The sequence below is a fragment of the Centroberyx affinis genome, unplaced genomic scaffold (assembly GCF_046629955.1).
Source record: "Centroberyx affinis isolate AG114_WGS23_722 - 3 ecotype Tasmania unplaced genomic scaffold, CSIRO-AGI_Caff_v1 ptg002258l_1, whole genome shotgun sequence".
In the NCBI taxonomy this organism is placed as follows: Eukaryota; Metazoa; Chordata; class Actinopteri; order Beryciformes; family Berycidae; genus Centroberyx; species Centroberyx affinis.
Genome location: NW_027280547.1, coordinates 176 through 141,863, shown reverse-complemented (window position 1 = coordinate 141,863; position 141,688 = coordinate 176). Strand labels below are relative to the sequence as shown.

The 141,688-nt window shown below is 45.0% G+C and overlaps 8 protein-coding genes across 17 annotated transcripts; 2 read left to right on the top strand and 6 right to left on the bottom strand.

The window, feature by feature from the left end:
* Window positions 1–1,300: 1,300 nt before the first annotated feature.
* On the top strand, window positions 1,301–6,385 carry tmem98 (transmembrane protein 98). The gene is made up of 7 exons (XM_071532852.1): window positions 1,301–1,323; window positions 3,804–4,042; window positions 4,554–4,685; window positions 4,933–4,966; window positions 5,057–5,172; window positions 5,279–5,338; window positions 6,184–6,385. Exons 2-7 carry the CDS (start codon window positions 3,912–3,914, stop codon window positions 6,383–6,385), a joined length of 675 nt encoding a protein of 224 aa, XP_071388953.1. The 5' UTR covers window positions 1,301–1,323; window positions 3,804–3,911.
* A 2,001-nt stretch (window positions 6,386–8,386) lies between these two features.
* Window positions 8,387–32,175, bottom strand: svilc (supervillin c). The gene is made up of 34 exons (XM_071532834.1): window positions 31,892–32,175; window positions 30,191–30,355; window positions 29,887–30,066; window positions 28,944–28,978; window positions 27,126–27,187; window positions 25,601–25,746; window positions 24,885–25,110; window positions 23,864–24,450; window positions 23,103–23,232; window positions 22,514–22,591; window positions 21,789–21,836; window positions 21,559–21,621; window positions 21,121–21,195; window positions 20,852–20,987; window positions 20,629–20,712; window positions 20,114–20,146; window positions 19,714–19,918; window positions 19,070–19,242; window positions 18,816–18,947; window positions 18,539–18,675; window positions 17,865–18,012; window positions 17,401–17,546; window positions 17,137–17,312; window positions 15,432–15,576; window positions 14,292–14,619; window positions 13,784–13,935; window positions 13,197–13,299; window positions 12,790–12,994; window positions 11,996–12,129; window positions 11,655–11,810; window positions 10,739–10,882; window positions 10,528–10,640; window positions 9,404–9,559; window positions 8,387–9,199 (listed from the first exon to the last, which is right to left on the bottom strand). The coding sequence occupies exons 1-34, from the start codon at window positions 32,173–32,175 to the stop codon at window positions 9,110–9,112; spliced, it is 5,175 nt and encodes a 1,724-aa protein (XP_071388935.1). The 3' UTR covers window positions 8,387–9,109.
* A 5,813-nt stretch (window positions 32,176–37,988) lies between these two features.
* Window positions 37,989–41,934, bottom strand: cdk21 (cyclin-dependent kinase 21). The gene is made up of 7 exons (XM_071532851.1): window positions 41,708–41,934; window positions 40,958–41,090; window positions 40,270–40,437; window positions 39,312–39,421; window positions 39,059–39,109; window positions 38,416–38,548; window positions 37,989–38,066 (listed from the first exon to the last, which is right to left on the bottom strand). The coding sequence occupies exons 1-7, from the start codon at window positions 41,932–41,934 to the stop codon at window positions 37,989–37,991; spliced, it is 900 nt and encodes a 299-aa protein (XP_071388952.1).
* A 1,472-nt stretch (window positions 41,935–43,406) lies between these two features.
* Window positions 43,407–50,654, bottom strand: retsat.2 (retinol saturase, tandem duplicate 2). The gene is made up of 11 exons (XM_071532848.1): window positions 50,483–50,654; window positions 49,630–49,812; window positions 48,727–48,968; window positions 46,751–46,952; window positions 46,455–46,652; window positions 46,220–46,339; window positions 45,957–46,095; window positions 45,216–45,325; window positions 44,919–45,088; window positions 44,307–44,466; window positions 43,407–44,164 (listed from the first exon to the last, which is right to left on the bottom strand). The coding sequence occupies exons 1-11, from the start codon at window positions 50,640–50,642 to the stop codon at window positions 44,016–44,018; spliced, it is 1,833 nt and encodes a 610-aa protein (XP_071388949.1). The 5' UTR covers window positions 50,643–50,654; the 3' UTR covers window positions 43,407–44,015.
* Window positions 50,655–51,505: 851 nt separating this feature from the next.
* LOC139655433 (glycylpeptide N-tetradecanoyltransferase 1-like) lies at window positions 51,506–59,488 on the bottom strand. Of its 2 annotated transcripts, none has more exons than XM_071532840.1 (12): window positions 59,384–59,488; window positions 57,623–57,734; window positions 57,298–57,442; window positions 57,005–57,123; window positions 55,885–55,976; window positions 55,339–55,455; window positions 54,617–54,787; window positions 54,360–54,468; window positions 53,756–53,926; window positions 53,440–53,604; window positions 53,205–53,342; window positions 51,506–52,737 (listed from the first exon to the last, which is right to left on the bottom strand). In XM_071532840.1, the coding sequence occupies exons 1-12, from the start codon at window positions 59,485–59,487 to the stop codon at window positions 52,717–52,719; spliced, it is 1,464 nt and encodes a 487-aa protein (XP_071388941.1). In that variant the 5' UTR covers window position 59,488; the 3' UTR covers window positions 51,506–52,716. The 2 variants fall into 2 exon arrangements, with proteins under 2 accessions (XP_071388941.1, XP_071388940.1); XM_071532839.1 differs by having other exon boundaries at window positions 57,629–57,734.
* An 814-nt stretch (window positions 59,489–60,302) lies between these two features.
* Window positions 60,303–79,250, bottom strand: plcd3a (phospholipase C, delta 3a). Of its 4 annotated transcripts, none has more exons than XM_071532835.1 (15): window positions 79,123–79,250; window positions 72,027–72,194; window positions 68,361–68,589; window positions 67,023–67,152; window positions 66,186–66,411; window positions 65,329–65,530; window positions 64,548–64,692; window positions 64,088–64,240; window positions 63,786–63,962; window positions 63,531–63,684; window positions 63,276–63,392; window positions 62,817–62,995; window positions 62,506–62,641; window positions 61,938–62,087; window positions 60,303–61,843 (listed from the first exon to the last, which is right to left on the bottom strand). In XM_071532835.1, the coding sequence occupies exons 1-15, from the start codon at window positions 79,211–79,213 to the stop codon at window positions 61,701–61,703; spliced, it is 2,400 nt and encodes a 799-aa protein (XP_071388936.1). In that variant the 5' UTR covers window positions 79,214–79,250; the 3' UTR covers window positions 60,303–61,700. The 4 variants fall into 4 exon arrangements, with proteins under 4 accessions (XP_071388936.1, XP_071388938.1, XP_071388939.1 ...); XM_071532837.1 differs by having other exon boundaries at window positions 63,792–63,962; XM_071532838.1 differs by having other exon boundaries at window positions 63,531–63,673; window positions 63,796–63,962.
* A 5,215-nt stretch (window positions 79,251–84,465) lies between these two features.
* On the top strand, window positions 84,466–86,420 carry hexim1 (HEXIM P-TEFb complex subunit 1). The gene has a single exon (XM_071532850.1). The coding sequence runs from the start codon at window positions 84,795–84,797 to the stop codon at window positions 85,911–85,913; it is 1,119 nt and encodes a 372-aa protein (XP_071388951.1). The 5' UTR covers window positions 84,466–84,794; the 3' UTR covers window positions 85,914–86,420.
* Window positions 86,421–87,233: 813 nt separating this feature from the next.
* On the bottom strand, window positions 87,234–141,304 carry arhgap23a (Rho GTPase activating protein 23a). Of its 6 annotated transcripts, none has more exons than XM_071532841.1 (24): window positions 141,113–141,304; window positions 114,597–114,800; window positions 110,885–110,909; window positions 110,147–110,239; window positions 108,416–108,494; window positions 107,543–107,597; window positions 104,191–105,853; window positions 99,441–99,596; window positions 98,525–98,636; window positions 98,363–98,402; window positions 97,200–97,337; window positions 96,783–97,091; window positions 96,610–96,671; window positions 96,372–96,490; window positions 95,628–95,746; window positions 95,368–95,520; window positions 94,784–94,862; window positions 94,613–94,686; window positions 94,387–94,476; window positions 94,124–94,249; window positions 93,927–93,968; window positions 93,720–93,813; window positions 91,805–91,836; window positions 87,234–91,567 (listed from the first exon to the last, which is right to left on the bottom strand). In XM_071532841.1, the coding sequence occupies exons 1-24, from the start codon at window positions 141,164–141,166 to the stop codon at window positions 90,041–90,043; spliced, it is 5,445 nt and encodes a 1,814-aa protein (XP_071388942.1). In that variant the 5' UTR covers window positions 141,167–141,304; the 3' UTR covers window positions 87,234–90,040. The 6 variants fall into 6 exon arrangements, with proteins under 6 accessions (XP_071388942.1, XP_071388943.1, XP_071388945.1 ...); XM_071532842.1 differs by having other exon boundaries at window positions 98,525–98,597; XM_071532844.1 differs by lacking the exon at window positions 141,113–141,304 and adding an exon at window positions 116,993–117,089.
* Window positions 141,305–141,688: the final 384 nt, after the last annotated feature.

The window sequence follows — 141,688 nt, the reverse complement described above, 5'->3', positions numbered from 1 at the left end:
TCAGGCAAAGTGGATGTAGGGCATTAAGAGGAATGCAAAAGTGTAGTACTGTCTCCTATGCATACATACTGGTGTTAACACAGTAGCCAACAGTGGTGTAGTGGTTGTTGAGGTGGGTATATAAGAAGTGTGTATTGCAGCTTTACCCTACTGTATGAGTTAATGCTTTCTAAGTGGGCATACTGGTGTATATGCCGAGTAAAGAGGTGGGTGTGTATCTATACTTGTACTCTGTACCCTCAACTCCACTGCTAACTGCTTATCTGTGGTGGGGAGAAGCAGCCTGAGAAGCATCTCATCCATTTGTGGAATGGTGCAGCCTCAAGCACAGGAAAGGTGAAGGAATGCCGTATTATCATCGGGCTGATAACCTTTGGTGCAAAGCCGCTGTGATGGCACAGCCTACCTCTCACTTTTTTCAGTCCTTGCAGGCCCACCAGTTCATACGCACCACTTCTTTTGCTGGTGATACTTAGATGTTGTTATGGGAACTAAGAAATATTATAGTCATGCTTTGTTAGGGATGGCATTTTGTAACACCAGGCTTTGCAGATGGCAATAAACACTGGACCTAAATACACCAAGTTATTAGAGGAACATTCAAAATAGTTAGGCTTGAAATTATTATAAGTCCCTATATGGATATTATAGTGTATATTAAAGTGGGGTTTTTTGTAAGGCATGGCGTTTTTGACAGCAGACTTTGCAGATGACTATAACTTCTGCGCCGAAATACATAAAGTTATTAGAGGAACATTCAAAACATACTATAGTGAGTTAAGGATGGCATTTTCAACATCAGACATTGCAGATGATTGGCCTAAATACACAAATTTATTAGAGAAATATTCAAAAGTGTTAGATTTGATACCTTCTCTCCTCAAACGATGTGACCTCCGGAATATAATGGGCAGCGTGCGCCACCTAGCGGTAACTCTTGGCTTGTCTGTTATAATTGCCATACTACAGGTAAGATATCTTCCACAAAATCTATGTAGAGCATGGTACCGAGAGCGCGCTTTACGCACACAGCTCCAAACCTAGTTGGCGAGGCGCGTTGCCGAATTTTTCCATGCGCGTACTCGTCGTAAGTAAAGCTCAGGGCGCGCGCACAACCGGGCTGGAAAGTTTAACAGGAAAGAAAGAAAAGTTGATCATCAGTCATTCACCGACAGCTCAGCCGTTCACGTAATGGGCTGTTTTTTTGTGCGCGTTCCCGTCCAAGGTTTGGAGAGGTCGGTGCCGTCTCCGCGCTCCTGGTGCTGGAGGGAAAAGGTATTTTGTCACCTAATAGGAACCAACGAAAATGGACAAAATGTTTAGGTAAGTGACTGGAAATTGATCCATATATAATTGTTCATTTGCTTCATTCAGGTAAAACGTAGGGTTGGTTGAAAAACAGCATAGCCTCAAGTGAAATGTTACCAGGCTCAGGCTGCCAGAGGAGGATGAATAGCTTTTGAAATTGTATTATTTAAAATCGTTCATGCTGTAATTGCAAAACAACAACCAAATGGGAAACTTTACCATTACTTGTGTGTGGGTGTGCGTGTGTGCGCGTGTGTTTCCCTCTCTCTCTATCGACTGAGGTAAAAGAAAATATTGAACGTAGTAATTATTTTATTTTATTTTATTTGTTTGGTTTTCCCTTTTCTGCTTCCTTGCACTGCTATTCAAATAGCTCAGTCCTTAAACACAGGGGGTCCCAAATATTTTCATGTGGACCCAAAATAGAGACCCGGACCCCCATTCGATAAGATTTTGTGTGAGGGATCTACCAATCTAAGAAGATTTTTATTGTTGGGTATGATTTGGTACTGAACAACGTGAAATGAAAGTACTCCCTTGGAACCTCCTCAAGGACCCATTGAGGTCCCTGGACCACACTTTGGGAATCATCGCTTCACCAATGCAATAGCACACAGAAAAATCACACCCTTGTGCCTATAACTGTTAGTGCTGGGCCCTCCCGGTTGGGATTTAGAGTATTTTATATGTTTGCTTTCAGTGATGCAGGTTTGGTTCCAAGCAATATTTGTTTCTGATGATAGAGTACAGGTGAACTACAGAGTTATATGTGCAGAACACACACCCTGCACACACAACACATGGGGTCATTTTAGGTAACGTTGTCACTTTGATCTCAAAAACCATAGTATATCTCCCTGTGTATCTCGGAGATTTGTTATGATTTCCCAGTAAAATTGAATGTGGAATGAATTAGGGTTTGAGACACAAGTTGGTCCCCTGTACTAGCAGCCTATATGTTCATTTTTGTCTGGGTATAACTTTATCTGTTAGATTTGTCTTAAAAACAAAATGCCCAAGAATCCCAGCAAAATAAAATACACATGAAATTGAGCGCAAGGATGACTGTTTTGGAAAGCCTTGGCCTTGCTCTTGACTCTTATTGGCTCTAACCATTTGCCTGAATTCACTAAAGGGCATTGGAAAAAGGTTTTAGGCTGTGAAACAGTCCGAAAAATGCAGTTAAATTACTCAGTTTACCTTGACAGATGTTTCATGTGCCTTTCAGTTCGGCAGTGGCCTTTCAAGAGCCCACTGGCCTGTGAACAGAAAAGAAGTCAGAAAAGCTCTTTGGTGGGAGAGAGACAGGAGAAAGCCCTGTATGATACGGCCAGGGTAACACTAATTAATCTGATTAAAGAATTACTGCATTCCAAGGCAGAGTCTCACATAATCATCCCGACAAAAATGCTGGTTTACAATGTTGTAATACTGTAATTCGGTTGCCTGTGGTGCTTGTGCTCAAAGAACAGCACAGAAATTGTGTCTCTACTGTATAAATGCCGTGCCTAATTATAAATCAATTATACTCTACCCAGGGAGCTCTCTCTGCTATCTACTCCTGGCTTCCCTCAAGAGAGTTTGTAATGGCACACACACACACACACACACACACACACACATACACACACAAGGGCGCTCAAGTGGGGCAGGGCTAGTTAATGAGTGACCAGACTGGGCAGAGGGCAGGTAGTCGTGGTTTATACATCCGGAGAGAAGCTCGTTGTGGGAAAATCTCACCTAAAATACTCTGCAGTTCATTCAAAAATACTTTCAGCCTGGACCGAAAACATCCAGATGGTAAGAGGTCAAAGTTCATAAGAGTTCACTTGTTCTGTTTGCGGGGGGGTTTACATAGCTTACTCAGCTTTTTCCCTTGTTGAGATGTGTGTTTCATTCTGGAACAGCTAATCAGAGTATGTCAAAACAAGACGCTGTATCTTCACACAGTTATGGAAATGCCGGTAAATGCTGGTAATTAAAGTAGCAGCCGCAGCAGCATTCGTCTAACAGTGTTGTTGCTTTGCTGGATTTGAGGCTGGTTGTCAAAGGTATATATGGAATTCATTTAATATTTGGTGTTGGATGTGGTTGGCCTGGTTTAGAAATGGGACTGTACTGTAGGCCTGTATTCTAAGGAGTGATTTGGTTTTCCTAGCAGGCCAAGCCTCTTTGAAGCAAACACATTATCCTCATAATACCGAACAGTGTAAGAAACACAAACAAAGGGCATGTTCACTTCAGCTTTTTATGTACTTAGATAAAGATCTGGCTTTTGTGTGCATTGTAGGTGCGCCACATTTAGAAACTGAGAAAATGCTCTTCCATCATATTCTCCACTCCATGGGTTCAGGAGTTCAATGTGATTCAATAGGAATTTAAATGGTGATTCTCTCGCCAATCAGAAAAATGCTGAGCTGAGCTGTTAGTGTCCCTCTTCTCTGCTGTGATCTGAAATCCAATCGATCTGAAACTACCAATTATTCTCTCTTCAGCAGATGAGCGCCCATACATAATCGAGCTCGGACAATCAGCCAACCCTGATTGGATTCTTTCCTCTCAACCTGTTGCCACCTGCAGCCGCTGTGGGAGCCGGAGTCGCCATGGAGACGGTGGTGATCGTGGCCATTGGGGTGTTGGCCACCATTTTCCTGGCCTCCTTCATTGCCCTGGTGATGGTGTGCAGACATCGCTACTGCCACCCTCACGACCTGCTGCACCACTTCGACTCCAAGTCAGTGTCTCGGTCGATACGAGTCTGTACAAGATAGGAGCCTTTATTTTTATAACATGGTGTTATGCACCGCCGGTCCTTAAAAAGTCTGACAAAGTCTTAAATTATTGAAATTCAAGGTCTTAAGAAGTATAAAATATCTTAAATACTGTTATTGGTACCTGTAATGAATGCACTGCATGTCCACTCATGATTAATACAGAACAGCTTTAGTAGTACAATATGGATCCCATCTGCTTTTCTAAACACAATTTGACTTAATTTACCTTAACAATTAATTTCCTGTTGCCCTTTTTCTTATACTGCCTAATAGTTTGGTTTTGCCAGCTTTGTTTCTTCATTTAGGTTTTGTAATTAGTCTTAGTTTTAAATTAGTGTTAAATTAAATTCCAGGTAGCACTAAAAAGGTCTTTCAGTCTTAAATTTGGATTTCTGAAACCTGCAGATACCCTGTAAAAGTGTCTTCACACACCTTTCCTCCTCCTCCGTCTGTCCCTCTTCTCTGCCACAGACCCACAGTGGACCTGATTGGGGCCATGGAGACCCAGAGCGAGCCGTCGGAGCTGGAGCTGGATGATGTGGTCATCACCAACCCTCACATCGAGGCCATCCTGGAGAATGAGGACTGGATAGAGGACGCCTCGTACGTCTCTGCTATGGCCAATAGATCTGAGCTAGAACACACTGGCTGGTGTTGTTCTTCTACCCTGAACCTTAAGCTGCCTCTCTATCATTGTTGCCTCAACATTAAGTACAGTTAGCAGTTTTAGAGTTTAGAGAGTTTTAGATTCATGATAGTGAGAACTTTTAGTTGTTACTACTATCAAAGCTAATAGTCAAAATGCCGGTGTCGTAGATCCAAACTAAATTTGTGTGTCTTTCTCCAACAGTGGTCTTGTGTCTCACTGTATCTCCATCCTAAAGGTAATGCTGCTACTTAGTCGCTCTTTTAATAATTTTTTTTCTTTTTATCAATGACTGACTGATATTTACACACCCTGTGTCCACATACAGATCTGCCACACTTTGACTGAAAAGTTGGTTGCCATGACAATGGGTTCAGGGGCAAAGGTCAAAGCACCAGCCAGCCTCAGCGACATTATCACCGTGGCCAAACGCATCAGCCCGAGGTAACACACACACACACACACACACTCATCTCATGTAAAAACCATTACCACGACTTAATATTACTGCGGTACTGACTCCAGCTGCCTCCTGCCTCTTGTCTTGCAGGGTGGATGATGTGGTGAGATCGATGTACCCTCCTCTGGATCCAATCCTCCTGGATGCCAGGTAATCGCATCTGCTTTTCCATCATTTAAAGAGGCCTTTTACATGTCTGTGATGGCTTAATGCAAAGACTTATTGCCCCGCTGATCAATGAGCCGTCTGAGGGAGCTGGCAAGGAGCGACTGGCATGACTTGAGTTATGCATATTATATATTAATAACTCATGAGATATAGAGAGATGTGATAGAGACAGTGATGGAAATGGTCAAGTCTCACAGCGAAATGCTGCTATTGGGAAAATCCCACAACTCCAATATCATATTATTTTCATTTTTTTTGCTTGAATTGAATCAAAAGTTTACACCTGAGCCTCTAAGCCCACAAAACCCTAACCATCTATTGTATGTTTTCAACAATGCATTTACACTGCCAGTCAAAAGTTTGGACACACCTGATTGAATGTTCTATGTTTTTCATTCTCTTAAAGCCATTTTGATCTAAAGGCTTCTGCTTAAACGCTTGAAACGTGTTTCTTAGTCAAATATAAATAGTGAAGTTGATGCCTATGTTTGAATTTCTTTCCAAAGCCTTTGCCTTTCCATCAAGGCAAAGGGCAGCTACATTAAATAATCTAAAATATAAGATAGTTCTGATTTGTTTAACACATTAGTCACCGCGTAATTCCATTTGTGTTATTTCATAGTTTTGATGTCTTTACTATTATTCTAAAATGTGGAAAATAGTAAAAATAAAGAAAAATGTGGTGTGTCCAAACTTTTGACTGGTAGTGTATATCCCTTTTTTCTTAACTTGAGAAAAGCTTTCCTTTTGGAGATAAGTAGTTTTCATCCAACAGCAGCAAAGACGATGTTTTAATGTTAATCATCTGTCCCGCTCTCCCTCCTCAGAGCCACCGCCCTCCTCCTCTCAGTCAGCCACCTAGTGCTGGTCACCCGCAACGCCTGTCACATGTCCGGCAGCATGGACTGGATCGACCAGTCGCTCCACGCGGCCGAAGATCACATGGTGGTTCTGCGGGAGGCGGCGCTGGCTTCTGAACCAGAACGAAGCATACCTGGAATAGACATACAGAGAGAACAGGCCATCTAGAGCACACACACACACAAACAGAGTCAGATACAGACACACACACAAACACACCAGCATGGCATACATATTTGCCCATTTCACTATATATCCTCAAGCAGCCACTTTTTAAATTCTGTACTCAGTCGACATTCATCAGGCACATTCTCTGCCAGACAGTGTTGAATAGGCATATTTCCCAAACTCATCATCCGGTCCAAATTAACGAGGACACTTCCAATCAGTCTTCCAAAAGGCTGTGTAGATGGGAGTTAGGAACTTGGCTCTGGCCTTCAGTTTGTGCATAAGAAAAGACCTTGTAAAATAGTTTTCTTTTCATACTCGTGCTCGTTTGCGCCAGGGAGCGCTGCAGCTTGGTTTGTACAAATCTTTGTATTCGGTTCTTTATAATTAGAAAAACTGCACTTCACACTCGCTATAGCTACATAGTCCTCAGCCCTTTTGTAACGACTGCAAAGTAGATGTTACACATTCAGGTGCAGGCAGCTGCATAGCCAGAGGTTTTTTAGACTTTGTCTGTTTGAGGTGTAGCTGTGGGTGACAGGCCTTTTGCTGTTCTTTCTCGGCTGCCCCGTCACCCAGAGGTGGGCCTAAATCCAATCTCATCAGGACTGCACAGTCACATGGAGGCTTAGTCAGCTAATCCATGCTGGGGAAAATAACACCCAGTTACCCAGCCCAAAAGGGCTCCAACTCAGTGGAGCGAATGAAGGAAAACCTAACTTAGTTACAACTTGTGGGGTCAGCCTGTCTTGTTCGCATTAAAGGAAAAATCCACCTTCAGATTCTCTTACATGCAGTTCTCTTACGCATTTCAGGAGTTATTTTGTGATAAAGTGTTGTAATTTACTTTTTTAGTGTATCCACTTTCCCTCAATCTGCCTTCTACTTCAGTTAGTGATTTCCTAAGTTTCCCCAGAATGCCTTTCGACGACCCCCAGAGAACGAGTGTGAACTTGTTGCATTCAGCTGTGGGTTATGGGTAAAGGTGAGAGCGAGCGGTGAGGTAAAGAGTGAGAGCAATAGCGATAGTGTTTAGTGGCAGAGCAGAGGAGTTTTTCCAGTAGAGAAACTACTTACTCAAAACACAACGTGTCTTGTGGCTGTCATGCATTCTGGTCTCTCTGCCTCTTCTATGATGGATTTTTCACTGTATGATTTTTGAACCTCAGTACAAAACAGTGAGTCTAGAAAGAAGCTCTTGCTCTTTGATTGGACTGACTCCAAAACCTGACATTTACCATTGAGGTTTTAGATAGCTGAAAAGTTTTTGTTTGGCTATCAAACTCCATTGTAGCTGCTGGAAATATCTCAATGTGACGTCACACTGTTTACCTTTGGCCAGTTATCCACAGGAATAAGAAAAATGCACCACCAAAGAACAAAACAGACCCAGAAATGCAAGATAAATCACCTTTAGCTTTTGTGTTAGTGTTGTAAGGTGGATTATTCCTTTAAGAGATGTTGAGCTTTCCCGTTGTTTTGAGAGATAATATGCTGCGTCTTTGTGCATTTGTGCGGTACGAGGATATGTTGCTCGTGTGTTGGATGAGGTGAAGCAGAATTAGCGTGTTGTTCTGACCGGAGGGATGTTATTGGAGCATGTCTACCTGCTCCTCCATGCATAGCTAATACTGAACCCCCAAGGAGCCCTAATAAGGCATTACCCACAGCCAGACTGAACACATGGTCTCCACACAGCTATAAAACACATGGCGCAACACTCTGTACACACAAGCTGGCAGACAAATGAACACATTAGTACATCGCATGACATCAGAGACAAGAGGCAACGCGCTACTGTAAAACACACATGATTATGTTAGATTATGCTCTCGAACACACTTGTAACCTTTTGGTGACAAATCAGGAGATCCTCTCGAAACGCAGCAGCTTTTGAGACTTTTTCATTCTGTTAATTGAAATTGAAATCGAGCGTTAAGTGAAAACTGTTTGTAGCTCTGGGCATGCGGAGATGTTTTGATGGAATGATATCGATTGAGGAGGAAACATTTAGAAAGTGGTTACCCTTTTATTTTTTTCTTGTTTACATTGTTTATTAGAATTGATCTTTTTGTAAGCACTCCTTTGTTTTCTCATCCCTATCCCACCATTTGTTACTGACGTCCCTCCCGTCCTCCTGCAGACCTTTTCCTTTTTTTTTTTTTTCCTCTCATTGATTTGTACAGATAAAATTAAGTTTCATAGGAAAACGTGTTATGCTGTCTGTGTTTTGTTTTTGCTTTGAATAATAGCTCTGAAGAAATCCATGTCCGATAAGAAGTCCACACACTCATACAGTTTTCAAAATTAAGAAAAAAGGGGTGCAGGTTAGGGATAGGGATGGTAGCCCTTCTGTTAAAAGTTATAAGCAGTCCCGGCTCTCTGAAACAATGAGAGCATTTGGCTGAGAACACAATAAGGCCTTAATACACCATACTTAAATAAGACACACAGATACAACTTGAAAACAGCTACTATGAAAACACTGTACACGGCTGTCATCAACTGACGAGAAAGTACCATCTTCTTAAAAATAGAAAATACAAAAAAAACAGTTTCTCCTCAGCCTAAGTCGACATAAATAAAAGTGAATTCTCTCTTCTTTTTGATACTTTTTGAGCAGTTCCTGTTGTGCAACGTCACGGTGCTAATATCCCCCTGCCGTCGGCTCCTCTGGGCGGAGGAGGCAGCCAGTCAGCCTCCGCTCGCTCTCGCTCTCGCTGTCTAGCAAAGCAGTCCTTTGCTTTTCTTCAGATCAATTTGCTTCCAGCTTGGGAGGGAGTCGTATTCATCTCTCTTCATTTCCAAAATAGTCTGAAACGTAATTGCAGTGATTTATTAATTATTAATGTAAAAGTCAATCCATAAATAAATTCTAAATGTGGAAGTTTTGGCAAAACTTCCTCTATTCGATTTATTTATGTTATGTAAACAATATGGGACTGTCTGTTTTCATTAGCAAAATCAGGTTAACACTGCAGCCTGGTGGTGGAGAGGCGCCATTACATGTGGTCTAACCTGGAAGTCCTGGTCTGACAGGTAGACCTCCAGGCACTGGGGATCCACTCCTTCAGGCAGCGGGCTCCGCAGCAGCTCCTCCAGAGGGTACTGGGTCTTAGTGAGCTGGGCCAGGGCGTCCTGCACCAAGGTCAGCTTGGCCCGCCCCACATCCCCCTGACACACACACACACACACACACACACACAGAAAGAGCTGTAGGTAACTATGACTGCCAGCAACGGATTAGGTATTGACGATTGAAAAACTAAGTAGCAGATATTGGATGACTGTATAGTGTTTTTCCCATAGAACTGGCACCGTGGGCATGAAGAGGTAACTCCAGGTCAGTCAATGAGGAGTGAGACACTTCACTCCTCAAACTTAAGTACAGTTTGCAGCACTTGTGAAAATTATTTCCTACAAATCATGTGTGATCTTTATTGATCAGTGTCTCGGTAATTTAAAGTATTATTGAGAAATTTCTACGTTAACTAGTTACGTTCGACTGATGGGTTTTTGAAGGTCGATGCTGATACCGATATTTTTAGGGTTAGGGTTAGTCACCGATAGTCAATATTTATAATTCAATATCTTTAAATCCAACCTTTTTCATGCTAAAAAATTTATTCTTTGATTCCCCCCAGAATTCTATTCTTGTCAGGATGGAAAAGCGTCTGAAACAGCATTTAGACCATGTGACACTAAAATTCTTCACTGAAACCCAGACTAATGCTCTTTAAGGCCTGTTGCACCTATTCAACAGTAATGGAAACTGGGGGATACATTACAGCCTTTAAATAAAGAATTCATTCATTCATTCAATTGCAAAATTGCATTACAACTGTTTTTATGCAGCTGTGGCCAAGGAGCCACCTCCATCATAACAGCAGTGGACAACATTGAGTGACCGATATCCGATATTTAATAAAAGTCCAATATTGGCAAAACAATATATCGGTCTAACCCTAACTGTAACCTTTCACTGTGAAGCTGCGAATCTTAACACAACTCTCACGATTCTTTCTTTCGTATTCAGAAAGAACTATGCGTCACCCCAACAAATGTGCCATTGGCCTATACAGAATCTGGCCTTGTTCCTAGATGATAAACTGCTCATATTGCTGCATGGTAGGAACTTGCACCTGTGTGTCGGGTCTGGGGCTCCTCTCCCAGCGGGGGAAGACATTAGTGAAGGTGAGGGGTTCTGATCCCTCGAAGATGAGGTAGGCCTGCGGCGGGCGTCTTGGGTTCATCTCTGGGAAACCGATAAACACCACACTTGTAAACGCACAGCACATCGACAACTAACGACACCTTGTGGATCATTTCCCCCGTCCAGCAGCTTCCCCCTACCTTTGCAGTAGTGGAGCACAGTCTGCATGGCACACCGCCTCTCATTGTGCCAGCGGCTCCAGGCGGGAGCGGTGCTGTCCGTCTCCTCAGGCTGACCCCTCTGCCACAGATAGACCTCCAGACGGTTATCCAGCAGGAACAAGGCTGGGGCACAGACAGACAGAGAGAAGTTAAATTGGACCACAAGGTAGAATTAGATTAGATTTAGATTGAATTAGATGGGATTTATGGATGGGTGATTAACCAAAAACTAAACCTAACCCAGGAAATAATAGGATGCAGCAAAGAAAAAATAGGATATAGATAAGGAGAAAGTGAATGGGGGGAGTGAATACGAGAAGTCAAAATATATGAAAAGTATGCAGTATGCAAAAGTATGCAGCAGAACATACTGACACAAAAAATGTAAATATGTATGATATGAAAATATAGGAAAGGAATACAAAACTATATGCAGTGTGAAATATAAAAAAATATCAGGACATGCAATAAATAACATTTAATAATTTTCATTTATTCCCATACTGCATATATTTAATAAGAGGTTGAGCCCCTATGCTGTGGAACAACCTGCCAAAGGAGCTTAGGCTAGTAAAATCCTCTTTTAAAATCACTTCTTAAAACCCATTTTTATAAACTTGCCTTCATGAACAATTCTTATATTCTTAATTCTTTCTCCCTATTGATTATTGACTCATTTATTTTTGACTAATGCTTATGTAATCTCTTATTTTTTAAGTAATGTCTTTTTTTTGACATTTTGAAAAGCACCTATACAAATAAAGCTTATAATCATTATCACTATAAGCCAGCAAGATGATTAGGACTTGAATGGTGAGAGAGAAGTGGAGACAGAGAAACAGAAGGAGGTTTTTTGTTTAAATGTGTGGCTGCTTGGAGCTGAGCCTCCACTCACCTGGCTGCGGTACAGAGTGCAGGCTCTCCTGGACGAAGGGCATGGCCATCACAAGCCCCGGCAGCCGGGCCGGACTCTGCAGCTCCTCGCCCTGGAAGCTGCCGGAGGAAGCGCTCAGATGGAAGAGACGCGGCGTGAAGTTATACTTCCCTGGATCTGGACAGAGGACACACAGCAGCTGCCAACTAGTATTTACAATTTCAAACGACTGTGGAAAAAGTCAGTTGAGATGAGTTTATGTTGGGTAAGCTCTGTGATATAGATGGTGCTGTCCTGGGGTTATTGATGGACAGAGCCAGTGTATGTGTGTTGTTGTTGTTGTTGTTGTTGTTGTTGTGTACCTTGCAGCATGCAGTCGTAGGCCTTCCTGTCCATCTGTCCCAGGGCGGTCCAGAAGTCTGCAGGCTCTGAACCCTCCTCTACGACCTGCACCGTAACAAGACTGCTGCTGCTGAGGCCCAGCTCAGGTGGGCACCTAGCACACACACACACACACACACACACACACACACACACACACGCAAATTTTACAACCTGAAACAGGATCCAAAACTTTGCTGTTTTAGTCTAGCAACACAGCACTTGTGTTCGGGTTAGACAGATACATCAGTTGGGATGCAATATGTTGGGCCGATATTGGCTTTACAATAAAAATCATATTATCGGTCTGTCAATGTTGTTCTCTGCTGATATGATGGAGCTGAGGATGTGATTTTACTCATCAGCATCAGGGGAGGCAGTCTAAAGACCTGCAATCAAGCCTGCCTCACCCTGCTTTAAAGTCACATAAAAGAATTTCAGGAGTATGGATTTTAGTGGAGAGTTTTAATGTCCCATGATGATCTAAATGCTGTTTCAGAGGCTTTTCCAGGGGGAAATCTGGGGGTAACACTGAATAATATAATAATAATAATAATATTTTGGCACAAAAACGGTCCATACTGAATATTGGCACAAAATATTGGCTATTAGCGACTTCAGTCTAAAAATACTAGCATCAGCGTTCAAATATCCATATTAGTTGAACCCTAAGAGGCATCAACATTACACCACTCATATAACTCTGCACTTGAATGCTGAAAACATCACTGGACACCACAATCATTCAAAAGCACACTCAGAGTATGAGACTCACGTGTCAGTGAGGCGCTCCACTGCCCTCTTGCTGACCTCTCTGGAGCTGGCGTGGGCCTTGCAGCCGTGCCACAGGTAGAGCGCCGCCTGCTGGCTGTTGAGCAGGACGACGGAGCCTCTGGAGCGCAGGCCGGCGCAGCAGCAGTCCACTTCCAGCAGAGAGCCCTCCTCTGGGAGCTCCCCCCGCACGCAGAACAGACGCCACGCTGCTGCAGGGAAAACAATAAAACAGTAAAAAAAAAAAATAAATAAATAAATAAAAATCACAGATGCACTGGACTGGAGACCTTCTGACTCTCTTGGTGGTGATGGTTTGCATGTAAACAAAATTATGTAAGGGACAGTGTGTACATGTGTGTAAAAAGGAGGGAGAAACACACTGGAACAGCCAAACAGAAGTGAGTGTACCTGTGTTAGTGGAGGCATCGTCTCGCCTGCCCTTGTGAACGACCAGGCCTCCCTGGAAGAGCTGCAGGAAGCAGGGAGGCTCCTTTCCCTGAGGCACCACCACCTTCAGATACAACACAACACTATCAACACACCACTCCTGTTAGCAGAACACTACTGAACATGTCAGTATATGTGGGCTTCTATGAATACTAGTATTGATTTGGATTGTAGGAGTCAGTTATTCATCCGTGCTGACGGCACTGTGCTTAGATCACAGTCCTGCATTCTTCTTAAAGTTCCCAGAATCAGAACTGTTTCTGGTGAAAAGGCATTTGATTATTTTGCAACCTGGTGCTGGAACAATCTCCAGTCAAAGCTCCAGCATGACCATGTTATTCCCCTAAATCAGTTGAAACAAAGTATCCACAGTCTTATGCAAGATGTGTGCTCCTGTTTGTGATCTAAAATGTGGTCTTGTACATATTTTGCTATTTTGTATTGTATGTTTCATTGTGTAACCCCTGCCACCGTTTCTTGGCCAGCTGATTTTGAATCTCAGTGGGACTTCCTGGTAAAATAAAGTCTAATAAAGAATTAAAAAATACCTGTGTTTCTTCATGGCTGTTGAGTCCGATGGACAGGAAAGCAGCAGTGCCCCGCCCGCTGACACTGGAGTGACGGCCCCGCCACAGGAAGAAGGCGGTGCTTTCTTGTCCGGGACCAGCTGTGCTCTGGTCATCTGGGCTGTTCGTCTTACCTACCACAGAGATTAGATGAATCATTAGATTGCATGAATAACAAATTATTTACATTTACATTTTAGGCATTCAGCTGACAGTCTCATCTGGAGCGCCTTACCATGACAAAGACTGCAACAGTAGAATAAGCTTCAGTTCTTATAGCACCAAAAATTAAAAGCAACCAAAAACAAGGAGTGTAAAGGTCATATTCTTGGGACCACAGAATGATTATGTAAGAGGGAGGTGCTAGGAAAACAAAGAGAGCTAAGGAAAGAAATGGAAGGGATTTTTCCCCAGCTCTTGCCTGCATGCGTGTGTCTCTGTGTGTGTGTGTGTGTGTGTGTGTGTGTGTGTGTGTGTGTGTGTGACTCACCAGCAGAGCTGATCCCGTACGTCCAGCGGATGACGTAGGAGTCTCCCTCATGCAGCTGCCCGGTGCTCTCCACTGGGACCTCACTGTCGTCGAACTCCTGGACATGCCAGGTATCCACGGCAACCGTGTTCAACTCCATCTGACGTCCGTCGTCCAGCGTGACGACGCCATGACCCCTCTGGACGTCGACCCCGCCCAGCACCTTACGGACCGCGGCGTCGCCTACCAGCCCCTGGCCCGACACCAGAGCTTTGGCATCACAGGGGCACAGATGCTTCGACTGAGGGGAAACAGACTGGGAAGACTGGGAAGACTGGGAGGGGACAGACTGTGGGAGGATGAACAGCAGAGAGAGAGAGAGAGAGAGGAAGACGAGAATTTCAGTTAGTTACAATGGTTAAAGAGTTAAAGGGTTAAAAGGTTCAATTGATTATCTCTTCCTTTATAATTGCTTTGACTCCATTTTCACAGCAGCGTTTCTGCAATGAGTTTCAAATGCAAATTCTATTCTCCTAATTTTGGGCTCAGAATCACACAGCATGCAAAATCAAACCAACTGTGTCAAATGAGATAGTACATCATGCAAAAGATTTATTAGTTTTTTCATCAGAACGTTGGATTTGTTCCTGGTTGAATTTTAGTATTTTTTGCATTTCAAAATAAAATGGTCATTATCAAATAATTTTGCAATGGTCATTTTCTATTATTTTTTCTTTTATAGTCACCACTATAGCAGCATGATGCTGTAAGGTGTACACAAAACAGAAACTCAATACATTGCACTATTTTTGCAGTAACAGTAACCCAAAGAAACCAAAAATAAAAATAGCACTAGTTAAAACGCTGTTGCTATTTTAGAAACAGTCATACAGGTTTTCTAATAGCCTTTTATGCAGTGGTGAAGGGATTGTCTATTGTGTTGCAGTTTAGTGAACTGCAGGTCTGGTAATTCTACTTATATGAGGAGTTTGAATTCTGAGAAGACGAGCTTGTGCGCTCTGCATCCAAGCACAGCATTTTGTCTGATGGTAAGATTTTGGAAATTTAGTTTGGCTCTTTGCACCTAAGAGCTTTGCACATTGAAACTGTTCTGAAAATTAGGCCAAAGTCTGACTTGAATCATGAAATTGTGAGATGGACCTGTGTCTCGTCCTTCACCGGAGCAGCTTCCTCCTGGCCCCCGCTCCTGCATGTCCAGTCCAGGAACTTCTCTCTGAAGAGAGCCGTCTCGCTGCTCTCTGACATGCAGCCGAACAGCGCCCAGCTCGGACGCCCCTCTCCCCGCCTGAGGATACAAGATAAGTGAACAAAACACAGACAGTCTGCACAGAGAAAGCTGCACCTAAGGTGTATAATTTTTTTTAGTTTGATGAAGTTTGATGTTTGATGCTTGTCAAGCATAGCGCTCTTCACCAGACAGCCATGAACCCAGGCTCATTTAACCTTACAGGAGACCAATTTTACACCAGAATAGGTTTGATCAAAATGCACTTTTTTGACTCAATTATTAAGCATTAATACTTGATGAAACAAAATAATAGCCTATGTAATATACTAATTAGAATCTCTGAATGCAAAGATCAACAATCAAAATAAAAACTATCTCCCTCAATGTGCCTATTTTTCCATGTTACTGTAAATCACATATATGTGGAGCTTCAGGTTACTACATTGCTTATACTTCTACATATAGGTGTATTCTGGGGCTGTGTATAGTGTCTATGGCTGTACATTGGGTTGCAGAGTGTAGTGTGGACTTACAGTAGAGTTGCATGCTGTGTCTTAGTGTGCTGTGGTTTCAGTGAGAGTATTGTGGCATTACAGTTGTGTAGGGTTACTGTACATGTAATTTAGACTTCTAGGAAGAGTGGGCTTTTACCTTCCGACTGCATGCTAGTATTTCAGTGTGTGGTGTGGACTTACAGCAGTGTGCTTTGAGTTTACTGTGTGTAGTTTGGACCTACAGCAGCGCTCTGGGGTTTTACTGCATGTGATGTGGACTTAATACTGTATGCTGGGGTTTTACCATGTGTAGTGTGGGATTATAGCCATATGCTTTGGTTTTACTATGTTTATTGTAGGTCTACAGTAGTATGCTGGGGCCTCGATGTGTAGTGGGGACTTACAGCTACACACTGTTATTTTACCACGTGCAGTGCAGACTCACAGCTGTATTCTGGGGTTTCAGTGTCTGTAATGTGGATTTACAGCTGTATTCTGGGGTTTCAGTGTCTGTAATGTGGATTTACAGCTGTATTCTGGGGTTTCAGTGTCTCTAATGTGGATTTACAGATGTATTCTGGGGTTTCAGTGTCTCTAATGTGGATTTACAGATGTATTCTGGGGTTTTGGAGTCTGTAATGTGGTTTTACAGCTGTATTATGGGGTGTCAGTGTCTGTAATGTGGATTTAGAGCTGTATTCAGGGGTTTCAGTGTCTGTAATGTGGATTTAGAGCTGTATTCAGGGGTTTCAGTGTCTGTAATGTGGATTTAGAGCTGTATTCAGGGGTTTCACTGTCTGTAATGTGGACTCACAGCTGTATTCTGAGGTTTTGGAGTCTGTAATGTGATTTTACAGCTGTATTCTGGGGTTTCACTGTCTGTAATGTGGACTCACAGCTGTATTCTGAGGTTTTGGAGTCTGTAATGTGATTTTACAGCTGTATTCTGGGGTTTTGGTGTCTATAATCTAGATTTACAGCTGTATTCTGGGTTTACAGTGTCTGTATTCTGGGGTTTCAGCATCTATAATATGGACTCGCAGCTGTATTCTGGGGTTTCAGTGTCTGTAATGTGGTTTTACAGCTCTATTCTGGTATTTCAGTGTCTGCAATGTGGACTCACAGCTGTATGCTGGGGTTACAGTGTGTGGGATCCAGTGGGTTGACTCTACAGTTGCTGTAGTCATAAACTCCGACCCACACTTGCTGAGCCAGCTGCAGAGCAACCTTCCTGCTGCTAGAGGAAACATCCTTTCCATGCCACAGGTACACCTCACTGCCAAAGTCAAACACCAGGGCCTGGAGACACACACACATGTAATCTTGTATATTAATTAACAATCAGCAAAAATATCTACTATACAACCAGAATCCAGAAGAGCCTGACCTCACTGGGGCCCAGCAGGGAGATGCTGGGTATTGAAGCCCAGGCCTGCTCATGAGGCACCAGTCTGTTCTCCACCAGTCTGTAGACACAGTTGGACTCCACCACACCCAGCTCGAATTGATCATCCTCCTCCGGCGCTCCCGCTCCTGTGGGCAGCAGCATACAGAAAAACATACTGTACTGTCCAGCTGCACACAAATACATATAAAGAAAGGTAAATGGTAATCAAGGAACTGAAGCTTATTCTAGTGTTGCTCTGGTTAAAAGTCACTCAGCAAAATGCCTAAAATGTACAGTAAAACGTAAATGCAGAAATGGACAGCCTTTCTGATTTGTGGTCAAGCTAGTCCTCTTTTTTATCAACTGTCCCTTTGTTTTATGTGTTCAATGAAGTGACAAATCAGTCTACTTTTTGGGGGATAACTGGGGAAGTTTGCGACCAAGTAGCCGGTTTGAACTCTGACCTCTGTACTGCATCCTTCCTCCTAGAAGGCTCCAGAAGTCTGCGGCCAGGCTGCTGTCGGAGTTCAGCCCCTCCTCCAGATGAAACACCTGGGAGGCCTGACAGCCCAGGTCCCTCTGGCTCTGGATGACCGATGCCAGCTCCGAGGCCTGGAGAACAACACACTCAGTCTCTAATACCACTGAAAAGCATGTGTGCACAGTGCTGGGTAGAGACAGGTGTTCTACGTCTTTATAAAGACAGAAGACAATTTGTGTTGCAATTTGTTTGTAAACCTGAAATTGCTGCAGTTTGAACAGCAAAGTAATCTGAAAGTACCTGAAAGTAATCAGAATATATTACTGAGTCTGGGTAATTCCTTCGATTACGTTACTGATTACAGTTTTGAAGAGGTAACTAGTAACTGTAATGGAATGCATTACACAGTACACCAACCCAACCCTGTGTGTGTAATGCATACATACATGAATTTAAATGATTTTGATTGTGTGAGTTGAGATCACTAAGCATCATCAGCACTGTCATGACATCACCCATTGGAGATATGATAACACCCAGAAAGAGCGTTTATGTATTTCATGCTGTCATGATACTGTATTGATCACCAACGAAGCTGCACCAGGTTAGCAGGACATTGACATTACAGCATGTTAGGGTCAGCATCCTCACTGGTACCTTGGCTTTCTCTTGGACATTGGCAAACTCTCCGCTCCACAGGATGCAGCGGTCTGGAGAGACGAGCAGGAAGCAGTCTCCGCTGTTCAGCGACCGCACCGAGGGCTCCACCAGACGGGCCTGGACCTGCCGCCTACCTGTCACCACAGGTACCAGTTAATATAAACACAGGCACACACAGGGATCGTCACGCATACTCGCATGCAGACACCCAGGCACACACACACACACACACACACACACACACACACGCACACACACACATCTCTCTTCTGACCTTTGATGTGAATGAGCATGAGGCTGCTGAAGGGAGGGTTGGACTTGTTAGTCGCTGCATCTGAGGAGGCGACGCTGCTGAAGTCTTCTGATCTGGCAAGTCGCGAGTCCGCCATGGAGGAATTCTTAGACTCTGGTGGGAGGAACAGACGCAAGAAGAGACAGATGAGCAGCAGGGGAGAAAAAGTGAAGAGAGAGTGAAAGCAGCCAAAAAAAACAAAAAAGTGTGGGAAGTTGGGGAAAGTTCTGACTCACTATTCTCTGCTTGGATCCTGTTGCTTTCCTCGGTAGCTACATTGATTCTCTCCCCCATGTAGTCCTGCCTGATGTCGTCCCGGGCTGCCAGAGCCCGCAGAGGGTTCCTGGAGCCCTGGGTCCGACGGGACGGACGCACCGCACGCCGGTGCTCTGCTACAGCTGAGGTCAGTCTGCACCAAACATCATGTGTTACATCATGTTTGCACAAATGTAGCACACACACAAGTTCAAGGCGTTAGTTTGGTCTCTTAAAACAAAGAATGCTTTCCAAAATCCAATGTCTGTCAGTCAGTATTGACAATATCAATATAATCAGTGATGTAGTGGTAAATAAAAAGGTGGATAAACCATATCGGCATAAGGAAAACAACCACCAGTATAAACAAAAATCAATTATACTTTCTGATTCTTACAAGACTATCATATAACTCACAGAAGATTATTACTACTTAAGTAATTTATGTCTAATTTATATCAGCCTAAAACAGGTGGGTGAACTCTATTCTGCGGTTAAAAAGCGAAGTAATCTGAGTGTAGGTGGATTTACTCCACCTCATCCCTGAATATTTAAGATATGTATGACATGGCTGTGACAAAGCCGAATAATCTCATAATCCATTGTAAAAAAAAAACAGACTCACATGGGTGTGTTGGTCTGGCAGAGGACACTCAGGTCCTGCTCCGGCTCTGTGGCAGCAGCATCTCCACAGGGAGGCGGGGCGCAGGCCGAGGGAGGAGAGCGCTCCCTGTAGAAACAGCCGTCCAACGTGTTCACTTCATCCACAGGCATCACCTCCTTCACCTCCTGTGGAGCCACTGGGAGTGGGACGTTCTGTGCTGCTGCTGCTGGGGGTGGAAATGGAAGAAAACAATAGATTATTTCACTCAAGGTTTAACATGGCAAGCACAAACGTAAGGTAACTATTGTTTATGTTTATTATTTGTGTAATACACTTGTTGATGTAATTCCATAGCTGTAACGCCACACATCAATGTGCCTTTTTAGGAAGGGGCTCCAGTCTGTCCAGCTTTTAATCTTACCTTCCACCTCCATCCCAGGCTGCAGGTAGATTTCTGTTAGGCAAACAACACAAGAACAGATTTACAAACAGGAAACTGAGTCTGAATATAGAGCCGGTGTTATATGCGCTGATGCTGTGCCAACATTCATCAAGGATGGAAGTAACTAATTACACTTACTCACGGTACTAAGTATTGTACTATTTTACATTTAAACTTTTTTTTAGATTTTGTGGCTCTCTATAAACAACAGAAACTGAATAATCTGGCAAATTGTGGAGCCATTCATAGTGAACGGTCAGTCAGCAAAGAAGAGAAGAGTAATCTGCCTTTATTTTCCAAATTTAAAATTAAAAGAGTTGAGTTTGAACTCACATCACAACTAACAACATTTTCTTTTTGAAAAAGCAACTTGGTAACTTTTTACTTAAGTATATTTTTACACCAGTAATTTTACTTTTACTTAAATAAAATATCAGCAAAGTAACAATACTTCCACTTGAGTAGGACATTTTAGTACTCTTTCCACTACTGACCTTCATGTGGGCATGCTGGGGCTCCGGTGGAGGGTCTCTTGTTGTGAGAAGTATCATCTCTGTCTGATTCTGGAGACCCCAGACCTAGTGGGTAAAACACAGACGAAGACATATAAACAGAAAGAGGACAAAAAGGAAGCAATGAAGGCAAACCTACTGAGATTGTGTTCAAAGATACAGAGAATGTGAGAATGATGGTGAAAGTGAGTAAGTGAAATCTCACCTCTCTTGGCCATGCGTCCAGCCGCAGCAGACTGGGCTGAGTCCTCTGTGGTTTTCCCCTGCTCTTCTCTATCCTGCTGTGTGTTCAGCTGCTCAGCCATGACTGTCTGAGGCTGCTCATCCTCAGCTCCCTTAGCCTGTACAACCAGAGAAACAGGTCTATTAGGATTAGAACGCCCTTGTGTTGTACGTACTACAATATATTTATATAAAGTTTTGAATTCAGATATTTAAACATCTGAATTCAAAACATGCGCTGGACTGCATCACCTTCTGTCTCCACTGAGGCTGAGGCTGGTTCTGGGTGGGAGAGGAGACTTCTTGTGCCTCAAATGACTGGTTAGTCTGAGGATGGAGAGAAAACACAATGTGGGATCGGCAGAGATAGAATAAGGTGGCAGCAACAGGTAGGTTAATTAATGTTGGGAGAACTAGGAGAAGAGGTAGGGCATGTAATTATGGGCAACAACAAGGAAACGGCAAGCGAGAGAGAGAGAGAGAGAGAGAGAGAGAGAGAGAGAGAGAGAGAGAGCTGAACTGTATCACTTCAGAAACAGAGCACTTTCAAACCAGAAACACTCTGCGGATGGCAAGTGCGGCAAGACAAACCTTCTAAACTCTTAACTGCATACAATACACTGCAGCCCAAAAGCCATAGTTAATCACCATGCACTGGCCCACACATGTGCACAGCATTATCTCATTTACCTGATTGAAACACATGATATACTGAGGTGTACTGCTAGAAAAGACAGAGGCAAAAACTGGATCCTGGGAGGGAAGAGGGAGTAGAAGGGAGAGTGGGTGGGTGAAGCTACTGCAGAGAACACCTGAAAAATTGTATTGCTTAAAATCTACATTTTGATAATCCAGATTCAAAAGGATCTATGTGGTTTTACATTAGATATAAGTAATAAAATCCAGTCATTGTGGCTTACCCAGCACTGAGGGTTGACAGTCTCGTCATGGGAGATTTTATTCTCTTCCTACAGAGGGCAGCATGGGGGAAAGCAGGGAGATAGATCATGAAAAGGAAAAGGAAAAAAGTGTCTGAATCTTGTTATGAATATACAAATAAAACAGGCAAATACAATTTACATATATACACACATACATGTACAAACACACTAATAAAGTGCTATCTTATGTTATCTTACACATGCTGTCGCCATGGTGCAGCTGAGAGCAGAGGGTCATACGGCGGTCAGCATCTAACCACCTTAATAGTCTCTTCTGTTTACATTCCACATCATTCTGAGTCAGTCTATTCCATCTCAGTAAATTATCCCCAACCATACTGCACGTGTTCCCCAGTAACACAAGTCTGATCTCAAGACATTTAGCACATACCAAAAGCAGTGTGCTGTTGCTAGGAGATGCTATATCTGGTTTCAGTGGAATGACAAATACCCCGATCTAACCACTGGGCTTTTCCCCTTCTGGATTCAAGCATGGGAGGAACAGTGACCCCAACAACCCTGTAAACACCACAAATAATTTCCTCCATGGTCCTGAGTTGATGCACTCCTGTCACATTGCAGGTACTGGCCATTTTTCCAGAGATTTTAGACCAGGACACTGCCAGAATCTGCCAATTAGGTGAGATAATTTAACTTGTTTCCAATGCAAACCAACTTGTTTCAAGAATCCTCTTGAGTCGAGCATGGTTTTTGTTGATGCAAGAGTGATCTGCCTTATTCTCCCTTGTTTCAAGATACTGACACTTGTTTGTAGAAAATTCCTGAAATACAATAAGATGAAACTTTATTGATCTCCATGGGGAAAGTAGATAATGTCAAATAGAATATAAGCACGTGGCATTATCTGAACCCATTGGCAGAATTTCTCACGTGTTTTAAGAAAAACAAGATTTTCAGACTTTATATACAACTAGTTAAAGATGGACATTCTTTACAGTGTAAACCCTAATGTTTTGCTGTTGACCCTCTGCTGACCACTAATCATTGTCCCTCTCTCTGCCGACAGTCTGAACCCCACCGGCTCCAAACTAGACCCTCAGAGGATTAGAGATTACGGAAGGGGAAAGCCATGGCCTTTGCAGACTATTACCCCCTACAGACTGGGGGTGAACCTCCCACAGAGCAACCTCTCAGTCTGCAGCTGTGATTTCCAGGCTAAGACTGGATTTAGTCCACTGAGATTGTGATTGTACAGTACGTATTGAAGACATTAAATAGTGTTAAAGAACTAACAACTGCCAAACAAAGGCAGATGGTTTTTCTATCTCTTACCTTACTACTGCTGGTGTTTTCTTCCTCCTGCAGTTGAGTGCTGCTGTCTACCAGGGTCACCTGAACGTGTCCCACAGGTGAGGTTTCTTTCTGTAGGCTCCTCCCACTCTCTTCCTCATCCTCTTGCCCCCTGGACAGATCAGACAGTGGGCAAAATTAAGAGCATGGTATATCAAAACATTACCAACAACACTCTGCTGCTCCGGGACACTTCGATCGAACCTGAGACCTTCCGATTATGGGAGGGTCTCTCTAACCACTACTTCTCATCTTGTTTCGCTCACAAATGCTCAGTCAGTTAACAGTCAATATTCCAGTTTAAGGTTTGACCGATACAGTTTTTTGAAGGTTGATACCAATATTTTTGGATTAAAGCTGCTGATAGCTGATATTTGTACTGATAATATCTTTAAATTTGAGAGTTTTCATGCCAAAAAAATCCCCAAATTTGCAAGCATTCCATGTTTCCCACAGAATTCTCCAGTGGAAAAGCTCCTTAAACAACATTTAGACCACACTGAAACTCTCTATTGAAACCATCATAATCTTCATCATAACATATTCATGCATAGTTGTGTGGAATCTGATCAAAATTGTTGAATCAATGCAGGTTAAGGGCTTCCCATATACATTAATAATTAATTAATTAATTAAACTGCATCACATCCATCATATCAAAGGTGGACGACACTGACTGACCGATATACGATTTTTAATAAAAGGTGAGTATCGGTCAGTCCAACCCAATTCCAGTCATTTACCTGTCTGTCCCAGCAGTGTCTGAGCTGTGCTCCACAGGAGAACCAGGCTGTTCCTGCGGCTCGGCCTGGTCGGGCCTCTCCTTCTGGGGGGGCTCCTGCTCTGATACGGGTCTTACTGGGGTACAGGCAATGGTCTCCCTCCTGGCTCGACCCCTCTGCCTCCAGGGAGCGACAGGCAGCGGGCCTCCATCCGCCCCCGAAACCCCACGTCTCTCCCTCCGCGGCGCGGGGCAGATTTCCTGCCTCTCCTGTGTCTCCTCCGTCTTCTCCTGGATGCCGGCGTCTCCCCAACCTCCACCGTTCTGCTCCTGGCTGAACGGCGCCTCCGTCTGGCTGGCGTCCGTCCCGCTCCACTCCGGACCTCCAGAGCGGCTCTTCTTCAGGATTCCTCTGATGCCCGGCTCCGAGTCCCAGCGCGGCAGGCCCTGCTGGGTCAGGCTGGGCTCCCCGGGCCCGGGACCGGTGTCGGGTCGTGGCTGGGTAAGGCGAACCTCGCTGGGTTTTAGGTTGACAGACAGGGCCTGCTGCCTGTCGGACAGGTGAGGGGACAGACAAAACGCAGGAAGCTGTACAGGACCTTTCTGGAGCTGAACAGAGATAGAGAGCAAGGGAGAGATGCAGTGAAAGGTAATCACTTACAATTGACTTACATCTTAGCAAAGCAGCATTTAGAAACACATCATTTAATCAAAGATGGGCGTGATCACTTTTATTTGAAACTTGACTGCCATCGCTGTCTTAATTTCTTTAAAAGCAGACTTAAAACTTTTCTCTTTTGTCCTTTTATCTCTGTGAGTATAAGTGTGTTGCTTCTATTGTTGGGGTCTGTGTGTGTGTGTGTGTGTGTGTGTGTGTGTGTAGTGTGGGCATGTGTGCATTCTGTGATATACATATATGTACTGTATATTTTCTCTATATGTGTTTATATGGCTGTTTTTCCACTACTTTGGTAGTGCACTGAGATTCCTTGTGTATGAAAGTTCGACTTGACTTCATATTGTTTTGGGTCTCCCCTACTCACCAAGCTGACCTCCTCCACGGTGATGGGCTGTGTGCGGTAGCGAGCCCCCTTCTGCCTGCGTCGCTCTGGGGGGCCCTCAGCATGGCCGCCCCCCTGGCTCCCCGGCAGTGACAACTTGTTGAAGAGGGCCAGCTTCTCACTCATGCTCAGCTTGCAGTTCTCATCATCCTCCACTGAGTCAGGCTGCACAGCCTGGGCCTCAACTGGTGCCACTGGTTGGGGGGCGCTGCCAGGGGTTGGATGTGATATGAAACACAGTAAAATAGTCACATGAACAGTGGCGGTCGAATGCCATTGATTTGGATTGACTGGAACACAATGTGAGACCTTTTAAATGCACGGTTGTAAATCTGTGTTTTACAATCCTGTCGGTGGGATCTAAGTAGAGACTAGGAATCTCTCCAACTGACCAAGCTCAGAAAAGAGCCGGTAGACTGGTCTCTCAGGTACAGTCATGCCAGTTTTATGTTATATATAAAACTGTTCAGAATTCAATCAAATCCCCATGAAAAAACTTCCATCCTTCAGTCTACGTACTCCTAGTGCTAAAGTTGCATTATAGCAGCTCACACAAAATGCACATATTCACCAAGATGCAAGATGTATCAGTTGTGGTGTTTCAGTGATAAAGGAATTTCCCCCTGAGGGATCGGTAAAGTACAACTACCACTACTACATCTCCCTCTATCTGACCACTAGGCTTCCACACAGCCCACCTGATGGCCACCATTTCCTCACAGGTGATAGGCTGAGTGAGGAAGCGATGTTCGTTGCCACGGCGCACCCTGCGCTCATGACAAACGCTCCCGGAGCGAGGCTTCAGGAAGGCGGACGTCTCGGGGGCGGCGGTCTTCTCCAGCTCCTGCAGAGGAGACAGGGAGAGGTCGGCGGGACAGACATTAATATTGATACATGACATCTGACCATTACATTTGGTTCAACAAGGCCTTTGCCGCAGGTGGACCCCAGCATCCAGGTCAAATAGCCGATTCAACTGACTGACTCAACCTGCTGAATAAGTAATAAGGGAGACCACAAAAATGGCAGTGAAAACTCCCTCTCCTAATGTCTCTCGTTCTATTTGTATGGATGGAGGGAGGGGAAGTGGGTCAGATAGCTGGTTAATAAAGCAGCTAGCTGTAAGCTGGAGCGTCTTGGCTACTGACGGATGGGGATTGAATGCCAGCCCTACAGGTCACAGTGTAACCAGAGCCATGCCGGCTTCAGTTACCTCCCTGCCTGCCTCCACGGACCAACAGGCTAATTATAACACCGCTGCCATGGTTGTTAATGGCAATACACTGTCTGGCACATTTTCACCTGGTTTTGACAGATGCTTCATGACTAAAAACCATGCAGGAGGTGGAATACTGTTATAAGGGAGGGGGGTGTTGTTGGTGGACATTGCAATTGTTTGGGAAATCAAAGACGGCGGGGCGAGATTGCATTTCAAAGCCAGCATGAAGGAAACCCACAGACTGTTTCATCTTCTGTTTAGAGATGGAGACTTCAAAGGGCTTCAGCAAGAGATGATTAATTTAGATGATGGAAGTAAGTAGTAAGAATATCGAGGTTCGGGACTTGCACGGTCTATTTTGTATTTGCACACTATAAATTTAGTCTTTCTTTTTTCAGATACACTGTACCATCAAACTAAGCTGTGGATCTGAGGGCAACACCTGTTTGGCCATTCATATTCCTCAGCATGAACAGGTTCTGTTCTGCGTGCTCAGCGCTGGCTCACCATGCGACTCAGACTGTAAGGTGAGCAGCTGAGGTGAGGGCCGGTGACAGACAGCACTCTCTCTCTGGCTGCTTCATAAACTTCTCTACAACTTATCGGCAGTCCAGAGCATTAGCCCCTAATCCTGTTTAAGACGTCACATTGGGATGCTTTAGTAACAGATGCGTTTCAGTGTGCCGCCGTTAAGGTGTGTATGTCTTGGAAGCAATTCTGGATAGACGAGTTCATCAAGGATCTGACATACTCTTAATGGCTTAATTGTCAGACACAAACTTTCAAAAACACCCTGCGATAACTCTGTTGTGACTGTGAATGAATGCACAGTCATGTTGGATAGGAAAGCGGACATTAGCCATGGGTCCATCCCCAAGATCTCCATAGAGATTCATTTAGGATCAGGCATTAAGTCAGACAGCACAGAAGAGAGACATGGAGGCAGGTCATGACCAGCTATAGAAAAGGATCCAGTTTTAGTGCTGAGACTAACATAGACTTACTTTAAACAAAGACATCTTGGCTGCCACACTCATCTTGGCTCTGTCATCCGTCTTCACATCAGCTGTGAGAAAAAGACATAGGTCATCATGTCACAAAAAATTCACAAGTACACATGATAAACTTTTTTTGTATGCTTTATCATACACTCCAAACTACCAGACAAATGCTGGCAAATTTTGTCCAATTTTACATCAATCAAAAAACTACTTTGGCAGCTATGAAATTACATTTGGTGGTGAAACTCCCACACCACTTATCAACTGTGGCCAATTGATGAAAAAGTAAATTTCAGACACTGGTTACACAGTAACATACCAACTTTGGACAGCACTTTTCCCCCCTAGAACTTCATCCCCTCAAACTTTACATATTCATAGCTAACAGTCCTGCTGCATACATTCAGCCTACTCATCACAGGCTAAGGAAGCTGGGCTGGAGATAACTAGAGCATAGAGCAAAGAAGCTGTCTGTCAGTCATCAGGACACAATGAGACAGATCTGAGACTGATCCCCTCGTGTGAGGCCATGAGCCATCTCGCACCTGGCATACACTCCTGTCACATGGCACCGCACTGCTATCTCTTATCTGGCGGAGCTAAGCTACCAGCCTGGCAACACCAAAACCTCCCTCCCTGCCAAGGCGGTTGGGATGAAAAGCTATCTCCATCGCACAAAATGTGGATATGTTGTATAAGTAATTCAGTAAGATGTATCTGTGTTGTATCGTAAAAAAGGCATGCATCATTTGCTTCAGCTTAAGTGAATTTAGGTGGAGATCATAATAAAAATGGATAGTGTAAAGTAGAGAAACAATGTATGACTTGTGGCCTGGAATTTACAGTCCCAATAGCAATAAAACACTAGATTTTCACACTTGTTTATGCACTTGTTGCCTGGTGGTGTAAACTCATGGTAAGCTGATCTTTGTGATGGTGGGGTCGAGGGTGGGACGGACTTTGGGACGGACTTTGGGCGCGATCCACTGCTGACCCGTGTTTACGATACATAAATCTATCATCACTGAGGAGATTTAGCATTCTGATGTGATGCTTGCAGGGTGAGCCTAAAAATAAAACCTCTGATGTATTTGATGAGCGATAAGAAGGTAAGAGTTTTACGGAGGCAGATCTGTAAGTCGGATACACACTCCAATATTTTTTTTTGCTTCACTAAATAAGCACCGAGCCGTTGTCCAAGCAAAGATAGATAATAGATAAAAATGCGTGATAGATAAATCTCTGGGAAGAGGTGTGAAATTGAGTTTAAACCCAAATCTTTAAAACGGATGGCCTAGTGGGGATGAATTTGGTCAAAATAATGCGTGAGGAGACTGTTTACAGGATATTCTCCTTTGGTTTGTTTGCAATAACAGCAAAGTCAAGAGCAGCAGCCTGTTGTGTGGCCTCTTATCTCACACAATCTGTAGACACAAGTACTACTATGACATGCAACTTTCTCCCTCCTAGCTTGTGAGTGATTGTGTGAGTGTGTGTGTGTGTGTGTGTGTGTGTGTGTGTGTGTGCGTGCATGCGTGTGAGTGTGTTTGTGTGTATACACGTGTGCTAAGCTCTACTTTGTCATTGTTTAACATTATCTAGTGTCAGTGGTGACCTGTATTGTGGTAGTGTGACCACAATACCTCTCCCTCTCTCTCCCTCTGTCTCTCTCTCTCTCTCTCTCTCTCTCTCTCTCTCTCTTCTCTCTCTGTCATTGGACACAGTGCCAGTACACCAGTATAACAGACAATAGATCAGCTGTTTGTCCCCAAACACAATAACAAACCGTGTGATCCAAGCCGGGAGGGCAAAGAGTTTTACCTTTGGAGTTCTCCTCTTCCTCTGTATTTAACAACCTGGAAGAAGAGAGAGAAGAGGCAAAACATGAGGTCACCGAGTGAAATATGAAGACAGAGCAGGAAGATGATGTGGACTTGTCATGCTTTGTGATCATTTCGGTTCTCCCTCGGTTCCTGCCGGAGCTTACAATGCCTGTCTTTGTGCTTCGGTATCCAGCGCACACAATCGGGATACTGTGTCATATTTGCATGCACTGCGGAGGTCATGAAGGCCTCCAGGAGTGCAAACACATGCAAACCACTCCACCCATGGGCGTCAACTGTTTATGTGATGGTGTTGCACTTGCCATACCTCAGCCTGAGTCCAAATTCGATGTTGTGTTTGTTTTATAATGGAGAGCAAATATCAAGCAAAAATCACCAGCAGTTTATTTGAATGCCTAAAAAATTCCAGCATTCAGGACCAATGTTCCCTCTATACTGATAGTTTGGTGACCTGTGTCTAATAATTTATCACATTGACCAAATAATAACATCATGTCAGTCAACAGCAATTGCTCCAATTTGTCCCCATAAATGTAGTTGATGTAATTGGGTTTGGAAGTTATGTTGATAAATAATATTAGAAGCAGGGACTTTGCCATTATCTTCGGGTTCACAGACACCACTCTCTAAAACATAATGGCTTTCTATCTTATATGTCAAAGTATATTCAACATGAAACCACATGGACTGAACAGATGCTCCTCCATGGTCATATCGCACAAAGCCTGGTCAGAAAGCTCTTACACTGTCATGCAACTTAGTATTATCAGTCATTATTTTGAAAATGTGCCGGGAGAACACTGCAAAGAAACAGGAACACTGCAAACAACGTCCGCCTCGGGAACAACCAGGCTGGGCGGCTCGTCGGCCCAGACCGGACCCATGCTGTTTTCACCATGACCACAGCACACGGCCCCTACCCGCTGCTCTCCTGCATCTCATTGGCCGTGATCGGCTGTGTCCGGAAGCGCTCGCCGGTCTTGCGCCCCCCACCTGACCCACCAGGGAGGTAGCGCCGGGTGCGTCGCCGGCCGCCCTCAGAGCCACCGCCCGGCTTCACAGCCAGGTCGAGAGAGGATGTGGCTCGCCCAGCATCGGGGCTATCATCCACACACACAGTAGAAGGAAAGGGAAGAAGATGTTGAGGGCAAAAAATCCCAACAGAGATACACAGTCTGACAGTCTGGATCAAACCCACACACACACACATGCGGGTGACCCTACACTTTCTCGGGCTGCGCTCCGCTCCCGGTCTGCTGCAGGAGGGCACTTCTCAACTGGCCCACCGACACCCGAGTGTGCAGCTGGGGGGCATCGAGTCCAGGGGAGTCATGGGGGACGGGAGCCCCCCCCTCACTCAGCATGCTGGCAGAGTCCTGGGAACCCTGCCTGGAGGGGGCGGGAGTGAGGGGAAGCAGGTGAGGATGCAGGAGTGGGGAACGGAATGTGGGGTGAGGAACGCTCTCAGAGAAAAAAGGACAAAGTTGAACCTTTTCATCAAAAATGTACAGCCCCAAAGGCAAAAGGTGCAATGTTGTAGGTTTTTTTCTGAGAGTAAAGAGGCGGCCAGCTACTGTCACATAATGCCAGTTCCTGGAGAAAGCACTCTAACCACATGAACGGAAAGAGTGTCTAGCTGGGAGAGTACCAACCAAATGCATGGGAGGAATCAGGTTGGTCTTAACCCTGCTTTAAAACGCCCTGCTGGGACCCACTGATTTAGACCTCTCAGTTTTAATTAGTAACGAAGGCCGTACAGCAACTGGTGAACTCAAGGAACTGGTGCTGCTCGCCGGTGAGGACCAGCCCGGGGTCAGATAGTGTTTGGAAAGTCTACATGTTTGTTTTAACCTGCTTGGAGTACTAGATGGGTGGGATTTTCAAGGGAGGTTTCAAGTTTTCAGCTGTCAACCCCCCTTAAAGTCTATTAAATGGGGGTTTTTTCTTATGATGAGTATTTTCCTGTGATTGTCTTAACTTTCTGGTTCTCTTCTTCATTTCTGGTGTGCCACCTCATTAAAGGTTAAACTCAAACTGTAAGAACTATTCAAAATACTATTTGACCCAGATCTGGTGAGGATCTACATACAACAGGCATATACATATACATTTAGTATACATATACATATACATATACAGTACATATACAACAGGTACAGCAGAGGCTAGATGCTTTGCTCCTCTATAGTCTCAAACAACAGGAAAGACAGCAATACTGTTTCCATGGCTGTAAAGGAGAAAACAACCCTACTGGCTCATGTGCATATTCTGCATAGTTCACATACAAAAGATGCTGAAGTGGACTCGCAAACGTATGACGTAACACATATACACAAAGTACATACAACGTACATTGTAAGAGTGTACAACTACATGAATTCCTTTTTCACTCTGTCTACAGCAGTGTCTACTCATTAATATGATGCTACAAAAGTGATTAACATTTGCCAATACACAGGATATGATGTACAGTAATAATTATGCCACTTTGAAAGAGCACCTGTGTAGAAACCTGGCTTGGATGTCAAGGGGAAAAAAGGATGAGAGCTGGTTATGAAGTCGGCACCTTGCTTCATCGATGTTTGGTTGAATTAGACTCATGATGCCTAGAGAAGGTTCAGCAGTAAGTTCCGGCGTCCTAGAACCAGAACCAACCCCCTCCACACCCACTCTCAGCACTAAACACAACTATAGTCACCTATATGCTGTACCTATGCTTAGACTTAAAGCAAGTTCACAGTATTACCTAATAAATTTGTTATTGGTCTCGCCAACAACAGGCTAACAAGGAATGTTTACACTTCTTCTTTGTAGCCCTAAAAAGGACAGGGATTATTTGCATTCCCGCCAGTGGTGTCAGTATGCAATCAATCAATATGACTCTAATCTTTTTCACCAGCCTCACTCACTCCAGACAGGACTCACCTCCTCAGGTATGTGGACTCTGCAAGAGCATCTGCCTCAAAGCCGTTTGCAACCCCGCGTGTCCTGCCGTTGACCCTCTCGCTGAGGGCCGGCGGGCCGTCCGAGCTCAGCATCCCTTTGTGGGCGGCTGGGTCACACGCCTCCCTCCCATCCCTCCTCACACACTTGGAAGGCAGCTCCTCCATGTTGCCATAGCGCTCAGCCAGCTCCCGTCTCCTCTCAGCCTTATAGCGGGCGATCCGCTCGGATCTGGGCTCCAGGACGGGGTTCTCCATGGTGTCCATGTCCCTCAGAAGGTCTCAGCTGATTCTCTGCTCCTCTGACAATGACAAGGCATTTAGGAATGGGAAGCAGATGGGCTGCTCTTTCTCCACGTTTCAGCTAAGAGAAAACTTCTCAGGTTCCAGTGGATCCAAACAACTCCAGCTTTACTGTGCTCTTTGATATCCTGACAGGTTCCACTAATCAGAAGTTGCAAACCAATCAGTTCCTCGCTGGGTGAGGTGTTCCTCCTAAAAGAGGAGGGAGCAAAGAAAAAATAGGTAATGAGCTTGGATTGTCACCAAAACATTGCATGCACATTCACTCTTCATTCAACAATTATCTCCATTATTTGTCTTCCCTATATCTTCTCTATATGCCATCACTCAAGTCATAAATTAATATGACTCTAGTCTCTAGAAAGTACCATGACATCCATGAACTGCTACCTTCATTATAGAAACCCCCATTTTTCTTCAAGTACATCCTTCATTTATGTGTCTCTCCTCTTTCTTGCTGAAGTCCATGTAAGATGACCTGCTCCAGCCTGCAGTGCTATGCAGGAATCTCCCCTTGCACTGAAACCCAATACTACAGCAGCTCGGCTCCACTCTGGGTCCAGGCCTTGGTGGCACTGAGTCTGCAGGCTCTCCTGTCTTTTCAATAAGCCTTATATCTGCTACTGTAAGTAACTTAACTTAAGCTGAACAAGCGCTGCTTCTTGTTCAACTGTTACACAGCAAGCGGCAAAGCCAGTTAGACTGTTGCCCATCAGCATGTTGTCCATCAAAAACACAGACCATATCAGATTAGCTATGGTTTCATATTTGTTTGAATACTCATACATTATCATGAACAGCGGTATCTGAATTATGAAACACCAAGGCAACATGCACACACACACACACACACACACACACAAGCAAAATGGTCCCTGTTGGCTACATGGTTTCCTGGATGTGTGTACACAACACTAACAAGGCCTGAAGCCATAAACCATATATAAATATTGACATAACCCGATTTGCATTTCAAGACAGCATGTAACCATCAGCTAAGTTGGCAAATATTTATGAGTCTGTGTGTGTGTGTGTGTGTGTGTTCACAATTGTGTACAAACATAAATGAGTGTTTGTGTGTATGTGTGTGTGATTGTGTGTATGTGAGGGAGAGAGGTTTCCAAAAACTGGTGGGTGTCAGCATTCCTGGTGCTTTCCCCTCACAGAGGAAGCACAATAGATCCTGCAGAACAAAGAGGTGTGAGCCGTGGACTTAGTACAACAGAGGGAGCTGCTGCAGGGCTGAATGGCTCCGGTCGCAGTAGAGTTGCACAAACTAATAGACGCAACTTTGCATTTCAATTAAACAGGTGGCCATCACTGCTGCACTCTTGGACTGTTTGAAAGAAATAGGGAGTGAACAGGCAAACCAGACTACAGAACGTTAATGTCAAAGTCGATACAACTCTTGGTGTGTCCTCTGTCAGTGATGTGAAAGGAACAGCCATAAAGAGGATGCGGTGTGGTCATGTGGAGTCTCTTCATACTGAATGGACTGATGGCCACACATGCAGAGAGAGTGACTGTGTGGTCGGCAGGTGAGTGTGCATCTGAAATGGCCGTAGACGACAGGAACAGGCCATGACACTGAGAGCTTTAATGAGCTGAGCTGTCAGACGCACTGATCCCTGTGAGACAACAAGATCGAGGATGTGTGTGTGTGTGTGTGTGTGTGTGTGTCTGCAATGCAAAATGTGTGTACATGTGCTTTGAACATTCAGGCAACTGGAACAAGAAAGGACACCTCCCTCTCCAGACTGACAGAGAGCAAGGCACAAACATCCCCGGTGTTTGCCTGACGCCACGCTCTTTGTGTTTTTGCTGGCAGAATATGAGCAAGTAGGAGTTGAAAGAGTGGCCATCCTTGTGTAAAGAGCGAAGGTCATGTGACAGGCTAGGCGACTGTTGATTGGAGGAGAGATTGCCGTCGAGGCTCAACGTGGATCATCGGCTTCTAATCCAGTGACACTAGTTGACACTAGCTTGGACTGAAGCCTGCAGATGAGCACACGAGGCCCATTCTCTGACAAGGCAGGCTCTTATCTTAGACTGCAGTAACACCATAATATTCAAATAGGAAGGCAGAGAACGAAGCTCATCATATGCAGCAGAGTTTAAAGGAAGGCCATATAAATTCTAATCTTCCATGCAATTTAACAGACAACTTCCTCAACTACCTGACTGGCACTTTTAAACAAACCTTTATGGACTCTAATTGAATGTACACATCAGGATGAAGGACAAAACTGCCACCAGCTCTAAAGATACTTGACTGCCCCAACTTTTGGTTCTCTATTAGACTGACTGGACTCACCTGAGATCAGCAGGGCAGCCATGTTATATGTTACATAACAAGATGACCTCCCATCACACGGTGTCCAGCAGCAGTAGAGTGAGTCAGATTAAAGAGCTGGCCAAGAATTAGCATCTACCCAATTAGAGCTGTCCTGGCTGGGCTCCCTGCACGGAAGCCCCCCATGGAGCACAAGGACAAATTACCAGAAGCCTTTCCTCCATGCTTTACCCTTTCACTGATGAATATCTGGACACAGTTGGCATGTAACAGTACAAATCTTGAACAACATGGACAAGTTTAAGTCACCTATCTCAAGATGAAAGTCTTGTCCTCCACCCTCTACCTATAACAACACCATAATCATAGATGACCAGAGGGAGGGGGCATGTGGCTGGAAGTTAGAGAATGACAATGGAGCAACTCTTCTCTCCTCCACCCACCACGATCCACTGCTTAGCTCCCAGCATGGTGTGACACATTAACAGTTGATTGTTTTTAATGCATTTGTATATGAAGAGAAGGAGATCATTTTGTCCAACAGATGTCCACCCAGCCATGTGGGTCACCATCAATAGTAGATGATGATTAAAGTATGATATCACACAGCTCTCTCTGTAGCCTGTCTATCTTTTCTACAGTAATACAGTAGGCTACCATATCCTCTCTCACCATACAAGTCATTTTCCACCAGCGTAATTGACGTTGAGTCAAATTACTTCATTTATAGTAACTGATACTGAGTCAAATTACCTAAATTTCAGCTGGGTCAAATTTCCTAAATTACTGCCAAGACAAAAGTCACAAGATATAAAGCGCTGAAGTGTGCAACTCTGAATATCTTAACGACCGACAAACACATTCATGTCGAGTAAAACAATTAAATTGGTTGGGAAATATACAAACTGCAAGGCAGGTAGATAAAAGGTTCTGGCAGTTTCATTCGTGCGCAACTTTGTGCGTAAAAAGTTTAAAACATGCCCAAGCGACCTACTGTCAAAATGCCACTGTGTTTAGATCATTCCTATAGACACTGGGGAATAACATTTCATTCAAAAGGCACACAAAATGACTCAACAAAACTAAAACCACACTCCCCTATCCAGTGTCCACGGTAGCCAAAAGCCCGCATTACACGTCAGACGTGTAGAAACGGGATCTTAGAAATATGAAATACCCAGTAGGATACAGATGACTGATCATAAAATGCGAATGACTTATGGTAAAAAGGGTTCATACAGATCTAAGTGTCACACACATCTACTTACATGCACTGCGCGGCGGTCGGAGCGCACCGGGTGAAGTGGACATGAGTGCGCCGCTGCAGCCGCGGAGAGCGTCAAAGCCCATGTAGGGTGAGCGCTCCTCTGTCCCCGTTAAAAATATAACCGCATATAACCCCCCTCCCCTCGATTTGGCATTCCTCACAGGGGGGGCCAAGGCTGGGACACGGACACCGAAACTCACACAGGCGAGCAGCAGACAGCAAAGTCACAAAGGGAATGGTCAGTGACTGCCAATGGATCCAAAAAAAAAAAAAAAATAGTTGGTGTTGGCACTGGTGCCCGCTGTCTGCAGCACAGTGAACACACCAGCAGTCCATAGCAGGGGTTACCTAGCTTTTTTCATGCCAAGCACCCCCCAAAATAGATGCACATTACACATTAGATGTTTGTTTTTGAACTATATGCAGAATTAGTGCCTATATTGTGAGTGGGGAGAAGGAAACATTTGAACAAAATAAGCATTATCATGCATTAGTGAAATAATTGCTAAATTAAACGACTCCTCATTGTGTTTGGGACTTCCTTCTAGGACCCCTGAGGCCCCCGGATCTCATTTTGGAAGCCACATCTATAAATCGTTTTAAAGTAATCTAATAAGAAACATAAATCTTCCTGCCTGAATGGCTTGACAGCTTTTAATTATTTTGGATCCAATTTCTATTAATTCCTGAATGGCATTGTTAATAGGACAACTGGTCTTCCTCTGCTGGTGAAGGGAAACTCAACACTGCCTCCCTCTGTTCACATAGTCAAGCTGCAAGGGAAAGGGTTTCTCATGCTCCGTGTATGAGGCACTTAAATTAACTGTTCACTCAAGCACAGGACCAGAATACATTGCAAGGGGAAGTACACAGCAGATGTCCTTGTACAAATTAGGCAACAAGTCAGGGGTGAGATATAGCGATGACTGTTCCACTGGATGTGAGAAGGCCAACGATAAAGCTTTCAAAATAACATGTGTGAGCTTGCTCAAAATACCCTCTGTTATAGTGCCATGCCCAAGTGCAGGCTGGTGATTTGCTCTATATATTGACATATAACTGAGGTCGACTCTGCAGTAATAAACAGCCTGATATACACACTCAAGTCATGAATGCAGGTAAATTTGTCTTCCTGACTTTCAGTCACAGGGCCAAAGTGTGTTTATCTTTTAATCTACCTTCTAGACTTGATGAAACATTTATCAATTCAAACTAACCATGAACAGGAAAAATGTTATCAATGTGGCTGCATTCAAATGCAGAAAACAGTTTCAAAGAGAAATATTTATAAAAGTGCTTCTTGAATGAACAGTATAACTCATGCATGAGGAAAGTTAAGAAAAAATCTTGTACAAACTGTCAATACAAACAAAAATACGGGTGTCATCTATTCCACTGATTGCACCATAAATCTGTGTGCAGAAAATAACAAAATCAAGCAGTACATCCTACAGATGTGTACAGAACAAAAGGCATAAGGTGGAACAACACAAAAACACCTCATCAACTTAATGGTGCACATAATAGCATTGTCATTAGTTTGCAGTAACTTGACATCCCTATTTTCACTAGCAACATTCCCAAATAATAACTACATGCATACATTTATTCACACCGTGTAATGAAATGTTTTACAGATCATGTCAGTCTGGAGGCACACTGCATTTGGTGAAGTTGGTGGAAACCAAATCAAAGAATAATGCACTTTTTAGTGACTCAGTCTGATGATTACAGGTATTTGATTGTCAAATTTAGCACTTAATATAACAAAGTAAATAAAAATTGTGCATTATCAATTAAGGTAGCAATCCTTACAAAATCTGCCTTGTGTTTTTGTTTACCAAATATCAAATTTGATACAAATGGCCATCATCAACACATTTCCACTGTAATCTATGGTATAAATACTAAGGATCTTTGTGCCATAAAAGCCACGTTCTCAGAGTCCAGCTTAACGTTCTTTATTGTTTACCAATATTCTTTATTGTGTTAAGGTATTCCCACAAACCTGATCACACCATGTCATATAGATCCAGATTAGGATTTTCATGATGCTGGTGAACAAATGTTAAAAGCAATTAAAAGATCCTCTGAAGAAAAGTAATAATGGATTTTATGGCACACGACCCTTTAGTATCCTACACATCAGAGTGGGGCAAGCCCAAGCAAAAGGAATTCAAGTTTTTCTTCCCTCCACTCCTTGTTGGACTGAAATCTTCAGTGTCTCATGAAGAAAGGGTGGGCCAGGGCTTTGGCTGCTGAGATGCGACAGGTTGGTCTGAATGCTAGACAGTGCTGCAAGTCAAGAAAGGTCACTTATAAATAAAAAAAAAACACTTGGTGGAAATGTGAGACTGTTTACAGTCTCACATTTTGTTTTGGTCGTTGTCTGTCCCTAAGGTCAGAACTGAACAGAGCTGAAGAAGAATACAAAAGTGCCTTTATATATTCTGTTTTCGTGGAACTCACTGCAAAATGATTTACAACAGAAAGAGTTGGTCTCTCTTGGTGAGTTTCAAACTGTTACTCACCCGTCTTTGCTTTGTTTCAGATAACATAGTAGTTATTAATCAGTGCATGACCGCAAATGTCAAAGGACAGTATGGCAACATTTCACTGCAGTAGAGACAGAGAGCCTGCTCACATGCAGAAGGTTGTTCTCCTCTTGGCCCAGGCTGGGCAGCAGCTGGGTGCAGGACCCCTCTGGTCCCCAGGTGGCTGAGTAGGAGATGGGACTGTCCTTGGGCCAGTCCTCCTCTCTGGGCAAACCAATCACCCTGACAAACACAAAAACATCTAAACTACAGCCATATCCCATCAAGGCCCAAACATAACAGCCAGACTGTCATCAACAGTTGAAATAAAATGTAGTTGTGGCTGACACACAAAAGGCATTTTGGCTCTTTCAGTTTCGCCTGATGGGAGTCGGCCATTGGAAATCTAAAACTGGCATCTGCACTTGGTGAGTCTTAGGAAGAGCCTGCCAGCAATCAGTGCTTCTGCCATTTCTAAGCAATGATGTAAGCCTTGGGGTAATTTTCCCTTAGAGTTTCCCTTAGCTAGTCATTTAATTTTTTTGAGAGAGAAGTGCATGTGTGGGAAATTATTGACAATTTATATTATTATTACATGATTATAATGAAAACTATTAGTTTGACAGCTCACTTTCCACGGTTGTTTAAAGTTTCTGTTAAGACATTGAGCAAGTTGAACTCAGTTGAGCAAAACAAACACAAACACTATAATTTATTATAGCTATGAGGAGCAAGGAGGAAAATAAAACTCACTCAAAGATTTTCTGGAGCTGCTGTACTTCTGAGAAACCCCGAAACAGTGGCCTGGGGGGGGACAAGTAAGTGTCAAAGAACAAGCAGACATTAACTTATAGTTGTAACACCTCTGTGACAAGGCACAAGGCATTTGTAACATGGCAGCTTCATCTCTAGTTTGTCCAGTGCACATAACGCCTTACCGCTCAGTCTTTACACTCTACTGTCACATATCTCTTCTATAACAGTGAGCTGACTCGACGAGCCGTACCTCAAGAGGAAGAGCTCGGCGAGGATGCAGCCGGCGCTCCACATGTCCACTGAGGACATGTAAACAGAGTTCAGCAGCACCTCAGGAGCTCGGTACCACAGCGTCACCACCTGCAGAGGGAAGAGTGGGAGGAATGAACACGAAGACAGAGAGGCGGGGGGTGAGAGGAGTGAGAAGAGAACGTTTCCCACCTCAGGACAAGGGAATGGACAGAATACAGTTCTATCTAGAGGGATAATTAAGGCTCCAGCATGGTTCAGTGTGTGACTACTGGACTGAAATGCTGCAGTAAGATGCTGCATTCTTACTAAGGAAAGTAAGAATGACTTCAATTTTATTATGAAAAAATACATATGGGTTAACAGCATTTTCTCCCATTCAAAGGCGATTCTTTCTATTCTCTTTAGCAGCCTACATATTGTTTTTGTCCTCCCTAAATGGCTTGAGAAATGGAATAGCACAGAACAGTGACTTTTGCCCCATTCATACTTTTTGTCTGTGTGTGTGTGTATGTGTGTGTATGTGTGCATGAGGAGAAACATATACAGTATATATGCAATATATACTAGTTGAAACATGCTGTTCTGTGCTGTTCTACTTCTCAAGGTGTTTCAAGGTGTGTGTGTGTGTGTGTGTGTGTACATATACATGTATTTGTATACATACACACATACACACACCTTGAAACACATTGGAAACTAAAGAACAATCAGTTCTGGACCCATGAACAACATAATTTTGTTGTTAAATTGACCAATTTTTATTTATTTAATAGATTACGAGTTCGTGAGAGTGTAACATAAACAGTTTACAATTCCCTAATTCTGTCAAAACTGTCATATATTTTCATTATAAATTAATAAGTGTCATGCTTTCAATGAGTTGGGGGGGGGGGGGGGGGGGGCAGGCCCGTTCATGTCTGACAGGTTGTTGACCGGTCGTGTGCTGCTTCACTTACACCTGGCGTGAGGGCGATGTTAAAGCTGTAGATGCGTGCCAGGCCAAAGTCAGCGATCTTGACTTCTCCGCGGCTGCTGACCAGGATATTGTCTGGTTTCAGGTCGCGATGCACCACCATGTTGGTGTGCAGGAAGTCCAGCCCCCGCAGCAGCTGCGACATCACATCCTGTACAGACAGGAAGCAGCATGGCAGCACGTCCTACTCTGTCTCTACGAGGGCGTTCAGGAGGGTTAGACCCATAGATCAGGTTCCTCCCCGACCACAGCTGGTGAATATGCTTTTTTAATTGTTTTTATATCAGAAGTCATTCCAGTGTGGTGAGGGAGGATTTTACCCATCATCTTCAGGGGCGTCAGTCTGTAAAACCTGAAATGAAACCTGCTTCACCTCGCCTTTTAAATCTTAGTGCCAGTTTAAATGCCGCTTCAGAGGTTTTCCCACCCTGTCAAGAATAGAATTAAAGGGGAAAAACTGAATCCTCGTAATTTTTAAGATGCATGTAAATGGTCAAAATTAAAGACACTGAATAACAGCATAGATTATTCCTTCAAGCATCAATGAAATTCAAACTTTTAAAGTCAAAGAAAATAAATCTGTCAGCTGGATTAGTGTGTATTTCAGTGCTTTGTGAGGACTTGAATGCGTGCAGTTTTGCAGATGATAAAATCAGGTGATGAGGTCACACCTTAATGCAGTCACGGCTCAGTCCAGAAGTGGGAACCTTAGTCAGGTAGGTGGATAGGTCCTGGTCAACGTATTCAAACACTAAGGTGAGGTCCGTTCTCCTGCCCAGTGGCACGGCAGATGCATCCAACAACCTGGATGGGAAGTCAGCATGGGATGAGACAATACATGCACTGACAAAATGTGCAAATCAAGCATGTTTTCCTGCATCACTCGGTCTTCCAATGGAGGATGAGGTAGGGCTGGGCAATATATCGATATTATATCAATATCGTGATATGAGACTAGATATCATCTTAGATTTTGGATATTGTAATATCGTGATATGGCATAAGTGTTGTCTTTTCCTGGTTTTAAAGGCTGCATTACAGTAAAGTGATGTCATTTTCTGAACTTACCAGACTGTTCTAGCTGTTCTATTATTTGCCTTTACCCACTTAGTCATTATATCCACATTACTGATGATTATTTATCAAAAATCTCATTGTGTAAATATTTTGTGAAAGCACCAATAGTCATCCCTACAATATTGTCGCAATATCGATATCGAGGTATTTGGTAAAAAATATTGTGATATTTGATTTTGTCCATATCGCCCAGCCCTACTTACAACTGAACATTTAGCCCACTTCGTAGAAAATACCGAGATATATATCGTGTATCGCCATTCAGCCTAAAAATACCAAGATATGATTTTTGGTCCATATCGCCCAGCCCTAGGATGAGGCAGATGGTGCAGAAGTAAACTCACTTCACTATGTTGGGATGGTTGAAGAACGTCATTTTCCGCAACAGCGCCACCTCGCGGATGATGAAAGCGGGGATCCCATTCTCCGAGTCTCCGAGGACGTTGAATTTCTTCACCGCTACGAGGCGCTGTCGCTCTCCCATCTCTCTGGCTTTATACACTTTGCCATAAGCTCCTTCACCTACTTGTGCAAGGATCTCGTAGCTCCGGGGATCGGTGTTGAAGTCCATGGTTATCCAAATTCAGGATATGTATTAACCTGGGCTTTCACAGGGGGAAAATGTCTACTTTGGAACGAAAAAGTTAGATGTACTTGAACACAACGATAATGACAGCCATATGGGACAAATCTCCGCCTGTCATTTAGCTAACCGCGACACTGCAGCATCATTCCTCTAGTAGCTAGCCTAAGAAAATAATTTGAATTTAGCGAGTTAACTAGCGGGTAATTATCACTTTTCACAGAGCATAACTGCAGAATAACCATTTTTTCTACTGTTAATCAATGTATAATTTGCATATTTGTACAGTCAAGCTTAATTTACCTAAGTATTTTTAGTTTACCTCAGACTACTGGGTGCACATTGGTCACCATGCCGCTGGCTGCAGGGGGACGATACTGCATATTTGTGGCTAGCAAAAATAATTTGACAGAAAATCACACCCCTTCGCCCTCCCAACTAATCAGAAAGCTCAAAATTTGCATCTTTCTTTGCCCACTCGTTTTACACGTGTTGCCCTCCTGTCATTCTCACTGCAGTGCAAACATGATGCTGCCTTCACGTGCTGTCGGAAATACAGCAACTATACCGAGTTTAGCGAACAAAAAGTGGTATTTGTGAGTAGGGAAGTGGGTACATCTCTATGACAGAAGCTTCCAGGCATTTTTCAAGATCAGCTGATATCACTGGTACAACTCCAACCAGAAAGAGGGGAAAACCTGGACACTCTTGTCTCTCGATGGCTCATTGGAGATCAACAGGGATGTAGTGGAGTGTAAACCCACCCAAAGTCACTGATGTAGTTTATATGAACATAGGACATTTTAAGGAAAAACAAGCATGAATGAATGCTTCTCTGAAAATATAATTGATTTTTGCTTATAGTGGTGATTGTTACCCATCCTTTAATTTACCACTCCATCACTGGACAACATGATCTGTGACACCCAAGTTGCAGAGATGTGATGTTTAGGGGCAAAGGGAATAGAAACCTATCCACAATTGATGGCACATGTGATGTATACAACAAAGTTTGACCAATAGATTAATTAAAATATAAATTACAAGCCTGATGCACATTTGTTTTCCTCTTCATTCTGGCGCTTAAGTATAAAGCAGCTCTGTGCCACTTGATTTCTAAAATAAAATATTCACCATAAACGACTTTAGTTACAGGGTCCATTTTGTTATTTTTTCAGACCAAAAGCACTTAAGTGTGCCACAAGTCATATTTATGGCTTTCAAACTCGGATGGTAGAGTTTACAAGGAGCACTGCATTAAAGAAATTGAAAAATCCACCCAGGTCAAGTCATTTTTTCCCACAATTGAAAAGATGCCTGATAGCCAGTGAGTCAATACAGGGAACGCATGATGAATAATGTAATAAGGAATGCAGCAAGGAATGGATTGTACCAGTGGAGCGAGTACATACTGCATTGTGAAAAATCCATGCGGTACATAATAACAGTGACACAGTAAACCAAATGACAATCTATTTATTGCTTGTATTGTTTAACAACAGAGGAATAACCTGTAATAACCTGTAATAATTTGCAAACCAAACATACTGCATAGTTAGGCACAGAGTGACGTGCATAGCCAGTTTAGAGTAAAGTGGTACACAAAGAATTGCATATGAATTCAAATATAGTCAATGATTAACAAATGCATTTACATAAACAGTTGAGGTCATGATAGCCTGGATGTGTGCAAGTTGACTGTTCAAATGCTCAACAATCTCATTACTCAGACATGTAAGATCTTAGTCTTGCATTGCTCATAATAAAATAACTGCTCACAACAAACATTAGTGGTCAAACATGAATTAGTGTATATGGCAAAAGAGACCCAGCTCAGTGCTGGTATGGCTTGGTGTGGAACATTCAACTTTTCACTTCAGTTTGGTATTAATAGTTCATTTCTTGGGTAGTTAGCTGCTGGATGAGTTTCTGCATAGACACCACCCATGGGTGCGTTTGTTGCTGTGGCCCTTTGATCCACCTTACAGAGGATTTGTGTGAGTTCAAGTCCTTGGTTAATTATAACATGGTAACGTCGTTGAGTGCTGGTTTCCTACTGTATGAAGCAGCTACTCCCCCTTCACTTTGGAATTCTGAAATTTAGTTTTCTTGGCCAAGGCGATGGCGTCCAGATGCAGGTTGCGGTTGAGAATGACCGAGCCGCAGGTCAGAGCGCCGGCCAGAGCGCCAGCGAAGCCGCACACAAACACATCCTGGCCTGGAATACACAAATCAACAAGATAAAAACTCCATTTGGACAATGCGTGGTAAGACTTTCATCAAAGCTGGTGTGTGCTGTTTGCGGGACATATGGTCCTGTTGGGAGATGTGATGGCGATGTGCTGCAGAGGCACACTGACCTGTCAGGTAGAGGTTCTTCAGTGGAGTCTGAGGTCTCACAGTAGCGTTGAGTTCAGGGCTGAAGCGTTCGATGCCATGGTCCGCTCCGTAGATCTCGCCTTTGGGGGCTCCGATGTAGTGCGTGTTTGTGATGGGGGTGCCAGCATCAACGTACTCAATCTACACACACACACACACACACACACACACAGAAAGACAAATAGGCACCTGAACTGTCAAGGGAACTGTCAACTAAACCAGTGATTCTCAACCTTTTTCATATCAAGGACCCCTACTGTAGTCCACATTAGGGCCACGGACACCCATTTGATTTGAATATTTTTATTGTTAGATATGATTTTGTCTAGAATTCCATGACTATCTCTATTGTAGGTAAAGATATAACAGTGAAACTATGATCCAAATAGTCTACATTTCTTCATTGTGTTAACTTCTTATAAATGAAATAATGCTGAAGTTTAACAACTCATCAATTTGCTGGGGACCCCCTGGAACCTCCTCAAGGACCCCTGGTGGTCCCCGGACCCCACGTTGAGAACCACTGAACTAAACTACAGTGAATTACCAAGTTGTATCATACGACCAGAGAACTATTAACCCCCGATCTTTACCTTGTCTCTGCTAATCTTGGGGAAGACATCCATAACCACCTCCAGAATAGAGTCAATGAAAATCTGCTTCAGCTCTTTGTAGTCAGGCCCTCTGTTCGTCACTTTGCCATCCTTCCACTCCTCAAACCACTCGTATTTGGCAAAGCTGACCAGACTGAGGGTGGATTTGCCTGGGGAAATGGAAAAAGAGGGGAGTGGTTGAATGAGTTGCACTGCAAGCTTTGGAAAACAGGACAAAATGCTGTTATGGATGGAGTGACTAAACTAAACTAAGTGCTGTGTCTCAAGTCTTTGTACCTGGTGACCGTTCCTCCCAGGTCGGGTCTTTAGCTGATGGAGAGGCTACAAACAGGAGAGGTACCTTTTTAGCCGACTCCTCCTTCTTTCCCTTCACATACTGTTCCACCCTGTAGGAGAAAACAGGTCAGTTTGGTGAATTTAAACAGTTTTTCCAGGAGTTTTTCAATTAAGATACAAAAAGTTACCTAAAAGTTTATTGTACAAAACATTAGGACCACTTTCTTAACAGTGTGTAGCACATCCCTTTGCACAATGCAAATCTCACTTGTTTCAAGGTATGGAGATCCTTCTTGAACCTGTTTCCTCCCTGTAAGCTCCATCTCCCCATCATGAACAAAGTGGATTTGATATGTGAAATCAATAGAGGATCATAGCTTTCACCTGGATTTACCTGGTTAGTCTATAATGGAAACAGCAGGGGGTCCTAATATCTTTTTATATTCTATGTATTGTTGCTGAGTTTAAAATCGTATCCTTATTTCAACTGTCTTTCTTTGTCTTTTGGTTGGCAAACTCTTAAACTCTATTACAGATGGGTTAGGGTTAGGGTCTGAGGAAACACATAAGTATGGCATGTCGAAAGAAACTGGTACTATCTTACTTGAGTTAGATTGTATCACAGCAACTCAAAGTCCATGCAAAGCCTGACCTTTCACACTCAATGTGGAAAGCAGTTATGGCCTGTAGTTGGCCATGATCAACTAGAAGAAGCAATAGAGAAGACGCAAAACAACGTACAGCTCATCAAAGTTGTTCTCGGAAAAGATCCAGTAGTTGTCTGCTTTGAGGCCAAGCTCCTCCTTGGTGCCATTCAGACCCAGGAAAATACTCAGGCCGCCTTCACCATTTTTCATCATACTCAGCTGCTTCTGGATAGCTGCAAGGCAGGAGCATCACATACAGCTTTACAAATGGGTGACAGACACAAGTGAAATGAAAACAAATTACCTATCATAATTATTCTACCCCCAAACCCCTTCTGAGTCCATGCCCTCCCTCACCTGGCATGGCCTGGAGATCTTTGGGCAGCAGCTTCTGGTAGGTGTTGAAGATGCCGGCATCAGAGATGACCATAGGGGCGCGGATATGGACTTCCTCCTGGCCCTTCATAACGCTCACACCTGAAACCATGAAAACAACCAGAAAACAAACACAGTGAATCATCTCCTCTGTGGGGGCTGCATGCTCTGATTGTGTTTACAGAAAAACAGAGCCAAGAGTCAAAGTCAAACCTACCGTAAGCTTCCTTGGCATCATTGAACAAGATGCGGTTGACCGGGGCACGGACGAGGACGGCTCCCCCGGCCTTCTCAATGATGGGGATCATGTGGTAGGCAATTTCACTGGCTCCTCCTTTCGGGTACCAGGCACCGTTCAGGTAGTGACCGACCAGCAAACTGTGCATAGAGAAACTGGTGTCCTTCGGCATGTTGCCTGCAGGTCACAGATGGAGCCAAAACATTAGAATTACGGACAGCACTCTCAAGAATTAACGTTCAGTGAATACAGTTTCCCCCAGCAGCCTAGCCTACCATAGGTGCCAAAGATGTAGGTGAAGACGGCCCTGAGGTCCTTATTCTCCGTCAGTTCATTGACCACATCTGTCAGGCTGCGGGACGCGATTTTGAAGAAGAAGGAGAGGCGGTTGGCCAGGCCAGTGAAGACCAGGAACTTGGCCAAGGGGACGGGGCAGAGCTTCAGCAGAGCGAGGAGCCAAATACCACGGCCGGTTTTCTGAAGACAAAACACACAGACTGACTCACGGATGCTGGGCATGACAGACTGGCAGGTGAACATAATCAAAATGTTGTTATTTTTAATATTTGGTAAAGTAAACTCTATTTGGAGGAGAAACTAAGGCCACACAATCCTGGAGTGAAAATGAAAATGATTTCCATAAATGATTCCACTCATATTTTCCACAGTATAAATTGGTGTCTTGTGTTTTTTTCCCTACAGACTAATGAAATGTGGTTTCTAAAGCAGCTTGACTATATTTTCACTGCAGCTTAGTTTTTTGTTTTTACTACAATGGTTGTAGAAGAATTTGTGTGTTTAAAGTATATTAACACTAAAATAAGCATGCAAAGTTGGCTCTCCTCAACAAAAGGCACTGTACTCTGAAACTGTGGGATTCAAATTAAACAGTAACCCTAACCATAATATCAGTTGCAAAGCAAATGCAAATAAGAGAACAAAAAAAGCATTTGCTGTTAGGTAGCTTCAGAAATATAAGACATAGTCTACCACAGAACAATGTATCCTCCCTTATCACAGGTGACCTACCCTGATCTGGCTGCACATGCTGCATGCAAAACACTGATGCAACTTAGTCTGGGAAGTAAGTAGAAGTTATGTAATAAATCAACTAATAAGATTTGTCAATTACTCAACAACCTTTGATTTACCAACCCTTGCTCTCTACAGGGTTATCAGCGACAACAGCGACAGAAATCTACTGAATGAGGCCTTTCTGTGCTAAAGTGCAGCTCTGCACCCACAGCTCACTGGGAAGAAAAGACGTTCGCACATTTAACTAAGTAGAGCAAAGGCCTAGATAAGAAAACAAGCGGCCAGATCGTCACTGAACAAATTACTTTACACCCTGCAAAGCTCACGTTCCTGTCAGCAACTGGTGAGGTCCGATGTGGGTTTTTGAAGGCCGATATAGATACCAATATTGAAGATGCCGATTTGACCATTTTCATGCCAGAAAATCCAAGTATTCAGTGCTTCCCCCAGAATTGTATTCTTGTCAGGGTGGAAAAGCCTCTGAAACAGCATTTAGACCGTCATGGGACACTAAAACTCTCCACTGAAAGTAATGAAATCCTCAGCAGCTCTTTAAGGCAGAGTGACCCACCTCACCTATTCAATGTAAGAGGAATCTCTGGGATACATTAGGCCTTTAAATGAAGAATTAGGCTAATTCACAAAAAAACATTGTGGTGAAATTAAATGAAAAACAAAATGTGCAAAGAAAATGAAATTTCACAATAGGTTTTTCTGTAGCTGTGGTCAGGGAGGAACCTCCATCATCAACACTGACTGACTAATATCCATTATGTAATAAAAGCCCAATATCGGCCTGATATATCAGCAAACCGATACATTGGTCTAACCCAGTGATTCTCAACTTTTTTCATATCAAGAACCCATAATTTAGTACACATTAAGGCCATGGACCCCCATTTGATGAGGTTTTGTCTCTCAGACCCAAATCGGAGAATATTGTTATTGTTAGATATGATTTTGTCCACAATTCCATGACTATCTGTATTGTGGGTAGAGAGATAACAGTGAAGCTAAAATAGCCAAATTCTTCTACATTCTCTAATTATGTTAACTTCTTGCAAGTGAAATAAGTTCAACAATTCATCAATTTGCTGGGGTTGAGAATCACTGGTCTAACCCAAATAACCACACATAATAAACAAGAACACCAACAATCCCAGGGCCACCAAACACACCATTTGGTTGCGGTCTGTCTCAGGTGAGAGGATCCTACCTTGACCAGCTTCATGTACTCGTCGACGGCCTTCTCCTCTCCAGGGAAGCACTTCTTCAGCTCCTCGGGGAAGCGGGTCCGGCCGCTGTAGATGGGGTAGACGCGGCGGTTGTCGGGAGGTCCCAGCACCACCTGGTCGTAGGGATTCTCCAGAGGCTCCCACTGCAGCTGCCCATTGGTCATCTGGTCCAGCATGCAGCGGAAGGGCTTGTGCTCCAGCAGGTCACCAATGTAGTGGATTCCTGCGGGAGGAAGACAGACGGCATTACAACACAGCCGGGTTTCATTTTGCCAAAAATTTTAATGTTGGCCAAGACTTTAATGTTGGCCAAGACTTAAGTGTTGGCCAAGACTTTCATGCTGGAAGGCAACATTTTAAAGCTGCATTAAGCAAGATTTTTATGCAAGAATACATTTGTCTAATCGGCCTAAAGGGCTGCAATTGAGGAGAGCATCCCATTCCCACTAATTAAGACCCCAAAGATTTGCACTATTCGCCCAAATGCCCAAGTTCTGGTGTTGGGTATGATCACCTCACCTGCATGAGCGAGTTGTGTGCAGTTTACTGACATCGCATTACAGGATTTCCGGGTACTGAAGTTCAAATTTTTCACACAGTTATCTCTCGCTTCCATTTGTCTCCACTAACGTGCAAAGTTGGCGAGTGCAGCTTAAATCTCTGGGATAAGTGATTTTCCTGTGACCTGTGACTTCACTTTGAGGTGTGTTTTAAAAGCAGGTTCAAGTAGGTATATTTTTCCAGTATGTGAAATTCAAATCAGGATAAAACACAGCGCTAACACCAGCCTTCACAGCCTTTTCCTCACGTTAGATGCGAGACGTTTCTGAATAATGAGGGGAGAGCATAACAACACGATACAGACAGAGGAGCGATCTTCTTACCAACATCGAACTCAAAGCCCTTCTCGGTGAAGGTGTGACAGCAGCCTCCTGCCCGGTCATGCTGCTCCAGGACCAGGACTTTCTTGCCAACCTTGGCCAGCAGCACCGCTAACCCAAGCCCACCGATCCCACTGCCGATGATAACGGCATCCAGGTTCTCAGGGACTTTACTGGCCAGAAAACCTGAGGAAGAGTTAACAAAATTTGGTCAATAGCGTGGTTATTGCACCAGGGGCATTTCCCCTAAAAAAAAAATCCAGTCTGCTCATTTGTTAATATAATATTTGTTAGTAACTCCAATTCAATTGTGATGCCAGAATCAGACTGATTTTACTTAGATAAAACTAGAAGTGATGATCTATCAAAATTCAAGATTTATTGTGTTATGATTGAAAGTTGGTCTGAAGTTGAGTCCCTCTCCCCATTCTTGCCTATTTTTTACCTTATGTCATGTTATTTCAAGGTTTCCCCTGGCTTCCAGAAATACAGTATCATATCAACACTTTTTACTGGGTTTTTACTATTTCTCTATTAACTCTATTTCTATTAATATTCTGGGAAAACCAGAAAATCTAGTACAGCACAACGACACTGTACAAAGTGTTACAGTCTTTACAGTCACATTCTTTGGTGACACTTGTTCCTTGTTTCCACACTGACAGACTTGCTGCTCTACACACAACTATCTAGATCAGACAGCGTCAGAGAAATGAACATGTGAAAACAGTTTAGGATAAAATTCCACTTTAAGCAAAGCAAACTCAACAGATTTATTGTTTGCATGAATTTTGTACAGTTCAGTTTTTGCAGCCACGGTTACCTAACAATCCATAACGACCTCCAGTGAACTCACCTTGCTTCAGCACTTTATTTTTCTCTTTCCTGTCATGAACCATCGGCTTCAGCGGCTCTCGAGTGTCCGCTTCAAACGGACAGGGCCCGGGAGTGGTGAAGACATATTTCAACAGAAATATGACCAAAGCGACACAAACTATAGCCACAGTGATCCACATTGTCCCGGGTGTCTCTCTGCGTGTGCGCCCACTTCCGCGTTTGGGCAAGGTCTGTGTAGAAATACTGTCCACACACTTGACAGACAGCTACACTGACCAATGACAGTCCTCCTTTCGCTCGTATCAGGCGGTTTCAACCAATCAACGTCAAGTTCACTGGGAGGCTGACGTCTGATTTTAAAACTCACGCCCCTATTGTATTTCATAATGAAAGGCTTGTTCTATCATATTGTCACATAAATGTCACATTTTGTGTGGAGCTGCAGATTATAATAATGTACACATTCACAGCACTGCAAATAATTACTAAAAATGACTTTAGTTGTGCCAATCTGATGTGTTGCGGCTTTGGTGGATATAGGCTTCATGTGTATTTGGGATAGGATCTAATGGGGAAAATTGTCAGCAATAATAATAATAATGCACAGGCGTCAATGTTAGTTAGATTTTTTGTTTTTTATAAAGGCAACATTGTCAATATTTATGCTTTTATTTATTTATGCTTTATGGTTTGGTCTATCCAATTTTTGTGTCAATCTGACAAAAAAATTAAAGCCATAATTTTGTAAATAAATCCATAACCAATTCTGTATTTATGTACACAAAAACAAACTACTTTCACAATTGTACCAGCTGCACCAACTAATGCCAGAAAGTGGTCACTAAACATGCCATCAGAAAACTTTTATTTATTGCATTCTACTTAGTTACTTCCTTGATTTTGAAGTTCATTAAATTTGATTCAGGACCATCCAGCCTGATAAGGGGGAAAAAACGAATACAGGATATCCTCAGTGTAAACAAGACGAACTTGAACATGAACTTCCCCCTTGACAAAAAAAAAACCATGCAAAGACCTCACAGCAACTTCTAGATTTTATTTTTGCTCAAAAAAATTCACCTGCGTCTTCACATTCGTTTCCTGCATCGTAACACCGTGAGACCCATTTCTTTTACATCTGTTTGCAATTCCAACCAACATTTTACATAAGAAACACTTGAAGCGGGGTATTTTTCCCCCCCAATCCCACCCACCCTGCACAATGTCCTGGAGCCCCTGACTGCTTTTCATGCTCAATTCAAGAGGTGTTATTAGAAATCCGATCCCTGCTGATGAACGCGTTGAGCAAACTCCACCAGAACCGCCTCGACCTCCGCAGAACAGTCCAGCCTCGTCCGTACTGATTCTTTTCCCGGACTGAGCTGGTCCATTTTTATCAGTCAATGTTCTATTTTCTTCTGAACAGGGCTTCTTCTGTTAGTGTAGTAAGCTGGAGAGTGGTTCATGAAAGTTAATACAGATGGGAAGAAGTATCCCAAACGACGAACGCCATTTCTGGCACACACACACACACCTCTTCGGCAAGCAGAGCGTTGAAACGACTCCAAAATGAAAACGGAGGGTTTGATGGCAAACCTGCAGGTTCAAGCGTGAAAAGAAAAATCTTGACAGAAGCCCTTGTCTTGTGTCCACTTTTGGTATTTATTACCTCATCTTTTTGATCTTTTTTAAAATATTTTTTGATCATTTTGAATTTTTTTTTTTTTTTTATCTCTAAAACTTAAGGATGACAGATTTCTTTTTTCCCCCCATTGCAAAAAGCACTTCCAACATTTAGGAATAAAATAAAACATTAGGTTCTAGTGTGTGTTAGGGCATAATTTGCAGTTATGTTTGTTGATGGTATTTACATGTATTGTACGTTTTGTAGGTATTCCAACAGTGAGCGTTTGGTATACATTAAACTGTGCAAACCGTTCTTGTGTGTATATGTGTGTTTGGTACAATCGAGACAGCCTTCAGATGTAATACAGTTGTTTGGGATGGTAACTACAATGGCTTAAGGTCCATGTGATGGAGGGAGGAGGAAGAGCGGGAAGAAGGACCAACTCTCCCAGCTCCCTGCCTGGCAGCGGTAGTGCAGGTCAAAGTTCAAAAGGTCAAAAAGTAAAAATGGGCGGTGGGTTTCCTTTCCTGAAGCAGGAAGTCAATCAGTCCATCTGTCAGGTGGTCAGTGCGTTGGTGTGGTCTCCTGGCCTATTGGTGACTCTTGGTTGGGGCAAGAAGGGGATGTCACTGCAGCACCAAGCCGACCTGAGGAACAAAGGCGGTCAATCGGTCGCATTTTTGTAAACATTCCTCATTTACACTATGAGTTAAAAGTTTGGGCACACCACATTTTTCTTTATTTTTACTTTTTTCCACATTTTAGAATAATATCAAAACTATGAAATAACACAAATGGAATTATGCAGTGACCCAAAAAAAAGTGTTAAACAAATCAAAACTATCTTATATTTTAGATTCTTTAAAGTAGCCGCCCTTTGCCTTGATGGAAAGGCAAAGGCTTTGGAAAGAAATTCATACACAGGCATCAACTTCATTATTTATGTTTGTCTAAGGAACAAATTTCAAACATTTAAGCATAAGCCTTTAGATCAAAATGGCTTTAACATAATGAAAAACATAGTACATGCAATCAGTGTATTTCTAAGACATACCAATATAGCAACTTTAAAAACAAACAGAGACAGGACAGTAAAAGCTCCTATAAAATGTACCTTTTCTGACCCCATGCTGGGACACTTCCAATTGTACAGATAATACTGTAGATTCCCATCTCCGATGCCAAACTTAAGCTTTTCCAGGAAAGTCTTGTTTTCCATTAGATCCAGTGCATTGAAGACATCAAACCCTTTCTGGATACGGAGATGAGAAGAAGAAAAAACAATCTTGTTAGTTGAGAGTAAATATCTAACAGAACTCTCTGGAGGTGTGGATTGAAGAGGAACGCACCGATTTGGCCAGGATGAGGGCGTCCGACATCAGGTCCAGCAGGGTGGCGGTGGTGTGCACGTTGTAGAAGGAGTAGGCTGCTTTTAGACTGCGGTGCACAGGGTGGTTCATAATGGTAGAGGGCAGTGTGTAGAAACTCAGGAAGTCAGTCACCTTGCCATCGTTCTGTCACGGGGAACAACACACACACATCTCCCTGTAAACCTTTAACTACGCATCTGGGTATACAACACACTGAAATCATTCTCTTAAAGCTGAATTAAATAAAAAGGTGCAGGTGATATCAGTGGCAAGAGGAATATCTGGACTTATTTACCTCCACCAGGTAAGTGTCAATAATGTTCTCCTGGGGCAGCAGCCAGTGCTCCACCTCTTCCTGGTTCATGACGGGCGCCAAGTGGAACAGGCTCAGGTATTCACGGAGGAGGCGATGCACCGCGGGCACGTCCTTCTTCGTCATCGGCCGCAGGCCCGATGTCTTGGGGGCCTGGAGGAGAGACGACAGGGGAGGAGGAGGGGAGGAGGAGAAGAAGAAAGGTGTGGATGAGGCATGGGGCATCTATAGAAACAGCTCAGGTGACTTCAAGACTCTAAAATGCCCATAGAGTGCGTTTGTGTGTAGTATGGAATATGATGTATATGATCTAGTATATGATGTATGCATATGACGTAGTATATGATGTATAGTATGTATATGATGTAGTAAATGATGCATATAAAGGATGTATATGATGTGTATATGTAGTATGTAGTATGGCATATGATGATAAAGCCCTTTGAGACTTGCTTGTGATAAAGGGTTATATAAATAAACATGACTAGAGTAGACTATTACATATACTACTGCCTGTGGTGGGTGAGTGAGTGAGTGAGTGAGTGAGTGAGTGAGTGAGTGAGTGAGTGAGTGAGTGAGTACCAACCTCAGGCAGACGGTACAACTTCATGGTGCGCTGCATAGTCATGTTCCGGCTCAGATGGGAGAACTTCACCTCGATCAGCTTGCGTGGGTTCAAAGAGCGATGCCAGTACCTGCACAAAAACAAACAAACAACAAAAAAACAGATTCGGTCACATAAACTGATCATAGATATTCAATAAGATTGAGAGAGAAGAACAGGAAATAAACTTGAAAGTGTACAGTATGTATGTTGGGGAGCTTTTCGTCCGTCCGACCCACCTGCATGTGCCCACGGGTTTGGGCAGCACCACCCCGGCGGTATAAACAGCCTGAAAGATGCCCTGCAGGTTGACCCGTCTGGTGATCTCTCTGATGAGAACCGGGGCGACTCGTTTGGAGCGAAGCTTCTTGTGCACGCAGAGGAAATTGATCTCAACCATTTTCTTTTCTCTGAACAAACAAGAACTAGAGTTACTAAACACAGCTATATTCGTCATAGTGGAATGACAGTTAACAAAAACATTTATATTATAGTATTGAGTACTACTTATTATTATTAGAATAATAATCTATATTTTATGTTGCATTTTACAGTTTAGATTAGTATTCGAATGAGAGTACAATTCTAATCTGAATCACACATTGTGCTTTTGTAATGACAAAAAAAAACAATCAACATTTTTTTGTAAATAACATTGTAATAACAATATGAACTGTGATGTATTGTACACAGCTTTTTCCTGTATAAGGTCTTTTCCAGTACAGAAAAACAATGTGTGTCCAACTTGGAAATGACATGCTAATACTTAATCAAATTTAGCCAATGTGCGATTCCATGTATAGGCCAAACATTTTGCACAATACAAGAACCCCATGTTCAGGAAGCCTGAAACACTTTTCCTACACCCTCAAAGAAAAAAACTGTAGTCTTTTGCAATTTGGTAATTTGAGTCCATAGTGAGATTTTGACATTTTTACACTTCACTGATGTGCTCCCTTACATGTCATAGATGCGGATGTTGGCGGGAATGGCACTGATGAAGCCCACCAGCTTCTGGTTGGAGTTGACCCTCACCCCACAATGCCACTGGGGCAACCAGCCAGGGGGGCGCAGGGCCCTGAGGAAGAGACACGGTCAGTCAAATGCAGCTGCTTACTGAAATCACCTGCTCTACAATTCCAAAGAACATGTTTATTTATTTTTTTGTGTATTTTTTTTTATTTTGTGTGTTTTTTTTTCTCCTATGTGTATTAGTGTGCATGCATGTATGGGACATGTGCCCCTATGTTGCATTTCCAGTATAGTGTACGTCAGTTGCATGGAAGGTAAATGTGTTGCATTTAATGTATTGCTGATATGTTGTTTTCCACTATCCTCTTCCTACCCCCCACAGGGCAAATCATACATCATCATATTTCCTGTCCAAATATACCACACAATATTTTTAAACGGGAAAAAAAAACACATATATAACATTGTATTTAGCTAAAAGAATCTTGTCAGGTGCCAGCTCGGGAAAATAAACTGTATAGGTTAAAATAATCACCAGAGCAGGAACTCGGGGGAATAGTCAAATCGGAACATGTTGTCGTCGTCCTCCACATAGTTCTCATTGAGAAGCGTGTAGAGCTCCTTGAGCTGTTTTAGAGACAGAGTGAGAGAGAGAAACAGAATTTGGGAGGAAGTCATGATAACAGGGGTGTTACTAAAGTAAAATCAGAATTTCTGGGTCAAACAATAATGATAATACACACTCCTAATATGTTTGGTTTAGCATGTGTAACAGGGATAATTTAATTCAACAACTGATGAAATCAATTAATCCAACGGAATAGTCTATTTTTAGATCATGAAACACATTCACAGGTTGCTAATCCTGAGCAATACAAACGCAAAGTGAACAGTCAAAGTAGGATGAATAACTGACTAAAACATCAACATCCAGTATGTGGCTATCACCTCTTTAATCGCCATATTAAATTCTATAAACGGTCATAGGCACCAGCAAAAGGTAAACCAATCACTCAGTACTACTCAATACCAATATATCTTTTTACTATATACATCCTAGTACACACATACACTGACTGTTGAAGGGCCAGACTTGCAAATGGCAATTAAGTTTTGCTTGAACTTCATCTTGAGCGTGGATGTTTAATTTTTTACAAATTTAATTACAGATTGGCATTCTTGTTATCAATAGATCAGCATGAAGCAATGTCCCCATACCCACGTTTGTTTTGCTGTACTGGAGCTACACCTTTGTTTGCTTTTGGATTGTAGATTCGGGCCTGAAAATCAAGTTTGTAATCCTCAACATTTACATTCCACTGTGTTCTGACAAAACCCATTCACTGTGTTATCACCGATCATTCCAACATGATCAAACCACACTTCTAATGAGAGGACAACATTAAATGAAGGGCACAGTCAGAATGGCTTTAAAATAACAAATAAACAGTTAGCCTTTTACCAAAACCAAGTGATGTGCAACGAGAGTTGGGGACAAATTCAATATGAAGTACTTATTGTTCCAGAAATAATCAATGAGATAAAAGTGTGAGCCAACTGTTCATTTTGACTTAACGAATGATTAATTACTCACGTGCGTCCATGCTGAGAGTGTGAGTGCGAGTGTGTGAGTGTGAGTTTATACACTTCCTTACCACAGCAGGGTTCCCCAAGTCGAGGGCGTCCCAGCTGAAGCCCTGTGGAAGGCTGTAGGGCTCCTCGCGAATGTTGTCTTTGTCAGGTTCAATGGAGCCGTGTGATGTCACCATCTCCCCTGAAGGAAAACAAAACGGTGATGCGTCTGACACGAAGCGCAGACAGCTGGGATACAGAACATAAACTCATCTGTAGGTGTACGAGTTCGAGAGGAGAAATGAAAACAAGCCCAGTGCAAATTCTTAACGAAATTCTCTCTTCTCCTTAAAACTGGGACTGTCAAATGTCGTACCTAGCTTGGGCACAGGCTGTGTGTCCCAGAACTGGTAACTCCTCCGACTCGCCTCCTCCATGGTTTTGGCAGGGCCTTGGCCTACAGAGAACAGTTCAATGGCCTTCTGGATCTCCTGCAGCTTATCAGCTGGCAATGAGTTCACCTGTCCAGAGGGTAAAGAGGAAAGAAATTGGTAAATGCACTCTCTTTCTAGAGGAAGCTTTCAAAAGTAAAAGAATGAGCTGTCAATATACCCATTTCCAGCAGCCTCCCTCAGAGGAACAAAACAAGGGATACAAACAGAAAGCAAAACTGTTAAATTCACTTGTTCCTGTCACCCAACACGTACCTTGGCAAGGGGGTCCTGTGCTGCTTCTGTGGCACCAGACTTCTTCTTCTTTTTCTGCTTCTTTTTCTTCTTCTTAGCCCCAGTGTCATCCCCCAGACCCTTGTCACTGAAATGGAATAGAAACAGAAGCCATCCATATTAGTTTATCACCCCAGAGGAAAGCCACATATTAGTCAAAACTGATTTAGGTCTCTGTCTGGGTTATGCTTTCAAACTGAGAATAAGCAGGATAATTAAGTCAAAAGGCCTGGCAGGATATATAAATAGCAGTGCTAGTAACATATGGGCTATATCCATCACAAGCACAAATTGCCAAGACAGAAGCTATTGAGGGATATGGGCTGTTTCACAGGTAGTCCAGTAACCCCGTCCCACTGCCTGTCTGTCACAACCCCCCTTTCTGATCAGCAGAAACTAGAGGAGCCACACACCCCCACCCATCTATCCCATCTTCTGGGCTGAGAGAGACCGCATACTTACAGAGGATAATCTCATTAGTGTCCGAGAGGGGAGAGAGGCCAAGCACTGGCCTGTATTTGTAACACCAGGACAGATGGTGAATCACATGACCCCAGGGAGGAGTGCATGGTATGTGTGTGTATGTGTAAGCGTGTGTACATATGTATGTACAAGAGGCCAGTGAGTGACTGGGACAATAGACAACAAAACATTCAATGGCTTGTTCCACAGGCTTCCATTTCAACAGACTAGTCTAGTTGTCATCTAGAACCAGTCTTTGTTTCCCTGTGTGTGTTGTGAGCAGGAGACCTGCATATGTTGCTTGAAATGAGCATCACTGAAGCTCACATTTGCCCACTTCATTAATGGGCTCACTCATCACATCCCCCATCCTACAGCAGCTCCTCCACTTGCCATTTTCTCCAAAACGTAGAAATCACATTTGTAGTGAGCAAGCAGACACGCCTTGATACTTGAAAGCTTAGGGTCGTTTCATGTGTGTCCTCACTTACTGAACAGCGACAGAAGCCAATGCAAAACAAAAAGGCGATTTCCGTCGAAGCCTGCTTGAAGTAAGTGCTACTCAGAGATAGGCTGCTTAAACATTTGCAATTATAGGAACCGTGTTTCTGTGATACGAGGGCAAATATCGGCCCAGTCGACTCGTAAGCTAAACGAGGACAGCAAACTGACAGCTAGCTGCGTGCATGAACAATACAGTTTATTGGTGGTTTCACTTTTGAGGCGGCCAGCGCCTGTACAGACACACTCACAGACAATAGGGGTTTGACAGCTAGCTAGCAAGCTAACTATAGCTAAATGTCAGATGGGGGTTGCCATGAACGGCGTTTGTTACTGGCAGTGATCAACGACACGCGAATGATATATCGAACTGTCAGCTAAAGAACTCAACTAGATTTTTTTCCAGCAAATTATAGGACTGCATGCAAATATCGTGCTTTACTATTAGAATGGCTTTAAAGACCACTTTGATGGTCTCGTGCCAATCCTTCATTCCCCTACGCCTTGCGATCAAAAGCAAGGCAGAAGGAAACCGACGGTAAGGCCCGCCCACATCAGGAAAAGAACGTACCCTCGGCCAATCATATCAGAGAAGAGACGAGCACAAGCCGCTTCTATCCAATAGCGTACAAGCAAGTGGGCGGGACAAGCTCCATCGGGGTTGTCGATCCTGACTGAGCTAGCTCGCCGAGGCTTAGTTTGCACTCGCTTTACAAAAGTGTACAAGAACATGACAAGTTTTACACCGCGTTAGGGCCAAGTCTGTGCCCTTACCCATCATCAAAGTGGTGCTCTTCATTTTCACAGTCGCTGCAGTGTCCGTGGTCTTCTACATCTTCTTTCTCCGACATCGGTGCTGTCTCATTCTCATCCGCCATCTTCAACCAGGAAGTGAGAAGCCACCGCGTGCCCTCGACGCCTTTAAAGATCCCTGAATGCTATTGGCGCAGAGCTGTGATGAAAATGTCTTCACTGTTTTCATTATGGAAGTATTTTGGCAGGCAGCTAGGCTTTTACAAGAACAGAAAAGTTCAAATAAACACATGCTCATAATCTGGCTGTGGTGGTTTATTTTGAATTTTGAGCCCTAAAATCCTCAACTCCCTAGTTCAAAGTTTTGGATTTATTCACTCACTCACTCACTCACTCACTCACACACACTCACACACACACACTCTCTCTCTCTCTCTCTCTCTCTCTCTCTCTCTCTCTCTCTCATAGAGCCATGTGACCTCGCCATTTCGCCTCGAGGGAAAATAAAACAGTGAATTGCTTGACATGAAGCACAGGAACCTGGGGTGGATATGCATAATGTAGGCTGCAACCTAGAGTCATTTATAGGATAATGAGTTCAAGAGGACACATTAAAATAATCCAAGCTGCCCCCTCCATTGTTTTGGCAGAGACTTCTTGGCCTACAGAGAGCAGTTCGTTGGCCTTCTGGCTCTCCTGCAGCTTATCAGCTTGTAATGAGTTTAACTGTTCAGAGGGTAAAGAGGAAAGAAATTGTTAAATGCAAACAAAATCTATATAACATTATCTATCTATCTATCTATCTATCTATCTATCTATCTATCTATCTATCTATCTATCTATCTATCTCTCTCTCTCTCTCTCTTTCCTAGCAAAGAACAAGCATTTCATAACAAAAGCAAAAAAAGTGCACAGGGACAGCAATGTGTTATTAGTGCTTTTATGAAAACAGTAGTTTCTCTTACATTTTACATCGGTTGACACATAATACTGACTGCCATTCACACAGAATAAGCATTAACACTGCAAGAGTAATGACATCAGTCCTCCACTGGGGTCATTCATGACCTTAGTCCTAGAATCTGGAAACCCATCCTGATCCAATATAATTACAGTAATCTAGCTAACACTGTGCGGTATCTTTTCATTACTGTGAAATATACCCTGTTATCGTCTGGGAATCTCCTTATACGGGTTTGAAATGACTCACTGTATCCTAACTGGTGGCTGGATTAGATGACCTCAGTCAAATGTTGAACCACCTTGTCCTAGTTCTGATGTAAGATTGGCAACTAAAAAGAAATAATACAGTTTTTTCAGTAGGAATAAGGCAGGTAGCCTAGTTGCAAATAGCCAAACATGACTTACGACTAGCTCACATTAGCATGTGTGAAATGATGCCAAGGCAAAGAACACTGACTGCATATATACTGTATATATCTTTTTTTCAGAATTTGAAATGAAATTGGATAAGAAAACAGCTATCAGTAACCTAACAGTTTATAACATTTATATCAAACATTGATTAGTTGAACTATTTCAAGTTTTTTTTCATATACTGTATACTGTATATGTGGAAATTTCCAAAGTGCCAAGGTTAGAGTATCAAGTTAGATTAACTGCATAAACATTTTGATCATTTGATCCACCATCATGTGTAGAAACTGTGGCAAATACTGAAACATATTACAACATAAACATATTAATTTGTAGCAACAATAATATTTTTCATTTTATATCTTGGCTGTAAACCAACACCACCATAGTCATGATTGGCTTCCTAACCATAACACTTCTGAGACAGCTTAAGTCAAGTAAGAGCTATTTTTGTAATACTAATATTATTCTATTAGTTAAAACCCAATACTGAAGTATAAAAATGTTAAATATTTTTCAAAAAAAAAAAAAGATGAAAGAACACGCCTTCATTCTCTGTCCCACAGATCTGGGATAACCTCCTACACATGAAAGATAAAAACATTAAAAACAATTTTGGGGACGGGCTCGTATCAGCGTTTCACAATCCATAACAGCTAATCTCCAGTGTCCCGTTTCCATGGAGGGTAAGAGCAATCAGCAGTGACAAGAAAAGACTAGATACTCCCACAATCTATCATGGATTTCTTATCCAGCCCCAGGCAATTTATCTGCCAACAGCCATGGCTCTTCTTCATCTGTGACTGATAAACTCCATCTTTCTTTTTTTGTCTTGGTATAAATTGGACACTTGAGGCTGGGACTGGCAGGCAGCGGCAGGCTCTCTCTCTTCACATTCGGAGCTCCTTTTCAAAGCTCCTTGTTGTCAGAAATGTAGTTTTCCAGACGGCTCAGATGCATGTCATGCCTTGCCTTTGGCCAAGGCAATACGCTCTGAAACGGTTTTGATGGGAACTCCTCTGCGGGACACTTTCACATGGATAAAGAGCGTGGCGGGGGACAGGCTGGAGCCGTCTGCCTTCAGTAAGTGAACATGACGATAGCCTGAGGAGGAAGAGGAGCACAATACACACATTACAAACAACGTACAGCGACGATGACTCGCCACGTAATATCTAGAGTAGGAGTTTCTGAGCACCTGTGCGTAGGCTTGTGAACGGTAAGGTGAACTGGCCCACAAAGTCGTTCTTGGCCGTGTGGTCGTGATCCTCCACCACAAAGCGCACCAGGGCCAGCTCAGGGACCTGCAGCTGGAAGCTCAGAGTGCAATCCCACCGTGGATTAAAACCTGCAGAGGGCGCAAGAGAGCTGTAAAAACATCATCTACTACTATACCTTCCAAACAAACTACTAATGGCGTTTGGACAGAAAAGGCTCTTACACAAATATCTCAAAGATCAGCGCCGCACAGAATCGTGTATCAAAAAGATTAATGTTATTATCTTACTTTAAAGCCTCATTGTATCTTTTGCCATCCCAGCATAACAAGATAAGGTGATGATGCAAACATAAACAGACCTTATAAGATTCATAATGCATTTGAAATTCATTCCTACATTACAGCAATAGTTAATCATAACTGAGTACGTATGAAAAATGAAGGTACTGGCTTCCTAGTCGAAACATCTGTTTATCAAATACAGCTAATACAAGCTTCAAGGTTGATGCTTCATGACTCAGTGTGAGGAATGAAATGGCAAAATTACCGTTGTTGTCAATGCGGTGGGTTTTGTTTCTTGAATTATCAATGGAGACCCCATGAATTTCCACCCACACTTGTGGGTCCACGATGGAGCTGGCCTTGTCTGTGTTGATTTTCGGCAGCTGCTGTGCGGATATTATCTGGAAGCAAAATGTCTGCAATCAGTCTGTTTGCATATCAAATTCTCATATGAAAATGATTGGTATCATAATGATCATGTGAAACAGTAATATGTAATGTGCTTTCAAAAGTTGCATCCAGCTATGAGTGTCATCTATGAGTCAATCAAAAGTTTGTTAGTAAGTCACCTCTCACCCGTATAGTCAGCTGGGTGGGGGTGTGACCCGGGCCTCCTCCTGTGTTCTCTGGGTTAAAGTTGGATGACAGGCTGCACAGGAAGCTGGGTTTGAGGATGTATCCACAGCGACCGTTGGGGAGGAAGCGACCCTGGTTCAGGTCCATCTGCTCCCCAGGTGTCTGGAAGTTCAGGGCCACTGAACGGCGAGTCGGTGGCACAGCAACAGACACAATCACACACACACCAACACAAAACATTTCAGCATCAGTGAATGCTGAATTAAATGAATCGGTAAAAGCCGGTCCCATCAGTGTGTGTTGGCATAACACAGCAGCAATTTAAGGAAAGTGTATTCTCTGTACGATAAGCCTTCTTCTTTTGCCACTCACTGACCACATAGTGTTTTTCAAATGAATTGACTAAATTAGCTGCCATCAGAACAGCATCCCAGCAACCTTCTGGTCTGGAGTACTAACCCATCTGGCAGCCACCATTCCACATTTCCTGGGGATCATAGTTGGATGATTGGAGGCGCTGGCCGGAGGGGTAGATCCGGCTCAGCTGCCTGCTGTTGTGTCTCACAAACAGCTTTCCTGCATAAATGAAAACATAGAAAAACAAATGCTAGAAATACACCAGAGGACAATCATATTTTCTATATAAAGCAATGTGACAGTATGTTGTGACTTTCTCTCTATAATGTCAGGAGGTATTTTTTTCCGCTGCTTTACCCGAGTCTTTGAGGAGTTTGAGGGCTTCGCTCTCAGAGAAGGAGGACATCTCATTCGGTGGTTTTGCGGATGTGTTTTCAAACCCACGGAAGGGAACGCTCCTGCAGTACACCACCAGCTCCGACAGCTCGGGACTCAGTTTAGTACAGACCACCTAGGAAGGGCAAATAACGTGAAAAAGAGTCGATGATATAAACATATTTATTCAAATATATTGCACTAACTTCTTTAACAGCTCTCAGATTGCAAAGGTACAGCGACAGATCTTCCTGAGCTGACCTTGCCAGGATCCTTCTTGGGTGTTTTCTTATTGCTGTCTGCTAAATCGTCCTCAGAGCTAGAAGAGAAGCTGGCGTAGCTGCTGGTCTTCCCCAGCTGACCCAGGTGAGGAATCTCCTTCTTCCCTTTCACCAGAATACACCCCCTCAGCTCCTGCAATGAGAGCCACAGGAACAAATTACTAGCCTGGTGGCATTTACACCTACACAGAGGTCAGACGTCCTAGACAAAGGGACCAGGTGTGTGTGTGTGTGTGTGTGTGTGTGTGTGTGTTCTACCTCAGGAGAAGGCAGATCCTTCAGTGTCTGGTCGCTGAGGGGCTTGATGAGCAGCTTGCTGCCCAGGATGGTGCGGAGGTGTTTGGCCATGACAGCCTGCTGCTCCACAGAACAGTGGTTCTCCAATGACAGGATTAACGGGTATGGGGAAGCCTGCAGGGAGAACCATATAGGAAACTGTTACACCAAACCATTAAAGTGCAATTAGACCACATTGTATCAACACAGAACCTAACACTGTAATGCTATACTATGTCAAAGCCAAGATACCGCAGCGCTGCCTCGGAGCCAAGAATGCAACTGTAACCACAAGGGCCTCAGTCGTACGTCTGGGGAGGCAAGAAGTCAAGAATCTGGATTTGCTTACTGACTTGTACCACTGAGTTGTTTCATTTGTAGGAGGGAAGAACAGCCTGCATAGTGTCAAAACTGAAGAGGTGACGACTCAAGTTTCTCTCACCTTGAAGGCGTACTGGGCGATGGTTACAATGACCTCCTTGAAGGGGACCTTGGAGGTGAGAGTGTGCCCGTGGTAGATGACAGGCTCTCCTTTATCTCCGTCCCAGCAGTCCAGCTCCACACAGCGACACCCCTGGTTCAGAGCCCTGTCGGTGACAGGCGGCACACTTAATCTTAAACCCCAGGATGACCACAGTGGGTAGGTTTCCAGACAGGATTAAGCTTAGTTCAGGAAATCTAAATGGGGTTTTGGAGTTAGACTGAATGTTTGGTCATATACCAGCCTTAATCTGTTGTCATCAAATCTGGCCTCACTATCGTGGCGAGTGTTGTTGCTTTTGAGTGTGTTTACTAGGAATGGGACGATATGTTTACCTCACGATACGATTCGTTATGGGGTTCACGATTCGATACAACCACGATGCGATGTAATAAATAAAAGTTCAGTGACAACCAACTCTGGCTGTGCAGAATTATGTTTAATTCTCAGCCACAAATCTTGCAAATAAGATTCAAATAGTGCAAATAATATAATTTTGATGGAGAGCTTGTGAAACTGCGGTGAGCAAGCCGTCTCATTTGTGATTACTACAGCAGAATAAAATGTAGCTAATATTACAATTCATTTTTCAGCTCCACAATTCGTATTGTCTCATTTTTGCATTATAATATGTTGAATTTCAATATATTGTCCCATCCTTATTGTTTACACATGTTGATATGTGCTGTTTGATGCACATTTTTGGTTGTGTAAAAAGGCTACAGGGTGTCTGTCTGAATACCTGATGTATGGCTCGGTGCTGCTGGCGCTGGTGACTTGGTCCTTGGTAAGGTAGGTGTTGTGTGAGGAGGAGATGTAGTAGTGGGACAGGGGGCGGCTCATGTCCTGGTAGACTCTGCTGTGGTCAGGGTTAACCACATCGTTCTCCAGAGACAGCATGTACATGGTGAAACCGTTCTGGGTCATGAACTGGTTCTTCTGAGCTGCGATGAGTAGCAAAGCATATTCGTCAAATCACTTAACTTTTTAGTGGGTTTATCAGCCAAACCGGTGACAGTATCTAGAGTTTAATGAAGTGGTTTCAGTGGTAGGTAAAATAGGACTGGTGTGGGTGCAGGACAAGACAAGACAAGACCCAGATCACACCCTCCTTCTCTCACAGGGATTAAGATAATCACAGTCCAGGAACTATCTCATACTTAAAGTGGTAATACATGTTTATTTTTGTATTTTGACAACATCGTTGTTGCTAAACACTCATTGCTGTTGTGTTTCTGCCCTGCATTTCCCACAGATCACCTGTCAATCAAACAGTGTGACGTCTTTTTCATTGAATTTTCTGTTGATGCAGTTTGAGTTTCTGTAGGCGGCACTCTTTTCTTTGTCTGTTCAGCCATGGTGGCTATCACTGCTCATGCTAACCACCCAGTTCTTCCTCTATTTATTCCAAACAAACCGCTGCTGCTGGTGCTGGAAACGTAAACGCATCACTTCAGTGTTTAGAACAGCAAATGTAAAAGCTTTCATGACCTGGCTATAGGATAGGTTGAATCACTATTTTGTAAAATGGATATTTATTTATATGAAAATGTTGCGGATTATCCCTTTAAGCATTTAGTGAGCGCTTGTAGGACCTACCCCAGTCATTGAGCTCATAGGTGAGTATGAGGCTCTGGGCATGAAGCAGCGAGGCGTCCTCCCCCTGGTCTCCCAGGAAGTCCCGCAGCTCGGCGGTGGAGAGCACACAGCCGTTGCTGGAGTAGTGTCTGAACACGGCGTCCAGCTCCGGCCGCCGCAGCAGCTCCCTGCAGAACTCCTCGATCTCTATGTGATCCAGACGGCCATCGCACGACCGGTCACACTTCTGGGACGCAGAGGACACGGAGAAACAGATTTATGCAAGTTGGACAAACAAATAACCAGTTCAACAGAGAGAGAGACAGATGGACATGTGGCTGAGTGGCATGCTTGTATTTTGGGAGTGCTCCAAATTCTCTGGGGAGAGGGCACTACTATAATTCAAACCAGCCGTGCATACTTACATAAAACCCCTATATTACACTCTGAGGAGGGGCAGTATTGGAGACTGCATTGTGAAGGAGCATGAAAACAAAAATTAAAGTGAAATGGAGAGCTGAGGGACATAGCAGGCAGTAATCCCCCACAATAAAGAAATAACTGGCTGATGATTGTAGTGGGGGAGGGAAGGAGGGTACAGAGAGGTGGAGGGGGGCGGGTGGCTGGCTTGCCACTGGTTTGGTAATTGAACACAGACTCTACAGTCTGGGATGTCTGGGTAAACTGATATGACCCTAACTATCAAAAACATCACTGACTCCACATCTCTATGCTTCCACTCTCTTTCTCCCTCTACTCAGAATTCAGCTCACATGAATTATATCTGCTGACCATAAACCAAAGATATCGTTCATCTACAGTATGTATTGCAGGTACTAAAAAGCACGTAACCCTGACCTTGAATAAAGAGCGGGCATACTGCTCACTCAGGTCAATGTTGATCATCTGCAGCAGTCGTTTGACCTCATCGTAGCTCATCTTACCATCCTGGTTCTGATCGGCTCGTCTCAGGTAGCCACGGATCCAAGTGTAGGGGGTTAAGAAATAAAACCAGACTACACCTAAACACCATACACATACAGTTAAGGCAGTTTGTGGATTAATAGTGTGTCAGAGACATTCCACAATAATTCAAAGTCTTACTTGACATCAAGATGGCTCATCATCTGTATTAATAAGTAACTGCAACCAAATCAAAGTCCAAATGTTTAGCCACATACAGCCAAAAGCATAACGACTATGAATCCAAATAGGCCTTTTTGTTGATGTCATTTAAAACTAGAAGGGCACTCGGAGAGCGCAGACCTCCGCCAAGGTTTGTGCTATTATTGCTTGTTCATGAGTCGGATCCAGATCCGCTCCACAATTTAATGGGTTCTTCCTTGGCCCATGCTACACCCTTCCACGAAGTTTCATGAAAATCGGGCCAGTAGTTTTTCCGTAATCCTACTAACAGACAAACATACAGACAAACAAACAAACAAACAAACGGCACCGAAAACATAACCTCCTTGGTGGAGGTAATTATGGAGGACAATAAACACCAAGAGCTAACAGTCAATATTCTACTTATGATGTGAACTCTAATAGGCCTACAGTGTAGATGAGTCAATAGCAACAAAAGGCTCATTTTAGTTAATTATCCCAGTCTTTACAGTTTCACCTGCACATACTGCAGTGCAAACTGTAATAAAATAACAGAGAAAACACACACACACACATTAAGCCATTAAAGCTAAAAGCCTCCTAGGCCGCTGACGGTGTATGAAACATAAATATGAATAAGAATATGACTGTGCTTTATGAGTCCACCACTAAAACTGATGGGACCTGAAGATAAAACCACACCTTATTCTCAGGAATCATCTGCTGCACTAGTCTGGGCATGCCCCGGTGCCCTGCTGATTTATATGTTCTCAAAACTAAAAATGTGCCAACAGAAAATCAGAGAGAGACAAACAGAGAACCAGAGATGATCTTAGTGTTACAGGCTGTCTGCTATCTACACTCATATCACCCAGTGACTATGAGGGATTATAATTGACAATGATATACAGACTATATTTAGACGGTGTTTTTCGCTAGCCATTGCTGCACACCTTAGCTATGCTGTGGATGTGGGATGGCACATGTGACAGTGTTAGGCTGTGAGCAGCGTCAGTCACCATAGCAATCATATCTCAGCTGCACTATATTTACTCTGTGGAAGCTGGCATATTACAATGGGGAGGATATTGGTCCAGTTTCTCCTTCTGGGTCATGCCGGCCACGCGTTCCTTCAAGGTACGGATCCCTCGGACCCAGCGCTGAGCTTCGTCCTCGCAGGGGCACAGCAGGTCCAGGCTCTTCCTGGCTCCTCGGAAAACCACCGTGAAGCACTGGCTCTCCGGCAACGAGCCGGACAGCCGCCTCAGGGCCTCGGACTGACAGCCTTCACGCACACACTCCACCTCTGTCACTGAGACTAGGAGAGGAGAGGAGAGGAGAGGAGAGGAGGGGAGAGGAGAGGAGAGGAGAGGAGAGGAGGTTTGGTATAAATGACAATAACGACAAACCCAGACTGTTTGTTGCTGTGTAAGCACAGATTTGGCTGGACACCACAGCGGGATTAAATGCGCATGAAAGTGAAACACACTACTTAAAGGTCAAGGATCAAGTGTTCTGAGGAATCATAAATTCTGCCTAGCTGAGTGTTATAGCAACGCGATGCTTCGGTACAAACATGGCTGTTATAAAATACGACCTGTGCAGGCCTGAGTGTAGCAAATGTCCACCATATGCTTCTCAACAGGATAATTTTAGCCTGTAACTTTACGACACCCGCAGCACACAAACTGACACTCAAGTGCAAGATGGACCTTCGCTTAAATCCCAGGAGATGCTCTCTCTGCAGACAGTAACAGACCGGTGTCTGTTGGGCTGTTTGAAATGATCTTTTAATCTCTTTTCTATACAGTGCTGTGGTGACACAGGGACACACAACCCCACTAGCCTGTCCAAATAGAGTGTAGAGGAAAAGACAGACTGCCTCTAGCTGGTCCTATCACAACAACCTTATCCAGTACAGGAGCTTGTCTATTTCTTCCCTGGGATCAGCCCTCTGAAGAGAAAGGGACTGTGTGAGTGATGCCCGCAGTGCAGTGTTTGCTCAGATGGGCAATAGGCAGTGTCTGTCCTGACAATAGCCTCATTCTGCTGCTGGGGGTTGTAAAAGCCTCCGCCTTCCACCTCTTCAAAATTGCTGATACATTCCTTCTTCTTGGTCGTCCCATAGCCATGGCAAGAGTAACATGTATGTGTGTGTGTGTGTGTGTGTGTGTGTGTGTATCTGTGTGTGTATCTGTATGTGTGTGTGTATGGTGTGGGGTGATATGGCAAAAGTGTTAAGTGTTTTATTCTATGCAAAGTCCTTCTGAGCTGAAGGCACAACACTAAACTGCAGGTGCCAGATCACACTGGACCCAGAGGACCAGAGGCACCAGGCCAAGCCTCCAGCGTGGGCACACACACACACACACACACACACACACACACACACACACACACATACACACACACATGGTTCTCAGCGGCCTGCCAGTGTGGCGATATCAGCGGCTGTCTGCTAAAGTGCTCACCCTGCCCCGGCCCTGTGTGTTGTCATCTCTGTGTGGTGCTACAGAGCGAGTCCAAGTGTTACACACTGCAACACCGCCACTCTGTCTCTATTTCTGGCATGGCTGCAGCACAATCAAGTCTGCCTTCACCACCCACTGACCCACAAACCACTACCTGCCCACTCACTCTCTGCAAGGCTGCACCCATCCCCCCCTAGAGCAAACTGCGTGCCGAGGGTCGGTTAGAGGTAGCGTGGGGACATAAACCGCATTCCATAATCAGGAAGAGAGGGACACTGCTAACGTGACAGCAGCATGGTCTCGGTGAGAGAGGTAAAGGTCATGCAACAAAGAGCAAAATAAAGAGAGAGAGAGAGAGAGGGAGAGAGAGAGAGAGAGAGAGAGAAGCTGATCATGTGAATGTCAGCTGCCCCCACCACCTTTAGCCCTTTGCAGTAAGATCTCATTCCCACCTTGGGGATGGGAGTTGTTCAGAAGAATGAGGGAATCCAAATATTGAAATGTACTAAAATTCAAGACCAAATTTCACTTAAAAACATGAACTGTGAATGCCCACATATTTCCAAATGCTTTATACAGTCTAATCTATCGTTTAAATACCTTTGGTGCCTCAATAAGGAAATTACGGAGCTGGTGAGGTGGGAAAGTTGGGAGCAATTCTGCCTTGGAGCAATACTGCACTAGGGAAAACTGTATTCCAAAATACCTCTGTACTGTCAGGTGGCTGAGTTTTAAAGAGCTAATGTGTTGCATGGCTGAGTTGGCATATTGAAAACATTCATGAAAAGATGCTATTAGTACAAAACATCTACTTAGCACTTACATTAGTAACATTATTATATGATGAGGTGTGAAGTCCCTCTCTTTCTGTTATTTACTGTTCCAGCATGTAATTTAGGCCACCAGTACAAGTCAGAGATCTTGTAATAGAGCAGTCACTGAGCACTAATTCCTAATAAGATATGTGTCCTACATACTGACTCCCTCAAATTGACTCCCTGAATAACCTCATCAAAGATAGCAGCAGGTTGACCATGCATGCCTGGACACAAGCTCCCACTGAGGCTATATGAAGAGGTATGCTCATATAGTTGGGCCATAGTCTTTCTACAAAGTTATATATGCACACACACACACACACACACACACACACACACACACACACACACACACACACACACACACTTCTCTGTCAGATGGATGTCTACTGTCTCCTGGGCTGTGTGACTGTAAAAATTCAGCTCTGATCAGATCTGTTCTCCAGCAGCTGGTCTAACAAAACAAAAGCCAAACTCGAACGGCAAAGGAATTTACGGCTGCCCACGAACTGTTCACCTTGTGTGTGTGTGTGTGTGTGTGTGTGTGTGTGTGTTCAGGAAGGGCGAGGCAGGAACACAGGTCAAAACCCCAAAGATTAGAAAATTACATTCCCACAATTAAATGAGCCCAAAAATATAGGATAACTGCCAGAACTCTCTCTCTCTCTCTGTGCATCATGGGAATTGCCATCATTAGCGAGCTTGTGTGCCAGCTTCCCCTTTCTGATCCATCCTTTACTCAGGCAGAAAATAAGCCAGCATACACTCTAACCCACTAATCACAAGCCTATATAATTTTAAGAATGCAGCATTGATAAAGACACCTGTGTTTCTTTGCACTGCGTTGCTACATACATTACCAATGCTCATTAATTAGTTTGCAGAACCTGAAATGAGACCTCATCTGCCAAGGAAACACGCTACCCCGTTTAATAAGGCAAAAGTAGCGGAGAGGGCGTGAGATAGAGCCAAGATAAAAAAGCTCAAACAACTCAGAACAATGAGCTGGCTGAATGAGCGCACTGACGCACATCCCAGTGCTGAATAGACTGAAACTGGGAGTGTGCTACTGGAAGTCCTGCTGGTCTGTTTCGACATTACCCCCTTTGCAGATAAGCTTCTCTTCAGGTAAAGCCCCTTTTTCTTAATCTGATATTGCTTCAGTTTCCTCTCCAGCAGCTGAAACCCTTTCATCACAGAAGGCCCCTTCCTATTCACTCTGTTCGTATCACGTGACCACTCGCACTTTCCAATGTTTTCAACAAGGACTGTTCGCTCTCCTTTTCCTCCCTCGCCTTCCTCGCTGCTCATAACAAACTGCTCTCCTCCCTTTTCCTTTTGGTCCCTTGTCTTCCTCTTTTTCACCTTAAATGCTCTCTCAACACAATAAGCCTGCTACACACACACACACACACACTCTGTCCTCTCCTTACCGCTCACCTTGACCCTGCAGCCAGGATACTTACAGGTCTGCTGGGCTTTGGCCTTGCGGGAGCTCTTGGTGGACTCGCACCACACCGTGACCCCGTCCTCCAGCAGCCTCAGGTTCCGGCTCTTCTGCCACCTGGTCGAGCGAACCTTCACCATGCTGGAGCCCTGCATCATCACGCGGATGTCGTCATCGTCTAGCACCCCTGGAGCACACACACACACACACAAACACACACACACGCAAACACAAAAAGAGAAGTTTAAGTGTAGAAATAAGATTCAGTTTGACTTTGTGTGCTTGTGTCAGCGTTCAGTCGGTTTGGTCTTTAGTCATTATTGGGAAATGGATCAAGTGCATTCCTTGTGACATCATTTACTTCCCAGTCAGAGCTAATGAGATTCATTGGAAATTCATAGAAAGTTCAAGCTGTCTGTTCGCCCACTGTCGTGAATATCAGGAATGTGTATGAGACATCCTTTGTCCGTTAGTCTTCTCTCCCTGCCTTTCTTTCACAATAACTGTGAAGTCTGTATCACAGAACAGAGACAGATAATTTTTGGACCACAAAACTATAAGTCCCTAAAGGAATATTGTTGTGATACCATAGGAGGTAACAGTACAATAAGGTCTCTATAAACTCATTACTGAGTACCACAGAAACACTATCAGTCCCTATAGTGTTGTAGTGATTTTCCATCGGTGTCAGGTTGACATCAGGGGTCATGAGACTAATGCACCTGTCTCATCTGAGTGCCACTTAGCCAAAACATCACGGTTGTTTTTCTCTTCTGAGAGCTTGGCAGTGGGCGTTGCTTTTTAAAATGACTAAGTCCCACATAACAGCAATATTTCTCTGAAAACACACCTGGCTGGTGGTATTTCTGAAGCCTGCCTCACAAATACAGTCAACACTTTCCCGCTTGTACCCTAAACGCAAGATGATGTTTTATATACAAACCTTAGAGCGAATGACCAGCGCAGAGACAAGGTCCTGAGTGAAACTCTCATGGATTCTCACCGTTGTCTTGAAAACAGACATTTCACAGACGACCCAACGTTTACGTGGAAGAATTGAGAGCTGAAGTTACCAAAAGTGTTTTTTCTTTTTCTTATTTCCATCTTCTGTCAAGCTAGACTTCAGAACTATCAAAACAACAGAAGTTCAGACGAAGGCTGAGAGAAACTGAATGCTGAAGATGTGAACCAGTCACCGATAAATTTGAGATTCATTCCTCTCTTGGGGCAGCAGCAGTCCAACAGACAGCAGAGAGGGAGGCTGTTATAAAGGTTACAGTATGGAAAGTTGCAAGCTGCCTGTCTGGCCATACAGTTCATACTAGTTCTCCCTGGCTGGTTGATGGAAATATAATCAAAAATGAGTTTGACACAACCACTGTTCCCAATAAAAAAAACAGCAGAGCCTGAGCTGTGGATCAGGGCATGCATCATTATGTGTTGTGCTTAATGAAAGGCTTGGGGTGTGACTACAACAAGTGAATGGGGCTCTGTAGGAATGGCAAATATGAAGAGATGAATGGCATGAACAAAACAGGTTTAAACTGACATGGTTGGTTAGAAGTCCTATCATGTGGAATATTAGTGAAACATGGAGCTCAGTGGGAATCTAATCCCTCACCCTGACGTACCATGCTAAACTCAATATGCAGCAGGAATACTTAATGGCATCTACTGTGTATGTATGTAATCGTCTGAATTAGTGAACATAGAGTTGTACACAGAAGCAGAACATCAAGGAGTGTTTCATAAACGACCTCCTCCTTTGTGAGGCTGGATTTAAAAGGATGAGGCCTTTTGAACATACAGGATGAACTGGTTTTGATTCAGATCTTAAATTAGGTCTAAAGCGTCTGTCTCAGTGTTTGGTACCAAAAGGTCATGTAGAGAATGTTTACACACCAGTTTCCATGACCCTCATTCCAAAGGTTCGAATGTGACAGAACCAAAGTAGTACAGTCCCATAATGTACAAGATTTATTTCCTTGGATGGAGGAGTGTATTGTTTATTAGAAATTCTAGGCATGATTGATATACACAGTATTAGCACAAGCATGTATTGTTTTTATAGCTTCTCTTTTTAAGATATCAAAGAAAAAGCTGTCTCTTATGTAATTTTTTAATGAATTTTAGGTTCCTGTGGCCAGATTTACTGATTGTCCCACAACATTCAGACATTCAGGCACAAAATAGAACGGTTTTAAAAGTTTTGCATATACAAATTCACATTCTGCAATATGTAAAAATGTCATAGCAGACCACATGGGTCACAAAGGTTGTTGCTAAAATTAAATAACAATTATGCTAAGTTTCACGAATCAGATTTAAATGGTTTAGTTAAGATTCCTTGTTATAGGAAACTGTAAGCTGCAAGTTACCTGATTTCTACATGTGTGACTTAACCATCTGTGGTTGGGATATTTGACAATATAAGCTAAAAATAATGCTAATTCAGACAAAAACAATATGTTTCTACAGCTTCCCTGTAGAAGTGCTGATAAAGGAGATTCAGCCTCACTATGTTTTGTTGGTTTGCAGGGATGAACAGGAGCTCTACAGAGTTGTGCTTTCAGTTTCAAGAGTGTTCAAAGGAGAAGTCTAAATAAACTTTCTCTACACTTAAGTCCTGAGTCTCTCAAGCACAGCCCCAAAGATTTGTTCAAAAACAGTTGACATGCTTTTTTCTCTTTCCCTTAAAGCAGTTAAAGCCCTTTCAGTGTAATTCTTCATAGTGCCAGTGCCAAATGGCTGACAGGGCTGCTCACAAGGCCCCCAGAGCTATACAGCACAAGAGAAACCCTCGGCCCCTCCCCCTGCACATAAACAGACTGGGTGCAGCCATGGATTTCTCCCCATCCCAGGGTCAAACACAAAGAGATCCCCCTACCAGCCCTCTACCATAACAACCCTGCTTTTGCACACAGTCACCAAGCTGTAACCACAGGCAAGGCATTCCCACAGGCAGAGCACAAGGACCTGATTAACAGCAGGTCATTGACCACGCTAAGCTGCCCGAACAGCCCCGACTGCCTCTGTCTCCGCTCACCGCTTCACCTTTTATTATCACCTCGCTAACCTCAACCTCATTCTCGCCCGTCTACCTGCACCATTCGACCGGCTGTGGATACAACAAACCACAACAGAAACAAATATAGACTGCTAGACACAAGCCTGCTAATGGGTCGCTCCAGAGGCCCTGAGTGCTCGACAAGAATTCAACTAAACAATGACATATTCACCCTCAGATACGCTATGTGCCTCTATGAGCCTCTCTGTAAGTCACAATGCTGCACTGAAGTGAGTAATGGGAGGGATGGGATCGGTCCTTAATGGCTCGAGAGCTGAATCCTGTTTTCTTTTCATCGTCTCCTGCAGCGAGCCGCAGAGAATCTTGTTGACATCCACTATATCAGACGTTCAAAGCCCTGCATGCCGACTGGCTAGCAACCATGTTGATGTCTGCAAAAGCAAGCATTCAGTAAGGTGGGGTGGTTGAAACATAGCAGAGAAGAAAGACTAGAGGGTTGCAAACAAGTTAGAAAAAAAGTTCCAAACAAAATTGACTGAAAAACTGGGAAATAACTCTGACGGCACAATGTGCGGCCAGGGGAAACAAGACATTGCCGTAGAAAGCAAAGAGAAAGGTGCAGTCGGCTTTTGCTGGATCAACTGTGAGAAGACAATAAACACTCAAATGAATCCCATAAGACATATTTCTCCAAGGGTGTATCAACAACATCGTGAACAGTGGGGGTGCGGAGATCAGAGACAAACCACTGTGACAAGCAGCTGGTAACAGACTGTGCTCGCATGAGTCCTCTTCACTGGAGCCCACATGCCAACATCTCACGGGGTACGGTTCAGGTTTCCCTCAGCATAACAACTGACACCAGAGCTTGATTCTACACTTGCATAAAGATAGGCAAGTTGGGGTGTTGTAGATGTGATACGGGTGGCTGACCAATTAAAGTTCTGATTTTTGCCCCACAGCTGTCCCCACATACGCACCACATACGAAGGCAAATCATAAAAGCAAACGCTGACGTCTCAATCTCAGCGTTAAAAAAAATCAAATCGAGGTACACGGACTGGGAGATGGTCCAAGGAAAGCTTTGCATTGTGAGAGAGAACTGAGTAGGTCCTGGGACAGAGTGAGCGTCAGGAACCTCAGTGACGTCCCCTGATATGAAAACGGGGACTCTAGGAAAAAAAAAAAAATCTGATTGAAAGGATTTGAAATTACATTAACAATATCTGGGTGCTATTTTCAAATGCAAAACCACTGCCAATAGTTTTTTGGACTGTGTAGAACTGAATGTGAAATCCATGCAGCTTCTTTGTATACAGCTGAATTAACACAGCTTTCAATAACAGCTTCTCTCTGTCTCTCCTGATGAATGACACATTATTCACATGCTCATTAATAAGCATCATATGACCATAGAATTACCACTAGACATCAATCATGCATCATCTGACAACAAAGGTTAGGAACCAGTAAATTGCAACAATGATTGTTACAAGCGACACACACCTGTTCTAATCAGCAATCCCACCTTTAACCTCTGCGTTGTAAAATAATTACCATCACTGAAGCAAGAATCCATCTGCATGAGAAGAATAATAAGATTTCATTTTTAGCAACACAATTGCTACCCTCATTATTTGCTCACTGTTAGTCAGAGCAACTCATTGCCATAAAATCTAGTCATGGATTCTGCTTGTGTAAATCCCAGGCATCCATAGGCTTGGTCACACAGTAACGAAGTGCTGCCACAGCGCCATGGAGCTCCAGGGTTCATGACTCTGGCGACAACCTTGGACTCCCTCTGAAACCAAATACACAATCCCCCCTGGAACCTGCGGTCTATGGCAACGCATATATTTATCCATGTGCGCTTGTCTGCCGTTTGGTAAACATGGATTATCTCAAAACTAACAAATCTCAGTCCCTGCCGCCAGTCTTATACGCCACACTACCAAGCTATTTCAGCTGTAGGGGAAGAGATACAGTATATGGTGCAGGAGTCTAAGTGAACTGGTCTATTGGGCAAATCTTTGAATAGGTAAGAAAGTCCTATGGCACCTCTGAAGTTACTGCATTCCAGCCTGTAGCTGAGAAAACCATGTGGTATATTTTGTCAGTTTGATGTCAGTCAGGATCAAGAACTACTGAGGGCTGAAGGCCGCCTTACTGATTAATGATGGCACATGGTGGTAAAGGGTCGGGTGCTGACCTAATTGGCTTCGTTATTCTGCATCAGTGAGATACTAACACTAGCGTTGACAGTTTTTCATTACGTTTTCAGACACAGAGACACAATTTCATAACTCATATCAGTAATGCTTAAACAAGTGTCGGCACAGTGTTAGGGTTCAACATAGGCTGCCATATCAGTGCCCTCTCAGAGGCACCCAAGGGCCGGATTCCTGCACCCACAGCAGGCAGAATGGTGAAATGTAAAATCAAGAGTAGAGCTCTCCTGAAAATGAATGTTCAGAATCTGTTACAGGAATGGAAAAATGTAATCAGTTATCATGTTACAGATACGTGTGAAAAAAAAAAAAAAAGGTGTTTACCTGATTACTGAGAAACGTGTTTGGGAAGGAATATATATTTTTGTATTGTGAGATTATGAACACAAACATAGTTCAATATGTCTTCAAACAAATGAGTTTTCAATACAGTCCACAAATTATCTATTGAAGTATGTTCCCCTGATTTTGGCTACAAAGTAATTCAAATGTAATGCAGTGAATTACGTCACCAATTCAGTTCTCAGCAGGTAATCAATAATCTTCTGCAAACCCCAGTAAGCCATGTTATGGTGTCACTTTAGTATCGTAAACCTGCTGAAGGACATGAAAAAGGAAACAAAATGAGAACTGTGAGTGGAGGTGTCACTTGCTGCACGCAATTCATAACTGGCTGCAAGCATATTTTCCATTTGCAAATTGGATAGACCAAACGGCAAGAATGAGATCAAAGATTTTGGCAAATAGAGGTAATATGAACACACACACACACACACACACACACACACACACACACACACACACACACATAGTTTTCCATGGGCTTTTCAGGCATTCTGACAGGTGCTCTCTCCCTCCTCAGCACTTCTCTATTTTAGGCGAGGTGTGGCCATGAGTTCATGGGTTTGTATGAAGTACAAGTCATGATGAGAGGGAGTGGGCTGGCTGTGCTGCTGGGATGAGCCTGAATCACACCAGTGGGCTAGTAAGCAGTTTGACTCTTCATAAACACATGATCACTTTTCTACACCCACACACACACACACACACACCCACACACACTGACCATTTGAACTCTGCTTGATAGGACTCCATTGCCCTGTCACTATCAGCTAGCAATGATGGAAAGGTTTTTAGCAAACACTTAATGGACTCACTAATATTAAACGGAAGTTATTAGAAATCAGTCACATAGGCTACTCTTTATTCTACAAAATCCATTAGTCAACCATTCAACAATTTGAACTAAACAATACTAAGCTAAACTGCAATCTATTTAACCCTCTATCATAATAACAGGCTTCTGCGCATGAATTCCACTTGAGTTCGGGTTTACCTCATTATTGAACTTGGGGTACAGCTAGGCTACAAGCATATGACCAATAACAGCAAAAAGATCACAGTGCAAAAGTAAAAACAACAAACAAACAAAAAACAATAATAATAAACAAAACTTTTAGTCCTTCCCTTATGAAAAACAACTAGGCTACAGTAATCCTATAATACATATATTTTAAAAGGATACTATTCAAATATCAAAGCAAAATTATAAGTCCTTTGAATATTATAGTGATAACACAAGAGATAAAATACCATAAAGTAGGATAAAGTCACTGTAAACTCACTATTGCGTAGCACAGATACATAAGTCCCTATACGGTGATACCATAGGAGATAAACACTGCCATAAAGTGCGATATGCTCACTATAAACTCACTACTAAGTACAACAGACACATTACAAGTCCCTGGAGTGTTTTTTTGTCCCCCGCAGGGTTTCCCGACAGTGAGCTGTGTGGAAACAGTAGGCACAACTACGCGTAAAAGTTTGCAGGTTTGCACTCTCAGTAAATTCCTTACCGAGCCTCCTGAGAGGGTCCTGCGTCTTCTCAACCACTTTTCTCCTCTGCTCAGTGGGACTGGCGGCCGCTGTCTTGCCCCTGCCTAACATTGTCGCCTATATGAAGCCGCCGGCGAAATTACTGTCCTGCTTTAATACTTGCTGCTCGCCAGTGAACTCGAGACGTACGACGTCTGTGAGGCTGCAGGTGACTTCCCGCAAGCGAGGATTTGTGTTGCTCCGGAAAGACCCCGAGCAGAGAGAGAGAGAGCAGCACCACACTTATCCCCTTTCCACATGTTAAAGTCCCTCCCCGGTGCAGCTCTCCATGCCTGTGCGCCGTGCGTAATATGACTCCAAAAGACGCGCACTCGTTATGCGGCCCCCACTCCCCTCCCACCAACAAACATACAAAACTAAATACCTTAGACCAGTGGAAATACCTTAGACCAGTGGCAGGGGCGCTGTTAGTGGGGGGCAAATGGGGACTACTTTCGAGGGGGGGGGGGGCAACATTAGATATGGCTTAATATCTTAATATCTATATATAATGATATAAACTACAAGATCACATCTGAGCTCAGTCTATATATGGTGTGGTTAGTGACACTTTGACACCATTGAGGTGGAGGTGGGGGTCCCAGGGTCATATCTTGTCAGGGGGGAAAACATTTTGTCCCTCAGTAGGGTCCAGGGGTCCAGCAGGGTCCTCAGAAGGGCTTCAGGGGGACACCGGCCAAATAAGGAAGTTTAATTTCACTGTCATTTCACTCACTAGCAGTTATCACAATGAGAGAATGAGAATGACTGTTTTGATCCCAAGCCCATGGTTTTGCTCTGACATACAGTTATACATAATTATGTACGAAGTCATGCAGGGATGTAGTGGAGGGTAAACACACCTAAATTCAGTTTATCCACCTTATATTTGTAGAATAGAGTTTAGGCTGACATAAAAGACTGGATGGTATGCATCATAGTAAGTTGTATCAAACTGAGTATTATATTACGATATAGCCTTTTAAGAGGAAAAACATAAACGATTACTTTTCTGAAAATATGAATTATTTGTTTTTATACTGTTGGTGCCTTATACTGAATGACCACCGACTGGAGGTCATAGTTTACCCACCTGTTATTTACCACTACTCCACTGCTCATGTCTGACAGCTAAAGTCTCCTCAGATGAGGCTCTCCAGGACACATAGTCTTATCTTGGTTTACTGGTTTATAGGATCCCCATTAGCTGCTGACCATTATTCTTCCTGGGGTCCACACATAAATATCATACAACTACAACAGGTAATGATAAGAGAAATACAAAGAAAGAAAGGGGAAAATAATATAGTAATAACAAAAGACAAAAATAAATTATTTTTTTTCCCAATGTACTATACACCTACTATACTATACCCATATTCTACCACAAAGTGATTTCAGATGGGAGAGAATTCCAGCTTTTCATAATTGTACGTTTCATGCCATTAGTTTTGGGGTTTGGAAGCGTTAACAATTTGGCTGTTGCATGTCTTGCTGTATATGTGTACTTTGTGATTGTATGTGATTTGTTGATAAACTTTGGTTGGTAGCCTTAATTATAGGATGTCCTTCCAAAATCTGAGAAGAGATGCATTAAGTCTGTCCTACCTTAAGCCGGGATAACCTGTTATGCATGGTATCAACATTACTGCTATTGGTGCTTTGCAAAACAAGGTGTGCTGCTTTGCTTTGGAGAAGTTGTAATTTATTCAGTAGTAAAGTGATGACAACACCAGAGCCTGAATGACAGGACAGATCTTGATGCTGAGACTGATTTATATGGTCCATGGTCTAATGCAGATGTTGCCCCTTGATAAACCTCCTTTAGCAGTAATACTACATTAACTTTTACCAATACAATGTAGGCCACTGATTGTTTCAGAGACAAATACTGACAGACAACAACTCATGAGAAAATACAACAAAAACACCACAATAAAATGAGTTTTCTCACAGAAAGGATGGGCCGAGGAAAACAGCAGCAATAGCCCTTACTTACTTCATCCATAAAAATAACATGATCTGCCTAATTCGCTCTGCCAATCAATGATGAAGTAGCGCCCCCTGTTGGCCATTAAAACTAACTGCAAACATCTCAAAAAACGACACATTGCTCGATCATTTGAAGCGTCTCTGATGAAGTCAAATTCATCTTCTGCGCCTATGTGTATGCATATATCCTCTAAGCGAATCAAAATGAGTGATGTTTTGGTTGCTGCTGATGTGCCAGATCGAAGGGGAAGCCTGGAACTAAATCTTTGTAGTGCAGGTTAGATGGATAGGTGCCCACAGTCCAAGAGCAGTGGGTGGAAACTTAATTAAGTCTTTATAATGGAGTTATAACTGAGAGAGGAAGGTAATTTGGAGAGGGACAGAGCTTGGCTAGGCGGGCTGCAGCTGATCCTGCCAGAAAGGGTATAAAGTGTGTTTTCCCCTGTTTCCACAGCCACCTTCCAGCTCTCATGGGATTGCACACACACAGAGGCAGGTGGGTGGGGTGTGTATGTGTGTGTGTGTGTGTGTGTGTGTGTGGGGGGGGACTCTTATTCTGACATACACTCTTATTTGTTTTATTTATTCATTTATTGCAACTGATGCGTAGCAACTCTCTCTCTGCCTCGGTCACACACAAACATAAAAACAGTGAGAGCCACAGAAACACAAGTCAGGACCTGCTGCCTTGATTTCTAGACGGGTGAAAATCTGAAATCACAGACCTGCTTATATGGCCATCTTCCACCGCTTAAATTTCCATTTCAAGGCCAGACGCAGGGGCCTGGATAACAATTTGTATCTTTCATCTCCTCTCAATTGCAGCAACAACCATGTTAGACAGGGTGAGAGATTAAGTCATGTCTGCTAATCCTCGCAAGCTGTGATCTATGCAGGAGCAGCTATGGGTCTGTAGCTGTAGCACTCCTTGGTTTGAGAGTCTGGGAACCCTCGGCATGATTTCCCAATCTCCACGGTCATAAGGTTTCATATTAACTGGAACATGTCACCCTTTCCTCAAAGGATTCCCAGCTCCGTTTGCTATTTGGCAGAGCCGTGCCTAACTCTGCCTGCCTCTATTAGTGGAAACAGTGGGCCTACAGTATGTTGTTTGCAGCCTTTGGGCTCACTGTGGCCAGCCTTTCCAGGCAGTGTTGGGAGAGATTCACCCATCATAAGAGGTCACAGACTGAATAACTCATTTATTCCGTTAATAGAAGTGAATTGCTTTGTTAATGTGAGGGGGAAATAGTGGTGTGTGCTTGGTGACAGAGGATCAAGCATGCACAGTGGATAAGGTGAGGTCAGTGTTTTACCAGTGGACAGAATAGCCTCTAACTCTGCCTTTACAGTGAAGCAGCAGTGGGGCAGTCAGTGTGCCAACAGTCCCTCAACATGAGTATCCAAAAAAAAAAGATGGCACAGAGTATTACACACCAATATTAATATATTTGTCTCAGAAACTATTCAGATTGCTATATATTGTTTCAGCCAGCAGTATTTTATCTCAGCCACTAATTAAAAAAAAAAAAACTGGATATAATAGTTATGACATATAGCTAGGTTGTTACTTTGCCGTTCAAAGCCAAAACATAGCTTTCCAGCCGTCAACAAACTAATGAAAATATGCAGCTACAGCAGGCTACTGCCTTCAGATCAGCCACAGTCTATTTCCCAGAACTAAAGCAGCTCATCGACCATTCCATGTCACGATTGCAATGCAAACTGACGCTATTTCTCAGTCAGTTGGATCAATTTTGATAAGTTGTTTCGTATAGTGTGCCGACATAATGTAGCATCATAATTTCTAAATTTACTGAAAATGTGTGGCCTACAACTATCCAGTCAAAACATCACATCCCATGAATTAGACTGACCCTACATAAACACTGCGGCCCAGTTAGCAGATAGCCAACAGCTGTCGTGTCTGTGGTGGTACGCGTATTTGTTTATTCTCTTCCACGTTTAGTATCTACGCTGTTCGAGAAAACCCTAGTGCAAATGTTAGAAAATGACCAGCTAAACAGATTCATAAGCACATTTCTTAGCTTTACTATCCGTTATAACGTAATGTGGGCTAGCTAGCGTTAGCTAGCCTAGCCTTATGTACAATATGGCTAACATTAGACTGGTCCTAGTCACAACTGGTTTTCATTTGGATGCAAGACGTTCTCAAACATATTTATTTCGGTCATGGTGCGTTTTTGTAATTTCGTTTTTACGTTTGATGGATTGATATTTTGTTTGTTCTGGGGCTAGCGTCATCATATGCTCATTTGCTAACCAACGTTTGGCTAACGTTAGCTAGCTAGCTTATCCTTAGCAGTAGACGACACAACCGTATATAGCTAAACACTGCACATTTTTCAGAAACTGGGTTGCGCAGTAATGTTCGAAACTGAACTATACCACTCCGTCCACTCATATTAAAATTACTGAGCAAGTGTGAGATCGCCTGACCCACCCTTTTTACACGAGGGGCTGGTAGCTGTGCTCGTAAAGGCAGCTTGACAATGAATGCCGTTTGTTTACGCTGCGTTCAGAGGTCGCTCAACCCCCCTGCCCACAACATATCACTCCGCACGGGACACAAAATACTCATGGTGACACATTTAATGGTCTGTTGATTACCAAAACAACACACATTATATCGTTATTGGATGAGCAATAGTTGCCCATAAAAAACAGCTGTATTTGCTTGTTTTCTTATATAAACAGTCAAAACGGACTAGTTTCAGTGAGAGGTGTCTTTCATTTTGTTGAAAACACAGGAGGGTTTTGATTATTACGAGTGTGCTATTTGGCTGTTAAGCCAGAAATTAAAAATAAAAGCTGCATTATGATGTTGAAAATAAGTAATTTTCTTTTAGTTAAAGCATAATGGCGTTTTAAACAGTTTTAATGAATTTATATTCAGGAACTTTCTTCATCTCTCCCCTTCATTTGTATATAGTAGCGTCCTTAAAAACGCTCCGGACTGCTTTCCTCATGTGGTTTACGTACTTTTGATCGACTATTGGACTGACCAATAAGAAAATACTTTAAGCTTAGCAACAGCAAAGTTACTCTGTTGTCCAATGGCCGTAGAGAGGGATGGGCTGTAGTCCGCTCAACAACCCAACATATGATTGGTCTATATGTTTGTCCGTTATCCTCGATTTGTGGTCTATGTAGTTTCGAGTGGAGGTCTGTGCTAGTACTAGCACTGAAATTAAAACTACACGCCCCACATCCCAGCTGGTGCTGTAAGCAGCAGCATGCGCACGACAAGAGGCGGAGCTACTATATAAACACGAGCTCCTTCTTCTTGAGTAGCACACTGGACACTGTTGTGGCAACGGAACGTTATCTCTGGGTGAACGATAGCTCCGGCAGCAACGAAACAGTTAACGGTAGTTAGCAACAGTAGCTCTGACGAACCCTTTGAGGAGTAACAAGTGTTTACTATTCTGAACTTTACTTTTAAAATCGCGACAGTGCGCTTTTAAACGTCAAACTAAACTTTCCTCAAAAAAGAGTAATCGTGGCTCATTATCAAATCGAAACAATATTTTTTGTCAAATTAAGTTTAACGTGTTTTAAAGAACTTCAAACCTGGGTTTGAGCAGGAGCATCGCCTGAGATGTGGTAAGCGGAGGCGGCCCGTCAGCACAACATCAGGATGACAGAACCGAGCACTGAGCAGACACATCACCTGAAAACTTCAGACACCCCATCAGGTGGGAGCGGAGCCGTTTTGGAGCATCTCCCAGCCAACGATCATGCTGGACCGGAGAACGGCGATAGGGGGCGACAGAGAGACAAGCAGCAGCAGCAAGCGGAAAACGGTGGAAGGGATATCAACACAGACAAGTTATGGCAAATGCAAGGCGGACAGAGGGAGGTGTGCCCTGCCTTAGCAGCCGGAAACGCGCTCCCCAAGTGCCCAGTTGCAGCCCAGCCTCGCCAGGAGCCTGGTGTGGATGCATCGGGGGAGGGCAACCTTGCTGCACACGGGAACAGCGGGGATGGACCGCTGGAAGAGACTTTAAGCCAGGTGCAAGGGGAGAGCTGCATGCACGTCGACTCCGACACTGGCACGGATGCGCGTCAGGGCAAGAAGAAGCACCGGCGTCGGCCGTCCAAGAAGAAGCGCCGCTGGAAGCCTTATTTCAAACTTTCCTGGGAGGAAAAGAAAGCCCTCGACGAGAGAGAGACTGCCAGGGCTTCCCGGGTGAGAGAGGAGATGTTCGCCAAAGGGCTCCCAGTGGCCCCCTACAACACCACCCAGTTCCTGATGGATGAGCACGACCGAGAGGAGCCCGATCTGAACACCGAGACCGGGGTCAGGCGGCCCGCCGGACCCGGGGGCGGCGGCTTAGGTGGCCGCACGGAAGACACGGGCAGCGAGGAGGACTTTTACGACAACGAAGAGGAGGAGGAGGATGATGGCAGCGGCGGAGGCAGCGACGGCATCGGGAGGCCCGGGAACGCAGGTGGAGAGTTTCTCCAGAGGGACTTTTCCGAGACCTACGAGAAGTACCACGTCGAGAGTCTGCAGAATATGACCAAGCAGGAGCTGGTGCAGGAGTACCTGGAGCTGGAGAAGTGCATGTCCCGGCTGGAGGAGGAGAACAACCGGCTGAGGCGCGCCATGGAGCCGGGGGGGCTGACCGCGGAGAGCCCGCCTGGTCGGCTCAGAGAGCTGGAGACTGAACTGGAGAGACTGAGGGCCCAAAACACGGAGCTCCGCCTGCAGAACCAGCCGGGCAAGGACAGGGGCCAGGTCGCCACCAACTGAGGGACTAAACACAATTTGGGGAAAAAACCCTTTCAAATAGGTAAAAACAAAACAAAACACGGGACTTAAAAACAGGATTTTTTTTTAATTGTCATCAGTTTTCTGTAATCGGTTTGTCACCTGGACGGTTCGGTCCTTGCATTGCAATGCAATACTTGATGTTTCTTTTTCTATTTGGACTGTAAGGGTGTCCTGTTCAAAACTTTTTCCAAGAAGGAATGTAAATATTTCAAAAAAATAATATTCTTTTTATAAAGAGAATGTATTTGACGATATGAGAATATTTTGTTTTTGTTTTCCTGGTCGACTTCGTAAGTATGCATTGAAATATATTGTCCCATTTTTGAATCAACAAAACATTGTATGTTGCTTATTTCCCAAAAATTGAATTGTTAAACTACTACAGTTAATTGGGCCAGCTTGAAAATATTTTTTTTTTTGCAGAAATAAATTCCCGAGTGAACATTTTAACAGTTGTGTGTCAACAGAAGGGCAAATAAAATTTTGAAATTCTGATAAAACTGTTGTGTGTTAATGTTGTATAAGGCATGAAACGCTTCAGTAAAGCTGCAGTGTAAAACTTACAGAGATTTTGTTAAGGAAGTACAAATTACCCACAAAGCTTTTTTTTTTTTTTGCAAAGATCCAGAAATCAGTGGGCTCCGAATAGCAAGAATACAGTGGAGTGGAAGAGGGGGATGGGCCGTGTGGTAGTGATGTTCCTCATGAAGGTTAACCCACTCTTAAGTAAAATCTATGAAGCCTAGCCAAGGCTATTATGTAAGACAAAATGCAAATTGAAATTGGTTCCCTCTTTCTCTTTCTAAACATTTGCTCATAAGAGAAAAGCCAGGCCAAGGAATCTGCTGCAAATGGCTCCATAATTACTTGGGAGGATTATCTGTTTCAAAAGGTCGTTCCCAATAGTATTTGGTAAGTTATTACAGAATGCATGAATATTTCACTATGCACGAAATCAGTTGGTAGAGGAAGCCCCAATAGTTGAGATCAAGTTCTCTTGATGTGCAGAGGCAATCTGTGCTAGAAGGCCTGGAGAGACTTTATTCATCTGCAGCCTCTAGAGGGCATTATCCGTCTTCCATTTTAAGTTGGCTGCACTACCAAACATATGCCTCATCTGCCATTGTCAGGGCCCTACCTCATATCAAACTCTCTGCTGAAGCCTTTGGAAATCAACATGTTTATCCTACCTTTGAAATGAATCATCGTCACATATGAGAAATAGGATTGCATGTCTTGCAGATGATCCCCAAAGCATACACACACATATAAAAAACAACCTTTTTAAACATAGTTCTGTTTATTTACATCATATAACCTTGCTTTAAAGCACACAGCCAAGAGGGAAATGGTTTCAGGTGGACAACCTTTAGTCCAGTCATTTTCATATTAGATAGTTTTACTCAAAGCAATTCCAAATGTACACAATACAATATGTTACATATTCAGACAGTATGTACAAAAAAGATATTCAAATACAACAACAAAACATTAGGTAAATCACATTTCAGACAACACACACCGAGTGTTGAGTTTATTTTTTTTCCTGTTGATGAAGGCATGGGCAGTTTGACTCTCATGCAGAGTAACGGTTTGAATTTGCGCAGTTCATCACAGGAAGTCTGATGTTGTCTGGTATGACCTAATGCTGTGTTAGGAGTAGGGCTTGTTAGGTGTACCATATTCATATACTGTGGATCACTAGGCAAGAAGGATGACCTCAGTTTCTGAACAAAAGCAGCTGAGAGAATACCATGCCTTTTCCCTCTTAGCAGCGTCAGTAATAGCTGTTAATGCCTGTGTTAAAGGCAAAGAGAGTGCATAGACATGTCCTTGGCTTGAGTGTGCTTTTAACAGCCTCTCAGATAGACCGCTTGTATTTAATGTACACATCTTTGGGTCAGCGCCTAAGATATAACATCAACGCTAGGAGAGGAGGGAGGCTCTCCAGGACAGGTTACAGGTTACAGGCTACAGGCCCGGAGACCCAGAAACAACAAAGGGAAATGGAAAGATAAGAACTGACCATGGCACTGCAGAACAAAAACACATTCCAGAAATCAGGCACTTGTAGAACAAATCTTGAGGTAAGACAAGACTATAACTTAAATTGTTTTTTTTGTGTTTTTTCTCAATGGTTTATTTGGTCAGACCCACTCGGTGGGTGAGGACGAAAACAAGCGAGTCTCTCGTGACTGTGAAAGATGGATTCTCGCACCTTCAGTTGTTATTAGTTCCATGGTCAAGATGAGAGATGAAAACACACGATTCATGTTACTGGGCGTTTGTGTTCACTTCCTCTTAATGTACCCTATTCCCAGTCAGGGAGGATTTACTCCAGCCTGGCCTTATGGAAAACCCCGTCATGTAACTCCTAGATAATAAATGTGCAGACAGATTAACACTTAGTGCGGACAAGATGAAACCTGATCATAACTGACAGAACTGCAAATGTAGCAGTTTGTATACTACACAATGCATTAATAATCCTTTAAAGACCGTCAGTTTAGCATTTTCTCTGTCCCTCATACATAAAAGGACATGCTTTCTCTCCAGTTCAGTTTTCTGGTGTAAATGTGAAAGGATCTGCTCAGTAATCTCAAATGTGAAATTCGTAACGGGACAAATGCTATAAGTGAGTGTAACTGTCACACAGTGTGGCACTGAGCTGCCGCCTTCCTTGCCTATAATATACCCTAATGTATTAATTACTGAGGTAAATTTCTTTTCTTATCTTGCTACATGTAATTACTAGATTTTGTACACGTTGCTGCAATATTGTTGAAAGTATAGTCACCGCTGTGTTAGATAAAGGTCTTATTGATAAGTGTTGAGCGAGACTACATTTCATGAAGTAAAGTATTTCTGCATAGTGCTGAGAATCACAGAGAAAGGCAATCTATGAGGAAATGAGGAACAGGCTTCGTCATGTTTAGCTTTTATCTTGTCTGCTTTGAACAGGTACACCCGAGAGGTGAAATCACAATAAAAGTACTTATTATTTTCATACAAAATATATATAATATATATATTGAATATAAAACAAAAAAGAATATATTAAGGGAAACATTTCAAGTAACGTCTTGAAAAAAATGACTGTGCACTTGTACGCACTTTTGTAAACCATAAAAAAAGAACTGAAAAAGTAAAAACAAATATGATAACATAATATTTATATTTACAAGGTTAACTTAACAAGGCTTTGTACAAATGTTACAAAATAGTTCAACACAAACACCTGCACGCTCAGACATTACCACGGACATTGTTGCGCAAACACACAAACGCACAGATAAACATTATTAACAAGTACAGACAGACAACTGTATTTTGTGTGTGTGTGTGTGTGTGTGTGTGTGTGTGTGTGTGTGTGTTTGTATTCTCTCTATTGTTATGAGCATAAATGCCAATATTACAGTGTCTATGGTCTGAGGAGTAACAGATTAGGAAGACTGATATGCAAAATCAGCTCTGGCCTGAAAGCTGAGATCCCTCTTGAAATGGCTCCAACCTGACCAATTACCTTTTGTAATCAGTGTGTGTGTGTGTGTGTGTGTGTGTGTGTGTGTGAGGGGGAGGGGGAGTGTCTGTATTCCCCTATTCTGGCTCACCAAAGTAGGTTTTTTTGAGATATATAGTAATTGTTAAAATCCACATTGGTGAGAAGCACCATTCTCTAAAGAACCAGTTGAAGGCTGCGATTGGTCAGCATCCTTCTGTGGTCACTTGAGAGGACACAAACCCCTAAATTCATTTCCTCTGTCAGGAAGGAAGAGAAGACAGGAAGGATCGGGGTGTTGGGTTATTACTCGAATGAGAATTCTTGGCTGTAACATTGACTGTGATGAGGTCTGTCTGTGTCTCTGTCTCATTACTGTATCATCTCTAGAAAAGCACACACAATGGGGGGGAGGGAAAAAAAAGAAGCTTTGGCAACACTGGAATGCCCCTTGCCATGCAAATGAGGCTTATCGAAAAGAAAAGGGAGGGGCAGAAGGGGGGGGGGACCAGTCATTTGGTCCACTGTGTTGCACACTACCCCGCTACACTGCTGTCAGTCTACTGCGCAGGAGAGGAGGGGGGGGGCGGGGGTATGCTGGCCAGGTTTACAGGTACTGATGGAATCTGGAGGCGGGCGCTCGACGTGCAGCCGGTCCCGGGTCGAGTCCCTGGGGGTCATGAGGCCCTGGAGGTTTGGCCTGGTTGGGGGCGGCGGGGGACAGGGGGAACTCGCTGACGGTCAGAGGGGGTTTCTTGTCGGACGCCTCGGTGGGGGAGACCACCACCGTGTGTCTGCGCCAGGCCCGTCTCTTCCTCCGCGTCTCGGGGGACAGGGGCTTCCGCAGCCCCACGCTGCGCAGGTCGTCGGCCGAGCCCAGCAGACGGGCCCGGACCTGCTCCGCCAGAGAGCCGCGTCCCGCTCCCTGTCCGGTCGGGGTGAAGGAGGCGGCCTCGCTGGGCGGCAGGGCCGGTCTGGGCCGGCCCGGGCGCAGGCTCTCCTGGCTGCTGCCCGAGGAGGGGTTGGTCCTGGAGGTGTCCCTCCTCGCTCTGGGGGCGCCTTCTGTCCCGTCGCCCGGCGCCGAGGCCCCCGACAGCTCCAACAGGTCCAGGGAGCGAGCCTTGGCCTTCTCCCCCTTCAGCTTCTTCCTGGCTAGAGTGTCGCACTGGATCAGCTTGTGGGAGTTGAAGGAGGGCCGTGAGTGCAGTTTGTGAGTGGTGGAGGAGGAGGAGAAGGAGGAGGACGAGGGCGTGGTGGACCGTGCCCCTCCTTCGCTCCTCTCCCCGGGGTCCTGTGTGTGTGTGAGCGGTGTGGGCGGGGCAAGAAGGGCTGTGGGTGAGAGAAGATGGGGTTTGTAGTGTGTGTAGAGGAAGCTGCGGGGAGCCGCTGGCGGCTGTGTGTTTGTGTTTGTGTTTGTGTTTGTGTTTGTGTTTGTGTTTGTGTTTGTGTTTGTGTTTGTGTTTGTGTTTGTGTTTGTGTTTGTGTTTGTGGGCGGGTGTTTGTCAGGTCTCTCCTGGGTGAGGGAGCGCGAGGCGAAGCCGCTCTCGTTGTCCGTCTCGCTCACCAGCTCGCTGTGCTCATCGTCCGCGTCGTCGCCCCTCCCCTCCGACACCAGGCTCCGCCCCAGCGTGGAGAGGGTGGAGTAACCTGAGACGATGGAGCGCGCGTCCTCAGGCGCTCGCCACGGCGGCCCCTTCACCCCCGCCCGCACCTCCTCCTCCTCCTCGTGGAGCAGCATGGCCGCCCGCCCTCCTTCCTCCTCCTCCTCTTCCTCTTTACGGCACGGCCGACTAGGAACAACCACCACCACCTCCTCTTCGACCTCCTCTTTTACTCCTCCTTCTACAACTTCCTCATCTTCCTCCTCCTCCTCCTCTTCCTCTTCTTCTTCATCGTCATCCTCCTCTCCCTCTGCTCGAGGAGCAGTGTCTCCTACCGGCGACTCCGCCTCCTCTCCCTCTTCTGCCCCTAGATGCCCGGCTTTGATTGGCTCGTGCTCGGAGTCGTCGTCGGTGCTGCTGCCCAGGAGGCGGGCGTTGTGGCGCTTCCTGCGTTTGCGGCCGGTAACGGCGGACATGATGGACAGAGTCAGGAAGTCCTTGGCTGTGAGGTCTCGCTTTGACCCCCACGACCCCTGAGAAAGGAACAGCCGCAAAATGAAAAGTCACACAACTGCTAACTAACGTTTACCGTTCCACCATCTTACGTTACACTTTCTACTCATGATATGAAGGATTACATGTTTAACCACTAATATCTTGTCTTATGTCTTATTAGTTACCTATCATCAAGTTTCTAACAATAAAAACATCTGTGTATGAGTAGTGTATCAGCAACTAGACTAAGCTGTTACCACGTAAAGAGACCTTACCTTTGATTTAGCTGAGTCACTGTTGGTTGAGTCTGGGGGGAGAGAGAATAGAGAGAGATCAGGGGGTCAGATCCACTTCAGTTAACAAAAGGCCAGGCAGGGGCGGTGAACGACAGAGGGCACAGAGACAACTGGTGTGGTCATCACTTTTTTTAAGGTCTTTTTTTAATGTTCTCTTAAAAAACAAAACAAATCGCTCTAGTAAGTTATAGGGAACTCTTCTTAACTCTGTGCCGTCTGACGTTGACTAGCCACAAAAACAACAACACTGATCACGGAAAAGCAATGATTGTCAACCCAAAGTGAATGGCAAGTGATCGGGGTGTTTAGGGGGCAGGGGGGGGGTCGGAGGGGGAAAAAAAACGGCATTAGGAAACCACAGCACACACCGATGACATCACCGAAAACACTGATGACATCGATCGGTGAAGGAAGCGTTGCGGGAGGCAGAAGTGCTTGAGTTGAGTCGAGGGCCTCAAACGCTCCACATTCCCCTCACAAGCACAGACACACACACACACACACACACACACACACACAGACATACAGGCTCTCTTTCTTTGTCTGTCACATTCACACACAACCGAATGCCTTGAGAAACCCAGGGGGAGGTGGGAGGAGGAAGGGAAGGAGGGGGTGAGGGGGTGGGGGTGGGGTGGGGGGGTAGCAGCCTGGGGGATACACTGAGTGAACGGGCCCATATAGAGGATGAGAGCTAGACGACAAGACAGGCCACCGTGGAGGGACTTTCTCTCCTCTCTCTCAGTGACAGAACACAGTTTCCACCACGGTGTCAGATACAGCAGCTTTAAGAGCACACCAGGGAGGCGGAGCGCAGCCAGTCATCCGTTAATTCATTAGTCAGACCGGGGGTGACATTGGAGTGACGTGGTTCTCACATACACCTCTGGTAAGCTTTAGTCGGTCTGACACTGAGAGGGAGACGCCGACTTCTGAGTGGGGGGGTTGATGGAGACAGTAGAGAGACGTACGCAAAACCACCACCACCACCGATCTCTCATACACACACACGCACATGCACGCTTTCATTAATTCAGTTTCACAACACGACGCATACGCAGTTGCACACACACACACACACACACACACACACATATTGCCAGGGGAATTCCCATCCTACCGCAGTGGCTGCTCCACAGGCTCAGCTAAGAGAAGGAAATGCAGAAATGCACAGAGAAAGTGAAAGATGAGCAACAAGGAAGGAAAAAGAGGTCAGCAGAAAGGAGAGAAGTAGAGGCACACTATGATACCAAGTCAGGATCAGAAGAAACACAGCAAGTGCTTACGAGTCTAAATTATCCTGTCACGCTTGTTTTCTCATGCTGCGTTCCGGTCATGTCGGAAAGTCGGAAATTTTGACATCCTACTAGGAAAAATGCAATGGAACGGCCCTTCAAGTTGGAAATCAAAGTAGGAAACTCAGGCAAGATTTCTCACCCGTGAGTTTTCCGAGATGCAGTTATCTGACGTCACGTCACCATGGCAACATACACTGTAAATGCTACACAGCATTACTTTTAACAAATTTATAATGTTCAAAATACACTACAAATATATGTAAATTTGAAATGTGAAGTTGCACTTTCTATGCTAACCAGCTAGCTAACATTGCCAAATATCATTGATATAACATCAGCTGTTGCATGAAGAACAGGATCTTGTGTTGGGCAAATTAAATGTCACAGGCATCTAGGTTTCTTCCCTGGTTTTTCTGAGTGGGACCACTGGAAAACACGGAGGTTGTAACCCACCAGCTAGGAATCTCTGACTTCCAAGTTTGAAAGGAATGCAGCATTAGCTTTGGGGTGCCAATTACAGCTACCCCGAATCCTATTGGTCGGCTCGGTCAAAGCTAGCACAGCGATTGGCTGAGGGCAGTAAGCAGCGGGCTCACCTGAGGCCTCCCCGAGCAGAGCGGTCCTCCCGATGTTGGACAGCAGGTGGTCGATGTTGGGGGCAGGCTGCACGTCCTCCGTGTCCACCGGCGTCTGGAGGGACAAACAGGACAGACGCCATATATTTAAGGTTTTCAATGTCTAAATAAATCTAAATAAACCTTTATTATCATCTACATGTTCACACAATAATATGGGAAACATACCTTTTCATCCTTGTCTAGCTCTTCATTGAAAAACCAGTCATGCTATAGAAACGAGAGAGAGAGGGGGAAGCAATTTGTAAGAGACATACCGACAGGAAAAGGATGCACCTAACCAACGCTATTGCTGATTATTAGATATGTGTGTTTGTGTGTGTGTGTGTGTGTGTGTGTGTGTGTGTGTGGTTGGTGCTTCTCACATGTTGGATGAGCGTCTCTACTATCTTGTAGCGGTCAGGCATGTGTGTGACCATGTCTGTCATGTTGTCCTCAGATGTCCGCACCAGTGTGGGCCCGAACACCAGCGCCAGGTTACGAGGCTCCATCTACACACACACACACACACACACACACACACACACACACACACACACGCACACATGATACAAGATAAAGACAGTCATGAATACCTAGGATATTATCGTCACTGGTTCCAACGAAACCGACTTCCTCCTACACAGACCTTGTTCTTATCTGAGTGGTCGGCTACAGTCTTCAGGTGGCCAATCAGGAACTTCAGAGTGTGGTAGTAGTGATCTGGGAGGTCTCGGATCTAAGAGAGAGAAGAAGAGGAATGTCAATACTGAAAAAACCTGTCAAACCTGCCAGACTTCCGTCACACACACACAAGCCCAGTGGGGAAGTGATCCTTTTCGAATTAATTTATGAACACAAGGCGGTTCACAAACCAGTTTATTCATGGTCTTGAGCCTGTCTGATGCGCTTTCCATCCTGTTGGCATCTATGAAGTCGTTGTACTTGTCTGTAAAAGACATGACAAATATTAACATAAGATAAATAAGAAGATAAAGTGTTTTAGTGTATGTGATGCCGTCTTGTCCGAACAACCCCGGACTCACCGTCAGTAAAGAGGGGCTCTGGAAGTTTCCGGAAGAAGGATTTGAGTAAGCTGCTGACGACGTTGAGGTCCTGCCACTTCTATTGACAGGGAAAGACAGAGGAAGAGTCAGTGACAGGAATATCAACCAACTGCATCTAATCATACTGATGAGAATGTTGCCATTATGGCACTCCTTCACATTTCATCCTCCCACTAATCCAGTTTTGGTGAGTCAAGTGGAATGAAACCTGTCATGCCGTTGGTTTTGTTTCCCTGTTTTTACTACCTCCGCCTAGGTGGTTATGTTTTCGGTTTTTCAGAGTTGAATAGTTGAAGACATTTTGCCGCTCATCCATGAGTCCTACTGGGTGGTGGGGAATTCCCCACTTTCAGCCTCTTTTTATTAATGATGTGCTATCGTTTTTAGTAAAGTGTATTGAGACAACTCTTTGACTTTGCACTTTAAATAAACTTGAACTTGGTTTATTCTCTGTCAAGTGGGGAAATCTGACCTGATTTCCCCACAGGGATCATTAAAGTTTCATCTCATCTTAAGTGTTTTCTTGTCCCTTTGTTTCAGGCCCTGCTTGTCCTCCTCCTCACCTCCTCTGTTGGGTTGATGTCGATGCCCTTGTTGAGCTGGTCCTGCAGGGCGGACACCATGGCGTTGTTGCCCGGCACCCTGTAGATGCCGGTGTACTCCAGACCCATCTCCTCCACCAGACCGCAGCAGATCTCCACGATCATTGGGATGAACTGGGATGGAGGACAGACAGAATGTAATCACAAATACAGCGTTTACTGTGTGCAGAATGTCTATTTCATTTCATTCAGGTAGAGATGTGGAGGATTTTGTGACTAACCTTGTTATTAGCACCTGGTTGACAATCCTCCAGCCTGACACCGAAAGCCTTAGGGCCGGCCTTCTTAGACTTCTTCATGATGTTGATTCCCCATGGAGACTTCGGGGGGCTGCTCTCATCTGTGGAAAGACCGACCGATAGTCAGGACAGACAGCAAAACCTTCATCATGACACTTCAGTGTTGGGCAGCAATGCATTACAGTATTATTACTTTCCCCGCCAGTCAGTAGTGTAACAAATTACTATTTCAATTTCAGCAATAATATAACAGTTACCAATGGAGAATGAAGTCATTGCTTTTGTTATTGTTCCCTCTAAATATCAAGTTGAATTATAAAACTGTATGCTACCCCTATGTTCATTTTGGTCAGAAGTAGTCAATATGCTTCCTCCGCCTGGAAGTTTTCCCATTACTTTGATTTTATCAAAAGAATGACAGTGGACATAAATGCTGTTTGGTTTCCTTGATCATTCACAGGAGAGGTAATCAAGTTATCACAATGTTTGAAGGTGAGAGAGGATGCAACCGCCAATCCAAACATAAAGTAATACACAGAGTAGTGTAACAAATTACTGTTCCCAGGGAGTAATAAGTAAAATAACAATATTACGTTTGAAATATTACTTTTGCATAATGACTAGTGAGTAATACATTGCTTTCTTTAAGTAACAAGCCTAACACCGCTCCACATGCAGTGGAAGTCATTGCCAGTGTGATTGTTTTTTTCTGTCCCTGACACTGACCTTTGCCCTCAGGCTTCGGGGAGCGCGGCGCCCCGGCAGCGTTCTCCATCTTGGCCAGCAGGAAGGGAGGCTTCATCCGGGGCACTCTGGGAGAGGAGTCCGGCTTGCTGCCTGTCGGACTGCAGGGGGAGACAGAGAGATGGGTTGAATACAAACTATCAACCAGGATAACAGGAACAAGACAGTGGTAATGACAGAATCATTACATTCAAGTACAATTTACTGTCATGTGTCTCACCTCTGTTTTCTGTAATCATTCAATTTCTTACTGATCAGGGCCTGTCTGGAAAAGCCAAGCTCCTGCAACAAACACAAACATCTGCATTTCAACACTGTGAGCTTTTCTTAAATAAAGCCAGAATTCAGGCGTGTGGAAGAAAGAGTTAGCTGTGAAAGGTTTTCCCCTCTGACCTCGCTGTCCGTCTTGCTGTTCTCCCTGATGACCTTTATCCAGTCCAGCATGTCCTCCCTGTCCTCCGCCTGCAGCAGGTACTCGCAGAAGTCCTGGGTGGTCAGTCGCAGGGCGTGCTTTCGCTTGGTCTCGCTGTACGCTATGTCCACCAGGCAGCCCCGGATGCTGATTGGCTGGTCGTCTTCGGCCCCGCCTCCGATAGTGGCCCCGCGAAGGACCGCCTCCCTCTTGTCCTTGTAGAGGAACAGCGAATGGGACCGAAGCACCGAAAACACCCGCTTCCACGGACGCATGCCGCTGCCCACCTTCTGTAACGACAAACAGAGAGAAAAGAGATAGAAAGTCGAGATGGAATGAGAGAGGAAAACATCATTTGATTTAATATATGCCTTCCTTTTCCAGGTCTGTCTGCCCACCTTGCCCTTCTCTGTGAGGATCTGTTTGTAGTGCAGCCATCCTTCTCGTCGCACGTCGCTGTAGGTGATGCTGCCCAGCTCCGAGGTGGAGTGGCGTTTGGAGCGCACCTCCTCCGCTGTCCCAAGGTTGTCCAGAGACTGCAACACACACACACACACACACACACAGCAACTTTCAGCTCTGCTTTTCTTGATATTAAGTGCAGTCTATTATAGCATTCAAGAAGCTACAGTGCATATCATATGTCTAGACACCCTTTCAAATTGTATAGCTTTTATTGCCTTGATGCCTGAAACGAAAAGCCATTATATCTTTAAACCTTTTTCACTTCCATTCGGGTATGATAACCAGCAAAATCAAGGTAAAAACTAAAGGCTACTCATTTCTGATAATGCTTTAAATTAAAATGTATTCGATTTTGCCAATGTATTGGTCGCATAACTGTGCGTATCACTTATATCTTTAAGGTTTAACAAAACATGCTAATGTGTCTTCACCTGAAACTTATTTAAAGCTGCAATATGCAATTCTTTTTTTGTTAGTTTGTGTCTGTCTGCATGTTCATATCCTGTCATTTGCCTGTAATTGGCTTTTCAATTATGTTTGGGACATTTTGAGGCGAATATCATTTGTTCTGGGCGAGTGTTGTATGGGCGTGGAAGACGTGGCAGCAACAACAATGATGAAAAGCGCTAAGAAACAAAAGAACCGCAAGGCTAAATCTGCAGCAGACAAGACCCGCTCTAAAACACAGCGAACATCAGCGTTACTTTTTATATTGCAGATTGGCTGCGTTCACCGTCTGCCACTTCAACACCTGTGGAGGCTTTACAGATGCTGGTTACCTCAGCCTCAGGCTAGATGCCGTTTCAAAGTAGACAGCTCGATAAGTGACAAGTGTTGCGGCGGGAACTTAACCAAGTGAGGGGGAGGAGGGCGGGACTAACAATACACTTTGCTGACTCACGGCAAAAAGTTGCATATTGTAGATTCTAATTAGATCGATTAAAAGATTATTTTTAGCACAGTGTATCTCAGTGTGCAGACTCTCAGCAATAAATGTTCAAGAGATTTATTGCTGAGAGGTTCAGATTAGGAACATTTGAAAGGATGTGTAGACTTTTGATGTCTGCTGTATGTTAGTCCAAGAGCGAGAACTCACCCCATCTGTGAAGAAACTCTTAACTCTCTTCGGTAGCCTCCTGTGCAGAACAACACAAGATGAGGGAAGTTGTCAAAATGGCTGACAGCCTGGACATGTTATTTTACAGATAGTGATTTTAATCCCCTTGAATAACCAGCGTCTCAGTCCCAGAATACTCACGAGAAGACACGCCCCTCCTCTCTGAACGTGTTGAGTCCCTCGTCACATGACTTGGAGCGCTCCGTGGTGATGGCTAGAAGATAGGAGGAACGGCGACTGGATTTAATACTGCCTGCTCAGCAAGAGGATGAATGAACGAGAGAGAGAGAGAGAGAGGGACAGCAAGAAAGAGAGAGAGAGAAACAAATAGAAAGAAAAAGAAAGAGAGAAAGGAAGAAAGACAGAATGTTGATGTAATACCAATCACCAGCGTGTGTTGGTATTGGATTAAGAGGCGGGGGGCAGTGAGGGAGGAAGCGAGAGGTGGAGGAGGCTGGGTGGATGGGTGAGTGGGCGAGGTGGTGAGGATGGGCAGTGGGGAGATGGGCTGGCGGGTGGGGTTAGATTAAATCATCTGTGGTCACTTCGCTCACCACTGGCATGCAGGTGTAGCCTCTGAAAGGACAGGCTGTCATGCATTTGGGCTCCGTCGGTCTGAGCACAAACTGTATCATGCAAGTTTAGGTCTGTCTAGTTAAAACCAGAATTCAAGCCAAACTGAATGTAAGTGTGGCCAGTCTTTTGGCCATCATGCACTGGTAAAAAAAAAGGAACAATACTGCATAAGAAACACCTTCTGTACACAACTTTCTTCACGTCAAACATGCACTTTACAAATCCAACATGCAAAAAACTGAATAAACAAAAGGAGAGCAGAGAGGCCCTTACACACTCTTGCAATCACGACCAATTACAGCAACCACACACAGTCCAGAGATTGAAGAGGTTTTGACAATCTCGCGCATGCATCGCCGCCCCTCACTGAACGATAAGGAGGGGGCTTCTACATCGCAGGTAAACACAAACAGATCAGATGCTTCTCTGCTCAAGTCGCATGCACTGGGGGGAGGAGGAGGGAGGAGGGGGGATCACTCACTGCAGTCGTGTGAGAAGAGCCTAGTGAGGGGGAAGGTGAAGGTGGGGGAGGCGGGGCTGGTGACCACGGCGGGCGCCGAACTCATGCCGCTGGACACCACGGAGGACGCCGGCACGTGGCGGGCGCGCAAATCGGCGCCGGGGCTGGTCGGCTCATCTGTGGGAATCGGGATGGAGGGAGGGAAGGACGGAAGGAAGGGAGGAAGGGTGGAGAGAGGATAGGAACCAGTGTTAAAAACAGGGGTAGAAGAGGATCAGAGAGAGGAAGGAGAGGGTAGAGGAAAGGAGCAGGGGGTTAGATTAAGAGGAGGTGTGAAGGAGGAAAGGTTTTTAGGGGAGAGGAGCGATGAGGAACCGCTGGGTTACCATCAGAGCTACAGACTCTCTGTGAAGAATAAGACGATGCATTTCACAGTTTCCATTTCTTTCTCGTTCATTATCCACAAATTTCACATTCTTTCAACCTTCAGACGGACGCATTGTACTGTAACAAAAGGTATTTCTTCTATCTGTAAGACAGCAGTGAGAAGTACATGACCACAGACCACAGTCATTTACAAATCCACTAAAGACGCTGAAATCCAATAAAGAAGCTGAAACCTGTGTCTTGTGATATAAAAAATACAAATGCACAAAGACTGATCAGACAAAAGCTTACACAGGCACATAATAAAACAGGGGGATATTTTCCAGATAATGCAGTACCTGTATCTTCTGATGCCATAAGAAGAGCTCTTCAGTTGGAAACAAAAAGGGTTTTGTAACAGCGCAATTTACTACTGTAGGTTTCAGTTCTGTATGAAATCTAGTGGATGATTTGTTATGTGTGAGGATGCATGTGAGAGAAATTGTCCAAACAGTCCAACAGGTAGAGAACAGAATATTGTTGGTCATGCATTATAGATACTGTATGTATTTTTTTCTGTTTTGAAGTCTGTAAGCTTCGTTGTCAAGAAGACAAAGACATAAAGCAGAGTTACAATCCACGTACTAGTGTTTTAACTGTTTCAACAGATGCAAAGGGATATGAAACTGCCACACACACACACACACACACACACACACACATACAGAGAGACACACACTTCCTGACTGACAGAGAGGATTAGAGACCAGCTCAGTATTTGCATAGAGTGAGGAGAAGCAGGATTTGCCGGTGACATTTTAAACTGTCAGGATGTGCTGCTGCGAGGCCCGGCCTGCTCTCTCTCTAAACAACAGAGGGCAGCACAGCTTCACTCTGCGCAAAAAAAAGAAAAAAAAAAGAAAAGAAAAGAAAAACAAGCTTTTGAGACTCAAAGGACTCTGGCTGCATTCACTCCGTTCGAGATCCGCCCCCACAGACCACCATACAGCCTTTTGAAAATTCACATTAGGGTTTCTTACGGCTTCTCATTTCATTTCACGCTTTTCCATTTCGTCTCACTTCCATCGGCGGTCTGTTTCGCTCTCTTCTCCCTTACCTCTCTGCCCGTGCATTTTCTCCTGTGATCACTGCGCATCCCTCGCATTCCCCTCTCGTTCCGATACCCTTTTCTCCTTCTTCTTGCCTTTATTCTCTCTCTCTCGCTCCCTCTGGCTTTCCTCCATCTCCCACCCTCGCCGTTCTATCAGCCTCCTTCGCTCCTGTGCATACTAGGGCCCAACATAAGGCGGAAAACATTCCCAATCTGGGATGAGGAATCTGCCTGTTTACAGCAGGGCCCAGAAATAGCCGGGCTGTGGGTTTAACAAAGGCCGTCATTAACAGGCAGCCAGAGAGTGAGCTCAGAGCCACGAGACAGAGACAGGCCTGCAGAGAGGAACTACATGCTACAGCACACTGATACTCGCTATCCCTGCTCTATATCACGTATCCTATATGGACACTAGGGGCTCAGCACCCAAGAGACAGGAGAGAGACAGATATAGAGGGAGAGAGGGAGAGAGAGGCGGAGAGAGAGAGAGTTGAAGAGAGTGGGAGACAGACAGGAGGGCCAGAGAAAAAGAGAATGAGAGAGGGAGTTAAAGAGAACCCGAATTTGATGTTTTTCAATGAAACATGTCACAACAGAACAGAGAAAGGAACTAAAATCAACCAAGAGAACACCCACCTTCACACACACACACACACACACACACACACACACACACACACAAGCAACAATAGCAATAGATACAGTTGAAGAGAGAGAGACAGGCAGAAACACATAGAGAGGTTGAAGAGAGTTGAACAGAGGAAGAGACAGACAAGAAAACCAGGAATCCAGAAGAGATGGAGAGGTAGAAAGAGTTGATGAGAGAGTTAAAGAGAGCGAGAGAGAGACTTAAAGAGATAGAGAAAGGAACACAGAGGTAAAAAGAGAGAGAGAGAGAGAGAGGCAGACAGAACAAGAGAGAGAGAAAGAGAGAGAAGACTGATGCCTGAAACAAGACAGAGGGGATGAGAGGCCTTGGAAGGAAGACAGAGGTCATTGAGAACATACAGTGGGCCTTGGTCCCGGTCTGCTGTGTGAAGGGTCCAGCTAGTAAAGACACTAATAGACTGGGACCCCCCCCCCCTTCTCTCTCTCTCTCTCTCTCTCTCTCTCTCTCTTCATCTTCCAGTGGAAAACAATAGCAGCATTGAGGGTGGGAGCTGAGTGTATGGGCCCCTACTGTTCCACACAAGAAGCGCCACAAAAACCTCCCGGCAATTTACAGCTTAGATTCATGTTGAAAGACTGTAAGTGGGTACAGAGTAACTTCGTTCGGTGGAAAGAAAATATTGGATCTGTCGCCTGCTGCATGCCCCTTCCTGTTGCATTCACTTCATACGAGCTATCAAATAGAAGATTACTAAATAATTGATCAAAGAGGGAGGCTGCGCGTGAAGAGAAAGTTGAGAAAAGTTTCATTATCTGCATGCTAGAGAGAGGACAGCAGAACGTATTCGCCACCAGACACAGCCTGTCTTTGTGTTCCTCCCTTTGCTACCTCTGAGACATCCGCGCTTTGCAGACAACAAGAACAACAACAGCCTATTAAATCGCATGCACCCAAACAGGCCCAGATCATATCAGCATCTCTGTCAGAGAGATAAGGAGACAGAGCGAGAGAGAAGAGAGGAGCTAGTCCCCGTCTATGGGGAGAAACTAGCCTAGTTTCAGTCTTTGGTCATTAAACGTGTCCCGGCCTGCAGCTCCCACTGCCTAGTTTCGCTTAATTCAGCTGAAGGTACGAGGCAAGAATGCGCTCTGCCTCCCGGTTTGCTGATCCACTCGTTTTTTTCTCTTTAAAACGTCTTTCTCGTTCTCGTTCCTCGCTTGGCTCGGCTCACATATCTAAGTTGGGTCAAAGCTTCCAAGTCAGCTGATTTGAATCTATTCGGGCATTAGGGCGAGCGTCGGTTGTCTTCCTGAGGCTGATGGACACGCAGCCTGCCTGCCTGAATAACTTAGTTTGCCTATGGTTTGACTTAATGGCTGCTGTCTGTGTTGAGTGATACGAGCTGCTGGCCACGCTGGAGCCTCCAGAGCCCCTTCGTTTCTGCCTTTGCAGAGCGGGGAACAAGTCGGGACACGACCACAGTTACCTCCCGTTGACACCGACATGCAGGGCATACTGTACATATTCATACTAACAACCTCACATACATGCATGACTGCTTATACTGTATGTACTGTACTGTGTAATCAGATTATAGCAAGATCAGTGTCAAATGTAGGGTATTGTGTCTATCACTTGTCTATCAATTTATCCTCATTGTGGTTTTCATTTAATTTTAATTTAATGTTTCAATCCAATTGTCGGGTGAATTTTATGCAAACCATTGAAGAAATGTAAAAAGTAAAATGTGAATTCCATCAGCTGGGTTGGAGCAACACTTCACAATGTCCAAAGCCACCTGTTTTGTGATGAAACTGAAACATCTGTTGGGTCGATCCTGCCAAGCCTATTTATACAACAAATGCATTTCCGTTGTTATTTATTGCATAATGCCTTTATCAACAGGAACCTTCTGCTGCTGCAAACCTTTTTATGAGAATGAGGAACTTTCATAGGATTTTGCTGTTTCCATTCAGCTTTTCTAATTCAATACATCAGAATTCGCAAAAAAAATGAAAACCCAGATAAATTAATCCTATACTGGAAAAAATAAATAAATTAAGAAAATTAATCAAACTGATGAGAAATTTCAGATGGTGACAGGCAGACATACTACAGCAATTACGGTACATTTCTATTACTCTCTCACTCACTCACACACACAAACACACACACACACACACAGACAGGAAGTCAGAGTCCACCTCATTTCCTCAGCGTGGTGAGGTGACCTTAGAGACAGACTGAGGAGCAGGCAGGCGGATTAGTGAACTCCCATCAGATATGATTCAGTCAAACTACTAATACTGTCTGCAACAACTGTGGGAAGTGCCAGCGCTACCCAACGCAGACATAAACACACACACACACACACACACACACACACCAACAGATTCTCAATGAGAGAATGGAAACAGAATCGGAGAAGAGCCTCGAGCCTGTGCAGACAGACAAGGAGGAAATTAAGGACACACACATTCCCCAAACTCTCATAATTGTGTCTGAATTATAGCTTTGTATTTCCTTTCAGCTAAGCTTTCACTAACATTCAATAAACACTCAATACGGATTACGCTTGGGATGGAAGCGATGAAATCTGAAGGTCAGTTGGTGTTTTTTTGGAGAGGGGATTAAGGTGAGAAGGAGGAGGGACACCGGGTGAATCTTGGAAGATCCTTGCTTACCTATGAAGGGGATGGAGGCCAGCGAGTCATCCTCTATGGGAAGGGGGGCTAGGTTGCCGTTTGGTTTGCGCGGGGCTCCGTCTCCTGCGGGCCGAGGGGCCGCCGCCGAGTCCTGGGGTTCTGGAGAAAACAAGGGGGCCTCCAGGCCATCCATGGGCAGCGCGTAGTGGGGATGGCGCATGCCGTGGGCGTTCCTCCGCCCCGTGGGAGGTTTCTGCCTCAGCACCACCTCCTGGGTCTGCGCCACCAGCTCCGCCTGCGCCTCCACCGACCCTCTTTCCCTCTCGTGGTTGGTGGGCCTGTACGCTCTGTCCTGGGGTTCGGGTGTGGTGGAGGCCAAGGGGGAAGCGGTAGAGGCGGTGGAGGGGACAGGGGCGGCCTCCGGGGGGCTGGTTTTGGGGGTCGGGTTCCAGTTGAGGTGAGGGCCAGAGTACGAAGGGTCCCTGAAAGAGTGGGCCTGCTGCATGATGCGGCCCGTCTTGCGGTAAAAAGAGGGGCTGTAGCTGCGGTAGCCCACTGGCTGGTCGTCCATGCTCTGTCCGGGGGGCAGCCGCCTGCTCTGGGGGGCTGCCTGCTGGGGCTGGGGCTGGGGCTGGGGCTGGGGCTGGGAGTGGGCCTGTGTGTGGGCTTGGGGATGGTGTTTAGGATGCGACTGCGTGTGTCGCGATGTCGGAGGAGCCTGCGCGGCACCGTAATGGCTCCCCTGCCTCGGGTAAGCTTCAGTCCTAGGTGGCGGCTGGGGAGCCTGCTGGTGCCAGGAGGGCCTCTCGAAGCGAGGTGAGACCAGTCCGGCCGCCGGATGGTCCAGCGTCTCTAAGGAACGGCCGTAGCGATCGTACTGGGCCAGCAGGTTCTCAGAGCGCGTTCGGGCGTAGTTGAAGGCAGGCTGGCCTCTGTCCGGGGCCCCCTCCCAATCTACATAGGACCAATAGGGGTCTCCGTGGGGCCCCGGTCCTGACTGCTGTAGCAGCAGCAGTGTGTCCTGGGAGGCACTGTGCAGCCAGCCGCCTGTCCGCTGGTGCTGCCTCCTCGTCTCACTAAGCCGGTCCTGAGAGTAGCTGCGGTGGCGGGTCTGCATGCTGCGTCCTGAGCGCTCAGGCAGCTGGCTGTAGTACCAGTCAGAGAGGGCCTGCTGGCAGCGCTCAGTGCGGCCGTGGCTGAGCTGGGGCGGGGGCGGGGGCGGGCTGGTCCAGGCCAGGCTGGACTTCCGTGGCTGAGCCTGGGAGGAGCTGGCAGTGTTGTGGTTGGGGTAGTGGACTTGCAGCGGGCTGGACAGAAGACCTCCCGACGAGGAAGAAGAAGAGTAGGAGCGCCCCCTGGTCTGGCCCTGAGGCTGCTGGCTGGTCATACCGTACTGGATCTCCTCTGTGCGGTGGGCGGGGCTGCTGTGACCCACGCCCCCCGGCTCTCCCGCCCGCCCTTCCTGCCAGCTGGCCGGGCTGCCCACGCCGGAGCGGTTGTCCAGAGGTGAAGAGGGGCTGGAGGAGCCTGGCCAGCGACTCCAGTTATCCAGCTGGTTTTGGCCCATGGGGGCGGGCGGGGGGGCTCCAGCGGGGGGCTGGGTCTTGGTGCGTGGGTAACAGAGGGGAGGCGGTGTCGGGAGGTTCTGGGCTCCCCCTGAGTAAGGCTCGTTGCCCCTCAGGTAGGCATCCTGGGAGTATGCCTGGGAGAGAGGGAGAGGGAGAGGTGAGACACATGACAGGAAGAAAGGTTACAGAAATGGCTGACTGTGACTGGCAGCACAGAGAGATAAGCCAAATCAAAATATGCTCTGTCATAAATAAATTTGAGAACACAGACGACAACACAGACCATAACCATAACTCAATAACATGGCTTCACACTGCACTACATTACACAACAAGCCTTACTGTGGATCTGTCTCCCTCAGCTCAGCCCCTTTGCCACAGTTTGTCCCTCGGGCCTCAGCTCTCAACACAAACACAGCTAGCTAGCAAACTACATGAAGAAGCAACTGCCTTGAGCAAAAGCCACAGCACTGCACAGCACCCAGCTGCAAATGCATATGTCGACAGCAATGTCCTATATACAGTACATATATATGCGCACTGTGCTGCTTAAAATAGTATTCATTATAAATAACAAGCACGTAATTAACTGATCGCAATGAACATCTTAAGCACCGCTCACAAACTCCAACTCAAATTTCTAACTCCAAAACAACAAAAATTAACTTGCTAACAATCCTTTCACCACTCCCATAGCTAGGCTACATAAAGGCAAATCACAAAGACAATTTGAGAAGCTTTACCTAATTGATCTAGGCCGTCCGACAGAATCAGGAGCCCTTCCTCAGACAGTAATAAGCTTGCAGTCACCACAAACAGACAGAGAGGAAGAGCAGAGGACAGGACAGGAGACGTATCCTCAAAACACTGTTTACCCCCCAACACTGACACACTCCTGTTGCTGGGACCCGGCACTCTCTTTATGTTCCTCTCTCCCTCTTTCAAGTACACTCGATCTCCTGCTTTTTTTCCTCTTGCCTTTCTCCTACGCTTGCTATCTGTTGATCCTCTTGTTTTCTCCTTTCTCCAATCCTTCCAAACTCCCTCTCTCCTCCCTCTCTCTCTCTCTCTCTCTCTCTCCCTCCCTCACTCCACCCTGTGGGAGGGAGGAAGGAGGCGTAGCACTGGTGATGTCATGCTAGGAATGCAGTAGATACAGGCGTAGCAGCGAGGGGAGGGGGTGTCAGGACAGAGGAGTGGGTACAGTGTGAAGGGATGGCAGTATATTTGAATGGAGAAGCAAGTTTGGGTTCCCTTGGTAGGGATAGTGATGTGTCTGGATGTGTGAGAGAGAGATCACTCGAATCTGGTGATCTGCTCTAACTCAGTTTGTATGAAGAGACTGTATGTCGGCGCGTTTACTCCCAGTTCAAGGGAGAGGCGAGGGATGAGCTATGCATGTCTGATCATGTGAGTAGTGAGTGTGGAGCAATTGGACTGAAGAAAATGTGTCGCGCATGGGTGTGTGAGCGAGCGCGAAGCTGCTTTTCAACTTAAGCTCCGACAGGCAGGATAGTGGCTTAGAATGAATGTGTGTTGTAATCTAAACACAGAGCACAGAGCCTCTGAGTCATTCCACAGTCATTCTCTCAAAATCTCCACATTCTTGGAGAATGACAGGGACAATCCTGGTTGAACTCTGCAAACAAGCGCAGTGGAATATATACCGTTTCTTGCGTTATGCTAAACAATTTCAATTTAATATAAAATAAAAAGCATCTGTGCTTGCACATGGCTTGTATCTAAGCGTGTATGTGTAAGCTGTGTGTGGTGTTTGGTGTTTTTGTGTTAAGGTGTATAAAAAATCTCATGCTCACACTTACCAGCTGCAGCACATCTTCATCTTTTGGCATAATGGAGAGCTCCAACACACTCTCACTGCAGGATATAGGGGGTGCAAGGAGGAAGGAGAGAAAGAGCAGAGATAAAGGAGAGGGAGGGAAAGACAGAGAGGTTATAAGGAGGTACAGATCCACCAGGAAGTAGTGTACACACATCCAAAATCCTGAGCAGATGCTGGATATAAAAGGCAACACACTGAAACAGACGCTGTATTAATCCTCTCTTAGTGGTTTATTTAGCGACAGTTTGACCTCTACTAACCAAAGCATCTGCCCTGCTGGAGTGTCCTTGAACAAGACATTGAAACTCTAGCTCCAGCGGCACTGTAGCTGATCCTGACCGCTGACCTCCCTGTGGGATTTGGGGGTCTAAGACAGGGCCAACAAGCCTTCAACTGAAGGGTGTAAATATTATTAAGACTACTATTTCCTTGTGTGATTTTAAAAATCTACAAACCACTTATTTGTACAGAGAAAAGGTCATGGATGTCATGGAGTTTGAATATTGAGATATTTCAATTCTAAGATTCAAAACTGCTATCAATCGAAGGGGGCTTGGCCTTTTTTAGTGTTCAAGCACTTATCAATCCAGTGTGTGGGAACCATTTTTTTTTTTTACAAGCAACCAGTTCCATCATTTGAGCATCACAGTATTCGGCTTTGGGACCAGATAGGTAACGCTGTAGCACGTGTGGGAAAAGTACACTGTTTCAGGCTCTTCCTTTTAACATGTAAAAACTTACATAAGATACTGTGTGTGTCATACATGTGATGAGCATGCAAAGAAAAAGCAAACACGCGGTCAGTACATAAACACACCGAAGGCACCAAGCGCTGACACACTGTAGGTCTTACCTGTTCTGGATGAGGGCGATCACCTGCGAGTACGTCTTTCCTAGAACACTCTCTCCGTTCACTTTCACCAGACGATCCCCTGCAACACACATACATGTTGTCACGCACACTCAAAACTGCATGCAGTGTATCAAGCGGCACACTGGACAACATACACACAAGCTTAATTGATGCCATCCCCCATGTTGACCCCATGACTTCCACCCCATCACCCCCCACCAGACACACAGGCCTCCAGCAAAGACGTCAGCAGACACACATTTCATATTACTAGTGCAATGCCTGCTCAAAACATGCCTGTTCGGAACGGGCCGATTGCTTGGCCTCCGGTATTTCTCGAGAACCACTCATCCAAACAACTTCTCACTCGACACTGCGCTTCCAGTCGCTTGCTTTGAGCCCCGCTGCTGCACAGAGCGTTGTTCGCTTGTTTATTCAAAGTTCATTAATATTGAACGTGTCGCATGTCCAATCCGACACTGCACGTCCTTGGGTCCCCAGCAATACACCCGCCAAGTGTGAAGTAGATCGGACGAACGGTTCTCGAGATATGCAAAGGACACACACACAGACAGAGATTCCTTGCTTTATAGTATGATGATGAGAGAATGGCTTAGGTTAAGAAGTATGGGGGGGATGGACATAGTGGCTATCACACATTTACTACAGATTCCTCCTTTAATATGTTCTTTATTCTTGCTCTGATGTCCAAGGTGTGTCTAAATGAAACCTATTGTCAAAATTTCAAGCTTAATATCTGGATTGGGTGTCAGTTGGGTGTAGCAAGGTGTGGCACTCGCCGTACCTCAGCCGAAGCGAGTCCAAATACGACCTTTCCAGTTTTTATCATTATAATGGAGAGCAAAGATCAAGGAGAATCTCTAGAAACTGATTGGGAGGCCATATCTAAAGTGATCTCCCTAAACTGATAATTTATCACACTGACCAAATAATAATATCATCAGTTATTTGTCCCCAGAATATTAGTCAAAGTCAAAGGTTTCAAAGTTTTGCTGGCAAATGATATTATATGCAGGGACTTTGCCATACCTTAGGGTTTAGTGAAGCGACACCCCAGGCAAAGGAGTTATTTGACTATGTGTTCAAAGTACGTATGTATTCATAAGGACTTCATGGATGAAGCCAGACACAAGATGAAACATATGTAATGGGTGTACAGCATGCGTGTCTGTGTGTCTGTGTGTCTGTGTGTGTGTCTGTGTCTGTGTGTGTGTCTGTGTGTGCGTGCTGGCATGTGATATTCTGGATGCGACGGCTTGTGTTTAACTGTGTCGCTGCTTTGCACGAAGTACTGGTTTGGTTTGGCCGGGCCGCTAGGAGTGGAATGCTGCCTTGCTAAGGCAGCAAGACACAACAGGAAAACTTAAGTAGCTCTGTCACATTCATGTGCACTTGAGAATTTGATTCGTCATACTGGTATTATAGCGCCATCTGTTTTGGTATCGCCAACAGAAACGTTAAAACAACTAAATCCCCGTCTCTAATGAGGGAAGGAGAGAGTCTTTGCAGAATCTAATATTTGCATTAATGAGAGAGAATGACCGAGATGGAAAAGCCGATTTGTTACTCTTGGCTAATCCCCCCTCTCTACATCTCTGATATCACTGTGCATCCGTTCACATCTGCAGCGTCACATGACTAGTGCTCTTCCCCATAGATTTCCATTGCAAATCAGCATGTGCACATTCCTGCACCATATGCTCCCTTTACCTGTGCACAGTCCCGCCTGGTGGGCCGGACCTCTTTCTCTCACATTCTTCACAAATATAGTGTCCATCGGCTCCAGTCGACTTCTCTGATACCCTGAGTGACAAAAGACAGAAAAACACAAACCCAAAGATCACTCAGGGAGACAACATGACAAACTGTAAAAGAACAACATTGTAGACAAAACTCTGTATAGTTTTCTGTCTCTTACACCAGCATTTTAGAAATTAAAATTTAAGTTGCTCCGGGACAAGAACAGTGTTTAAGGTAAATTTAAGGCTTTTTTTTAAAATTAAAAGCCATTGACTAGGTTTTATCCCTGTGTGTATGATTGTGTTTGTGTGTGTGTGCATTCGTGCATGTGAGCGTTCTGGTGGGAAGATTCTCAATGTGATATGTGTATATGTACACATATATGTAGATGTGTATATGTATACTTTCTTATCGTGATATATATTTTTATGGTGAGTTTGCACTACTTTTGTATGCGTTTTATTTTTTTGTAAAGCACAATGTTTCCTGTTTATTAAATGTGCTATATAAATGAAGTTTGCCTCGACATAGTGGCACTTTAGATGTAGTGCTGCATAGTGTCCTGCAGGGGGCGCAGTGTGGCTGCAGAGTAGAGGAGACAGGAGGGAATAGAGGAGGTCCCGGTCCATTACATCACTCTTAACCCGTTCTACACTACACATTTAATTTGTTGACTGAAGAGAGAAGGGGGGCAGAAGGAACACTTACCCTTTCCATTCCCGTTCTCCTCATCCTGCAAAGACACAAACAGAGACAGAGAGAGTTATTAATCACATTCAGGTTGAAGACAGTCCTTCACCTCTTTCACACACACACAACCTGGGAATATTACAGTACACTGATCCAGGTTCATTCCATGTAGGAGGCACTGATTCCTCGTACATGGGAAAGACCTATGGGCTGGCACCTTATAACATCATCAGCAGCAGATGTGTTTACGCTCTGTGTTCAGCGTGGCGGATGACATGATGCTCCAGACGCACAGCAACACGGTTTAAACACTGAACTTTTGTTTGATCCAGGTCTCAACCCTGATCTCGACCTGGGTCTTTTTTGCTGGGTCGACATGACCCTTTCACAATAACGGCCAACCTGCGTATTTCCCGGGTCACTAGTCCAGTGTGTAAGTAGTGGATCTGAGGTGGCTGGGGGTGGTGAGTATAAACTGGGGAAGACTTGATATCTAGATCTCCCTCAATTCCTCTGTGGGGGTTCAAACTATTTATGTCATTTTAACCCTGCAGTGATTATTTTTTTTACAAGCTTCCTCGAGTGCCGGTGACTTCACTGGCATCCCGAGCCAAACCTCTGAGACAAACCTGTTCCTTTTTATGAGTTTTTAAATGTCAGAGTACAGTTCAACACAGAGACTGACTTTCAGGTTAGACAGTCTGCGGCTAATGATGATGTCATACGTCACAGACTGAAACGCAAACGCACGGAGTCGCCTGCAGCAGGAGGACAAGGGCAGCGGTGAGAGTGTCCTGCGAGGGTGATTTGATAGTTATACTCTGTCTGAACACCTCCACACACACACACACACACACACACAGTCACACACACACACGCGTGTACTAAGCTGAGTGGACAGTTTGGGGTTAGTGGCATGGTGGGCTGACTGCTGCCTGGCTTTAGGCTGCGCTGAGTGGGCTCATTCCTGGCTCTGCGGACAATGGCGGGGGGTTTAGAGGCAGAGAAAGGAGAGCTGCCGACCCCAGAATAGAGCGAGGAGCTCGGGACGCTCCGGCCACATCCGGGTCCAGAGGGGAGACAGTGGCGGTGACATGGGGAGGTGGGGAAAGGCTATCTGGGTCACGTACTGTACAGTGTGGGCCACAGTGTAAACCTGCACAGTTTACAGCAGCGAGTGAGGAGTATTTACACTTACAAACCTCGCCATCTGCACATTATACAGATACTGTGACTGATACTGATAATAAAAAAAAGATCTTTTAAATTGTGGCCATGGAAATATATGTTTCAAATCTCCAAGCAAATACAGGGTGTCTGTAAGTTAAATCGAGTTAAATTTCAGACTTTTTAAGATCTTTTTAATCCAGTTATAATGAAATATGACAATTTTTTCCACTTAAGAAATGTGAAAATGAAAACAATTGTAGAACAATTGTGCACCAAGAAACCGCAACATTTTAAAGACCTCTGACACTGAATTTAAGAGTTAAAATGCTATATTTCACTGTGTTCACAGCCTTTAGTTTTGACAGACAGTTTACAGGCTCTCACTTCCGACTACTTCCATCTTCACAGAAAGCACCTTCAGGCAGACTAGACTGCTTCTTTTTTGGCTGGCAGTCAATGAGAGAGTCTTACATCCAGACTGATATCTTTTTTTCTGCCAGAGGCTTACTTCTTATTGATGGTCACTTTACCATTTTGCACTAGTGTACTGCATTTGTTTACTTTGTTTTGTTGTGGATAGCTCTAGGCTCAAGAATTTCATAGCTAGCAGTACCTGCTTCTCGCTGTTTTGTTATGCTTATGACAATAAAGAACCTTGAACCTTGATTTAGGCTCTTGGTAAGCTACAGATAGCGGTGTGAGATCCAGATGTGTCTTTAAATGAGTAAAAAACAACTTTGTTTAGCAGGTGCTCCTGTTTCACACATGTTCACACTGTAGCATTGTAATATTGTAATTTTAGAAAGTTGGACACTTGCAAAATGAATCCCCTGCCTCTATGCTTTAGCTGACAAGGGTTTCTATAGGCTTGAATAGCATATGCACTACCTTCCTTCCTTCTCCATTATCTTTGGTTTAGATAATATAATTTAAGACATTTTAAGACTTTCAGGACCTGCAGACACCATGAAATTAGTGTCCAATTGAGTCATGCACCCCACAGGCCTCTGATAATGGGACACTATGTGGGTAATTTGGGAGATTTTCACGAAGCCTCTTCAAATAAGGAGGGCAGCTCTGTGGCTCCGATTGTCCCACCGCACCATGTGACCCCCAGGCAGAGGAGACGAGGACAGAACCGGGGCCAAAGGCCAGCAGTGGGCCCATTGTCCTGGGATGTCCTGGTACAGCCGGGCCCCCGGCGAGTGGTACCAGGCTAAGACAACAGATCTCATTGAGCCTGTGTTCCTATGTGCAGCTGCTGCTGGGTTGGGGTGAGGATGGTGGGGTGGTGTAACAATAATAGGGGCCTTGTTTCAGCTGGCTGACCCCACCCCAACGCCCCACAGCCCTCAATTTCACATCTGTAGTCGTTTGCCCCCACACCTCAAAGAGCTAAATAATCGCTCACTGACATGGAGGCTTATTCCAAGACTCCAGAACAATCTTGAATTCACTGAGGCTACAAATGAGGCTTGTGATATGATGCTGAAAAACAATGGGAAGGAGTAACAGGTTTTTCGTGGGTAATTAGAAGGATAAAAGACCTACTAGTTGGATTCTCTCTCCATAGACAATAATGTACAGGTAGCCCAGCTTTCCACTCCTCTTTTCCCTTCAAACCAGTCTGTCTGGCAGGTATGGAGAGGTTGTGCATCACCTGAACTACTTCTCATTGTATTCTTCGAAACGTGTCATTCCGCTGCTCACACCAATGAGGAGTCCATGTCTTTATATCGTCTCCTAATCTTATTGACTTGCACAAATCCCCTCCTTTAATAACCCCTTTAATAGGCTTGGTTTGCTCAGTCCTTTGTCGTTAATCAGCTGGGCATGTTTTCTCCCTTTCTACTGTATGTGTTTTTGCCCAGCTCAGCCCCACTGACCCTCGGCTACAATATGATTGGTTTACCTCTGAGCTCTGATTGGCTCCATCTTAGAGCTCTGCTGCTAAAGCATGCTGTCTACAGATTTCAGCAAGTTCAACTTACAGCTTTTTAAAACCATTTTTAATGCCAGCTAGAATAAAATTAAAACCATTTTTGCCACAAAATTACACATGAAAGATGAGAAAAAACAGTAGACCTATCACAATATGGTTCAGCGTGAGTGGACTTTCAATCCAAACAGAGATGCCATTTAGAAAATTGACACCTACTTACAAAATGCCACATGCATGACATGAATGTACAGCATGTTTACGGGTTATTATTAAAGCTGTGCCTCATAACACCTTCCTGTGTTTGAAATAGTTCTGTTTTTCAATAGAATTGTCTGTTTTTTAAAATACTGATTGATAAAATTTCAGGTAGCAACATTTTTCCAAAATGGATATATTGTGCTTTGGAATGAAATCTTTCATATGGCACCAAAGACGTAGCACTCTGAGAAAACTAAATTTTTAAGACCTCTGAAACGACATATAAGACCTAAAGGCAACATTCAACTGTATTTAACACCTTTAAAGGCCTTGAATATAGCTAACTCAAGTTAAGACACTTTCAGCCTTGTCAAGGACCTGTAGTGTGTATCCGACCGGCTTGGAGCTTGCTGGTCTCACCTTGAGGTTTGTGTGCAGGGCGGACTCTGGAGGGTAGACGATGAAGTGGCGCAACGTGAAGCCGAAACCCTGGGAGTTCTTGTGGAGGACCAGCGTCCGGGGGCCCTGCCAGCCCACGCCGCCCCCCTCCCTTCCCGGCCCGGCCGCCATCGCCGGCCGAGGGTTGTCACCGGCTGAGGAGAGACCATCCCTCCGCCCCTTACCCTGTGGACACAGACAGAGAGCAACACAGATGAGATTCGGGTCAATTTGTACCATTTCTAGATTCGATTAGATGAAAATTGAATGATCCCCAGGGGCAAAATGGGTCATCGCAGCAGCAGAGGACAGAAAATAGCAAAGAATAAGACAAATGAGACTGAGGATAGTACAAGTAATTCACTGAACAAGGTGAAAATAATACAGAGGATAATTAAATAAAGATACAGCGTCCTTACAGACAGATTTGCAGGTCGAAGCGGATGTGCAAGTGAGCAAATGTGCATTGATAGCTATTCCTATTATGGGAGAACACAAATAAATAAATGTGTACAGGCGGGCAAATATACCCTGAAGCTATTCACATGATCAGATTTACATGTGAACCTATGTACAGAAGTATGTGCAGAGCGTGCATATGCACATTGTTAGCTATCACCTTGAATCACTGAATATCGGTTAATCAGCTGATCACGAGTTCTAATAATGAGAATCTACTGCATATTCCCATGGTTAACAACAATGGTGGCGAACAAATAATTCAGTTTTCCAGATGCAACACTTTACGATTCCCTGGAGCTGCAAAGTGCCATTCTAAACTCAGACTCCAGACTGAAAGACATCAACCTCCGGACTGCTGGGTATTACATTAACAACTTCCCCATGAACGTCTTATTTCTGTCCTGAATGCAGCCAGCAGACCCAGGCGAGCCCCGCATGGCACCCTGCACCAGAACAATAGTCCATAAACATGCTTGGGGGGGTCCGTTATCAGGAAGGGCCCACATCTAGACGGGGCAAAGGGGCATCTGGGAGAGGCGGTCGGGAATGCGGAGGATTTTAACACACAACTTAATTCAGCTGTGACCGCGCTGACCTCAGTCTTATCACAGCAAAAGGGCCAGGAGGGGATCTGAACTCAGAAAGAGAGTAAAGACTTGAAGGCAAGAATTCCTCTCTAAATATCTCATTCCTGAAGCCGGGTAAATACGCCCCGCTTAGCTCACCTGACAGACACACGTGAGAACTATCACCCTCATGCTGCCCCAACGACCCACATCTGTCAGTCAAACACAACCACCTGACCAAACAGGCGGGAAAGAGGAGCAGGAGGAGGAGGAGGAGGAGGAGGAGGGGAAAATCCTCACAGGTCAAGTCTGCTGTGGCACAGTTACACAGCAAATGCACCGTTCACATGAAGGTTTCTCTGTGGAACTGCTATGACTTCTGTCTTCCTGACTTAAAGGAATACATCAAGGTTTTGGGAGATTGGCCCGTTGGTCAGCTTAATCAAAGTCATCCATGTGTCCCTGGTAGATAATTTTAACACTTTAGCATACACTATGTTGACTGATAGAAGCATTATCTCAAAAGTGAGAAAATGAGAACTTGTCGCAGCTTTAAAGCTAAACGGTAAATAATCTTAAATGATATGCGGCTAAGTCTGACAGTTGTGTGGGAGTTTGGTCAAATTCACACAGTATTATCTAAAAATAACGTACTGTTTTGAACTACCAGGGATCTACAGGCCATATAATAAAAACCAGAACTTTTTTATTACTAAAAGGTCAGTCTTCATACTCAATAATAATACCAGTTACCTACTATCACTCAATATAGTGAATGCTAAAGTGTTAGCATGGAGAACCGGAGCCAATGATCTACCGGGGACACATGGATGACTTTGGTGTCTATGTTCTCATCACTGAACGTGTAAGTTGACCAATCTCCCCAAAACTCTGTGTATCTCTTCAAATGCTGTGAACTAGGCTGCGTGTGTGTGTGTGTGTGCCTGTATGTGTGTGTGCGTTTAATGCTAGTGGGACAAAGGTGAACATGTCTGACCTGCAGCAGTGACCCCCAAATGCACACCCTATGTCTCACTTCCTGCCCCACCCCCCTCTCACATGCAAACACACACTGAGATATAGCAGACCCATATGCTAGTCTCCCCCCTGCACACACACACACATATACACGGGCACACACACACACACAAACACACACTTGACCTGGCAGGCCCATAACGCGGCCACACAACAACAGGAAGTGGCAGGCTGGAGGCAGGAAGCGCGGTGGCGTTGCGGGGCGGGAGAACCAGACGCTCACATCTCCTATAAATAACACCACCGAGGCCGAGCTCTCACTCCGCAGCTCCCTCACTCCCTCTCTCTTTCCTTCCATTCTCCTTCACTCACCTCTCCTCCCTTCCACCTCGTCTTCCTCCATCACCACACGGATTCTCGCAATGGAAATCCGGCTGCGCTGCACTTTTACCACGCATTTTCTGACACTTCTCCTTTCCGCGCCGTCCAGGAAAAAAAAATATGTTTCACACAGAATACAGAATTTGTTAAGAGATATCTTTCAAAATGGACCAAAACATGTATTCGTACATGTAGATTACATACTTTTAAAATATATTTTGAGTTTGGCTATAGGTGCAGAGATGCTGTCAACGCACAGGAGAAACAGTGTCCAAAATATATTTTGATTGAATGTCATCTATATGTATAAATACATGTTTTTGCTATTTATTTTCTGTATATTTTGAAAGATATCACTAAGCATATCTGAATGAAGTGTATTTTTTGCAGACTGGGATACATAAATCCCTGTGAAGCTCCAATCCTGGTGATGCAGCCCAGCAGTCTAAACAATAAAATAACCCCTTTACTACTTTCTCAAAGAGGCAGGCAGAGAGGCCTATAATGTGGGATGAGGGCAGTAAAAAAGAAGTGCGTGGGGAAGGAGGAGCGTTCGGGGTGTCAAATTAAAAACGATAAAGAAAACGAAAGGCAGAGAGGATAAGAAAAGAGAGGAAATGAAAGAGGGTGAAAGGAGGAAGAGACGGAGTGAATTCCTCCGAGGGAGCGGTTTGGCTTGGGCATGTTGAGACACACACTGTAACTGGCAGAGGAGGGAGGAGGGTACAGAGAGGAGAGCGATAGAGAGAGAGCGAATGAGTGAATGAGAGGAGGAGGAGGAGGAGGAGGAGGAGGAGGAAGAGGGGGAGGGGGAGGAGTGTCGGGCCCCAGCGAGGGACAGGCTCCAGCACGCCGGTTTCGACCGCATGGCCCCTCCCGGCGCTGGGAATACCAAACCCTGTGATTACCCAAAACACACAGGGTCTGACTGGGTTTGTGAGCCAGCGCCGTTTCCCCACTCGGCCGGTCTGGAGCGAGTGGGATGAGCGTTTTCCTGCCCGGGTCGAGTCTACAATTGCCCTCGAACCCCCGACCAACGTCTCTCTCATACCTGTCCCTCCAGATTTCCCCATTTACTCGTCTGATCTCTCCTTCTGTCTGTTACCGTTTTTAGTTTTCACCCTAGAGGGGAAACAGATTCAGATTTTGCTGACATACACTCGCCTCCCCGGTCGGTTGGACACTCAGTTTAACCAACAAGGCACTTGGAAAATTCTTTCTGTGGGTTACGGTCTAAACTCGACTTCCTATGGAGGCTCACCAGCTCTCTTAAGACACAGACAAGGGAAACCTCTCTCTTGCTAGACAGAGAAAGGAAGACATTTGGTATTTCCTATTTCTCCTAATTGAATTTCTATTATAAGTCCTTTGACACTCCGTCAGCCTGAAATCTGGACACATTCTCATACGAAGGTGATAATAATCATGATTCACCTCTTATTATCTTTCAGACAATACGGAGCCCTGAGGGACACCGCCGATGATTTCATTAAAAGCTCATTAAAATGCCACACGGGGGGAACGACTGCCTTTGAATATGCAGAATAGCATGTAAGACGGCACGACAGCTTCCTGCTTCCAGTGGGTGTTTAGCGGGCGATGTGGTGTGTGGCACCACATGTGCTTTTACAACGCACACACGCAGTAGCAAGCTCTCCCCTGTGGATATTTCATCTTCCTGATTTCAATTAGAGAGCGTATCATTAAGACGCATGACTGAAAAGGCAGAAAAACAAGTCGGCCAAAAGAGAGCGCATGACGTAATGGTGCCACCTCACCAAAGCTGACAGGGTTACAATGCAGAAAGTCAAATCTCCAACAGCAGATTTTTGTTTGACTCTGCAAGTGGCTGAGAAATTGCACTGCCAAAAGGTAGAACTGGACAAAGTATTTTTAAATATAAAAATGTAAAAAGCTACATAGGTGTCAGTGATGAATTCAATCTTATTTTTAAATCTGGAAAACTGGATTTTGTGGACATAAGAAGCTTTTCTAGGACATGATGATATGACTAACAGTGTCATGCAGCAGTAATCATCACTATCAGTGTATCTGCAGTATGTGACGGTTCAAATCTGTCCTCACTGAGGTATACAGCAGTATGGAGGAATGCAGCGGCTGCCGGGACCCTGGCTGCTGCTAAACCCCAGCAGAGCAGAACAATGCTCTTTCAAACAGCTGAGAGCTGCAACCTGTTTGAAAAGTGGAGCTTTACAGAGGTTACAAATGCTGACGAGCATTTAATCCAGGGAGCCACTGTCTGCACCGGCCGCCCCGAGCCCGGGCAGAGAGAGCAGGACGAGAGGGGACAGCAGAGGAACAGTGAAAATATAAACCATCTCATATCTGACCCTGGTGGTAAATCCTGGATGGGTCTGACTCACCGGCCACATCACGGGCACGCTCCAGCACCTCTGCACGTCTAAATGCATCCTGTCCCAGATGAAAGACAGGCATGATCTGCGTCTGAATATCCTGAACGCCCTGCTGCTTTGCCTCAACACTCATCACCAAAACACCTTATAAACACAACCTGCCTTTCATAGTCGAGGAACAGACACACACTCAGAACAAACAGCCGCGTACCTAGCACAAGTTCAAAAACACCTCCCTGCAATTTACATAACCAGACCATATATTGTCTATGTAAGCGCGCGTGTGTGTGTGTGTGTGTGTGAGTATGCGCGCACACACATTTGTTTCTGTATGAACGCGTGTGTACTCAGAAACAAGTTTGACCCCTTCGTCAGATGAACCAGGCCAACAGTTGGTGATGCAATGTCAGTTAAACAGGGTTTTCTGCTTGTGCAGGGCTGAAGAGTACACTAAGGAGCAAAACATGCTGTACTTCCTTGTCTAACAGAAACTTAGCCTACAGCCAGTGTTTCCTGTAGGACTGTTTTTTATAGATGTGGGGGGTAATTTTGGCCCTGAGACCCCGGTTCTATCTCCCCATTCCTGGATCAACTCCAGTAGGTGTTGCAGTTTAAGGGTGGCTCTTATTTGGATTTTTATCTAATTATTTATGGACAATTGTCCTGTTTTTTTGTTTTGATTTTTTGAGGCGGACTGAGCAATAAAGGCCTGATGATGTCATTGTATGTACCTCTTTTTTTAAGCTGTGGAGGCATTTTTCCAGATGTGGGGGGTCACACCGCAGCTAAATGAATGAAACCCGCAAAGCTCGAACAATAAACACTCACCATTTAAGTGACCATATCCATGACTTCAACACTGACTGGACTGAACAACAGCAGCCACATCAACCGACAGACAAAGATCAAAATCACAGACGGATTATCTGACATAGAGGTTATTGGTATGTATGGGTGAGTGTTTGTACAGCAACACACTGGGCAACTTTACAGTGGCATCATCAGTCATGGATGGTGGCACCTAACTGCCGCTGCCATTCTGACTCACTTCCAACTAATGTCTCTCTCTCTCTCTCTCTCTTTCTGTGTAACAAACACACCTCCCTTAACTGCAAAAAAAAAAAACCCTGTGTACAGTGTATGTTTGCCCCAGCTGTGTGCGTACAGCCTGTCTCGCTCCTTCCCCCACGCTCACATTCCTGATTCTGGCATTTCTTAACTGTGTCAATGAGAGGAGAGAGAGAGGGGGGGGGGGGTGGGTGGGGAAGAGAGAAAAAAAACGAATTAACATGCCACATAAACACACACACACTAAAATGACAGCATATGGGTGAGCAATGCCCTGAATTCTGGGTGCTTGGGGGGGGGGGGGGGGGGGGGGGTGCACAATCCACGCACTCCCACATCTTAACACCCCCCCACCCACCCCACCTCTCTCTCAAAGTGGCACTTAACAGCCCCCTTCATCTGTCTTTAGCTGCTAATTAGAAAGCCCTCAGAGGAAGAAAGAGTCAATATGCCACAAATATCCACAGAGGAAAACAGCGGTAGCAGTTTGTTAATGATTGCCGCTTCAGCCCCACATTCCTCGAAGCACTGGCACACAGAAAACCTCATCTTTTTAATTGGCAGAATAGAGTTTACCCTCGTTTTTAGGGTAAGGTTAATCTTTTCTTTGCAGAAATTCATAGTATACATCACAGTAAGTAGTGTCAAACTCATGGCAGTTATATGAGGAAAGGGTCTTTTAAGGAATAAAATAAATTTTTGTTTGTATTGGTGGCTGTTTGCTTTATGATGATGACTCACTGTAAGTCATAGGTTATCCACCGTTTTGTTTACCGCTACACCGCTGAATACAAGGATATCCGGAGATGCTAAGTGGACTGAGAAGCCTCTTGCTGATTCAGGCGTCTCTGCATCGGTTTCTCTCACATACTTCCCATCACATAGAAAAGCTGCCAAACTCCCAGTAAATGTGAGCCTGATATAAAATAAGCAACAGTGTCTGGGTTTACAGACTAAAAAACGCCTCATGTATCCACCTCAGTTACAATCCAAAACAGAACTGGCCTGCTGGCGATACAACTTTCTGGTTCGAAACTTTGAAAGATTTAATCGGTTCGTCTCGATGGTCGAAAGGTTTGAAACAATGGCTCTGGTCACATACATACTTTTCTGACATGCGTAGCTGAATCATCCCACGTACGACTGCAGGACTATGTTCCGCTGAGGCCGCTGTTTAAAGAACGAACCACAGAAAGAACCACAGAAGTGCAAATACTGCGAACTGCATCTTCCATCTCGGTATGTAAAACGCAGGATTATTCAACTACCGGTGTGTCAACAAAGTGTAAGCATGAATGTAAAACAGTTTGTTTGGAAGCTTCGATCAGAAAGATTCACTCAAAATGATGAAATATTCTGAATGGGACCATAGCCAAGAAACACAAAGGCATTAAAAGGTGCTAAAGGTCATGTAACTGGGACCCCTCATGTCAAGCTACCACAGTGACAGACATGACAAAAGGGGGGGGGGGGGGTGTGATGGGTGACCTCTCCTTACCCTGGGCTGGTGGGAGCGCTGGCCGTGCCCGCTGCCGACGGGCATGGCGGGCGGCGGGGGTGTCGGTGTGGCGGGGCCCGCGGCGCTGCGCAGCACCGCCAGCCAGATACAGCGAGGTTCGGGGGAGCTGCAGTCCACCCCCACCGGGTTCTGAAAGCACCAGTCGGACCCGGCCGGCGCGGGGCACGGGAGCATAGCGGCGGGCATCGGGGCGCGGGGTTCGCTCAGATCCGCATCGTTCACCGCCCTCATGGGGCACGCACACACTCAGGGTGGGTAACTCAGTTGGGTAATAGCTCGACACAAAAGAAGATACAGGGCAGAAGATACAATCGAGCCAGGAGATGATGGCTGGTTGTTACTGGAGCGCGTTAATCCTCCTCTGGGATCCTCCGGTTAGTCGGTCAGAGTCCGCAGGCGCAGCACAGTCACTCTTCCCCTCTCTTGGCTCCGCTCCATCGCTGCCGCCGACCCAAGTCTCCAGAAAAGTATCCGTGATTTTAATCCCACAAGTTCCACATCACAGTCTATCGCTCCTGACCTCCGAGGGCGCAGAGGGAATTAGCTCTCCGGGGGAAGGGGGGTGGGTGGGTGGGTCGGGGGGGCTGACACACACACTCACGAGAACACACACTCACACTCACACTCTCACAGGGGGGTTCATTCCAGAGGAAGCAGAAGGCAGGCAGACTCCCTGGGCAAGCAGATGGAGGAGTGTGTGTGGCGCATGGAGCCGCCGGTGGCACAGAGGTAGGTCTGGTTTCACTACAGACAGACACAGAGGACAACTGACAGCGTCTCTCCCGCCGGTGTCCAGTGATGTTCTGCATACAAAGCCACTCTGTCCACCCCCCGAAAACACACACTACTGTCCCAGGGGGCTGGATCCTCTGTCTCTCCTCCCTCACACTCCCCCTCTCTCTCGCTCTCTCTCTCGCTTTCTCTCTCTTTCTTCTGCCACTCTCTCTAACCCTCCCTGTCTCCCTCTCCCTCTCTTTCTCTCTCTCTCACTTCTCTTTTCCAAACTCCGACTCTCTCTCTCTCTCTCTCTCTCTCTCTCTCTCAGCAAGCATCAACTATTCATCCCTCGTTGTGTCTCTCTCCTTCACTCTTTTGCTTTCTCTTTCTTCCTTCTTTGTGTTTTTGTTGCATCAATCCTTCTCCAAATAATCAGTTCCTCCAGCAACATTCCAGTCCGTCCCTCCAAATGAACCGGTCCGACAGAGCATCAGAAAACAAACGGCGTGCTGTATGGTACACTGGAACTCAGCAGTCTAATCCAGAAAAAAAAAAAAAAACTGGACATCACTGAGACCCGCAGTAGTGGCGGGAGTGGTGGGGAGGGGGGGGGCTGGCTCTAGTAGTTAATAGTCCAAATGGAGATATCTCCTGCAGGCTGCTGCTGATAGGCTAAATCCACTGTAGATCTCCTCTGAACTGTATGTAGAGGAAGGCTGGCGGTGGCACGTGTGCTGCATGTGTGTGAAAGAGACAGACACAGTGACAAGGCTATGATCCCTGCACTAAACTCCACAAAAGCCGCCTCCCCTCCGCTCAGGGGGGAGGCAGGAGGGAGGGGGGCAAAAAAAAAAAAAAAAAAAAGAGAAAAAGAGGCCAATTTCCAACACAAAGAGAAAAGAAAACATTTGCCTCGCCACTGTCTCCGCCGCTGTTTCTCTCTCTCTCTCTCTCTCTCTCTCTCTCTCTCTCCTTTGCTTAGGACTTGAGAGAAAAAACACAAAGGAGAGAGGATGATAGGGAGAAAACAAAATAAGAAAGAGACAAGAGAAGAGGAATGACAGCAGATAGAAGGGAAACAAAAAACACAGGAGAGCAACAGGCGTCCACCTCGCTGGAAATGCTCTACCGGCCTTGGCGGCTCAAAATAAAACTGCTGGATGTCAGTGTGACCTCTGCACCAAACACATACTCTCTTTCTCACACACACACACACACACACACACACACACACTCATATTCACAGAATCCACCAATACAGCGGTACAGTGACACCTACACACCATGCCACTAAATCAGTCAGAGACGTGCCCCCCCCCCACCCGCCCCGCCCCACCGGTCGCCCACTCAGCAGAGTTCTCACCAAACAGCCGGACGTCCAGGGTGCGTGTGAGAGCGGCAGGCAGGTGACCATGTTGCTGACTGACTGACTCTCCTCTGCCGCCGCCGCCGCTCCGCTCGTCAAGTGTCAGCGCGCCGCACGTCCGTTACCAACGAGGTTAGACAGGTTTCACCTGCCACACACCGGGGCAAGTACCGACTCGACCGGAGAGGCCCGTCATCCGCACACAGACTGTACCCTCTGGATATGCTGCGCTTCATCTACAACAATACACACTGCAGGCTGGAATACTTTGCGGTCGAGAAGTGATAAATATAAAAGGTAAATGAGCTCCATTTACCCACCTGATTATCATAATGCAAGCAGCTGCCAATATAAAGAGAAATCAACCATATTTTTCACAAAAGCATTACTCTATGGGGTTTTTTTCACTTAAAAGACCCAATCTTCATATAACTAGCATCATTTTCATACTACTAACTATGTTATATACTGTGATCTTAAGTCATAAAGATGTATGTCGGTCTAAAAAGATAAAATAAAAGGTGAGTAAACCGGGTTCAGGTGGGTTTAGCCTCCACTACATTCCTAGCTGAAGTAGTTTATTGAGTTAGAATAGGCTTTCACTAATACACACACACACACATACACACACAACATCTGCGTGTGAATACAAATGCTCCTTCTTCCGTGCGCACACACACACACACACACACACACACCACATGTCCCGTTGAGTCACAGATGAGTATAAATACACTAGGCTATGTAATTAGGGTTCTCATAAAGTCAGCAGGCTGTGGCTGTGGGGGGGTTCTGTTCAGTCTGTGGTTCAGGCCAGAGCTTCGGCTTCGACACACCGCCAGGCGGGACCGCCCTGCTGCGGGGAAACAAACGGATCAGCGAGGGACGCGCGAGGAGGTGCGATTCTTCTCCAGGAGGGAGAGATGTGAGCGCGAGGAAATCACAGATGCGTATAGCGTAGTGGGTCGGATCATAATGCGTCTCTGGTCGAGAGCCAGAGCGGGGGGTAAGATAAACAAAAACACACAAGCGCTCCGTTTCACAGTGGCAGCACTGAGGGGAGATTTCATATCACATTTTTCACAGCAACAGTTAGTTTTGGCAAGGGCAGAGCGAAGCCTAATTTGGCAACAAAAGATCTCTGTCTGTCCAGCTCCCTCCCTCCCTCCCTCCCTCCCTCCGTCTCCCTTTCTCTCTCGTGAACCATGGAGGCATTTACAAAAAGAGGAGGACGAGCATGAAGAGGGGGGAAAAAAAGAGAGGTAACAAAAGAGAGACGAGGCGTTGAGTTACAGTACACAGTCACACATGAGGGGTTGTGACAATAGCACCCCTCCCACCTGTGACCCGCTCTGTATACTGTTTTAGCTGAAGCATGCCTGTGCAGGCAGATAGGTAAACATCCTCCGTCTGCCGGGACTGGATGCGAGCCTAATGTACATCACGAGAGCATTACCCAATTCATCCCCCCTCCCTCCCTCCCTTATCTTGCAACAAGTGCCAAGCAAACATCCCCTGGAGACGGTGCAGGCTCGTGACTTCATATTAGCGTTTTTTATCGTCGGGGGTAACCTGCCAGGCACACAGCGCTTGAAGTCAGGGAATCAAAGGCCGACACGCGCCACTAATCTCGGAGGAGAGACGCCTCGTTGCCTCCTGCCTCGCGTCCTCACCCTCGGCCCCGGTCCCCCACCCTGTGATAACAAACACATCACTGGGAAAGTGAAAGGGGCGAGGAGGAGGTGGAGGAGAGAAGGAGGGGGGGGGGGGGGGTAAAGCACGATAGAGCGGAGCGTGGTTGCCGGTGTAACGGACAGATTAGTTTGGTGATATGTTTTAATCCCCTTCATACTCATAACATGACCGCGGGCCAACAGATTAACACAAGCGCATAGAGGCCTCCCCCTTTTTCCACAGCTGCAGGTCCGCAAGACAAAACAAGGCTCTTTCTCCTCTCTCCTTCGCCCACACACTAAAACACAGAGATCTGAGGAGGGAGAAATAAACTGTAGCTCCACGCTGAGAGATGACAGGAAATACACATGAAAGAGAGGAGGAAAGCGTTTAAGCAAAAAAAAAAAAACAGCCGGTGAGTGCTGAGGGAGCCATCGTTAGTGCGTCTCAAACAAACCAGACAACAACGATGAAGTGTTTTCACTAAACACAGACTGTGACAGTTCAGGAAAGGGAGAAGCGGGGTCACTGAGGGACAGGCTGTGGGTTGTCACGGTCAGGGTTTGATGCTCAGAGTGAAACGCTACACAGGCATACCTAAACACAGCCACTCCAACACCAGGACAGAGAGGAGGGACTCAGTTCAGGCCTGTGAACTCAAGAGGACCAGAGTCAAACATTCAGACCTACAGCCTCAGCTAAGAGAGTGTAGTCTGTCAGCTAAGAGTGTCTATTCTGTCCCCTACTGGTGAAGGAAACACTTGAAATGATACTGCCGCACTCCTGAGTCAGCGTGTGGGATGGGAGACTTCATACGTTGAAGCAGCACCTCCCTTCTGCTTTGTAATCACTATGCAAATGTCATCAGGCTGCTGATACAAATGACAAAATGAATGATACAAACTGTGCCGTAAAAAATGATGCATGATATGAAGACACAGTGACAGAGTGATGCTTTTGCTCCTTAGCTGGCAGATTCATTAGATAGCATCTCTCTGTCTAGACGGACATTACCAGTAATCTGGGGAAGTGGATTCTACAAAAGCATGCACATGGGTGAAAAGGGGACGCGGCTCTTTTAAGCAGGGTAATTTTAACTTTAATCTCTGGTAAATCCCCATGCCACAGAACCTATAGGCTCTGGCCGCCTACAGAGTGTAGTTACCTATCACCGGCCACTAGAGGGCAGCTGCAACATGCAGTCTAACGGCAGATGGGTGGGAAAAAAAGCCCAGAGGGCACCGGGACACAGGGGACAGGGCACAGGGTGGAGACTCACAGCCACGTACAATAGCACAGTTTTTACTGCCATAGGATGTGTGTGTGGAATGAGATAGAGCACGAGGTCTTGACCTAGAGCCAGATATCGGTCTTATGTCACCCACTAATGGTTAACATCAGAGTTTGGGTGGGAAACCCTGGCAGCAGATCAGTGAGGTCACACCTGTTGTGGGTTTTAAGGTGGAAACAGTCTTGGGAAGTCAGGAGACGGCAGCAGGTGGAGTTGGAGAAGAAAGGGGTGAGGGTTTGAACCCCCAACCTACACACCCATCAACCCACAGCTGAGAGGAGCTGGGTGGTCCGACCCGCCCGGGCCATGACTGACACAACAACAACAACAACAACAACAACAACAACAAAACACACACCTCTCTCCTACAGATTGGAAGCACAAGGATGAAAGCAGCACACCTGACCCTCTGTTTCTCCTCAGCTCGGCAACACATTATCCATGCATTCTTTAGATGTGTCTGTTGACATGCTGTGTGTGTGTGTGTGTGTGTGTGTGTGTGTGTGTGTGTGTGTGTGTGTGTGTGCGTGTTCTATTAGTGCAACCATGTGAGATCTGACCATGTGAGTTCTATCAGCGTGGAAAACACTTAGCCCGACCCAAAGTATCCCAAACAAGTCTGCTCTCCATTTGTCACCTTTCGTCACCCCTGCCACACAGTCACACACACACACACACACACACAGTAATCAGCCTATATAACCACATATATATGTTGATTCATATCGCGCAGCCGGCTGAGGGTCAAAGCGGCACTACTGGGGCTAACAGCAGTAAAAGATGATTGGCTGAATCAGGATATCAGTCAGATGTATGAGTGTGGGTGTGTCCAGCGCTCCTTCATTGCGCATCCATCACGCTACATATGCCACAAGGGAATGTTGGATATATGAGTCAGCCAGCCAGCTAGCCAGCCAATGACTATGCAGGCAAGAGAGAGAGAGAGAGAGAGAGAGAGAGAGAGAGAGATAGGGGGGGTTAACAGATGTTGGAAAGAAAACACCGGAGGGAAAAACTTACTGAGGATAAAAATGAGTGTACAGAATGATCTAAAGCAGGAGCGGGAGTCGGGAAGTTTGGAGAGAGCAGATGGTGAGGAGAATGAAAAGGAGGTTTTGCACACTTGGGCTTAGATAGTAATGACACATGCACCCAATACGCACACCCACAAACACACACATGCATTTACTACTCACTCACAGATACACACTAATTACCCTCCATACAGCAGCGGTGGAGCTCAGACTAGATCTGCAATGGGGATTCTTTAACTGACTCTAATGCAGTGCAACACACTGATGCGGAGGGATTTGGGGGGTAAGATTGCATGATTGTGAATTGAAGGCATAGGCTAAATGAGAAGACATTAACACACATTTGCTACCATGCGTGTAGGTTACATTAAACTGAGCCTTGGTATGTTGATGAATAATTAAATACTATTAGACTTGTGTGTATGTGTGTGTATGTGTGTGTGTGTGTGTGTGTGTGTGTGTGTGTGTGTGTGTGTGTTGGGGGTTAGATCTGTTGCAAGTGAGCCGTTTGACCCTGTTTCATCAAGTCCTATCCTTGGCTGAGCAACATTTCAATGTCACACAGACTGGCTGGTCGCATTGCACACAATGATTTGTTTCATACCCACACCAACAGTGAGGATGCAGAGAGGGAGAGAGGGAGAGAGGGAGAGAGGGGGAGGGAGAGAGAGAGAAAGACAGAGAGAGAGAGAGAGAGAGAGAGAGAGAGAGAGAGAGAAAGAAAGAGCCAAGACACACACTCTATTTTTCCCAGCAGACCAGGCACTAAGTGGAGAGATGGTAGTCCACTTTAACCTACTTAGCAGGGAGTGTCTCCTCTACTGGAGAGGCTTCTTTATGCTTTGGTCACATCTGCAGTGAAACCATCAAGACTGAGATGAAGAGCCAACTACTGTGGAGACGCACAAGACAAATCCACACTGACCCCTTTTTTTACTCAACTGTAAAACAGTTCTGCTCTAGAAATACGGTTAAATTTCCAACGCGAGCATGTTAAGACTTCTCCACCTCACATGCTCTTGTTTGTTCCACATGAGTTGAAGCTCTTGCCCTTGATGTTGCTTTGGCCTACTACTACTACTACTACTACTACTACTACTATTGCGGCTGCCTCGTATCTCCAGGGCGACTGTGATATGCTTCACTGTGACACCCATCTTCAACGTAATCACCCATCACCTCCACGCTGCTAGTCACCATGACAACCAGCAATACGCCTCTGTTCTAGCTCCAAAAAAACGCCTGCAGCAAGACAAGCCTGACAGCAGAGTCTTTTAGGCTGATTATAGCCACGATTTGGCTATCACAGCTGATTTTCAAGATCGGACAGAGTCTTGATCTTGTAGTGTGTGAGGGCTCAGGACTTTTAGCTCTTACCTCCCAACCCAGTTGGCACCGCCAGGATTATTTCAAACACGTTTGATTTTTACGACTTCAATCTGGAAGTCAGTAACATTCGGTAAACACTTTAATCTGAAGTCTTAACGTGCTCCTGCAGCGTGAGCTTGTCAGCAACTCAAATCTGAACAGAGACCGGCAACAGCCAATGAGAGTTGAGCACCAGAGAAGGCAAAAAATACAGGAAGTTTGGAAGGAAAAAATGTTCCACCTTCATGTTTGTTTTAGTTTCATGTTGTAGTAGTGTGAGAACTCGTAGTTTGGCAAGTCCAACTGTTCGTCCAACGTGTGCACCTCTGCAAGATGCCAGTCGTTAAATGTGTGTTATCAAATCTTTTCACAGTCTGTTCAGTCATGTGTGTGTCCTCAGCCTTAGCCAAAAACATGGACAAGGAGGTGGAGATGGAATGAAGAAATCCAAGAATACACTACATTCAGCACCAAGACCTCGACAACGGCTTCCAACAGCCACATCCTGCCTTTTGTAACAGCGGTTTGCCACCATGAGGCAGCGGCTGGGTTTTGTCAGGTAACCCCAGGCTGTACTTTCTTTTGGGCAGGGACATCTGTCTCCCTGTGTGTATACCATATACCATAGGGCCTTAGCAACATCAGGGCCAATGACGACATCTGGCAAAGAGCTAACCCCCCGCTCCCCTTGCACTGTATCCCCCCTCCTCTCCCCAATACTGACCACAACCGCTGGGAGCAATCAGAGCGTCACGTCTGAGCTCCACTGCAATAAGAGCCCACCCCCCTCCTTCCTCTTTTCTTCCTCTCGCTCTTTTCTTTTCTTTCTTCCCTGGTTGTTTTCAGAAGCAGCCCACAGCAGCGCGGGGCTCCAGAAAACCACAGGGCTCCAGCAGGCTTCTCGGCCCTCTCCACCCCCCGTCCGCGTCTGGGCCGAGGACTGCGATGTACTTGGAGCCCCTCTGCTTCGCTGGTTCCCTCCCCCCTACAGGCCCAGATGCGTATATTTAGCCCATCTCTGCCTCCGTGTAATTAACAGATGAAAATTATAACTTTGGGACTCCGGGATGACGTCTTTGTTCCCCTTGGCTGCGTTGGCTAGAGCCGGCGCTGGCTGGAACTGGACCCAAGGGCACATCTCGGCCGACAGGCCCAACACCAGGCAGCGGTCCAGCGGCCGGGGCGTGGCGGAGCCGATACTGAGCCAGGCTGGGAGACTCACTGATGGAGAGAGCCGCCTGAGCCAGGGAGAAAGAAAGAAAGAAAGAAAGAAAGAAAGAGGGAGAGAGCGGGGCTAGAGAGCGGAGTCTGAACGTTTAATAGAGAAAGCGAGATGGCCTCCGATACTGCTGGAGTTTCCATTTGAGGTCATCTGGTTTTTACATTCCTACCATGCACCAACGCTCACACCAAGTTGGAGAAGTCCTGCAGTCCGCTCCGCTCAGACAGGATCATGTAGTCCAGTGATTCTCAAAGTGGGGTTCGGGGACACCCAGGAGTCCTTGAGGGAGCCGCCAGCACAGCGAGCAATAGTTCAACTTCACTATAATTGACTTGAAATTACCCCAATTAGAGAATGTGTAATAATGACTGCTCTAATCATAGGTTTCACTCTAACCACTGTCCAATGCACATTTATAGTGTAGAATAATGTAGAATTCAATACTAAATCAACAACAAAAAAATCCTCCCATGTGGGGCTTCCTGAGACTAAATATGAGCAAACAAGGATCCGTGATGTCATGTGTGTCTATTTGTGGCTCTGTGGCATGAAAACGTTTGAGAAACCCTGATATATATACACTGCTTTTACACATGTCCTCACATACACTCACATATGGCCTCACATCTTAACACAGCTGGATGAAGCAGAGTGGTGAGCACCATTCGAGGAGGGAAAATACACCCCAATTTTCTGTAGACTGTTCTGAAATTCACAAGCAGAGATTTCAGTCCTCCCAGTGTTTCTCTTAACACCATCCCGCTTTTTCATTCTCAGGTCATAGTTTTCCATCTCAACACTCATGACTCCACAGGCTTGTAGTATATACATCCAACATGACCAACTACAGCATGAATCTGACGCTGACAAATTAAGTCTTTTCCTCTCTGAACACTCCATTTTCTCTAATCTAGTCATTTGTCAACTCTGGACGCTGACAAAAAGAAATACATTTTCTCCCTTCTCCTTCACTATCACGTGATTGCAAGCAAACAAAGGCCAACCTGAAAGACTTAAAAAAAAATGTGGGTTTTGCCAGTCTGGACATGAGCTGGGCTTCTCACACTGTGTGTACTGATAAACCTGGCTATGTAGAGATTACACCCACAACGTTTCTGGCCATTGCCTACACCCCCCCCCCCCTCATCCTCCAGCAGCACAAAGATGGCACACAGATACTGTAGGTCCTCCTGGGCATGTTTTGAATACAGGAGGATCGGCCCTGGCTATCGTTTCATCTGCAGCGGGACTGCCTGCTCCTTCCTGTTGTTACACTGCAGACTGTGCGGCCCGGCAGCACATCTGCAGAGGACAGAGATACTGAGAGTGTGTGTGTGTGTGTGCGTCTGCGTTTTCACCGTTTTCTACGTATCCCAAAGGCTTTGCCCTTTCCATGTGTAATGTGATGATGAGATCCATATGCCAAGCCGATGCCGATGGCGTTGTCTGTGTCTTTAGCCTCTGTCACTCTGCATTAGTGGCCTTTTTCCTGCAGGGGGGACGAATCAGCTATGGGCACAAGATGGAGGCCGGCCGGCTGGGCGAGGTGAGATGTTTCCCCTTCAGAGGTCAGCCGTCCTCTGCGGCTCCGTGTCTTGTTCCACCCCAGCAAAAACAAAAAAGGGTCAGATATGCGGGCTGAAGGGGTGATGGGTCTCCCTCTAGTCTCCCTCTAGTCTCTCTGTTTAGGCTTCCCCGCAGGAAGAGAGCCAAGCACTGTGACTGTTGACATGGGAGTCACACACACACATATGGTCTCACTCTTAGTTGAAAGGCACACTGCCGCTGCTTAGAGCAAAGAAGGTCATAAATATAAACAGACAGTTTCACCCATTTCATTTTCGAGTGTATGCTGTAAACTCTAGTAAAGAGGAAGAGTGTGCATGTGTGTGTGTGGGTGTGTGTGTGCTCTTGAAACTTGGCCCAGAGCATAGAGGAATCATACCGAAACGGACCTTTTATGGCACATCAATGCTCTATCTACACAGAATACCTTCTGCTTTATGGCTGACGCTTTATAACAAGACCAGCGATGTCGGAGCGCTCGGCTGGGAAAAGAACAAAAAAAATGCAGCGCTGAATTAAAATGTCTATGGGTGCACATTCAGACAAGGCTAGACAAAAAAAAACACACACACACACACACAAAAAAAAACACCATGTGGGTATCCAGTGATTTCTGAGGGGAGATGACCAAAGAAGGCAGCAGTGAGATCAAAGCAGATAGCTGCAGCGCTCCTCTCCAAGTCAAATCACAGAGGGAGAGACGCACCACGCACACAGGAGGGAAAAAAGAAAATATATATATAGAGAGAGAGAGAAAGGGGGAGATGAGAAAACAAGAAAGCTGGAATTTAAGCAGATTACGGGAAGAAAAAAAAAACAGATGAGGAGGAGAGACTGACCAAAGGAACAACAACCTCGACAACAAGGACGTTGACACAGAGAGGAAGCAGAGCGGGGAAAAGCAAAAAGAGGAAGAGAGAGAGATAGAGTGATAGGAAAAAGAGAGCAGCTCAATGTGCTCAGAGTGGCTGGATTTGCATGCACATAGTATTTTGGATACTGGCTAATGTCCCGGTTTAGGTGTTATTGGGGATAAGCTGATTATGTGCACCTTTGATAACCCGCTCTTGAATATCCCTGTATCACTGTATCCACAAATTAACTGCACTTATTCTGCTTATTTAGCTAGCAAGTAGCAAGTTAGCAAGTAAGCTTTTTTACAATATCATTTTACATTATCATCTTTTCAGAACTTTCCACCAAAACCAATCTCACGTTTTTCTGTCAGTTACCTTAAATAAATTGAATAGCCTATTGTCTTTCATGATAGACACAATTCAGTTTGGAGTAACCTGGAGTTACCAAGGCTTACTGCCATGTTTTGACCAAATAACTTTACCAAGCTACGCAAAACTGAGCTTGTGCAAACCACAGAAACCAACAGCAAACGGGACAATAACATGTTATGACAATAACATAATCAATGGAATATTCCAGGTATCTTATCCAAGCCGGTCATAGCCAGGACATGTTTCTGAGGGATTATTTCCTGATGGAGGCTTCATATTTCTTCCTGTGGGTGTCAGGTGATCGACAGTGAGCAGAGCGTAGTGTAATGCGGCGCTGATGTGAAAACACTCAACTCACGCACAATGAGATAATGATAAAACAGAAAACCAAATTAAGGCTTCATGTTGGCTGTGGTAGATTATCTAGTTTGGGCAAGTTTCAAGTCTGTGGAAGTTGTTTTTCATACTGTACAAGAATTAATGGCTTCTTCTGAAGGGAGGAAACCGAGCCTCGTTATCTCCAACTACTCCAAAAACCCACAGCGCCCTATCTCTTCCCAGCATCCATTGCTCCTCATTAGCTTCCCTGATAATCTCGGCCCCGTGCTTCTGCTGGCCTGCCAAAACAAGCAGCCTCCGCTCACAAACACAAAGAAAGACAGTGTTGACGGTGGCGTACGGGTGTTTGTGTGTGTGTTTTTTTGTGGCCGCATGTGTGTATGGACTGCGGCAGCGCTGCCTGGGCCGGGCTGCGGATGTTTAGGAAGTACTGCGGGGGAGCGGGGGAGCGGTGATGCGCTGGTGATCGAGGTCAGTGAGTCAGCTCACTAACCCCGATGAAATAGCAGTCTGAACTGCGCTTCACAGTTCATCGACTTCCAACTGCCGCTTTGATGGGGGTTAGCTGGCCCGCTGCCACATATACGAGCCAAGAGGAACCTCCCCGATCCGGCTTGTACAGTAACATACTCTGAGCACACATCATCAAATAGTTGGCCAGCCATGAAGAGATACTGAGAGGCTCTTCTTCTTCTTCTTCTTCTTCTGCATTGTGACTGTCTTTCTGGCCGAGCTGCAAAAACCAGAACGTCACGACTCTCCCATTATATATTTAAACCTTACCTCCTTAACCCTAACTTCACTGCCTGACTCAAATCTTTAAGAACACTGAGAACATTTTCATGGGCTTCATAAGCACATTGTGAGTCCATGAAAGTTATAATCAGAGCCTGATATAATAAACACAATGTGAAAAGACATTAGGGGTTTGGATATTTGAGTAATCTATGTTTAATGACATGATATTAAATTGAATGTAAGTCTGATGATGTTTGATGGTTATGTTATAAGACAAGTTTACTGTATCTTTGCTTCTAACGGGCTTATAATCTGTAATGTATCACAAACTAAAACTTTAAGGAAAATATATTTTTTGCAATCACTGATTTCTGAACTTCTGACTTTGCGGCTTGGCCAGCAAAGTGAAAATTCCCTCCGCATATAAAGTGGTTCGTTTCCTGGTAAATCCAAGAGAGGGAGAGTGTGTTCTGGAGAGCCGTAGTACTATCAGGATCTTCTGGTCATCCAAGAGCAACATGCAACCAAACACTCAACACCCATGTGCTTGTCGTTAAGATTAGAGCGCCGTGAAATTTGGCAGCTTCCACGTAGTTTATGAAGGCCGCCGCCGGTCCTGCTTTCTTTTCGCTCTCTTTCACTTTTGATGGCTCACAGCGCTTGGCTGTCACTCCGACATCATTCTCTCCCCGTGACTCATCAGGGTTTTCTCTATCTTGTCATCTTCTGCTCCTCCTTATTCTCCTTACCCCCCCCCCCCCCCCTTCTCTCTTTCTCCTCTCTCTTCTCACATTCCAGTGGATTGCCTGCTGTTCAAAAAGACTGCCTGCACATCTGAGTGAAGCAAGACACGGTGCACCGTTCAGCTCACTGCACACACACACACACACACACACACACACACACACACACACACACACACACACACCAAAGGTACGCATTCTCCTCCTCGCACCTCTCTTATAAAAACATACACACAACGAGACACAAAAGATAAAAAATATGTACAGTTGATATCAGACACGTGAGACAGACAAAACAAGGCGGTCCTATCATCTGAATGGGGATCAGTCAAATGTCTGCCCCTACTTAACCCCCATGGCCTCTGCTGCATACACTGACAGGGGTTCCCTCCTGCCTCTTTAGCCTCTCTTTATCTGGGGGCCAAGTGTGTGACGAGGGGGGCCCCTAACCTCTGAACCTTGACCCCTCGATTCGCACCCCCCCCCCCCCCCTTGGCTTCAGGCCGATCCCGCAGACAGATATAGCCAGACAGAGTCAAGTCTGCATTTCAGAACAAGATGCGACCTGCTCTCCATTCCTCAGCAACACATCGAGATAAAGCCCCTCACGTACTGTATAGGCTCGCATTTTCCTGCACAAAAACAACACATTGAGCCGCAGCGGTACACATCAACACAGACTCTTTCACACACACACACACACACACACACACACAGGCAGAAATACAAAGAGGCACTCAGGCAGGCCAGACCATCAACAGGCTGAATCTAATTAGCTCTCATCTGTTTCTGAGAGAGGCTTTGTTTCACACCAAACCACCCAGCGCCTGGGAATCAGACGCCACATGAAACGCGCCAGGCTGGGACACAAGAGTGGATGTGTGCTGCCTGCACAACAAGAAAGTGACTTGATCTGTCACTTTTCTGGACAGGCGAACTTTGAGGACAGCTAAGATATAAGGACAACTCCCCCATGTATCCAAAAAGCACACCTTGAGAGAGCAGTGGTACAGAGAGACAGGGAGAAAGAGAAAGAGAGAAAACAAAAAAAGATACTTACTGACTGACTGACTGACTGACTGACAGGGGATCAATAAAGAACCATTAGCAGTAGAAACACGCCTGCTTTGGTTTGCAGAGCGGCACCGCAGCCACCGCACCCCTCTTACCACGGTAAACAAGGTCAATGATGACTGATGTCCTTCGCCCACCTACACTCAGGCTGCACTGTATTTGTTCAGCATCAAGGCTAAATAATAACGCTTCTGCAGTGACAGCTAAACCACTGGAACTGTGTTACAGGGTAAATGCATAGTAATACTGCAAACAGGTGCAACATGAAACTGCAGCCATACAGAAATAAGTGACACTTGGGAAGTTTAGCATGGAACTGGTTACAGCCTCATCTTCAAAAACAGTGTCTGAATGCATCTGAATACAAAGAAGTATGTGTGTGTGTGTGTGTGTGTGTGTGTGCATGCACCTGTGTGCAGGTTACGAGTTGCGAGGGTGTGTAACCGTTTATGTACGATGTAAACATGCTGGAGTGCCTATATTTGCGAACACCTGTGCTCGGCTATATGTACCAGAGCGACTCAAGTGTGTCGGCACACACACTCTGCAGGTTAATGATTGTGCAGGCGAGGTGTGAGCGGCGGTGCAGCGGGGCGCAGCTGTCGTCTGGAGGCCCGGGGTTGAGGAATGTAACAGGGGTGATGGTGTTGAGGTGGGGGGGCGGGGGCTGTTAAGGTGTGAGAGACATTGTAGCGGTGTTAATGGACTGATGGAGGACACTCTGTAATGCAGACTTTACTGTCACGCTTTCTCTCAGTGCAACCTGTGGCTCCGCCCACCATGCTGACACTTTAATGGACACAGTGTAGGAAGATGTATGAAAATGAAAGAAAGCGATATTTTCTGGGTGCCGTGTTTCCTGCAAAAATTTCTAATAGCTATAAAATCACAGCGCTTCAGGCTGTGCTATGTGCCTACTACGTAGTGAAGGCATCTGCTAATGATCACACAAGAGGCTTTCCTCTGCAGCGTTATGCAGCCGTTTTCATTTAACGTTGCCTGGACCAGGAAACGATCCTGGAACAGCTGACTCGACAGGCCTCTGTGGTCTGAGGTGTGCAACCTTTCTGAGGCGGTTGTTCTGCGATCAGCTGTATCAGCAGGCCTCCGGGGAGGTTTTAAGAACGGGACACGACCGCAAGACACTTCCTGGGTCGGCTGTATCCGAAGCCTCCGCCCGAAGCCGGGGTCTTGATCCCGACTATTGCAGCTGATCCTGGGGAAGCAGCAGGCCTCTGGGTTGGCAGGGTGGTGGGATCTGACTTTAAAGTCAGTTCCCGGATCAGGAGAAAGAGCAGGGCTAGAGGAGACATGATAAGGTCGAGCGAGTGTCAGCGAGGAATGAAATGGACACACACACACACACACACACACACACTAAGTGCTTGCAGGCACTGCATTAAGCTGCAGTGTATCAAGGAACACAAACAAACACACACACAGGCAAACCGGTACACGTGCTCCAGAAACACGGGAGGGGCCGTGCAATCGACTGGCCCGGCTCGCATTTTCATAAAAGCGCTCTCATATTTCCTCATCATCAATATACTCCGGCATCACGTGGCACAATGCAGCATCAGGCGGTAATGGTGCTGCTCCGCCTGGCCTCTGCCCCGCCCTGCTGTCCATCTCCTCTCCACACACACACACACACACACACTGCTCTATTGATCTCGCCCACAAGCCCTGCACTGCAACACTGGAGCAGCCCCGCTAACAACATTAAACTAGTCCCACTGGACATCCTCATAACTGCCCTCCTCAAACAGCCACTTCCATCCCTTCCTCTCCATGGTAAGACACACAATGGCCATTTTATGTTAAGTTTGCATCTCACTTTGTATGTTTACATGAATCATTGTTCAATCAGAGGCTATCTATGTCAAAAAAAAACAGTGGGGAGAAAGGGGGCTTCAAAAGTGGTACAGGATATAATCAAAATAAAGGAATTGGAGGCACCTTACTTGTGCAACATCAAAAATGTATTAAAGCTTCAAAAGTGCATAAAACATACAGTATATAGGCTATAAACATGCAGAATATGCAACGTGTTTCGAGCTCCCTGCTCTTCCTAAGGCAGCATCAATCAGAGGCTAGCCAGGACTCAGGAAAGAGAACGAAGGAGAAAGCATGCAGATCAGCTTTCTGTCCCTTCATATCAAGAGTAAACCTGGACCTCAGTCTACTTGAGCTACTGCAGAATATATACAGTACCATGACTATCACTACAGCGTGTGTCTTTCTCGAGCCAGAGACAAGTGGAATGAAGAGAGGAGAAAGGTCTGGCTATATGAGAGCAGGGTGTTGGCTGACATGCGGGGGCAAAGGTCAGGTATGAAATGGGTCAGGGACTGAGAGGAGAGAAGGAGTCGGGGTCAGCGGAGGGGTTGAAGCGAGAGCGGCCCGTTCTGTAACCAGAGACATGTGCTAACTGTTAAGACAGAGAGTCGTACTGCTAGGTTATCGCAGACACTTCACACTGATTTTTATGGGTTACTGCTAATTAAAAAGAGTTTTGTGGGGACGCACAGCAGTTGTTACACATTTACTACAGAGAGGCTGGATTTTCACTACATGGCTATGCTTTATGAAAGTGGAAATTTGAAAAGATAAAAGTGAATTCATTGTGTTTGAAGGGCCATGTGCAGGTCTATTACACCGATATACGACTAGAGAGCTTTAATTGAAGTGTGACCACAGAGGAGGAAAAGCTATTCTGTGCTGGAGGGGGTAAGCTCAGCCACAGCAGATAAGGAGGCTCTGCAAAAGAAAGCTAGCGGGACTGAAGGTAGGTAGGAAAATGGGGAAAATGCATGCAAAAAGAACCAAATTCCTGATTACACGGTGTGTTACACAGAGGTGGAGCGCTGTAAAACAGGAGAGCGGGGGGGGGGGATGATAAGCTCCGGGTGACGTTGCGACACACCGAGCGATACGAACACACAGGACAGGCCACACAAACAGGAGAGACTCAGGTAAACATAACCTCATAACCCTGTCAAACACACACACACACACACACACACACACACTACTCCAGATTCACTACACACTACACCACACTAACTACAGATTCATGTGGTCGTTTTTCAACTTTTATCAGTCTGACTTGTATTAAAGGCATTAGCTATGTGCACATTATAGTGTAATGTACGATGCAGAACCTTGTAATATGCTTTACTTTTGACATGCAAAACATATTTTAACATGAAAGCCCGCTACTATAGACATATTAAAATGCCAAATTGTAAATTTGATTATCAAGCTTAAACAAATAATCAGTTATCAGGGCACTTCCCTAATACACACGCACGCACACACAACTTTTCTCAGTCTGGCTTGTATTAAAGGCATTAGGCACATTACAGTGTAATGCACACGCTGTATTTCTGACATTCAAAACATAGTTCAACATGAAAGTCTGCTAAAGACAAATTTAAATGCCAAATATGCACGCGCACACACACACACAAAGAGGGGCCAAGGACCCTCTGAGGTTAAGTCAAAGCAGATCCAGACCCGGACCTCTGTGGAGACGACATACAAACATCACTAGCCCGGTATCAAACACACCAGCGGACCACCGCCTGTGTGCGGGCCAGAGGGGGCAACCTCTTACCTCATGACCCAACTATGACACATCAGAGCTGCACTGCTCTCCAGGAGGCGGGCTCTTACATGTACCATGAGGAATTACATGTACTGCACACACCTTTTTTCTAACAAGGCTTTCAGCAAAGCAAACACTATTCTATGTGCTTTTGGTATTATTGTAAATCATCATAAGCCTCTAACAGGGTCTTTTCTGTTCATTTTGCCTTAAGAGCAAAGATGTAGTAGATGATAAACCGACCAGAACTCAGTTTATCAATATTTATGTTTGCAGAATACAGTTTATTCAACTTTTTAGACTGGTATAAAAAATTCATGACTTAAATTCACAGCATCAAATGGAAGGAAATGTGGATACAGTCATTTAAGAGGAAAAAACATAAATTAAGGCTTTTTACAACTTTTAATTGATTTGTGGTGATGACATCTTATGATGAGCACTGAGTGCATGTCATGCTTTTTCCACCGTTTTATTTACCACTACATCACTGCTGAAGAGAACTCCACCTTCACTCCTAAGTAGCAACACTGTTTGATAGTTGTTGTTCTCATGTCTTAGAGACTTGTATATTGAAGACAAGCAGCAGAAAGCCAAGGTAAAGTGATGGAAGTCTGTCAGCAAGATGTGAGCTCAGTGGATCTCATTAACTGACGCAGAGAAGCCAATTAATTCAGCCAGCAAATCACGTAGCCTATTTGTCTGACTAAAACGGGGCAGTGCAGAAGAAGTGATCGATGCGATGTAAAGAAAAAGTACCATCCATCCCTGTTTGGGACGTCCCGTCCAGCCTGACAGCCTGTCCGCCTCTCGATGCAGCAAGAGGCGGACAAAGACTGAATCATCCCGGGCGTAAAACGTGACTTGGGGTTAGTTTTTGAGAAGAAGCGGCAACTTTCCAACACTTCCCAACACACAACACTGAACAAAGCTTCAGAAAAACGACGACCAAACACTTGATTTCTGTACAGTATGTCGGTGTGTGCGTGTATGTGTGTGTACACAGTAGCTATGTAAACTAGTGTTAATCCTCTTAGGAAATCACGCTCTCTGACCAGCCCCATAGCGCAGTCCAAACTCTCCAACACACTAATGTCCGCTGCTGTCCAGGTATCACAGACGAAAAAAAACATAAAGCAGCAGAAAGCTCAAGCTCGGTGTCAAACCAGTTCACTTACTTGGTTCTCAGAGTAGGGAGGTATTCCAACAAGGCAAAAAGCAACTCCATTCATTGGACAGCTGAGATTGTTTAGCTGCAACAAGGAGAGGGGGATTTGTTGCTGCAAAGGCGGCAGTAGCGGCAGACGGGGACGCCGATGAATAAAAGTCGAAGACAAACCTCTATATATTCTACACTTATCCCGCTTCCTTCCTCCTGAAAACCCCTCTCTTTTCCCGTTGTTTCGGGCTGCTCGGTGCGCTCCCCCCCTCCTCCTCTTCCGCCAGACCGCATCAGTTGTATGTAACTAAATCCTCCTGGTCGGCCTGCCTGAAACTCCACGGGAGCGTCAAGCCACGCGGACAACCCCGGAAAAACACCGGAAATTAGGCGTTTTGGCCTTCAAAATAAAAGCCTAATTAGAACAAATAGGCTATTGGGTGTGTGCTGAAGAACAAAAACCCCGGAAAGAACAACGGTTGCAATTTCATTTATAATAGATTGTCACAATTACTGTCTGTATGGCAAGGAGTGGGCACTCGTGATAAACTGAGTGAATCCAAAAGTGATCTTATCCTAATTATAATGGGAAGTA

What these genes read in the sequence shown, in the direction of transcription:
- tmem98 (XM_071532852.1), top strand. Translation starts at nt 3,912, where the DNA reads ATGGAGACGGTGGTGATCGTGGCCATTGGGGTGTTGGCCACCATTTTC. An exon ending in CTGCACCACTTCGACTCCAA is followed by an intron (nt 4,043 to 4,553) that starts GTCAGTGTCTCG and finishes TCTCTGCCACAG; the next exon opens with ACCCACAGTGGACCTGATTG. An exon ending in GCCAAACGCATCAGCCCGAG is followed by an intron (nt 5,173 to 5,278) that starts GTAACACACACA and finishes CTTGTCTTGCAG; the next exon opens with GGTGGATGATGTGGTGAGAT.
- svilc (XM_071532834.1), bottom strand. Translation starts at nt 32,175, where the DNA reads ATGGACACCATGGAGAACCCCGTCCTGGAGCCCAGATCCGAGCGGATC. An exon ending in GGAAGAGGAGAACTCCAAAG is followed by an intron (nt 27,188 to 28,943) that starts GTAAAACTCTTT and finishes TTTTTCTCACAG; the next exon opens with CTGATGTGAAGACGGATGAC. An exon ending in CAGGATCCAAGCAGAGAATA is followed by an intron (nt 18,948 to 19,069) that starts GTGAGTCAGAAC and finishes TCCTCCCACCAG; the next exon opens with AGTCTAAGAATTCCTCCATG.
- cdk21 (XM_071532851.1), bottom strand. Translation starts at nt 41,934, where the DNA reads ATGGACTTCAACACCGATCCCCGGAGCTACGAGATCCTTGCACAAGTA. An exon ending in AACCATCCCAACATAGTGAA is followed by an intron (nt 41,091 to 41,707) that starts GTGAGTTTACTT and finishes CTTCCCATCCAG; the next exon opens with GTTGTTGGATGCATCTGCCG. An exon ending in TGAGCCGTGACTGCATTAAG is followed by an intron (nt 40,438 to 40,957) that starts GTGTGACCTCAT and finishes CTGTCTGTACAG; the next exon opens with GATGTGATGTCGCAGCTGCT.
- retsat.2 (XM_071532848.1), bottom strand. Translation starts at nt 50,642, where the DNA reads ATGTGGATCACTGTGGCTATAGTTTGTGTCGCTTTGGTCATATTTCTG. An exon ending in AAATAAAGTGCTGAAGCAAG is followed by an intron (nt 49,813 to 50,482) that starts GTGAGTTCACTG and finishes ACTCTTCCTCAG; the next exon opens with GTTTTCTGGCCAGTAAAGTC. An exon ending in CTACATCTTTGGCACCTATG is followed by an intron (nt 46,653 to 46,750) that starts GTAGGCTAGGCT and finishes TGTGACCTGCAG; the next exon opens with GCAACATGCCGAAGGACACC.
- LOC139655433 (XM_071532840.1), bottom strand. Translation starts at nt 59,487, where the DNA reads ATGGCGGATGAGAATGAGACAGCACCGATGTCGGAGAAAGAAGATGTA. An exon ending in GAGCACCACTTTGATGATGG is followed by an intron (nt 57,735 to 59,383) that starts GTAAGGGCACAG and finishes ATTCCATTTCAG; the next exon opens with TGACAAGGGTCTGGGGGATG. An exon ending in TTGACACTTACCTGGTGGAG is followed by an intron (nt 53,605 to 53,755) that starts GTAAATAAGTCC and finishes TCCCCGTGACAG; the next exon opens with AACGATGGCAAGGTGACTGA.
- plcd3a (XM_071532835.1), bottom strand. Translation starts at nt 79,213, where the DNA reads ATGTTAGGCAGGGGCAAGACAGCGGCCGCCAGTCCCACTGAGCAGAGG. An exon ending in AGCACCGAGCCATACATCAG is followed by an intron (nt 64,693 to 65,328) that starts GTATTCAGACAG and finishes TGTCACCGACAG; the next exon opens with GGCTCTGAACCAGGGGTGTC. An exon ending in GTTCACAAGCCTACGCACAG is followed by an intron (nt 61,844 to 61,937) that starts GTGCTCAGAAAC and finishes CTTCCTCCTCAG; the next exon opens with GCTATCGTCATGTTCACTTA.
- hexim1 (XM_071532850.1), top strand. Translation starts at nt 84,795, where the DNA reads ATGACAGAACCGAGCACTGAGCAGACACATCACCTGAAAACTTCAGAC.
- arhgap23a (XM_071532841.1), bottom strand. Translation starts at nt 141,166, where the DNA reads ATGAATGGAGTTGCTTTTTGCCTTGTTGGAATACCTCCCTACTCTGAG. An exon ending in TCCTCACAGAGAAGGGCAAG is followed by an intron (nt 97,092 to 97,199) that starts GTGGGCAGACAG and finishes TTGTCGTTACAG; the next exon opens with AAGGTGGGCAGCGGCATGCG. An exon ending in AACCAGGTGCTAATAACAAG is followed by an intron (nt 95,521 to 95,627) that starts GTTAGTCACAAA and finishes CCTCCATCCCAG; the next exon opens with TTCATCCCAATGATCGTGGA.